We start from the raw sequence: 144,179 nt of genomic DNA, 5'->3' as shown, positions 1-144,179 counted from the left end.
CGCGGACCTGCGGCTTGGGTGCAAATCCTGTCGCTGTGTTTCTCCGGGCCGAGGTGCGCAGGGACCGAAGCAAGCGGCAGAGAGGACAGGCAGTGATGGAGAAACTGGGGAGAAGCCGGGAGGGGCCCCACCATCACCATCACCATCCGTCACCATCACCTCACCATCGCCTACCATCACCACCATCACCATCACCTCACTATCACCAACCGTCACCGTCACCATCCGTCACCATCACCTCACCATCACCTACCATCACCACCATCACCTCACCATCACCTCACCATCACCTACCATCACCTACCATCACCACACCATCACCTCACCATCACCTAGCAACACCATCACCATCACCAACCATCACCATCACCAACCATCACCATCACCATCACCATCCATCACCATCACCTCACTATCACCAACCATCACCATCACCATCACCATCCATCACCATCACCTCACCATCACCTACCATCATCACCATCACCTCACCATCACCTAGCAACACCATCACCATCACCTCACCATCACCTAGCAACACCATACCATCACCAACCATCACTGTCACCATCACCATCACCAACCATCACCATCACCTCTCTATCACCAACCATCACCTCACCATCATCATCACCTACCATCACCAACCATCACTATCACCATCACCTCACCATTACCATCACCAACCATCACTATCACCAACCATCACCATTACCTCACCATCACCAACCATCACCATCACCTATCACCAAACATCACTATCACCATCACCTCACCATCACCTCAACATCCTCATCATCATCTACATCCCCGATCGCTGCCCACCCCAGCTCCCCAACTTCCCCTCCCCGCTCATTTCTCCATCAAACCAACTTTATCAGATTATTTCCTTTTCACGGGAAATACTTTGAAAAAGTGACAGTCTCTCCCATTAGGAATAAGTACATCTGCGATGGGCATTCCATCACCTTGTGGTTGCAGGTTTCCTCCATTTTCCCATCAGAAAAAGGGGCGCAGTGATGCTCCATTCCTCATAGTCACACGGAGATGGCCGTACTGCTTTCGGTCTTGCTAATCCTACCACTGGACAGGTTTTATATATTTTTAAATTTCTTTTCTTTCACTTGGTGGCGATGATGATGATGATACAGTAATGTCTTCACTAAATTGGATAATCAGGAGTTTTATAATTTTCTCTCCTTTGATTTTTGAGTGTCAAAATTCCAGTAACAAATAGGGATGTAAGGAATATAAAACTTTGACTGAAATAATACTAAGAATAGAAGCAAAACAGGTACTTTTGTAGAAAAATCACCAGAGGGCTAGAGGCGACAGAGTGCCATTTTCGTGGCTAGTGGTTCTGAGTCTCATTATTTGGATGCGTATAGTGTCCCCTGGGTGTTTTTCACCCGACCTGAAGAATGTTTTAATTGCTGTGTTTCAGAACACACACCAGGATAGTCTGCCGGACTGTTGGGAGCCCAGCAGGAGAGAGCACAGGGCCTTAGGAAAAGCAACTTAAGGAAAACAAGCTCCCAAGCCCTCTGCCTTGCCTCCTGGCTAAGAAATGAACCTTGAACTTCTGCGCTTTATGTTCTCATGTAAGAAAGGCAACTACACCATCCTAAATTTCTTGACATGCTTAGAAAATTTTCTGCCCTCAAAGTCAGGATAGCAGGACTCCTTTTCAGTTGGCACTGAAGGAGGCCCTGGACGGCCGGTTCATCGACCCCTGGCCCTCCTCCTTCGTGTGAGAAAGTGATAACAGTGACTAACAGTGATGCAGACCCAGCTGGACAGCCGCTGTCATTTCTGTCATACCTCAGATGCTACAATGTGAACTATACATCATTAGTTGTGTATCAAACCTCTCCGAGTTGTGAAATGGGGTTTTGAAATAGTATATGTCATTCCGTGGAGAATGACTTTGAAATACTTTCTTTCCCTAACAGTATTTTGGGGCCTCAGATTTAGATGAGGCAGAGTGGATCTGAAACAATCGCATTTTCAGAACAGACTTAAAGAATTGCTTCCCAATGTTCGTAATTCTGGGTCTTTGGGAAAAAGCATCTTAAGGAACTTCGATGCATTTGGTTGTTACTGAGTTCCATTATTGTATCCCACATGAACCGCTTTAGCCCATTTGAATATTTATATCCCCATATGAGTTATACTATGCTTTAAAAATAATTCATTTCTTTTTATTGAGGAATGATTTACATAGATAAAATTCACAGCCCTTCAGTGTACAGTTTAATGAATTTTTTACCTATGCATGCCCCCATATAACCAACACCCAGAACAGGGTGCTGAATATTCTGTCGTCCCGGAGTGCCCCTCATGCCCCTTCCCAGACATCATAACCACTACTGCTGTCAACACAGAAACGTAATTTCTTTTAAAATAGCTTTTAGATAATTTATTTTAAACCCCCCCCACCCCCCACTTAAATCTGATTGGCCTGGTCCTTTAGCAAATGTGACAGTTCAAGCCCTGGGCCCAGCGCTGTGTAGATTCGAGCTTCCCCATGAAGAGCAAACTGGGCAAGTAATTGAACAAGCGGGTGTGTATCTGTATGTGCATGTGCAGGTACAGGGTGTCAGCGGGACCCAGGCAGACCCCATCCCAATTTTGGGGGGTGGTTTATTTTGTTTTTGATGGGGGGAAGGGAAGGTTTCTTGGAAGATGTGAATTTTTAAGTTGGGAACTGAAAATTGAGTAGAAGGTAGTCAGCTAAAACATGCAGTGGGAGGAAAAAACGAGTATTCCAGCTGGAAAGAACATCCTGAGTCATGGCTCATGCCAACGTAAGAAACGTACAAACCTGTAGAGAATTTTTATGAGTTTATTTGAGCCAAACTGACAATTGCCAGGAAGCAAAATCTCAACAGATGGAGAAAATGCCCCAGAGAGTGGCAGTTTTGCACCTATTTTATACATTAAAATCAAAGTAGGAGGCAGAGGGGTTACATGAAATCAATTGCTGATAGATTAGGAAGGTGGGAGAAAGGAAAGCTGGGAAATCTCTGGGATTGGATAAAACAAAAGGACAAACTTCTTTTATATAGGTGGGTACAGGATAGTGAACAGTTAACATGATAACAATAACAATAAGAGGATTTGTGGTCTCTGCTGCAGAGTAGGGGGGGTCTGGAAAAAAGGAAATTACTCTGGCATTCCAAAGACATGTTATCTTAGGTGCAAAAAGGCAATAGATAGACTGAGTTAAGGTAAAAATTATCCTTTGTCAGGGAAGATACCAGCCTAGGACATGACTACCCATCATGACTGGCTTTCAGTTAGGAAGTTTCAGCTTCAGACCATCTTATGCGGTGACTTTTGGCCACCACGCAGGCCTCCCCTGAGCTTGTCAGGTTTAGTATGTGGCCCCTTTCTCGCCCACACTCAGAAATGAGCATGGAGTGTTTGAGGAACAGAACTGAGTTGGGAATAATTGGAGTACAGGGCTGGGGAGAAGAGTGTGAAATGTAGCTGGAGAGTCAGGAGGGTCCCAGTGAGAAAGACTAAGACTGGGGCTTTGCTCTGAGGGCGAGAAGATCGGTCAGCTTCAGCGGTGGGTGCGGCAGGATCTGATCTCTCAGCTGACTGCTGTGTGATGGGGAGATTACATGAAGGACTGGGTGAGGGGCAGCCATGGGCATCCAGGTGAGAGACGGGCAGCCTGGACTAGGCAGTGGCAATAGGAATGGGGGGAATGGATGGACCTGAAAGAAATCTAGAAGGTGCAAACACAACTTGGTGTTTGACAGGTGAGGATTCAAGGATGACCCTTAGGTTTATTAGATCGTATAGAATGGGTGGACGATGGTCCTGTTGTCAGTGGAAGTGGAGTTCTTGGGGTGCTGCGGGGAAAGGAATTCCTGAGCACCCCCCCATGGGAGGATGGCGCTGTGTGGAAGGCTTTACTGATGATGTAACATTAAGGAGGTTTCTGAGGTCCCACCTCTGTCCATCTCACCAAGGAAGAAGTCCGGGCTTATCTTCAGCAGGACTAGAACCAAGGCCACTGCCCAGAGTTTCTGCTTCATATTAAAGTCCAGTCCAGCCTCTGACTAGCTTAGCTTGCGTTCCCAGCTGCAGTCCATTGTGTGTGGGGTCCACATGGCCATGGGCCATGGGGCTGCTTAAGGCCACGTGTCGGGTGAGTGTGGGTCACGGACCAAGTGAGAGAAAGCAAGCAGTTGGGCAAGAGAGAGGGAACTCTGATAATCAGGAGCTTAACCAATTAACTCTTCAATATTTCCCATGCTTGCCGTGGCTTCACCCTTCTAGCCAATCCATTATTCCCCAGGCTGGACTGACAGGCAAGCGCCTTCCTGATGTCACCCCAGCTTCACTGCGCAAGTGCCCATCTCCCCCCTTTGTTTGATCCCTTCCCCCAGTGATTTGCAGGGAGTGGACTGGTGGCTTCTTGGGGATTATGAAGCTGTAGCTTCCTAATGAAGCTGCCCCAATGACCATGCTTGTAATGTTTGGCCTTCCCTTTGCTCTCTTCCCATTATTACTATTAATAACTAGCTAATTACAGTGGTAACAGTACCAGTGGGAATGTGGAGGAAGAATCTGGTTTATAAAATACACTTCTTTGATATATTTCTTTCTGAACACATTTAGTTTCAGCTGTAAGCTAGCTCGTGGAACATTTAGGTAGAAATATCTACTAGGAAGTTGTAACAAATATTTATTGAGCACATTGTATATGCCAAGCATGCTCTTGTCACTTGTGGGGCAGTTGTGAACAAACAATGAACCGTGTCCTCAGGAAGCTCACATTTTGTCAGGCTGGAGCTGCAGCCTGGGGTCTACCAGATGTACATGGTCACTAGGCTCCAGAGGGCATGAAACTGCTCCATAAGTTTTGGTGAAGGAAGAAAACCTAGAATCAAATCCTGAGGAACATTGCAGGAGAAGTGTGGCCTTCAAAAGTATAAGGAGTGGTCCCCAGTGTCACGAGCAGCTGAGAAGTTATGTGAGATGAAGACAAGAGATTGGTCTACTGTTGTGCTTCTCAAAGTGGGTGCCCCAGACCAGCAGCAGCAGTGTATCCCCAAGGACTGAGAAATACAACTTCTTGGGCTCCACCCCAGACCTATGGACTCTGCTTTTGAAACCCTGAGTGGGACCCAGCAGTTGTTTTAACCAGCTGTCCAGCTGCACACCAGCGTGGGAGAGCCGCCGACCTCAGGCTCTGATTGATAAGGAAGCTTTGAGTGACTGGGAAACTTGGCAAGAGCAGTTTCATTGGGTTCTATCCTGTTTGGGCAAATTTAAAAAATTTTTAATAGGAGTGTTTAGGTTTTGTTTTTTTATATAGAAGTTTCAAATTTTTTCTGCATATTTGAGCTTTTCCTTTTACATACTAGTTGACAATACAGTAGGTTCATATTCACCCTGTCCAGTATGATTTTTGAAGTTTGTTTTTCTCTGCTATCAAGCATCCCTTTTTGAGGTCTCAATATGTTAGGCCACCTGCTTCATTGATAATTGGTTTACTGCCCTCGACCCTGAAATTGAGGAATTAAATACCCAAACAGTGCATTCAAGTGGATCTGAATGGTAGCCCAAGAAAACACCTACATGCATAAATTAGCTCTTCCAAAAGTTCCAAGACTCTTTCAGGGACGTACTTCTAATTATTTGAACTTGGCATTTATGTGAAATAATTGGAAGTGTGCCCTTTAAACTGATCCAGCAACACAACCATAATTATTGTACTTCTAATGTACTTACGAAGAAGAGGACTTTTACTAGCCAAGTCTTTTCCTGATTCTTCTGTTGACAGGCTCCTAGGTATTTTATTTCACTTGAGAGGAGGAATTAGAGCATATTACTGTTTTGCTCTCATCAGGGAAAATCTATGGTAGATTTTCAAATGAGAAGTAACCAATGCAGCTAGTACTCTTATTGCCACTCCTGTTTGAAATGAAAACTTCATTTTATATGAATAAAAACTGGTGGGTAGTTTTAATGCTTTATAAAGTGAGTGACAGGCACAAAGAAAGATCTCAGAAGTTGAGTGGATGGAAGGATGGATGGGTCAGTGGGTGGATGGTCAAGTGAATGGATGGACGTGGACACGTGTGGAAGGGCAGATGAAAGAAAGACGGGTGGATGAGTAGAGGGTTGGGATGGATGGATCAATGGATAGGTGGTTAAGCAGATGGAGAACTGGTGGATGAATGGATAGATTAATGGATAGGTAGGTGGAAGAGCAGGTGGATAAAAAGGTGGCATGAGAGAGTTGTTCTTCCGAAAGAGGGAAAAGCAAATACCCCTGAGGAGGTTCAGTGAAGGGAGCTGAAGACGCAGCTTTTAGTAGTGCCGCCCCTATTTCTAATGCGATCTTGTGCAAATCCTTTAACATCTCTAAGGTCCTTGTGTGAAAGGGTGGCATCGTCCACCCCACCTGCTGCCAGGTTTGTGGTCAGGACCAGATTGTAATGACCATGAACGTGTTAAAGCTGTAAACTGTTACAGGAATGTAAACAATTTTTATCATGTGTGGTTAGATAATGGGTTGTAGTTTGATGTTGCTTTAAAATATGTTAGGGCTGCACTTTTGCTGCGCTTTGGGGACATGCATGTCATTCCTTGGGCCAGCCCACACAACGCTTTGTCAGGCTCCCTTCACTCCTACACGGATGAGGTGACACAGTGACCTTTGGCTTAATGCAGAGTTTCCCCACCTATGGGATGCAGCATAGAAGCACATGTTACCAGAGTGTCAAGTCTTTGACATCGATGAAAACAAGATGAAAACGTACAGAAATAAAGTTAACTTAAATTTGATGTAAGGGGAAATATTTGATAAATTATAACACAGGTGAGATTCAACTGTCCATGGCAAAAAGTGCGGAGGCAGCAGGCACACAAATGGCTAACTTTGGGGCAACTCTAGCGTGATCGATCAGAGAGTAGGTGCATAAAGGAATCTGCTGCTACCGACGGTTGAAAATATGTCACAAGCTTTTTTTCTTCCCAAGCCAAGGCAGTCCAGGGGCACATAGTGAGCTAGTTCTCTGGCCCCTCAATGGGTGGTAGCAGCCCTTTCAGACGGGCCGGCTTATCTCTTCGTTGTTTAAAAAGCACTTTCACAAACATTTTCGTGCGCACGATTCTGTTTAATAGGTATTGCCATAGCCACTTTCATAGATAAGGAGGGCGGAGGAGCACCCCTGTGAGAGCACAGAGCCAAGACCCCAGCCCAGGTGTCCTGAGGAGTCCGGTTCTCTTGACCTGAGCGCTTCTCGGTGGTGGAGTTCCCATCGAAGTGCGCCGTGTCTCAGAGATGTCAACCTGCTGGCTTTGTTTACTGTTGATGCTTTTGAAGAGTCATCAAATGTGTGCAAATGGAATCAGAACAGGCCAGTCCCCAGCCAAGGGCACATAGTGAACTCAGCACCCAAAGGAAGGGGTGCTCCCCGCCTGTGCCGTGGGTCCTGGTGTAAGTGTGGGAGCCTCCTAGTGGGTTTAGGTTGCATGCTTGCGGAGCTGGTGTGAGCTCCCGCTGTTCTGGCACACCCCATGAGTCTCCGGCCATGTTTTGGGGGACATCCTTGCATCAGGGGCAGGCACCCAAAACCTGAGGACAGTGGGCCTTGTAGCAAAGCATTACTGGACACTTGTGACCTCTTGGGGATGCAGTTTTCGGTCAGTGCCTGTAAAACTGGCCTTTGAGCCAACTCACAAGAAGAGAATATGTCACAAATATGAATTCATTTATTCCTAATGAATTTATTCATACATTTTACATGCATTTAGGGAATGTCTACTAAATGCAAGAAGCCCTAGAAATAAAGGTTTTTTTCCCCCCCAATTATCTTCTTTTGTGTGCACTTAACCTTTTCCAAAAAAGGAACTGAGATGGAAATTATCAAGTCGAAAGGAATTTTGAAATCATAGGAAGACTGATGAGAGCGTCCTTGGGCCTTTGTGTTAATTATTGGCCACAGACACTGGGCTCTGCTTCAGCACTCTGCGCAGCTCCAGGACTCGGCCCAGAGCTTCCTTGCTGATGTCATCAAAGTCTTCGAGAAACACGGTATTTGGATGATGATGGATTTGTTGTGCATTTTCTGAGACAGGTCTTGTGTTTGCTGGTCAAACCAGGTCACAACACATCTGCAGGAGACGCAAATCAGGACCAAGGGCTGGAGGACAGTGCGCAGAGCGTGGAAGCAGGCACCTGAGCTTGGAATAATCACACTCCTGAGTGGAAAGAGCGCAGGTGTGGATTCACTCGGGTCTGCGTTTGCGCCCTGCAGGGCCACTTGACATGCTGGCTGACTGAGTCATTTTCCTTCCTGTGCCTCAGTCTCCTTATTTATAAGATGGATGTCATAATGGACACTTGTAAGGATATTGTAGGGTTGAGCTAACCCTTAAACTGAAGACTTCTGTGCACCAGGCACTGTGCTGAATGATGTCTCCTACATGAATTCACTTAATCCTCGCAACACGCTGTGCGGGAGGCACCGTTGCTCCATTTACAGACAAGGAGACAGTGGGCCAGGCGCTGTCGGGTGTCGGGAACAGAGGACCTTCAGTACCTGTCCTCTGCCTGGCTGTGCACCAGCCGCGCGAGTCAGTGAAGACCATAGGACCTGCGCTACCACTGGGCAGCTGACTTGCGGGGATGTTCAGATATAACCTTGCAAGCAAGCACTTTGTGAGGGAAGGTGCCTAGAGATGCACACGGCATGGGGGCCCCCCTGGTGGCGCCCACCTCCCTCACCTGGCTGCTGCTGGAGAGCCCCTCCGATGACTCCAACAAAAGGGCAGAGCTGCCCATGGAAGGGGTCTCCCATGTTTGTGCCCCTGGTCTCAGCTGCCTTCTCAACATCTTCCTAGTCCCATTTTGAAACCTGACTTTGAATGACTCTGTTAAGCAAGAGTTTTGAGCCCCGGCTGTGTTTCAAGGCTGGGGGAGGGTTGATACCAGAAGAACGACCGTAAAGAACATACCTTTGATGAGAAATGTGAGTCTCACTTTTGTGCAGAGACTGTTTCCAGCTGCACTGCTGCTTCCCGCCCAGTGGTTACCTGTGGCCCCCGTGATGGCCATCGGCCTTCCCAGAGTAGCCCGTGTCCCATCACAGGCAGAACAGGCTTTTCCATCCACCTCATTAGGGTTGGGCTTGGTTCCTGTTGGTGACAGGGTGCGTTTTTAGTTGGGTGGTTACTGGGCAGGGACCGCAGGCCCCAGCCCCGCCGTGTGGCTTCTCTGGGATTGAGGGACATATGACAGTCGTTGGGATTAGTGGAGGGGATGAGCTCAGCCTCGCACCTCCAGTGGCATCAGCCTCCTTTTCTATGGGGAGTGTAGAGGGAGAGCGTGTGAATGACTTTGGCTGTGATTGTGTTTACGTTCAACACTTTGGGGAAAAATAGTGCACATCTGTGCACTATTGAATGGGGGTTACGCATCCACAGGCTGGAGTCCGTTTCTGGGTCGTTTCATGAGGATTCAGCTTATTTCCTTAAGAGACCCCTGTTCCTCCGTTACAAATAGCATCGACTCTACTGAGTTTCCTACATATAGTGCATGGCTGAGAAATGTACACACTTGTATTTCTGATGTTCTCAGAAATAAAAATCTAACCGAAAAGAAACAATCAGCCTTATCAATAGTATGCTAAAATCTTAACTTATGCACTTACTGATTTTCCCTCTCTGCTACATCAAAGGAGCTAAATGGATAAAACAATAAAAACTTTCAAAAGTTCATTGCCGATGGCTGTTGACATTCATCCGCCACGACCTTGGGAGGACACAGGCAATGAAAGGACAGGCACCAGCGAAAGTCACAAAAGCAGTGTTCTCCCCCCCACAGGCTCCGCTCGCCAAGTCTGCGGCCCTGCAGAAAGCTTTCTAAAGTGTTCCGCTAATGCAGTTTCCCGGAGACAGCATGTGGGTTGCAAAGAACATTAAACTGGAGAAGGGAGCCTGGGTTTTATTTCTGACTCCACCTCTGTTGCAGGTCATTGAACCCCTCTGAGCTTCAGTTTTGTCTTTTGTAACTGGGGGTGTAGGGAACGCATTGCCAGGATTCCCCCCACCTCTGCAGTGCTGTGATTCCATGGCTGTCTTCCTTCATGTGCCTTCCCCATCTCTTTCTCTTACACACTGAACTCGTTGTCCGTTAACTGTACGCTGGTGCCAGAATTACCCAGTCATTGAACACCACACTATGAAGGGTAAAATCACTACTATTTGTTAAACTGTTTCATTATTTTGGAGAGAGGATAGGAGAGAGCTCTATGCTTGAGGCTCTAATTACAGTAATATAGTGCATGAGATTATAGCTCTCTTTTGCCCTATTTTATTGATGGTCATAGCCCAGATTTTTATTTCCGTGCTCCCATCCCCATATTCCACTCATGCAGTAAGAGGCTGCCCTCCCAAATGAGAAATGATGGGCTGAGGTGGTGAATCTCAGTTAGGAGGGGTCAGAGAGTGGGACGAGGGGCCTGCCTCAGCCCCACACAGCTCTCATGTGAGCAACACTTTTTGGGCTGCCTTGAGCTCCGTCCGATCTTCCGCATCTTTGGCTCAAGGCCCACTGGGACTCTGCCCCTCAAACGGTAGGAGTGTGTCACTAGGAGGTGCCACCCTGTGCCAAAGGGATAACAGAAGGAAGCATCTTTCTAGAGTATACGTTTTTCTTAAATATTTTTTCAGAAGATCAGCCAGATATTTTAAAAAACTCAACTTCTCAGCTTTATCACGGAATAGAAGGCATAACTTACCTTCATATTTAATATAAAATAGAATGCTTCAAAGAAATCTCAAGCAAATAGAGGCTAATGTGGGGTATTCACCCAGGTCTCGCAAATGTTCTATTCAGGGCACTTTGGTGGAAAACATTGGAAATTAACATTCGCTGAGTGCCACAAACTGTTCCAAGCATTAAAAAAAATAATAATGGAATATCTAAATGTCATCCAATCTACAGTCACTACTCAAATTTCCCTAGTTGTGTCATTAATGTCTTTCTAATTTGATTTCTTTGAGTCAGGATACAAATAAGACTCACACATTACATTTAAAAAATATATAAAAAATATATATATGTGCCCAGCCGGCATGGCTCAGTGGTTGAGCATCGACCTAGGATCCTGGAGATCACAGTTTGCTTCCCGGTCGGGGCACATGCCCGGGTTGTGGGCTCAATCCCCAGTCAGGGGCGTGCAGGAGGCAACCGATCTATGACTCTCTCATCATTGATGTTTCTCTCTCTCTCCCCCTCTCCCTTCCTCTCTCTGAAAACAATAAAAATATATTTAAAAATATATATGTATATATGTGTGTGTGTAATGTACATAGAAATTTAGTTCTACAACCCAATCTTTCCTTCTTTACTACTTTTTTATTCCTATACCTTCCCCCTCTCCCTCCTTCCCCTTCCCCTTCCCCCTCTGGCTTCCATCAGCTCGCTCTCTGTATCTGTGGGTCTGTTTGGGTTTGTGTTACTTAGTCATTTGTTTTTAGATTCCAGATAAGCGAAGTAATACGGTGCTTGTCTTTGATTTATTCCCCTAGCACAATACCCTCTTGGTCCATCCATGCTGTCGCCAATGGCAAGATTTCATTATATTTTATTGCCGAGTAATATATTATTGTATATTTATATATACCACATCTTTATACATTCATTTATTGGTGGACACCTAGGCTACTTCTGTATCTTGGCTCTTGTAAATAATGCGTCAATGAACATAGGGGTGCATATATCCTTTTGAATTAATGTTTGTGTTCTTCAGATAAATACCCAGAAATGAATTTGCTGGATCATATGACAGCTCTATTTTTAATTTTTTGAGGACCCTCTGTATTGTTTCCCCGTATTAGCTTCACCAATTTACAGTCCCACCAACAGTGCACTAAGGTTCTCTTTTCTCCACATCCTGGCCAGTACTTGTTGTTGTTGATCTGTTGATGGAGCCATTCTGACAAGTGTGAAGTGGTATCTCATTATGTCTTTAATTTGCATTTCCCCCATGATTAGTGATGCTGAACATCTTTCCATATGCCTGTTGGCCATCTGTATGTCCTTTGTAGAGAAATGTCTGTTCAGGTTCTCTGCCCATTTTTAAATTGGATTGTTTGTATTTTTGGTGTTAAGTTGTATGAGTTCCTTATATATTGTAAATATTAACCCTTTGTAAGATGTACCATTTGCAAATGTCATCTATTCAGTAGGTTTCCTTTTTGTTTTGTTGATGGTTTCCTTCACTGAGCAAAAATTTTTAGTTTGATGTAGTCCCATGTGTCTTTTTTCTTTTATTGCCCTTGCCTGAGGAGACATATTAAAAATATTACTAAGAGCAGTGTCAAAGAGTTTACAACCTATGGTTCCTTCTAAAAGTTTTATGGTTTCGGGTCTTACATTTAAGTCTTTAATACATTTTGAGTTTATTTTGTATATGGTATAAGAAAGTGGTCCAATTTACCTTTTTGCATGTATCGCTCCAGTTTTCCCAACACCACTTATTGAAGAGACTGTCTTTACCCCATTGTATATCCTTGCCTGATTGGTTATATAAGTAAGGATTTATTTCTGGCTCTCTATTATCTTCCATTGTTCTACACATCAATTTCTATATATCTCTTTTTATGCCAGTACCATACTGATTTGGTTATTGTAGCTTTATAGCATACTTTGATTAGTTTGATATCAGGGAGCATGATACCTCCCACTATGTTCTTTCTCAAGATTGCTTTGGCTATTTGGAGCCTTTTGTGGTTCTCAATAAACTTTAGGATTAGTTGCTCTAATTATGAGAAGAATGCTATTTGTATTTTAATAGGGATTGCACTGAATCTGTAGATTGCTTTAGGTAATGAAGACATTTTAATGATATTAATCCTTCCAATCCATGATCAAGGTATATCCTTTTATTTATTTTGTCTTTCTCAATTTCTTTCTTCAATGTTTTCTAGTCTTCAGAGTGCAGGTCTTTTATCTCTTTGGTTAAAATTCTTCCCATGTATTCTGGCTTTTGATGTAATTATAAGTGAGATTGGTTTTTAATTTCTCTTCATCATTGGTTATTGGTGTATAGAAATGCAACATATTTCTGTATATTGCTTTAAACTTTACTGGATTCATTTATTAGTTCTAACTTTTTTGGTGTAGTCTTTAGATTTTTCTATAAATAGTATTATGTCATCTGCAAATAATGAGGGTTCTACTTCTTTCTTTCAATTTAGATGCCTTTTATTTCTTTTATTTCCTGGTTGCTGCGGCTAGGACTTCCAATACTGTGTTGAATAGAAGTGGTGATAGTGGGCATCCTTGGCTTTTTCCTGATCTTAGAGGAAAAGCTTTCAGCTTTTAACCATTGATATGATATGAGCTGTGGGTTTGTTATATATATAGCCTTTATTATGCCTTTATTATATGTGCCTTCTGTACCTATTTTGTTGAGAGTTTTTACCATAAAAGGATGTTGAATTTTGTCAAATGCTTTTACTGCATCTGTTGAGATGATTATATGGTTTCTACCCTTTACTTATTTATTATTTATTTATTTAATCATTTAAAAAATATTTTTAATTACAGTTTATATACAATATTATATTAGTTTCAGGCATATACCCTCATGATTAGATATTACAAAACTTACTAACTTATCATCCTGAGAAATCTCATACCCATCTGACACCACACATAATTATTAGAATATTATTGACCGTATTCTCTATGTTGTACTTTATACTCCATAAAGTACAACCAATTTGTGCTTTTTGAGCCATTCACCTTTTTCACCCGTCCCCTCAACACCGTCCTAGCTGGCAACTGTCAAAATGTCCTCTGTATCTATGAGTCTGTTTCTGTTCTGCTTGTTCATTTATTTTATTTTTTAGATTTAATTGTTGATAGATATGTATTTTTGCCATTTTATTCATCTTTTTTATCATTTTTTTCTTCTTCTTAAAGGACACCCTTTAACATTTCTTGTAATACTTGTTTGATGGTGATGAACTAACTCCTTTAGCTTCTTCTTGTCTCAGAAGTTCTTCATATGCCCTTTGATTCTAAATGATAGCTTTGCTGGGTAGAGTAATCTTGGTTGTAGGTTGTTGCTTCTCATCACATCGAGTATTTCTTGCCACTCTCTTCTGGCCTGCAAAGTTTCTGTTGAGAAATCAGCTGGAAATCTTATGGGAGCTCCCTTGTCGATAACTCCTTTTCTCTTGCTGCTTTTAAGATTCTCTCTTTGTCTTTTACCTTTGGAATTTTAATTATGATTTGAAGTGTCTTGGAGTGGGCCTCTTTGGGTTTCTCTTGTTTGGGACTCTCTATACTTCCTGGACTTGTATGTCTAATTCCTTCACCAGGTTAGGGAAGTTTTCTGTCATTATTTTTTCAAATAGCTTTTCAATTTCTTGCTCTCTCTCTTCTCCTTGCAACCCTATGATGCAAATGTTGGTATGCTTGAAGTTGCCCCAGAGGTTCCTTATACTGTCTTTATTTTTTTGGATTCTTTTTTCTTTTTGCTGTTCTGACTGGGTGTTTTTTGCGTTTTTATATTCCAAATTGCTGATTTGATTCTCAGCTTCATCTACTCTACTGTATTGTTGTTTTTTAATGTTTTTATTGATTTCAGAGAGAGGAAAGGAGAGAGAGAGAAATAGAAACATCAATGATGAGAGAGAATCACTGATTGGCTGCCTCCTGCACAGCCCCTACTGGGGATTGAGCCTGCAACCTGGGCATGTGCCCCAACTGGGAATCGAATCATGATTTCCTGGTTCATGGGTCGTTGTTCAGTAAACCACTGAGCCACGCCAGCCAGGCTACTCTACTGTTGATTCCCTGTATATTATTATTCATTTCGGTTAGTGTATTCTTTATTTCTGACCGGTTCTTTTTTATGGTTTCTGTATCCTTTTTCATGCTGTTGAAATTCTAAGTTCCTTTAAGTTCTCACTAAGTTCCTTGTGCATCCTTATAACCATTATTCTGAACTCTGTATCTGGTAGTTTGCTTGCCTCCATTTCATTTACTTCTTTGTCCTGTTCTTATTTGAGACCTGTTTCTTTGTCTCCACATTTTGTCTATGTTTGTTTCTATGTATTAGGTAGAGCTACTACATCTCCCAGACTTGGTAGAGTGACCTTGTGTAGGGCCCACTGGTGCAACCTCACTGTCACCCAAGCTGGGTGTGCCAGGTGTACCCCTGTGTGGGCTATGTGCACTGTCCTGTTGTAGTTGAGCCTTGATTGCTATTGGTGTTACTGGGAGGGATTAACCCCTAGACTGACCAGCTGTGAGGACTGGCTATGACTATAGTGGAAGAGTTGCTGTGCAGGAGTTGACCCCATGGAACAGAAGTTGTTTCAGTTCAGCTTTGGTGCTCACCAAGTCCATGCCTTGAGTGTGTTGCTCATGGAGGTGGTAGGGTTGTAATCCAGCATGGTCTGAAGCTCTCCACTGGGTGCACTGGCTCAGGGGCCTCCAAGGAAGTGCAAAGTCAGCCACCCAGCATGAGCTACAGAGTGATCTTCAGATGGCTGCTATTTGTGCTGGGCTTGGCGGTGCCCAGAGAGGCCAAGCTGTGAACAAGGTGGGCTGCTGCTAGTGCCAGGTCTGGGACCACTTAGCAAGAAGTATGATGTACACAGAGGTCAGATGCTACTTGTTTAGGAGGTTTTAGGAAAGTCCGAAGTATGAGGCAAGACAGCCCTTCTTATGGTAAAGCCACTGAAAACAGTTTGAGTGGGCCCCAGAATTGGGTGGGGCAAGCTCTGAGGAACTCACCAGGGTGGGATAAACAGTGTGAGCCAGGTTAATGGAGACTCAGTTATAGCACCCACCTGCTGGCTCTGTTGGGAGGTTTTCAGAAAAAGAACAGTGGCCTCTGCCAGCATTTTTGTCTGGCAGAAAGCTTCTCCCCAGCTCTCAACCTGATGTCAGACAATTCAGTTCCTCCCCATATGTTGGTGGTACCTTTCAAGCTGTTGCCCAGTGCTAGAGCTCAGAGGGAGAAAGTCTGTGTAAATCTTTGCATAGGCCCTTTAAGGGGAACTCCCTGGGACTCTGGCAGCCCTCCATCTTAGCCACAATGCTCACTGGTTTTTACAGACAGAAGTAATTGGGACTTCTTTTCCCGTCTCTGGGACCCTGGGCTTGGGGGCCTGTTATAGGGCTGGGACCCCTTGCTTCTCAAGGGAGACCTTTGCAGCCAAAATATTCCTTCTGATTTTTATACACCACTTGCGTGTGTGGGACCAGCTTGTTTGCAGACTCTGCCCCTCCTACCAGTCTCTGTGTGTCTTCTTCTTTAAATTCCTAGTTGTAGGACTTCCATTCAGCTAGATTTCAGGTGGTTCTACATGATGGTTGTTCTGAAGCGTAGGTGTAATTTTGATGTGGTTGTGTGTGGATTCAAGTACCACATTTACCTGTGCCATCTTGAAGTCTCTATATTTTGTTAACATGAAATATATTGCACTTATTGATTTATAGATGCTGCACCTTTCTTGCATCCCTGTGATGAATCCCACTTGATCATGGTGTAAAATGCTTTAATGTATTGTTGAATTCAGTTTGCTAATATTTTGTTGATAATTTTTGTATATGTTCATCAAGAATATTGACCTGTAATTTTTTTAGTAATGTCTTTGTCTGTATCAGGGTAATGCTGGTTTCATAGAAGGAGTTTGGAAGCATTCCTTCCTCTTCAATTTTTTGAAATAGTTTAAGAAGGATAGATATTATTTCTTCTTTGAATGTTTGGTAGAATTGAGCCATGAAGCTGTCTAGTCCTGGACTTTTACTTGTTGGGAGTCTTTTTTTAATACTTATTACTGCTTCAACTTCACTGCTAGTAATTGGTCTGTTTAGGTTTTGTGTTTCTCCATGGTTCAGTGTTGGAAGGTTATATACTTCCAGAAATTATCCATTTCTTCTAGGTTGTCGAATTGGTTGGCATGTAATTACTTGTAGTATTTTTTAATGTTCTGTGTACTTCTGTGGTGTTGTTTGTAACTTCTCTTCTACTTATTATTTTATTTATTTAGACTCTTTTTGTCTTGATGAACTTGGTAAAGATTTGTTAATTTTGTTTATCTTTCCAAAGAATCTTAGTTTTTCTATTTTTTTTAAATTCCGTTTTGTTTATTTCCATTCTGATCTTAACTATTTCCTCCTGTACATTTACTTTGGGTTTTGTTTGTTTTCTAATTCCTTTAGGTGTAGAGTTAGACTGTTTATTTGGATTTTTCCCGTTTCTTGAGGTAGGCCTGTATAACTATGAACTTCTTAGAACTGCTTTTGCTGCATCCCATAAATTTTGAAAAGTTGTGTTTTCATTTTTATTTGTTTCAAGATAGTTTTTTATTTCCTATTTGATTTCCTCCTTGATCCATTGGTCGTTTAGTAGCATGATGTTTTGTCTACACATATTTGTGTTTTTTCCAGTTTTCTTCCTGTAGTTAATTTCTAGTTTCATGCCATTGTGCTCAGAAAAGATGCTTGATATGATTTCAATCTTCTTGATTGAAACTGAATTTATTGGGGCTTGTTTTGTGGCCTAATATGTCATCTATTTTGGAGAATGTTTCACATGCACTTGAAAAAATATTTATTCTGCAGTTTTTAAGATGAAATGTGCTATGAATGTGCTAAGTTGATGTGATTTAATGTGACACCTAATGTGACATTTAAAGTTATTATTTTCCTATTAATTTTGTGTCTGGATGATCTATCCATTAATGTGAGTAGGGTATTAAGATCCCCTACTATTATTGTATTACTGTGGATTTCTCTCTTCATGTCCATTAATAATTATTTCATATATTTAGGCCCTCTTGTGTTGGGTACATAAATATTTATGATTGTTACACCCTCTTCTTGAATTGACCCTTTTATAATTATGTAATGTCTTTCTTTGCCTTTTTTATATTTTTTTGTTTCAAGTCTATTTTGTCTGATATGAGTATTGCTACCGCAGCTTTCTTTTCATTTCTGTTTGCATGGAATATCTTTTTCCATTCCTTTATTTCAGTCTGTATGTGTCTTTTGATTTGAAGTGAGTCTTGTGAGCAGCATATAAATGTATCATTTTTACTGCATTCAGCCACACTATGTCTTTTTATTGGAGAACTTAATCCATTTACATTTAAAATAATTATTGATAAGAATGTACTTTTTGGTATTTTGTTAATTTTGGGGGGTTGTTTTTATAGCTCTCTTTTTCTTCTTTTCTTGATCTCTTTCCTTGCGCTGGTTTTCTTTAGCTTTTTCTTTCCTTGTGCTGGTTTTCTTTAGCATCTTCTTTCCTTGTGCTGGTTTTCTTTAGCGTTTTCTTTCCTTTCTCTATATTCTTTGTGTAGCTTTTGCAGGTTTTTGGTGTGTGCGAACCATGAGGTTTATGTATATGATTCTATATCTATTTTATACTGTTAGTATTTAAGTTTGAATATATCCTATAAGGGCTACATTTTTACTCCTTCCTCCATTCTTTATGTTATTGATGTCATGTTTTAGGTCATTTTGTGTTGTGTATCTCCTACTTATTATAGTTTAAGTAGAGTTTAATGCATTATTTGACCTTCATAATAGTTTTTAAAATACGTGATTTCCTATATTTGTTAAGTATTTGGCTTTACTTGCAAGATTAGTTTTCTTTCCTCATATTTTCTTATTTCTGGTTGTGGCGAAGCATTTGTATGGATTCATTGTAGGTTTTATAATTGTACTCTTTTTGAAGATGAGGAATCTGAGGTACAAAGAAGTTAAATAATTTGTTCAGAGTTTACAGAGCTAGTAAACCACAAAGAAGACTTAAACCCAAGCAGTTTCTCTCTTCCCTCACTTTTCATGCTGCCAGTCCCCACTTACAGAGAAAGTACCTATACCCTAAAGCATGAACTGTCCATATTACAGATATGACAGGTAGATATGATGAAAGGCAGGGGAGTTTTGCTCTAGAAGGTCTCCAAAACTGACTTCAAGGCAAACATGATAGATGTAAAGCTTCCTTCCCTAGACTTTCAGGGAAGCTGAGGAGAGAACAGAATCTCTTGAAACTGTCACATTTTCTAGAAGTAAGCAAATGTTTCACTGCCATACTTTCTGCTTCCTGGTGAAGCTAGTCCAGTCTTACCAGCCACTGATGGGCCTGCTCTACTTCCTGGACCACTGAGCCCAAGCAATCTTGATTTTGAACAAGAGGAGATTCTGCAGGGACTATACATGATGTATTAAAACTATAAAATGAATTGGAAATCAGTTTAAAGAGAGATGTGAGCGGAGAGCTATGGTTTCCGATGGAGAAAAGGCATCAGTTCTGTCTTGGATAATCAAGAAAGGTTTCCTTAAGATAATTGGCCCTGACCCAAGTGGGCAAGGAGGGGCATTACAAACAGAGGAAAAACAAGAGTGAAAGCTTAGGAGCAAACTGCACAGCATGTTTCAGGGATCCAGAAATGAAGCATCCTTGCTGCAGCATCAGATTGTGTGTGAAAATGGGGGTGATAAGGCTATCAATGGGAAATTGAGCTATTATTAAGCTAAAGAGTTTAAGTTTGAGTAAGTAGTCAGTGATGATCTATCAAAAGTTACAGAGGAAGAGAAAGGATAATATTTATGTTAAAGGAAATAAAACTGGCACAATCTGGAGAATCACAGAGACTGGAAGAAAAGGAGAAGTAGTCGGTTTAAAGACTAATTAGGAAACCATTTAAATAATTCGAGAAAGAGATAGTGAGATTCTGAACAAGTCAAAAGTATGGAACATGGAAAAGAGCATACTTTTAATTCCAGGTGTACTAAGATATGGAATCTTCATATATTGTTTCAATATCGGCAATGGAAAGAAATGAAAGAGCCAGATATGAAAGATAGTTCAATTAAAAAATATGGGGTTCCACTATATGGGAGAACATATTCACCAATGATGCGTCTGATAGGGGGTTAATTTCCAAAATATATAAAAAACTCATATAACTCAACACCAGGAAGACAAACAATCCAATTTAAAAATGGGCAAAGGACCTAAATAGACACTTCTCCAAAGAGGACATACAGATGGCCAAGAGACATATGAAAAAATGCTCAACGTCACTAATCATCAGAAAAATGCAAATAAAAATCACAATGAGGTATCACCTCATACCTATCAGAATGGTTACCACCAATAAATCAACAAACAAGTGCTCTCGAGAATGTTGAGAAAAGGGAACCCTAGTGCACTGCTAGTGGGAATGCAGACTGGTGCAGCCACTAGGGGAAACAACATGGAGTTTCCTCAAAAAAATTAAAAATGGAACTGTCATTTGACCTAGTGATCCCACTTCTGAGAATATATCCTTAGAGTCCCAAAACAGCAATCAGAAAGAATATATGGACGCCTATGTTCATAGCAGTGTTTTTTACAATAGCTAAGATCTGGAAACAGCCCAAGTGTCCATCAGTAGCTGAGTGGATAAAAAAGCTGTGGGACATCTACACAATGGAATACTATGTGGCTACGTGGACGGACCTGGAGATTATTATGCTAAGCAAAATAAGCCAGACAGATAAAGACAAATATCACATGATCTCACTTATTTAGGGAATCTAATGAACAAAATAAACTGATGAACAAAACAGGTCCAGAGGCATGGATGCATGGAATAGACTGACAGACCTCAGATGGGCGGGATTTGGGAGAGGAGGTGGAAAGAGATTAACCAAAGCACATATATGTATATATGCAAAACCCATGGACACAGACAATAGTGTGGTGAAGACCTGGGGTGGGGTAGGGTCTGGGTGGAAGGGGGCAAAGAGGGGAGAAAAGGGGGACATCTGTAATACTGTCAACAACAAAAAAGATTATATATATATATATATATCTTCTTCCAAAATGATGGAGTAAAAGTAATTGCCCTTATCCTTCTGCTAAGTAGAGGTAAAATCCTTGGACATTATGTGTAAAACAAACATAAGAAAACTAACAAGTAGAGATAAGAAAATAAACCTACTAGGGACCTCAGAAATTGAAGAATGACCTGGCAGTGACTTCCCAGGATTTTATTTTGCCTCTTGTATTCCAGAGTCTCATAGCATAATACCCCAATGTATTTGTTTATGCTTTGATCAAAAATCATCATCATGGAAAGAATCAGGAAACTCTCAACTTGAATGAAAAAAATCGAGCAACAAATGCAGACATCAAGATGATACATATGTTAGAATTATTTGACAAAGATTTTAAACCAACCATCATAAATATGCTCTGAGGAATCATGAACACATGTGGAACAAATGAAAAAATAAAAAATTTCAGTGAAGAAATAGAAAACGTGAAAAAGAATGAAATGAAAATTTTAGAACTAAAACCACAGTAAATGAAAGAAAATGCTCAGTGGATGAGCTTAACAGCAGAATGAAGGAGAGAAAGGAAAGAATCAGTGAACTTGAAGATAGAGAAATTTCCCCCATATAAATAACAGAGAAAATAGACTGAATTAAAAAAAAAATAGAGGCTTAGGATAGAGGCCTGTGGGACTATAAAAAAAAAAAAAATCTAATATTCATGGCATTGGAATCCTAGTTTGAAGAAAAGAGAAAGGGCATGGCAGAAAGTTCTCAAAAAAATAAAAATAAAAAATGGGTGACAGCTTCTCACATTTGACAAAAGATTTAAACCTAGAGTCTCAAGGATTTGAGAAAACCCCAAATAAGCTAAACTCAAAGAAATATGTACCAACACACATCATAGTTAAACTTCTGAACACTACACATAAAGACAAAAGTAAAAGTAGCTAGAGAAAAATGATGCCTTACCTTTAGGTGAAAACAATTTGAATGATAGCAGATTTCTCATCAGCAACCTTGGGACCACAAGGCAGTGTCACAATATGTTTTAAAAATCTTAAACAAAAGAACTATCAATCTAAAATTCTATAAGTGAAAATATCTCATTAATAAAGGGGAAATCAAGACATTCTCAGATGAAGGAAAAGTCAGAGAATTTGTGGGTATACCGAAAAATAGAATACAGAACTATTCCAAATAATGGTGAAAGGAAGTTCTCTAAAGAGAAAGGAAATAGAAAAGAAGAACTCAGTGACATGAAAGAAGAAAAATAGTATGCAAAAACAGGCTTACTCTTTTTTCTTGAATATTCTAAATGATGTTTCATGGTAAAAAACTATTATAACATGATATATGGTTCTCAGAGTATATAGAAGAAGTGCTTAAGACATAAATGGGTGGGAGTAAAGAGACATAAATGGTAGTAAGCTTCTACACTTGAATTGGTGCAGTTTCAACACTAGTAGACTATGGTAAGTTACATATACTTAATGTAATATCTACAACAACCACTATATTTAAAGAGATACATTGGAAAAAACTATGGATAAATCAAAATGAAATTTTAAGACTGTTCAAATAACTCACAGGAAAGAAAAAGAAAACTGGAACAGAGAGACAACAAAGAGAACAAATAGGGGGGAGGGAAGAAAAATGGCAGACTTAAGCCCTAACTAACTGTAAATGATCTAAATATACCAAGGAGCCCGATTGGTGTGGCTCAGTGGTTGAGCATCGACCTAGGATCCAGGAGATCTTGGTTTGATTCCCGGTCAGGGCACATGCCCAGGTTGTGGACTCGATCCCCAGTAGGGGTCATGTAGGAGGCAGCCGATCAATGACTCTCATCATTGATGTTTCTCTCTCTTTTTCCTTCCTCTCTCTGAAATCAGTAAAGATGTATTTTTAAAAAATTAAATATACCAAGGAAAAGATTTACAGAGTGGATTAAGAAAACATTATTCATTTTTTAGTGTCTATAAGAAACTCTTCAAATGTAACAACATAGGTAGGTTTCAGCTGGAGCCACCATCTCCCAGTAATTCGCCAAAATGACCAACACAGAGGAAATGTTCTCTAGGCCTTTGAAAAAAGCATGGAGTTGTTCCTTTGACCACGTACATGCACATCTACAAGAAAGGTTATATTGTAGACATCAAGGAAACGGACACTCTTCAAAAAGGAATGCCTCACAATGTCACCATGGCAAAACTGGAAGAGTCTACAATGTCACCCAGCACGTGGTGGGCACTGTCATGAACAAAGGGCAAGATTCTTCCCAAGAGGCTTAGCGTAGGTATTGAGCATATCGAGCACTCTAAGAGCCATGGTAGGTCCTGAAACCTGTGAGGGAAAGTGATCAGGAAAGAAGGGAGCCAAAGAGAAAGGTACCTGGTTCACCTGAAACACTGGCCTCCTCCGCCCAGAGAAGTGCATCTTGTGAGAAGCATTGGAAAGGAGCCTGAGCTGCTGGACCCCATTCCCTATGATTTCATGACATGGTAAGTATAAAAAAAAAATCTCTGTACTGATAAAAATGCTTCTCTAAACTTAGTGGAAGTGTGGTGTTCCTTCCTTCCAAAAAAAATATTTAAAGAAAAAAAGAAAGTAAAATGATGATAAAAATTATACTATGCTAAAATTAATTTTAAAAGGCAGAAGTCACTCAAGCTTCAGGTAAAGTGGACTTAAAAAAAATTTTTTTTAGATAGAGGAAGGGAGACAGAGAAACATCAATGTGAGAGAGAAACATCGATAGGTTGCCTCCCGCGTGCACTCTGACCGGGAATTGAACCGCCACCACCTCTCCATGTGTGAGACGACACTCCAGCCAAACGAGCCACACAGGCCAAGGCTAAAGTAGATTTCAGAGCTAAGAAAATGATCATGGACAGAGAGGGACATTGTATCATGATAAAAGGTGAAAACAACAATCCTAAATCTGTGTGCAACAAACCATAGAGTATATAAATGTAAAGCAAATACTGATAAAAATGAACAAAAACTGATGGAAGGAGAAACAGACAAATTCACCATTATAGTTGGAGGCTTCAATACCCTCTCTCGAGAACTGATAAAATAACCAGAAAGAAAATCGGTAAGGATATAGAAGAATCAACAACAGTATAAACCATTAGGATCTAATGGATATTTGTAGAACACTCCATTCAACAAAAGTAGATAACACATTCTTCTCAAGCATCCATGGAACATGTATGAAGATGGAACATATCCTGCTGCATAAAACAAACCTCAACAAATTTAAGGGAATTAATTGACATCCAGAGTATGTTCTCTGATAACAATGGAATCAAGCAAGAAATCAATAACAGAAAGATAAGAGGAAAATCTCCAAACACTTTGAAACTAAACAACACACTTTTAAATAATTCTTGAGTCAAAGATTAAGTTTCAAAAGAAAGTTTTAAAACAACATATTGAACTTAATCATAATGAAAATGCAACATATCAAAATTTGTGGGATGCAGCTAAATCAATGCTGAGAGAAAAACTTATAGCATTAAGTAGTTCTAGTAGAGAAATCTCAAATCAGTAATCTAAGCCCCCTCCCCAAGAAACTTAAAAAAGAAAATAAAGCAAGCAGAAGGAAGAAAATACTAAAGATGCAATAAAAAAAATCTGTGAACTTAAAAACAAAAATGATAGAGAAAATCAGTTTCAAAACTAGTTCTTCAAAAAGTGTTTTTTAAAAAGACAACTCTATACATATAAATCTGATAACTTAAGCAAAAAAGACCAATTCCTTGAAAAGCACAAACTACCACAATTGCCCTAATATGAAATAGATTAAATGACTCTGTAATTATTTTAAAAATTGAATTCCCAATTTAAAAACCTCTCAGAAAAGTCTCTAGGCTGAGATGGTTTTACTGGAAAATTTTATCAAATATTTAAAGGAAAAAACACCAATTCTACTCAGCATTTTCCAGAAAATAGGAGGAAACACTTTCCAATTCCTTTTATGAAGCCATTATTATCCTGATATCAAAACCAGAAAAATACAGCACAAAAAAGAACTAGACACTGTGAATATAGGTGCAAAATTCTTTTATAAAGTATTAACAAATTGAGTTCAACAATATAAGAAAAGGATTATATATTATGATAAAGTTGGGTTTATTCCATGTAAGCAAGGTTGGTTCTGTATATGAAAACCAATGTCATTCACCATATTAACAGGCTAATGAAGAAAAATCGCATTATCAGTTGATGCAGAAAAAGTATTTGACAAAAATCTAAAAATACCCATTCACCATTATAACTCTCAGAAAACAAGGAATAGAGGGTAACTTCCTCAACCTGATAAAGACATCCACAAAAATCCTACAGCTAACCTCATACTTAATGGTGAAAGATTGAATGCTTTCTTCCAAAAGATCGGAAGCAAGAATGTCTGCTCTCACCACTCCTATTCAGCATAGCACTAGGAGTTCTGGTCAATATAATAAGGAAAAACAAACAAACAGAAAAAAAAAAACCCCACAAGGCACACATATTATAAAGAAATAAATAAAATTGTCCTTATTTCCAGATGATGTCATTGTCTGCATAGAAAATCCCAAAGAATCTCCACAAACTCTCTCTTAGTACTAATAAGTGACATCATGGGATACAAACAAAAATAATTGTATTTCTATATACGAACAATGAACACTTGGCAGCTAAAATTAAAAATACAATATCATTGAGGGATTCGAAGATGGCTGCAGAGTAGGTGGACGCTATACTCACCTCTCCCTGGTGCCGAGCTGGATTTGCATCTAAATTATAAAGGAATCGACCTGAATAACCAAGTGAAGACTAGCTGAACAGAAGTATTATAACTAAGGATTTACAGTTTTAAAGTGTCTTTAAAAAAAACAAACATAAGTGAAAGAAGTCAGACAAAGAAAGACAAATACTGTGTGTCAGTTATATCAATAAACCTGAAAGAAAACCCAAAACTAAGCGTAGGATTACCATCCATCCCAGCAACCACACTCCTGAGCGTTCATCTCAGAGTGATGAAAACCCATCCACACGAAACCTGGGCGCTATTCATCGCAGCTTTATCTGTAGCAGTTAAACTCTGGAATAAGTGAGTCGTCGGACATGTGGTCCATTCACCATGGAATTACTACTCAGCAATAAAAATAAATGATGTAGGAAACAGAAAAGCCAGGCTCAGAGGATCACACACTGAATGGTTCCATTCGAATAATATTCTCAACAAAGCTGTAGAAATGGACAACGGCGTAGTGGTTGCCGGGAGTTAGGGACGGGGACGTGAAGGAGGCAGCTGTGACTCTCAAGGTGTAGCACAGGCAGATCGTTGTGTGTTGGAACAGTTCTGTGTCTGGGTTGGGGGTGGTGACAGGAATCCACACGTGGGGTGGGACGCACAGAATTATGCACATACCCTATGTCGATGTCTTTTTCCAGGTTTTGATACTGTACTGTAGAGTTGGAACCGTTGGGGGAAACTGGGCAAGGGATACAAAGGACTTCTCTGTACTCTCTTTGTGACTTCTTGTGATTTTATAATTATTTCAAAACTAAAAAACTGTAAGAAATATTTCAAAGAGATATAAGAGTCGCGATTGGAATTGTCCAGGGAAGAAGACAGGGTTGTGTTGGAAACACTGAGTGGGAGGAGCGGGCGTGGTGGCTGGATGGAGACGGACAGACGCCCTGCAGCCTTGGTCTGGGCTCTGAGAGCATCTAGAACCTGAGCCAACACTGAATTAAGCTGCAGGTCCTGGTGCGGGTGCCGAGGGAGGGAGGGAGTGGAGCAGAGGAGAAAACAAGGATATTTATGGGGCACAAAGAAGGGGAAGAACTGCTGGCAGGCGGAATGGGGCTCCAGGTGGTCAAGGGGGCAGACTTGATCCTAACATACGTGAAGCTTCCCCGAGTCCTTTTATTTCCCCAGGGAAAGCAAGGGTTTTCAAAATATTGGACTGCACTTCAAAACAACTGGATTCTACAACCAGATCTGCAATTAATTAGATAGGTTACCCTAGATAAGCCACTTAACTTTGGAGTCTCATTTCCTTAGCAGAGCATCGTAAAGTCAATATTCTTAATCAGGTGGGTTGGGGTTTGGATCTGCCGCACCTGTGCTCATTTGGGGACCCAGGTTGAGGTCACAGCTGCCCGGGCACATCTCAGGCAGTCATTTGGGGCAGGGTTTAAGCCTCTGCTTGCCCACCGCGGCAAGCAGTCCCTTGTAGGGAAGAGGGCCCCACCCAGGGCTCACGGGGATAGCAAGTGGTTATTTGCTGAATAATCAAACATTGATATGGTTCGGGTTTGGGGTTAGGCCAAACTTTGGTTTAGGATATTTGGAAGGGTCAACCCCACCTGCTGAGACTGACTAAATTACCCTGGTCTCCCCGTCAAATCTTAGGCTGGGAATAGCTGCACCTGATTCCCTGGGAGGGCTGGAAGATAGAAAAATTCCCAGATTCCCCTAGTACTGCCGTTGCCTGCCTGGCATGGAGTAAGCTTCCCGGAGCTGAGACCAGGATGGTCACCACCTCATGCTTGCTTTCCCCTGCCAAATACCTTTTGTTTGCCCTCCACGTACACCCACCCCGCCCCCCAATTTCCTACTGCTGAGTGTTTGGACTTTGCAGCCAAGGGCTCTATTGCACTGTCATCTGCTTCAGTGTAGCCAGTGAGGCCCTATCAGGGGATAAGAGTGGAGAGGATAGTGAGGTTAGCCATTTACTGCCTGAGAGATTCTTGGGTGAATGTGGGAGCAGCCTTGCGTGACTGGGGGTAGCTTTGGGTGACTGTGGAATAGCACTGGGTGACTGTGGAATAGCCTTAGGTAACTTTGGAATAGCAAGGGTGACTGTGGAATAAACTTGGATGACTGTAGAATAGCATTGGGTGACTGTCGGAGTGGCATAGGGTGAGTGTGGAATAGCATTGGGTGACTGTGGAATAGCCTAGGGTGACTGTGGGAGTAGCATTGGGAGACTGTGGAATAGCTTTGAGTGACTGAAGGGGTACTAAAGGGTGACTGTAGAAATGCAATAGGTGACTGTGGGATAGCATTGGGTGACTGGGGAATATAGCCTTGGGTGACAGTGGACTATGGGGATAGCACTGGGTGACTGTGGAATAGCTTTGAATGACTGAGGGGGTATTGTTGGGAGCCGGTGACGTGTCTGGACATGGTCCACGCCACCTGAGGGTCTGGAGTCAGGGACTCGACCCTCCCCACAATGACCCTTGATATTGAGAGCCCGCTACGTGTCTGGACATGGTCCACATAGCCTGAGGCTCTGGAGCCAAGGACTCAACCCTCCCCAAAAGTTCCCATTAGAAGCCGAGATAAAGATAGTTACCAAGGTCTGGGCTCATGCAGGTGGCAGAGTGTTTACTCTGAAAGAGTATTCATACGGCCTTGTAGGAATATGGGGAGGGGTGCTAGTCAGCAAAATCAACAGTGCCTGTATATATTGAGCTGGAAAAATAAACTCGGCGCTGGCAGCTGGCAGCAGTCACGAGCTGCAGTCCTCCCGATCCCGTCTTTTTTGTGTCTGTCTTTTCTCCATCCTCACCCCTTCCTCAGGACCGTTCAACTCTGCCGGCGGGCTCCGGCAGGGTATCAGAGGGTGACTGTTGAAATGCAGTGAGTGACTGTGGGGTAGCATTGGGTGACTGTGGACTGTGGGATTAGCATTTAGTGACTGTGGAATAGCTATGGGTAACTGTGGGGGTAGCATGGGTGACTGTGGAACAGCACTGGGTGACTGTGGGGGTAGCATTGGGGTTACTAGGGGAGTAGCAATGGGTGACTGTGGAATTGCCTTGGGTGATGGTGGAATGGCCTTGGGTTTCTTTGGGGGTAGCATTGAGTGACTGAGGAATAGCATTAGGTGATTGCGGGGGTAGCACTGAGTCACTAGGGGAGTAGAATTGGGTGACTGTGGAATAGCCTTGCGTAATGGTGGAGTTGCCTTGGGTGACTGTGAGGGTATGTTGGGTGACTGTGGGATAGCATTGAGTGACTATGGGGGCAACAGTAAGTGACTTTGGGGGTAGCATTGTGTGACTATGGAATAGCACTGAGTGTCGGTGGACTGTGGGATGCAATGTGTGACCATGGAATACCCTTTGGTGACTGTGAGGGTAGCATTAAGTAACTGAAGCCTCATTTGGTGACTGCGGATTGGCCTTGGGTGACTGTGAGGGTAGATTGTGTGAATGTGGAATACCCTTGGGTGACTGTGGACGGTGGGCATATCATTGGGGGACAGTGGACTGTGAGGGTAGCTTTGGGTCGCTGTGGAATAGCATAACCTTGGGTGATTGTAGGGATAGCATTCCGTGACTGTGAAGATAGCATTGGGTGACTCTGGAGGTAGCATTCAGTGACTGTGAGAGTAGCATTGTGTTAGTCTGGAATAACATTGTGTGACTGTGGAATAGTCTCTAGTGACTGGGAGTGGCAGTTGGTGACTTTTATAGCCTTGGGTGACTGTGGGTATAGGATTGGGTGACTGTGGGTATAGGATTGGGTGACTGTGAAATAGCATTGTGTGAGTTTGTAATATCCTTGGGTGATTGGCGTGGTAGCATTAGTTGACTGTGGAATAGCCTTGGGTTACTGTGTGGGCAGCATTGTGTGACTATGGAACAGCATTGGGTGACTGTGTTCGTAGTATTGGGTGACTGTGAAATAGCATTTGGTGACTGTGTAATAGCACTGGTTGATTGTGAGGGTCGCATTGGGTGACTGGAATAGCTTTGTGTGACTCGGGGGGTAGCACTGGGTGCCTGTGGAATAGCCCTGGGTGTCTGTGGGGTTAGCTTTGGGCATCTGTAGAATAGCATTGGGTGACTGTGGATTGTGGGAGTAGCATTGGGTGACTGTGAGGGCAGCATCGAGTGACTGTGGAATAACCGTGGGTGACTGTGAGGGCAGCATTGGGTCACCATGGAGTAGCCTTGGGTTAGTGTGGGCGTAGGATTTGGTGCCTGTGGCATAGCATTGGGTGACTTTGGGGGTAGCACTGGGTGCCTGTTGAATAGCCATAGGTGACTGTGGGGGTAGCATTGGGTGACTGTGGAATACCATCGGGTGGCTGTAAAATATACATAAAACCTGTGTAGCCGTTTTTCAAGTGTACTGTTCAGTGGCATTAATTCCATTTGCGTTGCTGTGCACTGTCAGCTCTGTGACTTGTTCCTCCTCTCAGATGGAAACTCTGTACTCATTGGGCGTTAGCTCTCCATTCTCCCAGGCTTTTGCAACCACCATTCCACTTTTTTCTCAATTTTACTACTGTAGGTACCTTTTGTAAGTGGAATTAAACAGTGTTTGTCGTTCTGTGACTGGCTTATTGCACTCAGCGTGATGTCCTCAGGGTTCATCCATGTTGGAGCATGGGCCAGAATTCCTTTCCTTTTTAAAGCTGAATAATATTCCATTGTGTGTATGGAGCACGTTTTATTTCTCTGCCCATCCACTGACAGACACTCGAGTAGCTTGCGCCTTTTGGCTATTGCTAATGCTGCTGCTATGAACATGGGTGTATAAATATCTGTTTGAGTTTTTGCTTTCAATTGCTTGGGGTGTATGCCCACAATTGGAATTGCTGGATCACATGGTAATTCTTTTTTTTAAAAAAAATATATCTTTATTGATTTGAGAGAGAGGAAAAGAGAGGGAGAGAGAGAGATAGAAACATCAATGATGAGAGAGCCATTGATCGGCTGCCTCCTGCACGCCCCCGACTGGGGATGGAGCCCACAACCCGGGCATGTGCCCTGACTGGGAATCGAACCCCAGTCACCTGGATCCTAGGTCGATGCTCAACCGCTGAGCCACGCCTGGCCGGGCTGTATTTTTAACTTTTTGAGGAACCACCGCACTGCTTTCTACAGTGGCTCTACCATTTTACATCCCACCAGCAGTGCACAAGGATTCCAGGTTCTCCACATCCTTCCCAAAACTTGCTGTTTTCTGTGTGTGTTTTACAGTCCATCCTAACGGGTGCAACCTGGTATTTCATTGTGGTTTTGATTGGCATTTTCCTAATAACTTGTGATGTTAAGCATCTTTCCATATGCTTGTTGACCATTTATGTATCTTCCTTAGCGAAATGCCTCTTCAAGTCTTTGTCCACTTTAAAACCAGCTTGTTTGTTTTTCTGGTGGTGACTTGGAGGAGTTGGTCACATAGCTGGATGGCAATTCTCTGTTGGATGCATGCTTTGCAAATGTTCCGCATTGGCGGCCTTTTAATTCTGTTGATAGTGTCCTTTGACACACACAAGTTTTTACTTTTGATAAAGCCTAATCTATCTGTTTTGTTGTTGTCGTTGTTGTTGCTTGTGCCAAATCTGGAGAATCTTTGGGGCATCACTGCAAAATGAAAATACAGCGTCTTTCCACCCTGAGACCCGCCAGCACCTTCTCCCCACTAGCAGAGCCTTGGGACGCTGGGCTGTACTATCAGTTCTCCCTAACAGACTGGGCCTCACAAAGCACTTCACAGCCCAGAGTGGGGGCTGAAGAAATGTTGGATAAGTAAATAAAGGGGTAACTGAACACATGGCTCTAGGGAGAGAAAAACTGGCCTCTCCACAGGGCTGTAGAGCCTCAGATCTGACTGTTTTCAAAAGCTCTTTCTTTCTTTCCCTGCTGTCCTGGCAGGTTGCTTCTCAGTGGGACCTGGCTTTTATATTGTTGTTTGCAGCTTAATAATACTGCTCTATAGCTCTAAGGCTGTGGCCTAATTTCCCTCCTTCTTTAATGAAAGGGATGTGTCTTCTGTGGGAAATTGTTGATTTATTGAGTGACCAAACTGTTTCTGTTCCTAACAGAAACCAGCATAGACAAGCTCCTTGCTGAAGGTGAGGAAGGAACTCGACCGGCTACCCCTGAATAGGAAATTAATTGCGTCGCCCCTGGCCCGTCCTTGCTAATTTGGAGCTGGGCTTCATCCTGCTGTTCCCCCTGGGATGGATGGCCCTCCTCAGGACGCCCAGTCCAAACACCTTCTTAACGAGCTTTGTGCCCCGACCTCTCCCGTGAGCCCCAAGGCTCCGGGAGCACAAATTCAATATAAAATCAAAATTGAGACCATTGGTTCCCCAGTGAAAGAAAATCTACTGAATGAAGCATGAATAATTACTCATTATCTTTTTCTGTTTTTCATTCTTTTTAGGCTTGCTAGTGTCTATCAAATAGGGAGTAGCTGGCACCAAAGCTAAGGAAAAACTCATAGGAGAAAAACATGAAATTAAGAAATTCTGTCCATTAACCTTTTCTGCAAACTGGGAAAAGGCTATCATTATGAGTCATTATTTGGTTTTAGCGGCAGAACATTCCAGTAAGGTTTGCAAGTCTTTCCTGTCCTGTTGGAGGGAGCTTGAAAAGTCAGGACCTTCTAGAAAGAGCGGGCCTGGGTGTGAATGTATGCGGCACCTCTCGGTACCTCTGGCCGGGAGCTCAGCCGGATCTGTAGCTTGCTTCTTTCCATGACTGATCTCAAATCATTCCCAGATGTTTGGTCACTTTGGGAGGGGTGTAGCGACCGCAATGGTCAATGTAGGAACCCCCCACAAGACTGTAAGGTCCAAGGCTGGGCCCCGCGTTTCATTCACGGCTGCCCAGCATGCCACCGAGAGAGCCCGCAACAGCCACACTGGCCACTGGCCTGCACCTAGAAAATGACATTTTTGCTTCATCTAAGTCAATATCACGTCCCCTTTCTCAAGGCCCAAATAAGAGGGGAGACCGAGGCTGGACATGGGATGTTTGGTAACTTGGGATTTTTTTCTTTTTGTTTTATTGAGGCTAGATGTGAAGGTAGTGGCCTCCTCTAGGTGCCATTTCCACCCATTGGAGAGCCAACAGAAATGGCAACATATTTGGGAAGAAATCTGCAGAGTTAAAGGATTTGTCAGAAATTGTAAACAGCCTGCACCATAAAGCCCAAGGCAAGGTTACCATAACTGGGATCCTGTTCACTGAAGAGATACGAGGCTCTTCCTTTTTATCACAAATTTCCTAATTTTTATTCCCTGTGGAGAAATCTGTCTCCATAGATATGCATAGTTCATAATCCCAGAGGGCAGAAGGCTCCCATCCTGCTGCTTGGAAGTGCTTTTCTGCTGACAGAGCAGAATAGAGATGCTGACTGTCCAGAGAGCTGATGTGAAAGGGGCAGGAGGCACCACCTGCTCCCCAAGGCCAGAGCCCCCTGGGGCTTCCAAGGGGGGGAGGCAGCGCTTCTAGTCTGCATTTTGGAAAAACAAGTTCTCAGCACAGACATTTTTATGATTTGTTCTCCTCACTTTTAGAGATCCTTGGCAGCCAAGATTAGTGTCTTTAAAAAAAAAAAAGCACCCTGGCCAGGTTGCTCAGTTTGTTGGAGTGTTGTCCCAAATATCAAAAGGTGGCAGATTTGATTCCTGGTCAGCAGACATACCCAGGTTGCAAGATTGATCACCAGTTGAGGTGCGTGCGGGAGGCAACCAATCAATGTTTCTCTCTCTCTCCCTCTCTCTCTCCCTCCCTCCCTCTTCTCTCTCCCTCTCTCAAAAAATCTATAAGCCAATAAAAAAAGTTTTAAAAATATGTTGTCCCCAGTCTTAAAAAACAAAATTCAACTAAGTAAATTTTAAAGATCTTGTAGGCGTAATTCAGTGATTCATGAACTGGGCAGCATCCAGTCTAGCAGACAGAAGGGAGCTCTGAGGAGCTGTGCAAAGCGAGAGACTTTTACAGGCAGAAGGGAGCAGGAACAAGGCAGTTCCTTCAGGGGACAGCAGGGATCCATCAGGTAAATGGCCTCACTGGTATTGATCAGGCGATCCCCGGCTGGAGGCTTCAGATTCCATTTCTGGGAGAGAATGAAACTGTATTTAAGTCAAGTCTCTGTTTGGTGACTTGGGGCTCAGCATAGTGGCTCCATTTTGGGCCTGTTACGTAATTTTTAACACAAGGTTGGAACCCCTCCCCGTACCCCGTGATTGCCGGAGGTGACATACCACCCGAAGCCTCCTCCAGCCCGTTGTCCTGTGTGCGTGACCCTGCACGCTTGTGTCTCGCCCAGAGGAGAAGCGACTGCTCAGTCAGCTTAGCCTTTTCTCCTGAACTCATTCTGTTCGTGTAGTGAACACGCGTGTGGGTCAGACAGCGCCAGCCCCCTGGGGACCGTGTTCAGAGGTCATAATTGCCATCTCCAAGGAGCTCAGGCTCTGGAGGGGAGAGGGCAGGTGGACTCAGGCCGTGTGTAGGGAGATGTTACTGAGATGCATGGGGCCCTCTGGGGAGAGGGGAGAGAGCCCTAAGCACTGCGGGGTCAGTGAGGGGGGGTGAGTCATAGAAAGTGCTAACAAAAATACAAGGGCCTTTCAAGTGAGAGGCAACAAGCATTTATTGAGATCAGTAAGAACAGCTCGATCAACGTACTGAGTCAGGCAGAAGCTCAAACAGTGTCCCAATTAGGAGACAGAGGCAGCGGGTATTTACGAGAAAGGCAAGGGGAGAAATGGCGTCAGTAGAAGGAAGACGCCTCTCTGGGTGCAGGTAACGTAACGTAGCGATGTTAATTCTACACGATGTCTTTAATTTTTAGTCCAGTGGTCATCAGTCCAGCAGTCGTAATGCGTGCTTTCTTGTTATCTTTGCACACAGTTCTTTGGCACACAGCGTTGCTTTGGCCCCGTCCACAGATTAGTTTGCCCTGCTTTAAGGTTCCAAGGGTTGGAGGCCTATGACTTGCAAGGCAGTTCCTCTGGGATGGCAGCTCTGGCTCCACTTAAATTGTTTGCAGAAGGCACACAGTGCCCAACAGAACTTCGTAAGCGGAAGGACGGCAGGCAGGGAGAACACTGCAAGCAGGGAGGGGAATGTTTGCAGAGCTCAGGGCCCCGACTGCGTGTGCTCCGGGGGCAGCGATGGCCTTGGCGAGGCTAAAGGCCCGGCCAAGTAGGGGGAGTGACGAGAGTGCAGATGGGAGAAGTCAGGGGTGCGGCGTGGCCGCCTGTGCTGACTTACTTGTAGGGTGACCATGAGGCAATGGGCTTCATTGCACACTTGGGTGTGTTTTTTAAAAAATATTTTACTATGGAAATGTTAAAGCATATACAAAAATAGAATGCCCATCATCCAGGTGTGAGAGTCATTGGTACGCAGCCAGTCTGCCTCAGTTACACTTTCCTTCTGCCCCTTCTCTACTCCCCGGGTTGTTTTAAATCAAACCCCAGACATCATGTCATTTTAGTCAGTAGTTCACCATGTGTCTCTAAGAGAAAAAGATGCTTCTTAGGCACACCATAATATCATCTCTACAATTTAAAAATTAATAACTCCAAATATTATCTAATATTCAGCCAGTTTTCAGATTTCCCCAGTTGGCGCAGAGACTTCTTTTCCTAGTGGTATTGGACCCAGACAAAACCTACACATCACTCCGCTGGCAAGCCCTAAGTCTGGCCAAATCACTAACAGTCGCTCCCTCCCCCCTGGCCCCCTGGCACTCCCTGAAGAAACCAGGTGATTGGCCCTGCGCCCTAGGCATGGCCATTGCGGGGACTGGCCCACTGGCTAGGACAAGCTGGCGGCCCGGCAGGGTGGGCTGAAGGGAGCCTGGCCGCGGAGGGCATGGCGGCAATCTGGCTGGGAGAGGAGTGTGCTCAGGCTGAGGCAGAGACAGAAAGGAGGGACATGTCTGAAAAATATTTAGAAGTGGAATAGGAGGCAGAGGGTGAGGGAGAGGAAGAGTCAGCTGATGGCATCCAGGTTTCTGGTGTAAGCAGTTTGGGGTGCATACTGCTTTGAGTCATTAACCAGAGGGAGGGATTTGGATGTGGGAACAGAAAAGGGCAATGTATTATTTGGATACAGGTTTTTTTTAATTTAAACAAAGGCCAAAATAAAATACACACAAACACATTGATGGAGTACAAGACACACTACCCCCAAATATGGTACCTGCACATATTGGGTATTTCAAGCAGAAGACAGTTGAGAACTGGCATGTGCAAGGACTTTGGGACCTTTCCCTGAAGCAGGTCATAGAACCTTCCCGTGAGAGGTTCCCTCCCTGCAGCTGGGAGAAAGGAGCGTCTTCTCTGGGAGGGTAAGGGACACACAGGACTCTGAAGGGACAGGCCTTGCTGACTCCCACCAGTTCATATACTTAGCCCATATTCTGTTCCTATCATATCTGTTCACAACCTTCCACGCTTGACCAAAGCTAGTGTAAAAACACCTGGATCTAACGATTTCTTCAAGTCTTTATTTCCTTGTGAAGGCTCCCACATCATGTAAAATATACAGCGTGTCCCCCACCCAAAGTGTACACGCACTTTTAACAGCTGATAGCTCAATTTTGAAAATGAAATGTATTTTAATAAACACTGCCTTTATAATTATTCAGAGTATGTGTATACATTTTTGGGATACCTTATATATTAAATAAATCTGTGTGCTCTTCTCTTACCAATCTGTCTTCTGTTATAGGGGTAACAGGCAAGAGCTTAGAAAGGTATAGGAAAAAGACACTTTCCTCTCCTACACAGAGGCACAAATGACTTAAACAAAGAGACTCTCATGCTTAAGATGTCCGAGTCGGCTCACCACCAAGTCCACCTGGCTCTGGGCAGTGGAAGGAGATCCTGCCTCTTCCCGTCGAGGTCATTACCCCCAGGTCCCCCACATCCCTTTTGCTCCCATCTCTTTGGCTAGGCCTCAGTCACCTGGCCACACCTCCCTGCAGGGAAAGTGGGACATGTTGTCCTGTGCCCAGCTAACACTCTGGGGCTCTACTGCTAAAGGAAGGAAGGGGGAGGGATAGGCTGAGGGGAGACTTTGCAGCAGAAGGTGTGCTTGCTTTGAGGCATAATGAATTTCGGGTGCCCGTGGGGAGATACTTGCAGCCCAGAAGAGAGGTCTCAGGGAGAGTGGTGGACTTAAAGGTTCATGATTTTCATTGGAAGACCATAAGGTATATGGTCAAGGAAGGAACCCAACAGACCCAGGATTTAGGAGGAAGATCACTGCATGTCATTTGTGGGGCCCATTGGAGAGAGACGAGGCTGGAACTAGATTCTTTAGGAGCTGTTATAATTATCTAGCAGACTTTGCAGGAGAAATAGCCACAGAGCTTATCTGCTGATTAGATAGAATGACAGGCAGAGGCAGGGGTCAAAGACGACTAAGTGCCTGAGAGAGGGAAGATGCCATTTGTGGAAAAGGGAGTCAGAGGGGGGAACAGGTCTCTGGTAGGAGGAGTGGATAGAGGCTGGATTAATGTGCGCTGCCAAGAGTCATCTCGGTGCAATGAGACGGAGGGTGGTGAAAGGCCCAGGCTCGGTATCAGAGCTCAAAGTTCAAATCCACAGCCACTTCTCAGCCATGTGACCTTGATCAAGTATGTAACTCCAGTGTACTTCAGTGTCCTGAAAAATAAAACAGGAATGACCAGAGACTCATAAGAAAGATTGCTTAAGTAGTGTAAGACATGCACACAGTAGGTGATCGACACATGTTTGATTTTTGCAAAGGCTCAGGGTAAGGTGTGTAACTGGCAGTTGGAAATGCAAGCTGGAAGCTCTGATAAGGGGTCAGAGGTAAAGATTTGGGAGTCCTTGCAGCGAGGTGGGAGTGTGTAAGATCCCGGAGGAGAAGCTGGGCAGTGTAAACATGTATTTGGGGAACTTGTGTGTGTGGGGAGGGAAGTCCCCTGATCCCACCGCCCCCGCACAGCTGTGGTCTCCACTCCACACTGTGGAGATACTGCTCTCACAGCTCTTGCCAGCCCTGCCATTTTCTGATTAGTGGATTAAATGTGTTTCCTATTAGACTCCACGAGGGCATACCTGTGCTAAATCCCATCCCCAGCCTGGCTGGGCGTGGCTCAGCGGTTGAGCATCGACCTAGGATCCAGGCGATCGGAGTTCGATTCCCGGTCAGGGCACATGCCTGGGTTGCGGGCTCAATCAATGACTCTCTCATCATTGATGTTTCTATCTCTCTCTCTCCCTCTCCTTTCCTCTCTCTGAAATCAATAAAGATATATTTTTAAAAATAAATAAATAAATAAATCCCATCCCCTAATGCACAGCCCAGCACAGAGTAGGCTGAGGGAATGGGGAGGGGAAGGAAAGCTTGCTGGGGAAGAAGTGTCCGTGCTGCGGGGAGAGCCCCTGAGGGAGAAGATGCCGAGGAAGGGTCAGCCTGGGCCTGGCTCCCTACAGGGCCACACTCTACCTTTAGCTTATTAAATGGCAAAACGGTCTTACTGAGAACGAAGCCTTGAAATGCAGGTGGCCAAGCGAGTCTACTCACATAGGCAAGTGAAAAGTGAACAGCCAGTGTCGAATGGCTCATCGGATGCCGAAAGAAGAAATGTGCGTGTGCGTGGCTTTCGTGAAGGTCGGCCAGTCATCCTCCAGGTCCACGCAGCCTCCTAAGGACACCCAGTGACCGAGCACCTATTTCCTTGCAGTGGGATGCCAAGTGTTTCATGAACATAATAAATGATTCTCGGGCAGAGAAATAACCTCATTTCTCTCCCAAGAAGGAAGAAGGCACAGTTGGGCATCGGTGTCCTCCACAGGATCCATCATTGTCACAGCACATGGAGAGGCTCCAGTGTCGGACTCGGCAATGCGACTGTATAAAAGTCTCCAAATCCGTCATAGAGTGAGAGCCGCAAGGGTCTTAGAGACCATCGCTCAACCTCGTGACCACATCGTAATGATGGTGAAAGCAAGGCCTTGAAGGGAAGCAGCAGACCAGAGAAAGAGCTTTTACTGATCATCTCCTGGGTGCTTGGCACTGCGCTGGCTGCTCCCCCATATGTCCTTCATTTAAGCCTCATAAATATTTTCTGAGGCTTGTTGTAAGCATCGATTTATGAGTCTCACTCAGTCAAGGCAACTAACTTGCCCAACCCCCATTTGGTGGTAGAGATTTGACGCAAAACCTAGCCTACAACTGCTGTATCAGTCAGGGCAACGAGGTTGTGCTGTGCTCACAGCCCCAAAGAGCAGCGAAGGGTTACTTACTGTCCGTGCCTCATGTTCACCATGGCTTGACCAGGTCCCTTCCCTTTCTCATCTTCATGCAGAGAGGAGTGAAAGGCCCAGACTGAGAGAGGTTCCACTGCTGAGGGCCAAGAGGGGAGGACTATAGTGACTCACAGCGCCCCTAAAGTCAGCCCAAGAGTGTGCACCTCACAATTTACTGTGACACAAGTCGCTTGCTACACCCAACTTCAGCGGAGCAGAGAAGGCAATCCTATGGTGTGGCTGGTGACCAGCAGGGAATATCTGTTGGGCTGCACCAATAACCACCACCAAGCTCTTCCCACTGCCACTTCCAGCCCCCCAGAGAAGAACTGAGAGGTTCCCTGGATGGCGCAGCACCTTTATGGCAGAGCCCCCCACTTCCACCCCACCCCTACCTCCGCACACCACACTCCCTGCCTTCCCAGGCTGCCTCCCTCTACCTGGCTAAAAAAGAACAAAATTTTTATTCTTTCTTCTACAGAGATTTACATAAATATGTTGGCAAACATTTACAGACCCCCAGACCTGGAAGTTAATATGGAAAGAAAACTAAAAGTTTAGGCTATAAGGTATCATAAAACAGGATTTGGATTTCTCCAGATTCTTTTTTTTTGAATGTTTTCATTGATTTTTAGAGAGAAGGGAATGGGGAGGGGGAGAGAGAGAGAAACATTGATGAGAGAAACAGCCATCGGCCGCCTCCTGCACGCCCCTGCAGGGGATTAGCCCACAACCCCGGCCCCTGCCCTGACCGGGAATCGAATCAGTGGCTTCTCAGTGCACGGGATGACACTCAGCCAACTGAGCCACACAGGCCAGGGCTCCCCAGGTTCTCAAGGTTAATGTTTATTTTCTGCATGGTATATGATGGTGCAAAGACATCCTTTTCTAGTCTATTTCTTTTTTTTCCCCTGGCCTCCAAACTGTATGCAAAACTTTTACATTTCTTTAATTTGAAATCAATTTAAGGAAGTAAAGGAACTTCCATAATAGCAGTTTATAAATCTATGTGAGCGTGTTATTATAGAAACATTTTAAGCATACACAGAAGTAGAGAGAATTGTATTGTGGTGTTTAAAAACATGTCTGCAGCCCTGGCCGGTGTGGTCAGTAGTTAAAGTGTTGACCTGCACACTGAAGGGTTCAATTTCCAGTCAAGGGCACATACTTGGGTTGCAGGTTGGATCTCCATCCCCAGTTGGGACATGTGCAGGAGGCAACCAATTTATATGTTGCTCTCACATCAATGATTCTCTCTCTCTCTCTGTACCCCCTCTTTCCCTTCCACTCTCTCTAAAAAAATCCTCGGGTGGAAAAAAAAAGCCCAAAAGCCCAAAAATGCCTGCAAGTCATTAGACCCCTCTCTCATCAAAGGTGGAGTCCATGTCCCTCCCCCCATGTACCTGACTGGGCCTTTGTGGCTGCCTTGACTGAAAGGTACTGGAAATAATGCTGTGTGACTCTGAGACTAGATTAGAGAAGGCAGAACAGAGTCTGCCTGGTGCTGTCTCTTGGAAAATGCAACTTGGGAGCCCTGGGCTACTGTAAAAGAAATTGTAAGAGCTGTTGGAAGGGAGGGAAAATTTTTGTTTTCCTTCAGCCCATCTTAGGTTCCTTGGTTGGGGCCCTGTAAATTCGACGGACAAAAGACAGATTAGGAAGAGAAAAACAAAGAGAAGTTTATTAACACGTGCAGCAGATACGGGAGAATTCAGTGATGGGTAACTCAAAGAGGTAGTTAGAACATGGGTTTTGTACAGCATATTAGTAAAGAACAGTAATTTTATGGAAAAGTGGCAAAACCAAGGAAAAGGACATCGGGCTTCTAGAGACAGCAAATTGTGGGAAAGCAAATACAGGGTGTTCCAAAAAAATGCATACACATTGATTGCTGTAGATTCTGCAAATAACGATAGTTGACTTCCTCCTTTCCAGTGTGGATGCCTTTTATTTCTCCTGTTTGTCTGATTACTGTGGCTAGTACTTCCAGTACTATGTTAAATTAAGAGTTACGCAAGTGGTCATCCCTGTCTTGCTCCTGATCGTAAGGGAAGCGCTTTTTGGTTTTGCCCATTGAGCATGGTGTTGGCTTTGGGTTTTTCATATATGGCCTTCATTATGTTGAGGCAGATCCCTCTAGTCCCACTTTGCTGAGAGATTTTATCATGAAAGGGAGCTGGATTTTATCAAGTGCTTTTTCTGTATCTATTGATATGATCATGTGATTTTTGCCTTTCAATTGGTTTATGTGATGTATCATGTTTATTGATTTGCAAATATTGTTCCAACACTTGCATCCTGAAATAAATCCCACTTGGTCATGGTGTATGATCTTTTCAATGTATTGCTGGATCCAATTTGCTAATATTTTGTTGAGGATTTTAGCATCTATGTTCATCAGGGAGATAGGCCTGTAATTTTCTCTCTTTGTAGTGTCTTTATCTGGTTTTGATATTAGGAAAATGCCGGTCTTATAAAAAGAGCTTGAAAGTCTTTCCTCCTTTTGAATTTTTTGAAATAGTTTGAAGACCACAGGTGTTAGTTCTTCTTTGAATGTTTGGTAAAATTCCCTTATGAAGCTCAGGACTTCTATTTGCTGGGAGTTTTTTGATCTCTGCTTCAATTTCATGAGTTGTAATCAGTCTCTTCAGGTTTTTTATCCTTCCTGATTCAGTTTTGGAAGAGTGTGTGTTTCTAGGCATTTATCTACTTGGCCCAGATTGTCCAATTTGGTGGCATATAGTTTATCATAGTATTTTTTTTTTTACAATCCTTTGTATTTCGGCGGTGTCAGTGATTACTTCTCTTTCATTTCTGATTTTATTTATTTGTGTCCTCTCTCTCTCTCGATGAGTCTGGTTAAAGGCTTATCAATATTGTTATTTTTTTTCAAAGAACCAGCTTTAGTTTCATTGATTTTTTTGTATTTTTTTTTAGACATATGTCATTTATTTCACCTGTGATATTTATTATTTCCTTCTTTCTACTTACTCTGGTTTTTGTTTGTTGTTCCTTTCCTAGTTCTTGTAGGTGTAGGGTTAGATTTTATTTTATTTTTCTTGTTACTTGAGGTAGGCTTGCAATGCTATGAACTTCCTTCTCAGGACCCTTTCACTGTCCAATAGATTTTGAGTTATGTGTTCATTTTCATTTGTTTTTCAGGTAACTTTTCATTTCTTCCTTAATATCATTAACGATTTAATTGTTTAATAATATGTTATTTCGCTTCTATGTGTTTGAATGTTTTTCTGTTGGTTTTTTTTTAATTATAGTTGATTTCTACTTTCATAGCATTGTGGTCAGAGAAGATGCTTGATATGATTTAAGTCTTCTTGAATTTATTGACTTTTGTGTTGTAACATGTAGTCTGTCCTTGAGAATGTTCCATGTGCACTTGAGAAGAATGTATATTCTGTTGCTTTGGTATGAAGTGTTCTGTAAATATTAAATAAATGCATCTGATCTAATGTGTTAAGGTTACTGTTTCATTGTGTGTTGTTTTTTTTTTCCTGGAAGATCTATCCATTGATGTCGTTGGGGTGTTAAAATCCCCTGGTATGACTGTATTGCTGTCTATCTGTCCCTTAATGCCCACCAAGAGGTTTTTTAATGTATTCGGGTGCTCCTATGTTGGGTGCATATATGTTTGCAAGGGTTATACACTCTTGTTGGATCAATTCCTTTAGTATGATGTAATGACCCTCTTTGTCTCTTTTATGGTCTTTTTTTGAAGTCTGTTTTGTCTGATATAAGTATTGCTACCCCAGCTTTTTTTTCCATTTCTATTTGAATGCAATATTTTTTCCCACCCCTTCACTTTTAGTTTGTGTGTATCTTTTGTTCTGAGGTGAATCTCTTGTAGACAGGTCACATTTTTTTATCCATTCAGCTGCACTGTGTCTTTTGATTGGAGCATTTAATCCATTTACATTTAAGGTTATTATTGATAGGTACTTATTTATTGCCATTTTATTCTTTATATGTATGTTCCTTTCTATATAGTACTTTTTTTTTCTTTTTCTTCTTCCTCTGGAAAGAGGTCCTAATTTAGCATTTCTTGCAATACTGATTTGGTGACAATGAACTCCTTTAGCTTTTTTTTTTTTTTGTCTGGGAAACTATGTCACCGTCAATTTTAAATTATAGCTTTGCTGGATAGAGTAGTCTTGGTTATAGGTCCTTGCTTTCTATCACTTTGAATATTTCATGCCAATTCCTTGTGGCCTGAAGGGTTTCTGTTGAGAAATCAGTGACAGCCTTATAGGATCTTCTTTGTAAATAACTAATTGCTTTCTTTTGCTGCTCTTAAGATTCTCTCTTTGTCTTTAACCTTTGGCATTTTCATTATGATGTGTCTTGGTGTGGACCTTTTTGAGTTCATCTTGACTGGGACGCTCTGTGCTTCCTAAATTTGTGTAACTTTTTCCTTCACCAGGTTAGGGAAGTTTTCAGCCATTATTTCTTTAAACAGGTTTTCTATCCCTTGCTCACTCTTTTCTTTTTCTCACACTCCTATGATGCAGATGTTGTTATGCTCGATGTTATCCCAGAGGTTTCTTAGACTTTCCTCATTTTAAAAAATTCTCTTTTTCTTTTTGATGCTCTGCTTGAGTACTCACCATTACCTTGACCTCTAAATCACTGATTCTGTCTTCTGCTTCATCTAACTTGCTGTTGATTCCTTCTAGTGTATTCTTCATTTTAGATATTATAATCATCATTTTTGACTGGTTCTTGTTTGTTTGTTTTTATGTCCTTTTTAATGCTTAGTATCTATTTAAGAGATCATCCATTCTTCCCCTAATGTCCTTGAGCTTGCTTATAACCATTGTTTTAATCTCTGCATCTGATATTTTGGTTCCTTCCATTTCATTTAATTTTTTTTCTGGGAATTTCTCTTGTTCTTTCATTTGGGGCACATTTCTTTGTCTCCTCATTTTGTCTCTGTGTATTAGGTAGATCTGCTATTACTCCCAATCTTGTTATGATTGCTTTATAATGTAGGTATCTTGTTGGGCTCAGTGGCAAAATCTTCCAGGTGAACTGAGCTCTGTGCTCCAGGAATATTTCTTGTGGGTTATGTACATCCTCCTGTTGTAGTTGAGTTTTGAATGCTGTTGGCCCTTTCATGTTTTGAGTTAACCCTTCTCGTTGCCTGACTATAAGCATAAACCTCAGTCACCATGTATGAGTCACTGTGCAGGGGCTCCCCCTTGAGGCAGAGTTGTTCCCAGCAGGGTCTGCTGCCTGCAGGATTCCCCTTTGGGTGTGCCACTTTGTGGCTAGTTGGGCTAAGCTCTGGTGTGGCCTGAATCCCACCACTTGTGTTGTGTTTGTTGGTTCTGGGTCCACTTGGGTGGGGTTCAGGTAAAGGTCCATGTCCAACATTGTGTGTAACCAGCCTTGGGCTACCTGTCTGGGGCTACCACACTATTCACTGTTTGTGACTGCATCTACCAGGTTCTGGATGTGAGTGGGAGGAAGGCCAATCTGTGTACAAGTGTAAGCTTCTTCCAGCTTAGAGATGGGGGAAGTTTTGTAAAAGGCCTGAGACTCCCTGAGGTCCACCTCTACCTGTCAGCTACTCCACCTCCCCCTGAAGTTGCCTGGCCTTTCTCTGGAGCCTTCCAATGAAAGACTGTAGAGTGGGCCCAGGCTGGCCGCAATCCACAGACCTTCCACAAGTTGTGAGCTCAGTAGGGTGGGACGACTGGGGTCAAGAAGACAGGGCTAGAGTGTCCCCTACTTGGGGACCATGTGGTCAGCCACTCAATGAGGTAAAAGTGTCCCCTACTCCAGAGTCAAACCACTCAGTCTCTGCCAGAGTCTCCTACTCTATCTCTCCCAGGAGGAGTGCACCACAGGTCCAATATGGGTGCAGCCAGCTGTCCCCTCTGCAGGAGCAAATTTTTTTTTAAATTAAAATTCATGCAAAAAAAAAAAATCCATGATGAGTAAAATATCAAAATGTTTAAATGAAAACAGGTTCTCTAACGGTGCTGTGCCATATTGAAGCTTGAGACATAAGGGGAAAAAACAGTATTTCTGATCTTGTCTTTAGAAAATAAGGTGCCTCACTCCCCTTACCATACTCCCAGCCTCCATTCCTTCTCTCGTCTTCTGGGCAGTCAGTGGTTCTTGGCCCCCATGCACTTGGAAGAAATTGTTGTGCTTATAAAAAATGTAATCATAGTCAGTTTGCTCAGTGGTTAGAGCAGTGCCACTTATGGTTAGAGTGACTGAAGGGTCTCAGGTTTGATTCTAGCCAAGGGCATGTACCTTGGTTGCAGGTTGCATTCCCAGCCCTAGTCGGGGCACATGCAGGAGGCAACCAATGGATATGTCTCTCTCACATCTCTCCCCACACACACACACTATCTCTGAAAAGCAATGGAAAAAATATCCTCCAGTGAGGATTTTAAAATGCAGATGCCTAGGCCCTCCCCCTGGCCAGTACAAACAGATGTAAAGGGATGGGGCCTGAGCATCTGTATTTTTTAAATTCCTCAGGTGATCCTACTGTGCAGCCAGAGCTGGGATCCACCACTGTGACTGCCAGAGCCTGGTAGACTCCCGGGAAGCCAGCCATTCCTCCTCAGGGGTTCTCTTAGCAGAGAAAGGAGGAAGCAACTAATTTTACTTTTTCTGTGCAGACACTGGAGAAAAGCCAAAGTGCTGGGAATCTTTCTGTCAATCTGATATTTACTGGTTCCTGGAGAGCCTCCTTGCCAGCCTGGGCTGCCCGCCAACTTGCTCCCGGCTTACCCAGGACCAACCTGGACAGCCCCGAGTCCTGCTTCTTAATGAATGGCAGGTCATTAGCATCTCTGAGCTTCAGTGTCCCCTTCCTCCCAGAGACAAGCGTTTGTGAGAAAGAAATTCAACTCAAATGCCATTCTCAGTGCCTGGAATGTGCTAAGTCCTCTAGAAGAGCATCTAGTGCTATTATTATCATTTAAGGCTGACTTTTATAACAGTGCTATTGAGGATAAATATGTGCATTCCTTTAGCTAAGTCAAGTTCTGCAGATGCTTTTGTTAATGCCTTTGGGTAGATTTACTGTGTTTTCTCCTGGGAAGCTATGTATGTTTAGTCAATGAATATTTATAATTTACACACTTCCAGCCAGGCGCTACTAGGGACGGGACGGTGGATAATAAAAGACCAAGCTCCTTCCCTTGTAGTGTGTGCAGAGACAGAGAATAAGTCGAAGAACTCACAGACATAGATATGATGTTAAACAGGTGTGTGTGCTTTAAGTAGAAGGATGCTGGGCCAGCCAGGGCGGTGACATTTAAGCAGAGCTCTGAATGAGGTGAAGGAGTGAACTATGACATAATTTGGAGAAGAAAATTCCAGGGAATCACAGTGCAAAGGCCCAAGGGTAGAAACACTCTTAGCTGTTTCAGGAACCATAGGGCCACAAGGCTGCAGAGAAGGGAGTGGAGCCGAGCATGGCAGGAGGTGAAGGGCTTGGGCTCTGGGATTTTATTCAGAGTGCAGTGGGAAGCCTCTGCAGGCTCTGAAGGAGATGGGGCCTCCTTTTTTTTTTTTTTTTTAATATTTATTTACTAGAGATAAGAGGCCTCCTGAAGCCTAGTGAATTATGTGTGTGGGGAGGGGATGCTGCTGGAGAAGGCTGTGCTGGGGGGACTCAGAGCTCTGCCCAGCCACAGAAGTCATCTTCCCACCGTCCCTTATTCCTGCAGCCCCAGAAGGCAGATCCCCCGAGACCATTTGCTGGAAGCCAGGAGGGCCTGGCGCTGAGGTAGGGCTCACTGCTATAAGAACAGGGTCCAGACGCAGCTCTTGTGCCCAGGGCCAGGCCACCCCAGGAATTCCGTGAGCTCCCAGGGCCTTACTGAGGTTGCCACGTCGAAGTCCTTTCTCCCAGCAGCTCTTTTCACAGTTATCATATGAACTGCTGGGAAAGCCTAGTTTTTCCATTTTCTCTGTTAAAAGAAAGACAAGGAGACAGGGGAGTCAGAGGCAGAATTTCTGAAACAGTGGGTTGTTGAAATGACCCCACTGCTCAAGGTATTCACAGAAAGCCTGAGCTTCGGTGTAAGAGACGCCCCATGGCCATTTGGCCATTCGGTGTAAGGAACCCCCGGTGGAGCCTCCTGCCCTCTGTTGAGACTGGTGCTGTTTCTCTGGCCTGAAATAGCTGCTCCTCCGCTGCTCGCCAGTCTGCGTGCCCTGAAGCAGCACCTGGGAGTAAGTCAGACCGAGGCTGGCTGCAGGGCCAGGTCTGTGGAGGCCTCCTGTCTGCAGACAAAGGAAGGAGGGCTTTGGCACGGGGCAGAGGAAGTGTGGAAGCACCCCACAAATACGTGTTGCCGTGGCCTGAATGTGTGTCCTACAAATTCACATGGCGAAACCCTGAAACCCAATGTCATGGTATTTGGAGGTGGGGCCTTTGGGAGGTGATTAGGTCATGAAGGTGGAGCCCTCATGAGTGGGATTGGTGCCCTTATAATAGAGACCCCGGAGTGAGAATTAAGGAGAAGTCTTCCACCCAGAAGAGGGCTCTCACTGGGACCCGACCGTGCGGGCGCCCCGATCTCACACTTCCAGCCTTGTCTGTAAGCCTCTCAGTCCGTGGTACTTTGTTGGAGCAGCGCAGAAGGACTAAGACACGCGTGGTGCGTGGGGCACACAACCCGCAGAGGTGGGTCTGAGCCAGAGGGGGCTGCCTCCCAAGCTGAGCTCCTGCCCCTTCCTTCTCGAGTGCAGGTTCTGCTGTCTCGACTGCGGGCCCAGAGATGCCCCACCGAAGGCCTCTGCTGCAGGCGCTCCCCGCGCCTCGCCAAGTCGGCGCAAAACCTCCCAACAATGACGCCGCTCTGCAGGGCTCGCTCCACAGGTGCACCCCGTGTGCCTACTGTGTGCCGGACACTGCTAAGTGCAGAGAGTTTACTGCCGTTCAGTTCATGCTTTAAATTTTGTATCATTTGCTCTGTGTTAAATTTGTATTTTTGTTGGGTTTTCTGGCTACGTAAGATTCATAAGCATCAGTAGTTTACACCAACGTCTATATTTGTGCATATTTAAATAACATCATAATTGAAGTAACTCAGGTCAAGGGGAGTCTGTATCTTACTTGAATCTAACTCTGCCTGAATTTATAAGAAAAGCTTGAAAGGAGACTTTCCCACTGGGAACACCTTTTATTGCCCTTGGCTCAGACATTGTGGTGAATTCTTGTCTCAGTGAAAACACAGACAGCTCAACTGTTGTGTGATACAAGAGAAACTTGGAGGCTTCTGTTCTCGTCCAGACTTCTCTTTCACAGAGAAAGGTTTTCCCCCCAAGGGTCGTAAGTGTACCGTGTAGGGACCAAGTCCCTTCCATGTTTGCTACATGCCCTTCCCCAAGAGCTTTTAACCTTGGGCTTTGTGCAGAGTTAGTACTTAATGAATGCCTGTAAACCAAATTTTACACACTTTCGTTTATTCGTTCTCACCAACTATCAGAGAACACAGCCTTCGAGGTCAGTTCTGGAAAACCAACCGTTTGCTCCTTGACGTGACATCAATCTTCAGTTTTCTGTAGCAGTAGTATATTTTCCCTTTCTTCCAGCCTTTTCTACTTGGGCCCAAATCTTACTGGTGAAACACGTTGGAGGTTGCTTTTAATAATCTTTCTTATTTTGGTTGATTTAGCTGTTATTGGGCCATTTTTATTTCTTCCTAAAGGGTTCAGATTTAATTACACATTTCTCTTCTGTCTTTGGTTCGAGTGTGCTAATTACGCAGTGGTCAGTCTGTCTCAAGTTCATTATTAGGCTTTTCATTGTCCCCCGTTTGCTAAAGAGCAGGGAACTTGTATTTTTAAGGCTCTTTCCATTCATGGTGTCACTCTCGAGGAGAGTTTATATATATATAAAGTTACGAACGCGCCTCACTCAGTATTTCCAGTTGCAGGCGTAGAGCTCTGCTTCCCGAACTGGCTCACCTGCTGCCAGCAGCGTGTGAGCTGCTTCGGGAAAGTCAGTTTAACACCAGAGCTCTCTCTTTCATGGGTGGTGGCAAAACCAGGGGGGTGGTGGCAAAACCCCAGCGAGATCCTGGAGTGTTTCACCACTGGCTTTTGGTGCCTTCAGTGTGGCTTGACAGTCAATATAAAGTTGTCCTCATGGATCAGCGAGGGCTGGTTCTGAACCTGGGCCTCCTCCATCCCACACGGGCTTCCCCTGGGAGGAGGCAACTGGCCTTCCCTTCAGCAGCAACGGAGCCGACTGTCCCCTTTGTCTCGGCAATTTCACAGCTTCTCCCTGCCTGTCCCACGGAGCCGTTAGGGGGATGACTACTGTCGCTGCTGCTGTGACGTGCCTCGTGTTCAGTCATTCACGCCTTCGGTCCGTAGGTACCTGCTGCAGGGTGGCTGTTTAGGTGCTGAGGATGGATCTGTGTACAGAACAGCTAATGCCCCTGTTCTCGTGACATTTATATTACAGTGGCAGGAAAAGTACTGTAGATTAAAGACAAATGAAAATATAAATTGTCAAGTGCTGTGGTAGATTGACGCATTCCCCAGTACTCACATCCTATTTGTATGTGTCACACTTTGCCGTGTGACGGTGCAGTTCCCCCGACAGCAGGTAGAGTACATTTCCCTGGACAGTGGCTTGGCCACGGGACTCAGTCTCACCTATGGGATATTTGGGAGCATTCTGTGAGCAGAGGCCTGAAACACACGTGTGGTGGTTGGCCTGCTGCTTCTAGTTCTGTCATTGCCATGAGAACATGTGCTGAGAAGTTTCTGGTCCCAGAGTAATGAGACGCTGTGGAGCTGACTTGAGCACAGCCCGCAGCCCAGAGACAGACAAGGCCAGGAGACCAAAAGACAGAGGCAGAGCCGCTCAACTGAGTCCAGCCCCCTTCAGCTGATCCGGCAGGTCCTCATGGATCAACGAGGGCTGATTTTTATCTTTCATTTTGTTTATGTGATGTCTCACATTTATTGATTTGTGAATATTGTACCAAATTTACATCCCCAGAATAAATCTCACTTGGTCATGGTGTATGATCTTTTGAATGTATTGCTGGATCTGATTTGCTAATATTTTGTTGCAGATTTTAGCATCTATGTTCATCAGGGATATTGGCCTATAATTTTCTTTCTCTGCAGTTTTTTTAATTAGGTTAATGTTGGCCTCGTAAAAAGAGCTTGGAAGTCTTCCCTCCTCTTGAATTTTTTGGAATAGTTTGAGGAGGATAGGTGCTAGTTCTTCTTTGAATGTTTGGTGAAGCCATTGAGCCCAGGACTTTTGTTTACTGGGAGATTTTTTTTTTATTACTGCTTCAGTTTCATTAGGTATTATCAATCTAGGCCAGTTTTATGATTCTTCCTGATTCAGTTTTGGAGGATTGCATGTTTCTAGGAATTTGTCCATTTCTCCCAGGTTGTCCAGCTGGTGGCATATAGTTGCTCATAGTATTTTCTTACAATCCTTTGTATTTCTGTGGAGTCAGTTGTTACTTCTCTTTTATTCTGATTTTATTTATTTAGGTCCTCTCTCCTTTTTTTTTTTTTTTTTATGGGTCTGGTTAATGGTTTGTCAATATCATTTATCTTTTCAAAGGACCAGCTCTTGGTTTCATTGATCTTTGTGTTGTTTTTTAGTCCCAATGTCATTTATTCCCTCTCTCATATTTATTATTTCCTTCCTTCCACCTACTCTGAGCTTTGTTTGTTGTTCTTTTTCAAGTTCTTTAAGGTATAGGGTTAGATTGTTTATGTGAGATTTTCTTTCTTCTTGAGAGAGGCCTGTAGTGCTATGAATTTCCCTCTCAGGACTGCTTTCACTGTGTTCCAGTGATTTGGGGTTGTTGTGTGTTCATTTTCATTTGTTTCCAGGTAATTTTGGATTTCTGCCTTGGTGTCATTGGTAATCCAGTCATTGTTTAATTACATACTTTTTAGCCTCCATGTGTTTGAATGCTTTTGAGTTTTTTTCATTGTAGTTGCTTTCTAGTTTCATGCCATGCCAATCAAGATCTTTGATATGATTTCAAAATTTCAAACTTCTTGAATATATTAAGACTTATTTTGTTTCCTAACATGGGGTCTATCTTTCAGAATATTCCATGTGCACTTGAGAAGAATGTATATTCTCCTGCTTTGCGATGAAATATTCTGAAAATATCAATGACCCCTATCTGATTTAGTATAACATTTAGGGTCACAGTTTTAGTCTTGATTTTTTGTGTGGAAGATCTACCCACTGATGACAGTGGGGTGTTAATGTTCCCTACCATAACTGTATTGCTGTCAATCTCTCCCTTAAAATCCAACAGTTTTAAAATTTATTGAGGTGCTCCTATATTGGATGCATATATGTTTACAAGGGTTATATCCTCTTGTTGGATCGGTCCCTTTAGTATTATGCAGTGACCTTCCTTGTCTCTTGTTAAGGCCTTTGTTTTCAAGCCTATTTTGTCAATTATAAGTATTAGTACCTCAGCTTTTTTTGGTGTCCATTTGCATGGAGTATTCTTTTCCATCCCTTCATTTTCAGTCTTGTGAATCTTTTGTTTTGAGGTGGGTCTCTTGTAGACAGCATATATATGGGTCATGTTTTCTTATCCATTCAGCTACCCAGGTCTTCTGATCAGAACATTTCATCTATTTACATTTAAGGTTATTATTGTTAGGTACTTATTTATTGCCATTTTTTCTTTATACCTATTTCCTCTCTCTCTCTCTATTTCTTCTTCTTAAAGCAGATCTTTTATCATTTCTTGCTATGCTGGATTGGTAATAATGAACTCCGTTAGCCTCTTTTGTCTGGGAAACTCTTTATTTTACCTTCAATTTTAAATTATAGCCTTGCTGGACAGAGCAGTCTTGGATGCAGGTGCTTGTTTTTCATAACTTTGAATACTTCATGACAATCCCCTCTGGCTTGAAGTGTTTCTGTTAAGAAATCAGCTAGTAGACTTATGGGAACTCCCTTAAGTAATAACTGTAGGTAATAACTGTCTCTCTCTTGCTGCCTTTTAGATTCTCTCTGCCTTTAACCTTTGCCATTTTAACTATGATGTGTCTTAGAGTGAGTCTTTTTGGGTTCATCTTGATTGAAACTCTCTGTGCCTCCTGAACTTGTGTGACTTTTTCTTTAACCAGGTTAAGAAAGTTTGCTGTCACTATTTCTTCAAATAGGTTCTCTTACCTCTTGCTCACTTTCTTCTCCTTCTTTAACCCCTGTGATATGGATGTTGTTACGTTTCATGTTGTCCCCAAATTCCCTTAAACTATTCTCATTCTTTTTCATTCTTTTCTTTTTGCTGCTCTGATTTGGTGTTGTTTTTTTACTTCCTCTTCAAAATCACTGATTTTGTTCCTCTGCTTCATCAACCTACTTTTTCTTCCTTCCAGTCTATTCTTGATGTCACACTTCATTTGCAACTGGTTATTTTTCATGGTTTCTATGTCCTTTTTCATGCTGTTGTAGTTCTCACTGTCTCTTGAGCATCCTTGTAATCATTACTTTGAACTGGATGTTTGATAAATTGCTTGCCTCCATTCCATTTAGCTCTTTTCTGGAGATTCCTCCTGTTGTTTCATTTGGGGCCCGTTCCCTGTTTCTTTTTTCCCCCATTTTGGGTGTCTCTTTATGTTTGTTTCTATGTATTAGATAGAACTGCTATGACTCCCAGTCTTCCTGGGATGGCCTTATGTCCTTGGGACCCAGAAGTGCAGTCTTCTTGATCTCCTGAGCTGGGTGCTCTTGGAATGTTCCTTGTGTGGGTTATGTGGGGCTTCCTGTTTTAATGGAACAAAGTGGAACAAAACTAAATAACAGGAACAACAAAATGAATAAGAAAAGTAAAAGAATAAGAAAGGATGAAAGAGAAATAATAAGAGAAAAATAAGAAAAAGAAAAAAGAATATGAAAATTAAAAAATACAAATAATAAAGAATTAATAAAGAAAAACCAAAACCAAGGATAAGAAAAGCAAACAGAAAAAAAAAAAAATAGAATAAGAAAAGGAAAAGGGGAAAAAGGAATATAGAAAAAAAGTGGAGTTTGCCTCAGGAGAAATCAGTGCCTGCTGCTATCTCCCTTTAGTGCCTGCAGTTTGTGAAGCTTTTCTGACCTTGCTCCGATATTGTCTGAAGCTGGCCACTGATGCATTTGTTCTGGGCCTTTTGGGAGGTTCTCTGGTGTAAGCCAATGTCTATGCCTGGTCTTTGGCAATCTGAAGCTACAAGTGATCCACGGTGTATGGCTGCCTCTGCTGGGCTTGGCTGCTCACAGGAAGGGCCAAGCTTTGCTCCAAGGCCTGTTTTTACCAGCACAGGGCCCAGGTTGGGTCAGCACATGTCCCAAGGGACTCCAGGATCCACCTCTGTCTTCTCCACCTGCCAGCTGGCTGTCAGTCACTGAAAGAGCCTCTGAAGGAATCTGGAGGATGAGACTGTTTGATCTTCCCTGAGGGGAGGTGCTGCTCAGACTTTAGAGAAGATGGTGAGTGTAATCCCCTGCCCCAGAGCCACATATCTGAGTCTGCCCTAGATTTTTCCTTGACCTCAACAGGGCAGAGCTCTTAGTAGTCAGGCAGGTGGCGACTCTGAGCCCAGAGGTTGAGCCTGATGGAAGCCAGGAGGGTGTTTCTATTAGGTCTCCAATGAGGGGGAAGCACCAGTTTGGTTCATGGGAAAGTGAGGAGAATGACCCCTCCCCAAAGCCAGTCACTGACACCCACTGAGTCTGGCCAGATTTCTATGCCCCAGCCTATGCCATTGACTGCTCAGTAGGGCTTAAGGTGAAGGGTGGGGCAAGCAGGATCTCTGAGGCTAATGCCCTAGAAAAATGACTGCTGCAGTATCCAAGGATGACCCAGCACAAGGATCCTACTGGCTGTTCCCCCATGTCTCTCCCCCAAGCCACAAACCCCAAACTCTTCTCAGGCGACTCCAGCCCACATTGGCCTCCCTCTGCCAGAGCCCAGGGTGAGTGACTGAAAACTGCACTTTGTGCATTGGCCCTCCAAGAAGATGCCTTGGTCTCCAGCATGCTCTGTCCCTCCTTTGTGGACAGAAACCTCACTGTTCTTCACAGCCAGATGCTATGTGGGTGCCTGCTCCCGGTTCTGGTACTCTGGTTTGGGGGACCCCTGCCTGGAATCTAGGCTTCATGGGAAACCTCCTACAGCTGAGCTATCCATCTGTAACCTCTGCTACTCCTCATGGGAGCAGGGCCAGCCCTCTTCCCATCTCTGCCCTTCCCACCAGCCTCGTGGTGCTTTTGTCTGCCAGTCCTTGGTTATAAGTCTCCTCTTCAGATAGTCTTCAGTTGGTAATTCAAGGTGATTGTTCTCCAGTTAAGTTTTGTTTCCAGTTTGGTTCTGGGTGGAGGTGAGAGCAAGATCCACTCACTCTGCTGTTATATTGAAACCAGAGTAATATTTTCTTTAGGACAGCAGTGTAGGCTCTCTAAATATGGTGGCATTTGAGCAGGAACTGGTAGTACTCACAGTTTTGAGCAGTTATGTTCCAGGCACTGAGTTGTCTTATTTATTGTTTGTACATTTTATGTGGCGGGTACTGCTAATATCATGTTTAAAGTACAGAAACTGAGGTTGTGTGATTTTCCCAGAGTCTCCTTGATAGTAATTGGGGAGGTTGAGACTCTATTCTGTTTCAGTCCCAAGTGAATACATTGCAGTGGGATTCTGGCACTGACTCCTGGAGTTAGCACAGACTCCACAAGTTAAAGGGCATGGTCCCCAACAAGACAGCCCTTTTCTCAAATGCCAGCTGCACTTTGGGGATGCACAGGCCACTGGCTCTTCTGACTGTCTGGCTATAAGTTCAGAGATTTCCATGACCCCCTTGGGTTCAATAATTTGCTAAAATAACTCATAGAACTCACTTATAATTACAGTTTATTATAAGAATTCAAGTGAGGAGAACTAGTCAAATAAAAGGATGTATAGAAGTGAGTTCTCTCTCCAGGGAGTCAGGAGGCATCACTCTCCCACTATAGCAATGTGTTCAACAATCAGGAAAACCTGGGGTTCAGTTCAGTTTTTGTCAGGGTTTCATTAGGTTGGCATGACTGATAGAACCCTTGATCATGCTATTGAGCTCAATCTCCAGCCGCATTTCTACTGTAGATGTCAGATAACTGGAAGTCCAACCCTCTAATCATGTGATTGGTCTTTCTGGTGACCAGCCCCATCCTCACAGTATCCAGGGGCCCACCGTAAGTGACCTCATTAGCATAACAAAGACACGCCTATCAGAAATTCCAAAAGGTTTTAAAGCACTGTGTCAGAAACAGGTGAATGAAAACAGTAAGAACCGAAACTCCCTGGGCAGATGAAATAGCAGAATACACTCGGCAAAAGACCTTACGCCGGAAGAACAACATGAAGAAATGTCCCAGAAGGAACAACTGGGAGATGATAGAATGGAACATAAGGAGGGTTAGGAGACCAGAAAATAAAGTGAGAATCCCTCTCAAAGAAAGGAGAAAGAAGAAAGTGAAAGGATGACAGAGAAGGAAAATATGATGACGTAACAGTCAAGAATTTCTAGAAGTTATGAGAAAATTAGCTTCCCAGCTCCAGAAAGCCTAACAAATGACAAGTAGGAGAGTTAAAAAGACATCTGCATCTGAGCATAACATAGAGAAATGCCAAATCGTCATCCAGAGAGAGATAAAAAAAGAGAGATGACACAAAGGGATTCCGTAGACTCACAGCTGATTTCTCAGTTACAGTTAAGCCAGGGGACAGTGGCCTGATGTCTTCAAAGTGTTGACCTAAAGAAGACCAGAATGAGGGAGGGACTGGTAACCGAGGCTTCGAAATGAAGTGGCAAGGGGATGAACAATTGATTTTTTTAAAAAGAAACTTGGAGGTGCCATCAGTTGGACTTGTGTGTTAAGGAATAGATAAACTTCACTCCCAGACTAAGTTTTCCTGTCGTTGCCTGAATTGCAGTGTTGCCGTTGTCAGAAACTGGAAGTCAGGACGATGGATTGGAGGAACTGAGGGTGAATGTAGGGATTTTCGTGGCTGTCATTACTGTTGTTTCTGATTGTAAGTGTAAAACAAGATCTGGATAATGTACGAGTGCTCATTTTAATGATCTCTGTCATTTTCTGTAGGCTGAAATAGTGCATATTAGTTCTTACAAATAAAGTAACACACAGCGATGTAAAGGACAGCATAGGGACTGTAGTCAACTATATTGTGATAACTGTGTATGGTATCTGGGGGTACTAGACTTACCGGGGTGACCGCTCCCTAAGTTATATAAATGTCTAATCACTGTGTTGTGCACCTGAAACTAATATAATATTGTATGTCAACTAATTGAAAAATAAAAAATTATTTAAAAAATAAAGACAATGCTACAATGAAAAATAAAATAAAGTAGCACATGTCCCTGGAAGAAAATTAAGAAATTACCAAAATACAGCAAAAAAACTTTTAACCTCCCATGACTAAAGGGTTAACTAGTATTGAAAGTGCGGTTTGGGATTTCCGATGCATCTGTGCTTTGACACACCAGTAGAAAAACCAGGCAGATTTTTTAAAGTAGAGGGCAAGTGTGTAATGCTGATTAATTTTTGATGGTTGGCTGAGCGTTTGTTTAATCTTTGGTTGAGATGTTTGCACTTCAAGCAGAAGCAGAAAAAGCGTGAAATGATGCCTTCAGCACTTGCCCCGGCCCTAGGAGCCTGCTGCAGTGAACTGGGATGCACAAGGCAAATGCTAGTCATGAATGAATGCGTTAGCCTCGTCTCCTCGGGAACCACTGGAAGGAGAATGCCCCTCACACTTAGCAGCCCGCTACATGTAGGGCAGTTAGTGCCAGGATTTGTCAGATGACAGTTTTATTTTTGAGTACTTTCTTATGAGTTAGCAGGAAAATATCTGACATGCAGAGATTTCTCAAGTGTTTGGGCTGCAAGTCAGTTTGTAAGCAACAGGAAGGCAAGTTCAAACTGCCCCGTGCAAAGATCATTATAATTTGTTCCTCTCAGTGGAGGGTCTTAAAGGATCATCTCGGGGTTGGGACTCAGGCAAAGAGGGGAGAGGCTGGCGATAGGCCTGTGCTCCTGAGAATGAAGCCAGATTGTGGCTGACCTCTGCTCATCCTCGAAGGCGGCACACGGTTCTCCAGCATTTTGCTCTAAAAATTAACAGTGGTGCAGGTTGGGAAGTAACCCTTTCATCGTAACCATATGCGTTTGGGAAAGCTTTGAGCAAGAATAGTAAAAACAATCATGGCAAATGCAACCATTTGTGGAGTCCCGTGTGCCAGGCAGTGTGCTAAATGCACACACCACACATCACCCAGGCAGCCCAACAAGCCTGCGCACAGGGTCAGATGATGGCACTGGCCTCTAGCATGAGCACAGTGAAAGGAAGCAGTGAGGCCCTAGCCAGTTTTGCTCAGTGGTTAGAACATCAGACTGGGGACTGAAGGGTCTCGGGTTCGATTCCGGCCAAGGGTGCATACCTCGACCCCCAACCTGGGGCCTGGTGTGTGCGGGAGGCAACCAATTGATGTGTCTCTCTCATCTCAATCTTTCTCTCTTTCTCTCCCCCCCTTCCCTTCCACTCTCTCTGAGAAGCAATGGAAAAAATATCCTCAGGTGATGATTAAAAAAAAAAAAAGAAGCAGTGAGGAAACCAGCAACAGAAGGAAAAGACAACCTACCGAATGGGAGAAGATATTCACCAGTGGTACATCCAATAAGGGGTTAATATCCAAAATACATTTAAGTTGAGCTCATACAACTTAACACCAAAAAATCCAATTAAAAAATGGGCAGTTTAAAAAAAAAAAAAAAAAGGCCCAGCCAGGCGTGGCTCAGCGGTTGAGCCATCGACCTAGGATCCAGGCGATCAGGGTTCGATTCCCGGTCAGGGCACATGCCCGGGTTGCGGGCTCAATCAATGACTCTCTCATCATTGATGTTTATATCTCTCTCTCCCTCTCCTTTCCCCTCTCTGAAATCAATAAAGATATATTTAAAAGAAAAAAAATGGGCAGAGGAACTGAATATACATTTCTCCTAAGAGCACATACAGATGCCAAGAGACATATGAAAAGATGCTCATCATCACTAATTATCAGAGAGATGCAAATTAAAACCACAATGAGATATCACTTCACACCTGTCAGAATGCCTACCATCAATAAATCAGCAAACAACAAGTGTTGGCGAGGGTGTGGGGAAAGGGAACCTAGTGCACTGCTGGTGGGCATGCAGACTGGTGCACCCACTGTGGAAAACAGTATGGAGTTTCCTCTAAAAATTAAAAATGGAACTGCTTTGTGATGCAGTGATTCCATTTCTGGGTATTTATCCGAAGAAACCCAAAACACTAATTCGAAAGAATATGTGCACCCCTATGTTCATTGCAGTGTTATTTATAATAGCCAAGATCTGGAAGCCGCCCAAGTACCCATGAGTAGATGGATAAAACAGCTGTGGTACATATATACAATGGAATATTACTAGGTCATAAAAAAGGAAATCTTATCATTTGCAATAGCATGGATGGATGTAGAAGATATGCTAATGAAACAAGTGAGACAGAGACAAATACTGTATGATTCCACTTCCAAGTGGAATCTAAAAAACAGGAAAAAAAAAACCCCTAGAAACAGACCCATAAATATAGAGAACAAGCTGATGGTTGCCAAAGAGGATGAGGGTGGCAGGATGGGAATAAATAAATAAATATTTTTAAAAGGGAAGCAGTGAAAGCTTTGAAGAACACGTCAACTAGAAGTTTTATTTATGAGCATATGACATATCTTCTACTCTATGTATATTATGTTTTTTCATCTTTAAAACCTTTCTGGCTGGGGAGAGACTGTCTCAGAGCTGGCCAATTCTTAGGGCAGCAGAAGGCCCAGGCAGGAGCCTGCCCTTGACATGCAAACTAACCAGTCCAGAGCCAGACCTCCTCTCTCTGGTCGTTTCACCCCAGTGGGCAATATTCCTCTGTCCCTGTCATCCCGGGGCCAGGTTCCAGGCAGCTGGGGACCAGCCTTCTAGCTTAGAGCCACTGAGATTATTCAAACTAGCCAATCTTACAGCGTTCACGCTGCACTGCCTTGCCCTTCCCGGGAAACCGATAAAGTCCGCGGACAAACCTTGCCCTTGATCCTGTCTTCCCGCCCACCCAGTGCCCCCCACGGGGCCCTTCACAGCACGCCTTGCCCCCTGGCCTGGAGAGCGGGGTGTGCTTTATTAAATGTACCTCCAGGAACAAACAAGCGGGCAACAATGAAAACAGTGCGCAGGAAGGACAAGAGAAGGTAGGCGGGCCATCTGAGTACCAGCACCTCAGGTGAGCCAGGAGGCGGGAGGGCCACGCGTGTCTTTCTGGCTGCAGATCACTGCTTGTGCTGCCCCAGGAAAGAGCTCAGACCTGTCCCCTGTGAGCCTGAGCAGAGCTTCCTGCTGACACTGCTGAAGTTGTTGATTAAAGACAGCAAATGCTCTTGAACACTTGATGTTGCTTGAATTCGTTATGGCAAGTGGTCCTGGAACATGCCCCACGCGAGGAGTTGAATGAACTCGTTTCTTCCAAGAGGGAGGAGAAGGGAAAGGGGACAAGGACACAGCCTTCGCACCAGCCGTGGGTGGCCCCACTCCTGATCAGGACAGCATGGAAATGCTACCGGCCTCCTCAAAAAGAAGTCAGGGGTTATCTCCTGAAGAACACTCAGTGGCACCCATTCTTGGGAGATGTGGTGCAGGGATCAAGTGTAACTGAGTCAAACATGATTTGGAAAGCCACATTACAGGGGTTTCTTTTGTGCAGGACTTCTCAGAGCCTTTAACATGCGAATTCAGATTGTAGCTCACGCTGTGGTGGTTGTGATCTAGAGAGAAATGGACATAGGAAGAGAGTCTGAGGAATAAAATCAGCAGGTATTGGGGATGAATTTGAGGGAGTATGGTGTCCAGCCTGACTCCAAGGCTCTCTGGCTCCCGCGCTGGGTGGAGAGTGGGACCCCTGGCTGAGGAGAGTAGGAGAGAAGGGCCCTTGTTTTGAGGGGAAGAGCATGAATTTGGCTTGGGCATGTTGAGTAAGCCTTTGAGAGATGCAAGGAGATGACAATTAGAGCAGAGAGTAGTGTTCTTCAGAAGTGGGAATGAGTGAGGGGCCTCAAGCTGCCCTGAGGGCCTCTGGGGAACCCCAGTGCCGAAAGCCATCTCTGTAGAGGCCCCACTTAGGGGCTCAGGAGCTGTCATCTCTCCTTACCTCCACCCATCTCAGACTCTGCACCCTTCAAGTAAATTACAAACTAGAGCTTCAGAATTCAGCTTGGGATCAAAATGTATACATTTTTATGTTTATTTGTTTATTGATTTGAGAGCGAGAGAGAGAGAAACGTTGATTGATCATTCCACTTATTTATCCATTCATTGGTTGATTTTCGTATATGCCCTGACTGGGGATCAAACCTGCAACATTGGCATGTCTGGGCAACGCTCCAACCAACTGAGCTACCCGGCCAGGGCTTGGACATTTTTAAACTAGAGATGGCGAAAAATGTCATCTCACAGGCCAACCCCATGAATCAACAGTAGCTGCTGGCAAGTCGTGGAGACTTTAGGGCCTTGATTGAAGGATGATAATCGCCGAGGTCTCCAAAGGGAAGAGTGGAAAAAACTCATGCCATAAATTTGCCATCCTTGGCCAGAGCCCAGTCAGAGGTCTCCAGCTGAGCAATCCCATGAGGAAGTCGAGGGAAATCAAGTGCCTGTGTTTGGGAAGTTTTTGTTGCGTTTAATGAGTGATTTTGTTGTTGCTCTTGGCAGTGGCTCTAGGAAGTTGTCCCTGAGCTCAGAGAGTGGCAGCAGAGATTGTCAAAACAGATCTTGTGGCCTTAGAAACGTATACTTTAAAAACAGGACTTGAGTTACTTCAACTCTGTCATTTTTGTGTGACCAACTGAAGTTTTTATTTGTGTTTAAAATTTAAATAGTACAAATAGACCGCAAGGTGCAATATTTTGGTTTGGTAGGTGAAAATTTCAGTCATGGCATATACTGAATTTGAATAGCTTTGCAATAGAAATTTATTCTTGCTGTATTCGTTTTAAAGCTGGAGAGTGAGTCAAGAACACATTGATGATTGCTGACCATGGCTGTGTTGTGTAGGGGAGGAAGTGTTAAAAAAAAAAACACTGGTCCCCTTGGGTGTGGGATATGCTAGGGATGCCTCCCCTCAGGCACTGGGTCATTCTCAAGACAGGCGGTCCCCTGAAGGGGGGAGGGCGCTCTGTGGCAGGGAAGGGATGGCCCCAGGACCAAGGGCAGCAGGCCGGGGGGGGGGGGGGGGGGGGGGGGGGGCCTGGGGAGCCTCTATTCCCATTGAACCTGCTGACTGTTAAGCAGGCAGCCAGACGCCCGGCCCAGGGAGGGGAGGAAGCGATGGGGGCGGAGAAGAGAGGAAAGGGGTTGCAGGAGAGAGGGGGGCCAAGCGGATCAGGAGCATGTGGCAGTGCGCCCCGGTGTTTGCGGTGAGAGCCAGCGCTTTCCAGGGCTCGGGGCTGTGGTCCCCGCTTCCCCCCGCGAGTTCCTGAACTGCTGTGAGCCCCCGAATTCTTCACCCCGACTCCCGACCTTTTTCTCAGGATTAAATGAGATCGGTGAAGCCCCTAACCCGGGATCGGTTACGTATCCCGCTCACGTGAAGGCCGCCTCCCTCTCCTCTTAGGTGAGCCACACGTGCGCTGCCCAGAGGGTGCGCCCATCCATCCGAAAGGGACCTTAGATTTCCAAACTGGAAAGCCTTGTAGCCTGCGCCCTTCCCTAGCTCCCAGCTCACCTCCCGCCGGGCCACAGGCCGAGCCCCACACCTGGGTGGGGAAATGTCACCGCGGCCCAGCTCCTCCAGATGCCCCACAATGTGATGTGGCAGTTAGGGGAATGGGCTGGGGCTGGGTGTCCTCCCAGCTCAGCCGCCTACTAGCCCGATCCCTTAGGGCCCTAACCGGTCTCGGCATGTGACCTGGGCTGGGCACTGCACTGCCCTTTCAGCTTTAATTCCTTCCTCTGCAAAACCGTTAACTAACAGTCCCTAGGGCAGCAGATCCCACCAAATAATATATGTCAGGAGCTTAATTCGGCATCTGGCCCTCAGCGATCAAAAAGTGGCAGTACTTTTTTTAATTTTAAAAGTGCGTTCACATTTAGTGCAAACCGTTTATCCCGAGCTCTGTTTATCTTGCAGAACTGAAACTCTGTATGGGTTGACCAAGTTCTCATTTCCCCGTGCTCTCAGGCCCTGGCAACCACCATTCTACTTTGTGTATCTTTGAGTTTGATGACTTTAGATTCTTCATATAAATGAAATCATACAGCCCTGGCCGCGTGGCTCATTGGTTGAGTGTGATCCGTACACCAGAAGGTGGCAAGTTCGATTCCCTGTCAGGGCACATACCCAGTTTGCAGCTTCGATCCCCCACGGGGGCGCATGTGGGAGGCAACCCATTGATGTTTCTCTCTCACATTGATGTGTCCCCCTCTCAAATCAATAATAAACAAATAAATAAAATCATGTGGTATTTGTTTCATTGTGACTGGCTTATTTCACTTAACATAATGTCCTCAAGGCTCATCTATGCTGTAGCTTATGACAAGATTTCTTTCTTTTTTACCCCCTAATGATGTTCCATTGTATGTAGATATCACTACTGTTTACCCATATTCATCTACCGATGAACATTTGGGTGCTTCCGTCTCTTGACTGTTGGGAATAATGCTCTGATGCCCAGGGCGGGCACGTTATGTCCGAGATCGTGCTTGCAATTCTTTTGGCTATACACCCAGATGTGGAATAGCTGGATCATACGGCAGTGCAATTTTTAATATTTTGAGGAATCTTTTATTACCCATAGTGACTACACCATTTTACGTTCCCATCAACATTGCACAAGGGTCCCAGTCTCTCCCTATCCACACCAGTGCCTTTGTTTTTTGTAGCCGTCCTAACGGGTGTGAGGTGAGATCTCACTGTGGTTTTGGTTTGCATTTCCCTGCTGACTGGCGATGCTGAGCAGCTTTCATAAGTTTGTTGGCCATTTGTGTATCTTCTGTGGAGAAATGTCTGTTCAGGTCCTTTGCCCATTTTTCAATCTGGTTGCTTTTGTTGTTGTTAGGTTGTAGGGGCTCCTTATATATTCTGCATATTAAACTCTTAACAGATCTATGATTTGCACCTATTTTCTCCCACCCCATAGGTTGCCGTGACTCTGTCGATTGTTTCCTTTGCTGTGCAGAAGTTTGATGTTGTTCTAGTCGTCTGTTTTTGTTACCTGTGCTGTTGGTGTCATATCCAAGGAATTATTGCCAGATCTCGTGTCATAAAGCTTCCTCCTGTGTTTTTGAGGAATAGTTGTTTTTATTATTATTCCCACTACTTTTATTAATGCTATCCACAAAAGGTCCCAGCTGCTAATGTGGAGAATTAAGAGCTTACTGTCTTGCATTTTAATCTAATCAATACTGTGCTCGCTCACGTAGAAATGCTAGCCTCAGTGGCAGGAACATGAGACACATGGGAAGGTGTGATCCCTTCTCGCAGATGAGGTCTTGTCCACAAGACATGTTAGTCTCGTGTATTTACACGGCCACCTCGCTGCTCACTGCAGGCTCCGCGCCTGCTCGGGCGCAGTCGTTCATTCCATTTGCCGTTGTTACTTATGCTCAGCTGGTTTCCAGCTGGTTTCCACGCAATGTGAAATGCAGAGGTGCCTTATTGCCACTGTAGTTCCAGCAGTTAAGAGGACATTGCCATCGGGCACTTGAGTGAAATGCAAGGACTCTGAAGAAGACACACCAATTACAGATGTCACCAATGCTGGACCAAGCCTGGCCTATCAGGAACAGTTAATAATGGCAGAGAAGGCCCATTATTTCCACACTGTGTGGGCTTTATCTCCACGAAGTCATCGGCAATGGAAAACACTTTCTTTTCAGCTCAGGGGTCCTAGTGCTGCGAAGCCAGCCCCAGGCCCTTCCCTCTGCTGATTTCTGGAGCCCACTTAGACCAGAGAGACCAGAACAGTTTGACTACCTGGTTTTGCAGGTGGAAATCGAGCCCAATTCTCTCCCTGCCAGGCCCCAGTTTTAGGTTCTCCCTCTTCCCTGTTCTCGTCATGGACCCGGGCTCTTCCGTAACAGGTGGAAATGTTCCTCACATCCTAGATGTGCATTCGTTTCAGAAAGGAGGCAGCCTTCTGGTCTGGATTAGCTCAACAGGCAAGACTTGAGAAAGCTGCTCCCAGAGAGGGTGCTTGAGCCAAGACAGAGCCCTTGAGAACCCACCTGGGAGGGCTTCACACTGCCCAAGTCTTCCCTAAATGGAGAGCCTGCCGAGGGCTAGAAGCTTAGAGGCCACTTCCTCCAGGAGCAATGCCTAAGTGCCCAAGGGCACTTGGTGTCCTCACGGGATGCTGCATGGCCCCTGGACAGAGCTGTGCCTTAACTGCCCCTTAACTAGTTGGCCTCCTGCAGGAAACTGGGCAGGGCTTGTATTTATCTCATGTCCTAGCAGATAATCTGCTACAGAGACCAGCAGGCAGTCCATCCAATGCCACCTTTTACTTTATTTTTTAATCTTTGTTTATCTGTTTATTGTCTCTTCCCCCTGAAACTGGAAGTTCTAGGAAGGCAGGGCCTGCTTTGCTCCCTGCTAAACCCCAGCGTCTAGAGAGTGCTCTGTAGTCAGGAGTTGTTGCATGAAAGAAGGGGTGAACGTGTAGATGAATGATCCGCGTCATTCAGGACCAGCATGCCATCCCCTAGCCTGGTAAGGACATAAAATTCTTTTTTGACTCTCACTGCTCAGATGTTAGGCTGACTCCACCCACCCCCATCAACAAATACTCTGAGAAGTCTGTAATTATCAGACCAGCAGAGTTCTCCAGAAAAACATAAGCGATGGGATGTATATGGAGAGAGAGAGACAGAGATTTTAAGAAATCGGCTCACACCAGAGTGGGGGCTGGTGAGTCTGATGGTGGCGGGCCAAAGGCCCAGGGGAGGGCTGATGCTTCATCTTAAGCCTGAAGGCGGTCTGAGGCAAAATTAGCCCTTGCTCAGTCATTTTCTCTTAGGGCCTTCGGCTGATCGGGTGAGGCTCACCTGCATTATGTAGGGCAATCTGCTTTACTCAGGGTCCACTGGTTTCAGTCTTAATCCCACCTAAAAACACCTTCCCAGAGACATATGGAAGGGTGCTTAACCAGTATTTGGACAGTGTGGCCCAGTCCATAAAACTCAGCATCACTCCCACTGTGATAACTGGAGGGAAGACCTTTGCATTTAGCCTGCTCCCCTCGGTACAATATGCCACCTTCCACCAACCCTCACCCCAAGTGCAAAAGCAGGCATGCCCCTCACTTGCCTTCTTTCACAAATGGCTTTTAGAAACTCTGAAAATCTGACCCCCAGGCTTTCTGTGAGGAAAACAAGCCCCATCTTTCAAAGCCCGATGACTGTTTCATGTGTGTTTTATATTAAATGTTCGGAGAGGTGCAGACTCCCTGCATGGTTTCTATTAGCTTTCTCCGGGGTGTCGGTTGGCGCTGTTCTGAACAGAGGCGGTGGGACTCACGGCTTCCCTGGGTGCAGCTGGCCTCGCCCCCCTCTTGCTTCCTCCAGGGCTGGTTGACCCCAAGCCTTCGGTGTCCACACACTGAGGCAGAAATGGGAGACTGTCCCTCAGTGCTACACGCTCCTTGTCTGCCTGTCTCTGATTCTGTGTCTCAAGAGCTAGAATTCCCTAGTTTCTTCCCCTTCTGCCCAGTGCCATTCATATTTCAGAAAGGAATGAGGAATTTAGTGTGAATTAATGAATTACTGGGGTGTAAATAACTGATATTTATATGTATTCTTTCTACCCCTGGGTCAGTGTATTTGAAGTTTGGCCAAGCCCCTGGGCCTGGCTTATGCCTAAGGAACGACACCTTGTCATTGCCCCAGAATATTGAAGTTCTGCCTAAATCATGGGTTTCATATCTATTTCACGTGAAACTTTGTGATTCATGAAAATGTTGTATAAAATGTAAGATTTCCATGCTGGGAGTCACCTGCTGAAATCTAGCATGGTAGCTGGAGGAGGTTTTGTTTGACTTTTATTTGGGGTACAAAAGACTTTTCCTTAACCCTGCAGCCCACTCAGTAGGATGCTTTGCTCATGAACTTGCTTCTGAGCCACTTTGGGGGGCAATGCAGTCTTGCTGCAGGGGTCAGGGATGTATCATCTCTAAATTCAAGGCAGTAATGTTGCCTTGTTCGTTTCTTTGCGTCCACAGGATCTTGCACAGCAGAGGGGCTCCAGCAGCCCTTGGTAAATCACCCTTAATGAACATTTGTTTGTTCATATGTTTGTTCATTCAACAAGTAGTCACGGAATTCCTACGACAGCTGGGCACTCTGCTGTCTTCTGGGGACACAGACGAAAGACAGGTGTGATTCCTGCCGTGACGAAGAAAGCGCAGGAAAGCAGACGCTGCCCTGAGTGTCGTGTGTGCTGTGGTGGGGGGGGTGGCATGCTGTGGGGACTACGTGGGGGGTGACCTATCCCTGCCTAGGGGTCAAGGAAGGCTTCCGGGACGGAGGGACACCTAAGCTGAGATCCAAAGGGTAAGAACGAGCCATGCAGGGCCAGGGCGGGGCAGGACCGTGTGTGCGGGGCAAGCACGGAACTCCAGGGAAGGAGAACAGCATGTGCAAAGGGCCGGAGGGAGCAGATAGCTGAGGGTTTACTGGAGAATGTTGAGGGTAGAGGGGACCTGATCACAGGAGTCCTTGTCTACTGGTTTTTTCAAACTTGTCTTCACTACAGCCCACAATAAGAAATCCATCTCCTGTCATGTCTCAGGATACCCATGTGTGTGATACAATAGCGACCAACAATGCTCATTCTTAGCATGCACAGAGTGCTCTATTTCTAGTCTACTTCCCCCCCCCCCCCCCCAATGCTGGTTATGACCCAAAAAGCTGATTTCACAACCTTCTAATGAGTCTCCACACACCCTTGTAAATCATGTTATGGAGCTGGGACTTTTTCCCAAGGGCTTTAAGCCAATAGTGACCTGGTCTAGTTTCCTTCATGGAACAAGCCTCGAGCTATGGCAGAAGGTGGCCCCGTGGGAGTGAGGAAGGGCACCCTAGGCCGGTGGTTGCTGCGACCTGGTTGAGAGAGAAGGGCACCCCAAGGCAACAACGGCAGTATGGACAGGGAGCGGGTTGATTTCCGAGATTATTAAGACGGAGACTGGGTGATTGGTTGGTGGCCTGGAGTGAGGAGGAGGGAGGGGTCAAGGACAGCTCTAGGATTGTGCTTTGGTACCTGGATACAAAGCTGAGATCCAACGGGGGAGGCTGTGAGCTATTCAAGAGTTGATGTTCCATGGACTTTGAAACTCAAGAAAGAGAGCTGGATTGGGTCTGTGGAGCTGGAACTGAGCAGTATCTTGGGGATGTCCGGACCCTTGGAAGAGAAGAGATCTCTTAGGGACGATGCATGAGAATAGCAAAGACAGACCCTGGGGCAGTCTCCAGAAGGATCTTTCCCCAAGTAAGAATCAGGCCTTCGGCTTCTGTGCGCTCCAGATGCTTGGCTACGTTACTAGGAGGTCCGCACAGAACAGGTGCGTGGGTTTGAGCTGATGGTTAAGCCTTATCTTAAGAAGCCTGAACTGAGCCTGCATTAAGGCAAACGAGCCTCCTCTCCTGGCTGAATACGGGGGGCCCACGTGGAGGCTTCTAACTGGGGGCTGCTGCACCCTGGGCGTGGCCATGTACTTCAGATGTTTCCGTCGTGGCTGCTTTTGAACTAAACGTGTCCCTCCTGCTGGAGAGTCTTGTGCTTGATGCTATTAGAAACCTGAACAATGGGAGCGTGTTGAAAGTTAGAAGGTGGGGCAGCTGGCATTGAAATATTTTGTCCTTCGGTTTAAATTAGCAAGCTGGCTTTCTTGATAAGGAGCAGCATTAAATTCCAGCCCCTTGGTTTAGCAAGGGACCGGCTGCTGGCTGGGAAATGGCCTGAAACAGCACCTTCTGCCTGTCTCCCGGTCCCTCCCTCCGGCTCGCTGTCTGTTTCCATTCCTGCCCGCCGCATCTATAGGTCTTCAGTTCAAAACAGAAATGGTATAAAGTTGAGACATACAGATAAAATGGTAGTAATGATTTAAGTTGACATTTTTTCTTATTAGAAAAAATAAAGTGTATTACCTGCAGAATGCTTGGAATACATAGATTAGCAATAGAAAAAAAACACAACAGTAAATAATTCATCCATTCAATAAATGTTCACTGAGCAGCTACTAAGTTCCAGAAACCATTATAGGTACTGGAGATAAAATTCTGACCAAAGCTGACAGGACCTCTGCTTTCTCACATAGATCTCTCTCTCTCTCTCTCTCTCTCCCCGCCACTTCACCTTTCTCTAAAATCAGTGAACATATCCTTGGGTGAAGATTAAATACTACTACTACTACTACTACTAATAATACAAGAATAAACTCTTTTGTGTGCTCATAACTGTAAACCTGCTTTTGGCAATCCCTATATTTAAAATACACAGATGAGGCTGTTTTGTTACCAGGATACATGCAAAAAAAATTCCCACCATACACCAAAGTATAAAAGTATACAATGGCCTGCTCCCTCCGGTGCAGGGCATGCATGGGAGAAACCACAGAGCGAGGAGCAGCGGGGAGACTCGCCTGGCCCAGCACTAGTAGGATGCTGTGTGTAAAATAAAGAAGCATCTTAAAATCAATGGCCCTTAGAGTCAAGGAAAGACAAAACGCGTATGTTTCACATGCTTTTTCTCATTTAGTTTTTAAGCCTAAAGAAACAATATTAGTATTCTTTACCCATTTCACAGATAATGTTGCTGAGGCTCATCAATATAAATATGTAAATACTGTGAGCAGATGGCCAAGCAGGAAGACAACTGCTGAGCCTGCCCAACTTTAGGTCCTCGCCCCTTAGACGCCCACCCGGCCACCATGTCACCCCAACATGCACCCCAGAGCCTTCGCCTCACAGGAAACACTGCATTTCTATCCCACATGTCAGTTAAGCAGGGACATTTTCGATTTGGTGTTTGCAGCTACAGACATTCAATCCGTGAAGCATAAAATGCCACCTTTACTCACTGTATTTGTGCACGTATTTGCTCACTGGAGAGGCGGCCTGTGTTTGCGTAGCAGACGGCAGAGCCATGTGCAGGCTGGCCATTTGCCATGGGCCCACGGGAAATTCAGGTAGTGCCCAATACAGAACTTGCAAGGTGACACGCACTATTTCAATGCTTTAATAACTTTTTAAACACCGAGAATTCAGTGAACACTTCTCATATGTAAAGACTTAAGATGTTGGTTTCATTTTGATATACAACTGAAAAATGTTAGTTTAAGGGAGCTTACCTCCCCCTTAGATTTTATGTTTTGAACCAGAGTAAACTCTTCTACGACTGTTTCTCTTTTAGATCCTCTTAACTCATTGTTGATAGGCAAGACCATTGACAAATTGGCTTATTTCAGTTGTGCCTTGAATGCCAGTGGGCTGTGCCCAAGAGCAATGGGCACACAGCTAAGAAGAGAGGTTTGCCTCTCCTTAAAATTCTGGTGCGCTTTCTACCAGCTGGGGTGCTCCTAATCTCTGTCGAGAAGAATCACAAAAGTCCAGCCTGAGGGAACTTGAAAGGATGAGCCAAGTGCCATGTTCTGGCTTTACTATGCACATGCCCTGTGCCCTCGTGGGAACTGAATGGCACAGGTGACGGGATCGTGAAATGTTTTGCAAAGCCTTGAACTGCCATGCATTTAAAATTGAGTTTGTTCACAAGCAAAACCCTCAGCACAGCACCCTCAGGGACCACGTACCCACAGCTGCCTCTGACTATTCCTAAAACCTACCATATCGTGTGACTGGGACTTGCCCTCTGTCCCCATGAAAGCCCCTCCCCTCTCCTCCCCTTGCCTGGTGCCTTGTGGTCTGCAAGGCTCTTTTCTAAATTTTCATCTTCACAATAACCCTGCGAGGTGGGTGGGAAAGAAGAATCTGAGGCTAAACAGCGGGCATCCCCGGTTACAAGGCTGTAAACAGAGCCGGGGCTATAGTGAGATCTGAATCAGGGCCCAGCGTGTGCCTTAAGGCCCAAGTGCCCATTCCCTCCGGTTCTGGGTGGGTTCCTCACACCTTCATGTCAGCTGGCGGGTGCCGTGGCGGAGGCCTGCTGAGTACGCTAAGCTGTCCTACTCCCTGCCCGATAGTGCTCATTAGCCCAGGGTCATGAATGTCCACGTGGGCCGAAGGACTGGAAAGGACTTTTCATCTTTAATGGGAAGGTAGCCTTTTCAACCCACTTTCCTCCTCAGTCCACGGGCCCAGGGGCAGGCCGTGCTCCCAGCTCCATTAGTGGTATTGAGAGCTCTTTTTTGGAAAATAAATTAAAACCGCTATTTAAAAATTCAAGCAGTTTTCTACAAACAGACACAAAGGGTCTTTCTTGGGTGATGGGAATGTTCTAAAAGTGAATTATGGTGACAGTTGCACAACATTGTAAATTGACTAAAAATCGTTGAATTGTAAACTCACAGTGGGCAAATTTTATGACATGTAAATTACATCCCAATAAAGCTGTTAAAAACATTAAAATATCAACATATTTGTAACAGAATACATAGCTATGCCTGTCTTCTTTATATTATAACGAAAAACATGCACTTTTGCCAGACGTAGGTGTCTGTTGTGTTATGTTTATTTTTAGACCAGGGGCACAAAATGTTAGAATAATTGCAAAAGGAACAAAAACGTTTAAAATTGGATTTTAGAAGCCAAGCAAAGGTCTGGGGAGGCCTACAGCTGAGGTTTTGGAAAAGGGGGAGGTTTGCAGAGCAGCCCTGCTGCCCCCCGAGGAGGCGGAGGTACCGATCTGAGTGAGCCACTGCGCCTGGCCCCCGAGAGCAGGCACGTGGGACGCGCCACATTCCACCCGGAGAAACGCGACCCTGGTGCGTCTCACCTTTAGCATCTTGAAGAAGCTCCTTGTGACTCCGATTTCTTTAAATATCAAGCTACATCCATTTAAACAAGCACCATATGCTTTGTGGCTCTAGCAGATCTTCATGCCTGGTTCAGGGGCTTAAACACGCCGCCTGAGGTGCGGCGCCGAGAAACTAGCTCAGAAAGGGAAGAAGGGGGCTTTACACGGGGAAAGGCACGGATAACATTCCCAAGGCTTCCCTGGGGAACCAGTGGCCCAAGCCAGTCCTGTGCTTCGCCTCTCCTGCAAAGGAGGCGACACAGACTCAGGGAAACAGGCCTTCATGAGGGGCATGGTCATTTTGGACTTTTAAGAAGTGGGTAAAATAGCTACTGTTCCTCCTCATAACCAGAGCAGGGGTAGGCTGTTAGCCAGCCTGACCGGCCTCTGGGCCTTTGCAGAGAGGACTTGTCCACACGGCGAAGCCCACTGCACACTGCACGTGGCTGACCCGGGCCCACTCGGGGCCGTGGAAAAGAGACGGGGGTGTGAGAGAAGAGAAGGCCCCCTTGTCCGCTGGTATCATCGTAGCAAATCAATCGTACGGATCGTCTCCTCCTCTGTAACTGGGAATAATAATTATTATACCTACTGCATATCATTGGGAAAAAGAAATAAGAGCACAGTTTTGGAACATTTCGTTTAATGTTCTATCCAAATACTAGATATTATTGTTGTTTCCTGGATGAGAACAAAAATAAAAATCAAGTCCGCATCAGACCTCGTATATGCAGAGCCCTGAAATCTGGCGACTTGGATTAGAGTTTCGCACCCAGGGCGCGAGCAGAGAGGGGCTGCGGGGGTGCCCAAGGCATTCACCTCTCAGCCCTCTGAGCCCTGTCACCTTGGATGTCGTACAAATATTTCCTGAATGTGTCCCAGGGGCCCCAAGGGTAGAACAGGGGGCTGCAGAGCGGCCGAGTCCTCGCCCTACCCTGCGTCTCCCACGGGTCTGGCATTAACCCCACATCCTCCACAGCCAGCAGGCTGCAGATTTGAGGGGACAGTGGCTCTCATCCCCCTGCTCCAGAGCACCTGCGAGAGCACAGCCATCCAGCACAGAGCGCAACAGGCTGAGGGCGGCGGTGTCCTGAGGTCTGTCCCCGACTCCACGACTGCCTGCGGCCCTGCTGTGCTGCACCCAGTCCCCGTGATGTTTCTCTGTTCCTGCTGCAAGACCTCATCGCTCTTGCTCTGAAGTGCTAACTCGCTGCAACGTGAAAGCCTGGCATGAGTTCCCCCTGTATCGTTCTGGAGGTGGCAGCGCCCAGGGTTCTAATGCCAGCTACTGTGCTGCCTTCCAGGGAAGAACTGCTCAGAGATTCCTCGTGGGAAACTGAGTCGCTGGAGGGCCAATGAGCTCAGCCATGTCAGCAGCTCCCGCCGCTGAGACCCTCTAACCGCCGGGGCAGCGTGTTAGCACGCAGATGGCTGGGCCACCCCAGGCCCTGATTCGGCATGTCTGGGGTGGCCCCGACACTGCGTGTGACAGGTCCTGTGTCGTGCTCAGGCCCAGGGAAGCCCCGGTCTCTGTAAAGGGCTTAGCCAGTGTGAGAAGCACCCAGCAAACTTCAGGCATTGCTAAGGACCGTCAGTAAAGATTTGCTTCCTTAAAAGGCTTCCCAGTTCGGTGCTATTTGAAAAATTTCCCCCCAAGGGTCTTGCCCGAGTTGAGAAATAAAAAAATCTGGTCTCTTTGGGCTCCCTTTTCTTAGAAGTTGAGACATATGGCATCACACCTGCTTCTAAACACAGCTACTTGGTGTCTAACTTCTGGCAGTTCTTACATGTTTTTTCACCGCCAATAAAGTTATTGAAATTGAAGTATACCATCTGTTTGAGAGTTTGCATCAAAAAGACAGATGACACTGTTGCAGGTAGTGACAGAGTCAACCTGTTTCCACAGCAAACTTTCCCATCTGCCAACTGACTTCATTTCTTAGGCCTGGCACTCGTGAACCAAAATGTTCTCTGCCCCGGGATGTAACAATCCAGCTCCAACGCCGCCTGGCCGCCTGGGCACCATGGGCACCGCAGAGCCAGAGTCCACCAGGCTCCCGCCTTCTGCTGGAGCAGAACCAGCAGAACAGCAAGTTCTGTTGGCGGTGTATGTATGCATGCAAGCATGTGTGTAAGTATGCATGCAAACGCATGCATGCACCTGTGTATGTATACGTGTATGTGTGGACATATGTATGTGCGTGTGTGTGTGCATACCTGGGTATATGTATGCCTGTAAGTATACATGCATGTGCGTATGTGTGTATCTATTTCCCGCGCTTCGGAAGTTCCTGTTATGTGCCCCTTCACTTTTACGTAAGACCTACATTAGTACCTGTCTTCACTAAATGAAAGACATCCGAAGAAGATTTTTACTTTTAAGAAAAAAAGTGAAAAAAAGGGAGAAAAGTGAGACTAGCAGTCTGCATTTGTTTTCCTTGAGTAGTCACAGAGGCAGGGGCCCCCAGTGCCCTCAGCACCTCAGCGTCCAGCCCAAAGCTTGACCGCGGCTGGGAGCATCTGGGAGCGTCCGCGCTTTACCCCCACTGATTCTGTGCATCGTTAGCAAGACGGGCCCTGGGGTATCAGAAAAGCCTAGGGGAGCTCGTAAGCGTGTTGTGCTCAGTGTAAAACTGGGGTTCCACACAGAGTTGTCATACATAGAGGGCAGGAAGAAAGATCCCTTCCCTCCCCCTCACAGCTTATCAACCACCAAAGCTGTCTTTTATTTTATTTTACTTTATTTTGTTTCATTGAATTTCATTTTGTTATTTTACTTTATTTTGTTGTTAATTCTCACTTGAGGATATTGTTTCCATTGATTTTTAGAAAGAGTGGAAGGGAAGGAGGGGGCGGGGAGAGAAGGAGGGAAACATCGATGTGTCTCTCTCACATCGATTGGCTGCTTCCCACAAGCACCCCAACTGGGGCGGGGATCTACCTGCAGCCCAAGTACGTGCCCTTGACCTGGAATCAAACCCTTGTCCCTTCGTGCTCGGGTCAATGCTCTGACCCCTGAGCCACACTGGCCAGGGCCAAAGCTGTCTTTCAGAAGCCCATTCTCACCTGGACAGAAGCACAGACTTATCCTACGGCTTTCTGTGCCTTGGCTTCGGGGTTTGGGGAGCGTTGGGACTATTTCTTTTCTCCGTGCCTGTCCGTGTCGTAGACTGAGACCACCTTCATTCTCGCCGCGACCCCTGGCAAAGGCTGGTCCCTCCTTTGGAGTCACTGTCCCCAAAACCTGGTGTCCAGTCTCAGCTCCACTCTGTACTGCTTTTATGCCCTTGAGCTGGTCATGACTGTACCGGAGCCACCCCTCATTGTGTCCCTGCCCCCCCCCCCCAGTGTGAGGGCGACTGGAGAGGACATTCGTGGATGGCAGGAACAGAAGGTACTCTCTCTGTGCAGAGGCAAAGGGTGGACAAGAGGGGAGCTGTGACAATGAAGGAGTTCTAGAAAATGCTGTAGTGAATTCAGTGCATGGTGGTGGCATTTCCTCTTTGCTCGTGGCCAGAAGCGCCTTCTATCCTCCATGTGGACACAATTTACTGAGGACATCGTCACGGTGCTTCTACTCACGCCACAGCACACAGCTGGTCACCTCCCCTCGGTCGTTAATCGCATTTCAGTTTGGGGTGCTTGTTTATCTTCTAACACCCGTGCGCCCTCCAGTTCCGGGGTGAGACCCTTCTGATGGGAACTGCAGTAAATCCCTTAAAACGGGTCAGTTCCCAGCTGGCTTCTTCCTCGGATTATAATCACAACGTGCTTCTTGTCCCTCAGAGTGAAACCCAGCGGAGAGCTGGACACGGAGCCTCTCTTGCTCACTTGTTACCTTTTCCTTTGGTTTTTCATGTGCCGAAGTGCCTGGTAATAAAGGTGCTGTTGATTTGGGTATTAACAGGACTGCGACCAAAACGCTAAACTAAAATATTAAAATAAGACAAGTTGTTGCCCAGAAGCCCAGACAGTTGTAACCTGGTTCAACCTCACGACACACACGTTAGGAAAAAATCCATGCACTCTTTTTTCTCTGGTTACCCGTGAAGTCACCCTCTCTAGTCACCAGGGCGGGGAAGTCGCCTTGCAGCGTGGAGCGGGTGCAGGCAGGGGATGCGATCCACAGGCACAGACACAAGGGTGCGTTTGTCACTCTGTGGCCCTTACCCTCTGTCCAAGAGGAGCTTCGTCCTTGAGGGCGTCAAACCTCTTTAAGCAAGAGACAGAAATCCATGAACTTCAAGCAGTGAAGGATGTGAATGACTTTATTCATCACTCATGAGCACCCTTCTTTGTGTCAGGCATTGCGTGTGTTGTTTTACAGCTCTGGGGGCAGATGTTTAATCGTCTCCGTTTCACTGAGCAGAAAGCCGAGGCACGGTGTCGTCAGCTAACACGAGCATCTGTGGCCGCACGAGATTTCTCACTCACGTGGTGACACAGCAGATTTCCCATTTGACAGCTCAGCCTCTGCGAGTTTGGATAAGTGACCCCACCCCTGAGAGGTGAATGAACCGTTCTGGGCGTGCTTGGCCAAATCAGCTTCTAGACTGGGAACGCCGAGCACCGGCTGGGTCTACACTGGGGTAACGTCACCGAGGTGTTGCCACCTGCAGAGCGTTGAGGCTCACCGGTCTGAGGCCTCTGGGCTTTGATGTCACCCACGTCCCTTCAATCTGAGATATCTATAGCACTGACCACAAACAAGGAACTTGGAGGAAGAAAAGCTTCTTACGAGCCCAGAGGAAGACGGGGGAACTGATAAGTGGGAAGCAGGATGAAGCTTCCAGAGGAAAGGCCCGGGCGAAGCCTCCCGGCTGGGTGTCTGTTTTGTTTCTGGTAGAGGTAGAGGAATGAAGAAACAATCCAGTTTCCTCTGGGTGCTCTCGCTGCTTACGGCCGAAGGCCCCAGGTGCCAGGTGTGTTCTGCGGCTCAGCTGGAGGCCTCGCCTGCCCTCTCCCCAGCCAATTATTCCCCTGGTAATCCTCCCCCCGGCCCATGGAGATTTTCTGGGTGACATGGTAGGGCCAGAAGCTATTGCTGCCCCTTCCCCTCTGTCTGATGGCCCCTCTACTCATGCATTCTCAATGACAACATTATTTTTTAAATTATTATATATTTATGTCTGAGGGAAAATGTGACTGTACAAAGAAAATTTAGTCAAATTTGGACTCGTGAGATTCTTTTAGTTTTACTTTCCAGTATTAAACAAAGTTCATGATGAATTAGATAGATTAACAACTCAAAAGCTTCTTCCATTTTCAGGACTTGTTGGCAAGCTAAGTGAGTTCCCTGTCCTTAAACTGAAAACGCATTAATGGGCATCAGCAAAACAGCGGTATAGGAATTTCTAGCTCCTGTCCCCTCTCAGAAATAGGAGTTTGAACGACTGTCCACATAAAAAAATGCCATCACAGGAGCTGATTCCAGATGAGGGATTTCAGCACCTGCACGAAGCACAGAATGAGAAAACACACATTGAAGAGGGAAGGAGAGATAGAGGGACACTACCTCCATCACCCCCACTCCAAGCCCAGGAGTCCAGCATGGGAGAGACAATCCCGTGAGAGAAATGAGTCCCTGAATTCACTTTGGACCCCACAGCTGACCCACTCCAGCATCAGGCTGACCCATGGTCCTAGGTAGTTCCTGTGGCACCAAGCTTCCATCAGGCTCCTGTGAACCCAGGGTCTCCCTTCTCCCTAGTGCCAGCTGGCTCCTGAACCCCTGGCAGCTCCTGTGGCCCCAGTTCTCAATTAGCTTCTGAGAGCCCATGCTCCAGGCTGGTACTCACTAACTTCAAGCTCTCGGCTAGGACCAGACTGTTATAGGCAGCAGAAACACCAAAAGAGGTGTTATTGGACAGCCCCCTGAGTCCGAGGGAGAGGGCTGTCCCCTCCTTGGTTCTTGTCAGTTCACAGGAAAGACTTCAAACCAGTGACAGACAGCAGCATTGTAATAAAGCAAAATTATTAAAGAAGTAAAGCAAGTAAATGTATCAAAGAAGCAAGGCAAGCAAATCTATCAAAACACATCTGGCTTCTGAAGCACGGATGGGCTCACAGCTAATCTGAGGAGCACTGCCTGGTAGGAGTTTAGAATTTTATACCCTTCTGTCTACAGGTTTTTGTTTTGCTTCTTCTCTTTCCTTTTTTTTAATGTTTTTTTTTTTTTTAATTATCTTTATTGTTGAAAGTATTACAGGTGTCCCATTTTCCCCCCCCAACTGACCCCTCCAACTCGCTCCCACCCCCTCTCCAGGCCTTCACCCCATTATTGTCTGTGTCCATGGGTTATGCATATATGCATATAACTTCTTTGGTTAATCTCTTCCCACCCCCACCCCCCCTTCCCTCTGAAATATGAGCGCCTGTTGCCTGCGTCAATGTCTCTGGATCTATTTAGTTTGTCAGATTCTTTTGTTCATTAGCTGCTTCTTACAGAAGACCCTTCAACATTTCATGTAGTACTGGTCTGGTGGTGATGAACTCTTTTAGCTTTTTCTTGTCTGAGAAGCTCTTTATCTGACCTTCAGCTCTAAATGATAGGTTTGCTGGGTAGAGCAATCTTGGTTGTAGGTTCTTGCTTTTCATCACTTTGAATATTTCTTGCCACTCCCTTCTGGCCTGCAAGGTTTCTGTTGAGAAATCAGCTGACAGTTGTATGGATGCTCCCTTGTAGGTAACTGCTTTTCTCTTGCTGCTTTTAAGATTCTTTCTTTGTCTTTAACCTTTGGCATTTTAATTATGATGTGTCTTGCTGTGGGCCTCTTTGGGTTCCTCTTGTTTGGGATTCTCTGTGCTTCCTGGACTTGTATGTCTATTTCTTTCCCTAGGTAGGGGAAGTTTTCTGTAATTATTGTTTCAAATAGGTTTTCAATTTCTTGCTGTCTTCTAATTCTGATACCCCAATAATATGAATGTTGGGCTGCTTGAAGTTGTCCCAGAGACTCCTTACACTATCTTCATATTTCTGGATTCTTTTTTTCTTTTTGCTCTTCTGGTTGGGTGTTTTTTGTTTCCTCATATTCCAAATTACTGATTTGATTCTCAGCCTCCTCTCCTCTACTGTTGATTCCCTATAAATTATTCTTCATTTCAGTTCATGTAGCCTTCATTTCTGATTGGTACTTTATTATGTCATCAGTGGTCTCACTTGTTTTCTTAATAGTCATACTAAGATCCTTGAGCATCCTTATAACCATAATTCTAAACTCTGTATGTAGTAGCTTGCTTGGTTCTATTTTGTTTAGTTCCTTTTCTGGAGATTTCTTCTCTTTCCTTTGTGACATGTTTCTTTGCCTCCACATTTTGGCTGCTTCATTGATTCATAGCTTGGCCTCTCTTGGACACCTCCAAGCCCAGCACAAGTAGCAGCCAACTACGGTTTGCTGTGTAGCTCATGCTGGTTGTCCCTGGCCAAGGCACTAGCAGAGGCTGACTTTGCACCTCCCGGGAGGCCCCAGAGACAGTGCACCTGGTGGCCAGACTCGACCACGCTAGATTACAAGTGTACCACATCTACTAGTGACACACTTAAGGGGCGCACTTGGTGAACACCAAAGCTCCACTGAAGTAAATCCTGCTCCATAAGAGTGTCTCCAGCACAACAGCTCTTTGGCTGTAGTTGCAGCTGGTCCTCACAGCTGATTGGCCTGGGGGTCAATTCCTCCCAGTGATGCCAACAGCAACCAAGGCTAAACTACAACAGGAGAGTGCACACAGCCCACACAGAGGAGCATCTAGAAGGCCCAGCTCAGGTGACTGGGGAGGCTGAGCCACTGGACCCTACAGGACACCTACTACACAAAGCCACTCTACAAATTCCAGGGGACATAGCAGCTCTACCTAATACATAGAAACAAATGCCTGGAAGCAGTCACTTCGTTTCTTAAATGTTTTTATTGATTTCAGAAAGGAAGGGAGTGGAAAAGAGATAGAAACATCAATGATGAGTGAGAATCATTGATTGGCTGCCTCCTGCACGCCCCCTACTTGGGATCAAGCCCCAAACCCTGGCTTGTGCCTTGACGAGGAATCAAACTGTGATTTCCAGGTTCATAGGTCAAAGCCACACTGGCCAGGCTGCCTACAGGTTTTTTAAATTCCTCTGCTGAATATCTTGGTACAGACTAAATATCAAGGTCTCCCTTTTACTTTTTTATGGCTTTCCCAGAATTTATGAGAAGCATTTGGTGATTTTATCTTGACAAGCCCTGAAGCTACTGGTTTCTCTGTTTAAGGAGTGAGATTAAAAACTCCCTTTTCTCTCCCCTTTCCCCAAGACAGCTGACTTCTTTGTTTAGCAGGTGAGATAAAACTCTCTATTCTTTTCTTCTCCCTTCCTCCCTCTTGCCTTAGCAGTTCCAGGGTGATTTAAGCTATGTATTTTCTGGTTAAGAAGGAGAGACATTAACCATTTGTTCTCAAGCATCTTTGGTTGGGGAAGATAAGGGTTTGCTATTTACAAGCTTGCTGCTGGCTGCCTACACTGTTTGGCCTTGTTTCATTTTCTTGTCTTAGTTTCCCTATTTCTCTTGCCCTAGAATTTTCCTAACTTCTTGCTATACTGTTACAAGACTACCATGCCATGAACCAGAACCAGAGCCCACTGCAGCACCAATCTAGTCTCCCTGGACCCAGACTCCAGGCTAGCTCCCATGGATGCCAGGGCCTGCCCCAGCACCAGACTGTCTTCCACAGACCCAACTTCCAGGCAAAACTCCTGGACCCAGGTTCCAGGCCATCCCCATTATCCAGACTCCAGGTCATCTCCCAGGAAATCAGGCTCCCAGCTCATCCCAATGCTGGACCAACCCCAGAGACTCAGATACAGGGCCCACTTCACTGGTCCCTGGTGCCTGCTTAGCCCCTGCGGATCCAAGATCCAGATCTACCCACACAGACCCAGGTCCCAGGCCTATGACTGCAGACTCAAACACCAGGCTCACCCACTGAACCCAGACTCCAGGTTGGTCCCAGTGCACCCCAGCACCAGTGCTTGCCCATCCAACAACTCCAGCATTATGCCTGCCCACGACCCACCCAGAAGCTCTCCACGGGCTGACGGGAGCCAGCCTATCTCCAGAGGTAGATATTTACCTCTCCTACCCCAGAAGCAGGGGGCGCTGCAGGGAATGTATGGAAAATACTAGTGGTGGTAGTGAAGGTTTATAATGTGGTGATGGGATCCGAGGGGAAGCCCTGCTCTTCCTGGCACTGGGAAGCCCTCAACTCCAGGGCTTGTGCCTCATCTCCCCCCCCCCCCCCCCATGCAAGGCCTGGCCTATACGGGGCTACCCGTGGGCACACCCCTCAGGGAGAGAGCTTATGGGGAGGCTGACTCACAGGGGGAGGCCACTCCACCCTTAGAACTTAGCATGACCAAGATTCAGGAGTCATTGGCTGGGAGGAGAACCAGCAGTCTTAAAAAGGAAGGCAAAGGTAAGCTGAGTCCAACTCGGAGGAACCAGAGAAAACTTAGAAACAAAGAAGAGAACTTAACATTACATCGCTAATAATGTCAGAAAGTTCTGAGAGTATAAAACATCCATAAAGGAATAAAGTGCTATACGAAATGCGCAGAAAATAAGGCTTAAACATGACTGCCAAAATGAGAAATTAAAAATAGGACTAAACATAAAGTTAAAAAGTCCCCCAGAACGTAGCATAAGACAGGACTGAAAACATAGACAAAAATAAAAAATATATAAGGGAAAAGAAAAGAAAAATTAAGGCCCAATCAATGAGGTCCAGCACCTACTGATAAACACACACCCAAATTGATCAAGAAGGAGAAACCGAATAAAGGTGTGAGATAAAAGACTTTCCTAGAGTCAAGGTGTACGTGGCATTGGATTTAAAAGACCAACTGAGTATCCAGTCTGATAAAGGAGAAAAAAACCCAAATCTAGATACATTCTTGTAAAGACATTTTCAGAAAGAAAATATCAAACCTTCAAGAAACAAAAAGTTGTCACCTATGAAGGAAAAAAATCCCATCCACTTCCAACCTAACACCAACAATGCAGAATGCCAGCAGGCGCAACACCTCCTAGCTTCTGTGGGAATTATTTCAGCCTACATTCTCTAGCCTGCAGGCCGCCAGCCAGCAGGAATGCAGGAGAAAGATTTCCAGGTAAGCAAGGACTCGGAAAGCTCTTTCTTAGCAAGTAATTTAAGGATACTGTCCAGAAAAATAAAGGAAACCAAGAAAAGATGACAAAGGGTTAGGAACAAGTAGTCCCATGGGAGCAGTAAGAGCCGGTCCCTAGAAGAGCAGAGGGCCCACCAGGAGCAGAGTCATAGGCTCTAGGAGGGGGATCCTTGGGAAGAAAGGATCCTCTTCTGAAAGGGTGACTGAAAAAATGAGAAAGGCAACAAGAAACTTCAAGGAAAACACAAAAAGCTGCCCAAGAAAGTCATGGACAGCGTATGAAACAACTGTAATGTGGCATGTGATTAGCTTCGAAGCTCCAGGAGCTGTAAGATAACAGACTCCGTGTGGCCCAGACGCTGGCATGTGCTCCTCACTCACATGACCCCTCTAGGGTCCTGTTCCACCAGGAGGCAAGGAGGAATTCCAGCACAGACAGCCCGACCCAATCCTGAACAATACCACGCAGGCATAAAAACTTAAACACGTTTAAGGGTAGTTAACTTCTTAAAGTCAAATGATGAGACGGCATAGGAAGCCTGGCTGTGGATTCAGGAATGAATGTAAATACTAATGACTTCAGGTGAAAGCACAGGGACAGCTAATGACAGAATGGACATGGAAAGAGAGAGAGGATGTGGGGAAACGGCAGAGGTACCAATTCCCTAATTTATAGAGTACAGATGAAGAGGCACTGTCCATACTTGAGAGGGGACCATAAGATATATATGTGGTTTTTAAAATTGATTTCAGAGAGAGGAAAGGAGAGGGAGAGATAGAAACATCAACGATGAGAGAGAATTATCTATCGCTGCCTCCTGCATGCCTCCCACTGGGGATCAAGCCCTGTCCAGGACTTGAACCTGCATCTCCTGGTTCATGGGTCGACGCTCAACCAGCAAGCCACACCAGCCAGGCTCTAAGTATGTTTTTATAGTTACAATGGTGACTCTTAAATTATTTTAAAAATATTGAATCAAAAACCATTGGGAAGAGAGTGAGGTTGTGTAGAGTGAGCTAAACCTCATCTTTCATACGGTGAGACCAACAGATAGTGTCTCGAGTGAGCAAATCAGGAAATTAGATATAAGGAATCATCTGGTTATGGGGGTGACCATCAGTAAAACCCAAACCACAGAATGGTAAAAAGAGCTGGTCTCTGAGAGGTGATGGCAAAGGTTGGTGTAAGAGACTGGACAAAACCCAAAAGCTAAAATTTTAATTAAAAACAAAGAAAGGAATAAATACTATAACGATACATGTGGAAACGCAACTTTAATTGAAAACCTGTCAGGAACTGAAGGAGGCTTCCTGTGTTTCTCTTTCCAGGAGTGAGTGGATTGGCACACCCAGGGGCCCACGCGCACGCAGGCCTTTCCCCTTCCTCCTAATAACCTACTTACTCTTCGTTTCTGCTTCCCCATAGCTTCAGTTTGCAGGGACCCCTCCTATCAGTCAGGGTGCAGATAGGAAAGAGATCAGGCCTGATTAATAACAGTGTCTTGTCAAAAGCTAGGCCAGGCGAGGGGAAACTGACGAGGTCGCCCCCAGGCCCCCAGGCCAAGGCAGGGAGCAGTCAGGGAACTGGAGAGGGGGCTGGGCTTTCGGGGAGAGCTGCCCCCCCCCCCCCAGAGGGACTGAGACCACCTGAGAAGAAGGAACCTCACCAGCCACACCGGATGGGAGGGAGCCGGGGTGAAAAGGACCTCATCTCTCTCCCAGGAAGGGGCTCAGCGTCCTCAGCAGGGCGAGGTGGAGAGGGCGCACAGGGGATCCGGAGGGGCAAACGTCAACACGCCCTCATGGCCTTGTCCCAAATGGGAACCAAATGAGCCCTTTTCTCCCGGCTCCGGCGGTTAGAATACCCGCCTCGTTCCACGCGAGCCTGGAAAGTCTAATCCCTTCTCCCCCACCCCGCTTTTCTCGGCTCCAGGCAGCAGAGCGCGTCCAGCCAGGAAGCCACGGCGCAGTGGGTTGCCTCGGAGATGGCGTGAGCGTGACTGCTGAACCGCAGGCCCTGGCTCAGGCCCCCGGAGAAAGACGTTTCTCCCGGCCACTCCCGTGCCCCGCAAAGCCAGGACACCGGGGGAGATGCAGGCGGCGGCCGCGGGACGGCGGCCCCCGAGGCGCTGAGCGGAGCCCTTCCCGGCGCGTCCCGGACTCCACGCCTCTCCCCGCCATGTCCTGTAACCGCACGTCCGCCGAGCCCTTCGAATTCCTGCTGCTGAACGCGAGCGGCGCGGGGGGCTCCGGGGCGCCCGCGGCCGCCGCGCCCCTGCGCGTGTGCCTGGCGGCCGTCATGACGCTGATGATCGCCGTGGGGTTCCTGGGCAATTCCGTGGTCTGCGTCATCGTGTACCAGCGGCCGGCCATGCGCTCGGCCATCAACCTGCTGCTGGCCACGCTGGCCTTCTCGGACATCATGCTGTCGCTGTGCTGCATGCCCTTCGCCGCCGTCACCCTGGTCACCGTCCGCTGGCGCTTCGGCGACTACTTCTGCCGGCTGTCCGCCGCGCTCTACTGGTTCTTCGTCCTGGAGGGGGTGGCCGTGCTGCTGATCATCAGCGTGGACCGCTTCCTCCTCATCGTGCAGCGCCAGGACAAGCTGAACCCGCGGAGGGCCAAGGTGATCATCGCCGCGTCCTGGGCGCTGTCCTTCTGCGTCTCGGCGCCGTCGCTGGCCGGCTGGGCGCTGGTGGAGGTGCCGGCGCGCGCGCCCCAGTGCGTGCTGGGCTACACGGAGGTCCCGGCCGGCCGCGCCTACGTGGTGACCCTGGTGGTGGCCGCGTTCTTTGTGCCCTTCGGCCTCATGCTGGGCTCTTACCTGTGCATCCTGCACACGGTGCGCAAGAACACCCTCCGCGTGCACAACCAGTCGGACAGCCTGGACCTGAGGCAGCTCACCAGGGCCGGCCTGCGGCGGCTCCAGCGGCAGCAGCAAGTCAGCTTGGACTTGAGCTTCAAAACCAAGGCCTTCACCACCATCCTCATTCTCTTCGTGGGCTTCTCCCTGTGCTGGCTGCCGCACTCGGTCTACAGCCTCCTGTCCGTGTTCAGCAGGCGGTTCTACTGCGGCCCGTCCTTCTACACCACCAGCGCCTGCGTCCTGTGGCTCAGCTACATCAAGTCCGCCTTCAACCCCATCGTCTACTGCTGGAGGATCCGAAAGTTCCGCGAGGCCTGCGTCGAGCTGCTGCCGCAGACCTTCCAGATCCTCCCCAAAGTGCCTGTGCGGATCCGAAGGCGAGTCCAGCCGAGCACCGTCTACACGTGCAACGAAAACCAGTCGGCCGTCTAGGGGGAGGCAGGCGGGGCGCGCGGGGCCTGGGCCGGGGCGTGGCTGGCCCGCTCTGCTTCCTGGCGCTGGAGTGTAGTCGGCGTTTCGTGGCGGCCAGGGAAGCACAAAGAAACTCACTTGTTACCATCTGAGCTGCAGCTCCCGGGTTTGCAGGATGAGTGAGTTCTGTGTCTTGCTGCAGGAGAGCAGTTGTGGTCTGATGGGGACTGCGTGTGGTTAAGGCGCTGGGAAATGGCAGGTGGGTGCAGGGGGTGGGCAGAGAGTGGGGGAAGGGGAGGGGGCAGGGAGTGAGGAGGGTTGAGTGTGGGGCAGGAGGAAGGCCTCCAGGGCTGCTGAACCGTGGAGCCGTGTTCCGAGAGGAGCTACCCAGGTAGGTGCGTCTCACTGGTTAGCGTTCACTTCATTGGACGCCAGCATTCCTTGGCCGCTCTTAGTCTGCGGTGTGTGGGGAGACACAGGTTCCTTACATCCATCAGATGTGCATTTCCAACCAGGCCCAGTCGTCCCTTCCACAAACCAGGATCCCGCTGGGAGCAGAGGGAACCCTGTGCCTCTCAGTTCCTGGTATGACACGTGGAAGGCCTCAGGGGCAGCTCAGCTGAGAGGAGAAGCCCACCCGGGTGCCCTGTGTGTACCCCACCTCTCCCACCTGCACAGCCTCTCCGTCCCAGCGCCCCCAGTCTGCCACGACGGTCCCTCTGCCCTTCTCTTTCCTCTCACTGTTCCCATGCCTCCCTCTGTTTTCATTCCATCTCTCCCCAGTGCACAGAAAAAACACAGTCCTTCTCCTGTAATTCATCTTCTCAGCAAGCATTTGAAGCGACTTGCTTTCCATCCCTGCAGTGGTCAGTGGGCTCAGTTTACACGTTTGCTCTGGACACACCGAGGCTGCAGCCGCCGTGAGCTGCCGCAGGGACTTCGGCACTGGAACTGCCGGCAGGGGCACCCTAGACACACACCTGCCACCCTAGACACAGACCTGCCGGCAGTTCCCCATGGATCTCTGTGCGCCTCCTACCTCATTCTGATGCTGTGCTCTGGGCCGCCTACCCAGGGCCTAGGCCTCCGAGCCCAGGCAGGACTGGGATCCTGGGAGTGCAGCTGCCTAGAGGGAGCTTTTCTGTTTGCACTGGTGCCCACGGCTGCCAAGGGTCACCCCTTACCACCGGAGCTTCTGACGTGGGGCCAGTTTTCCTGGGTTTGAGGCACACCACTAAGTCCGTGAAGCTCTTCTGACAGTTTCAGATCTGAAGAGAGTGGGAAATGTAAGGAGACATTCAGAAAATCTGATTCCAAGTCTAACTCTAAACGGGAACTAGTGTATGGCCTTGTTCATTTCATCTAACTTCTCTGGGCCTCAGTTTTCCCATTTACCAAGTGAGGAGACAAGTCTAGATGATCTCCCATGTCCCTTTCACCTTCCAACAAACACTCTGATTCTAAAATGCATATGCTGTCTGCTCCTGGGCACCAGCTCCTCTGAATCCATTTATCTCTCCTCCCATGAGCCTCTATCAAGTGCCTGCTAGTGCAAGACACTGTGGGAGGAAGTGATGACGAGGCTCGGGCTGTGCTGTGCCCAAAGCTGTTGTCTAGTTTATCTCACGATAATAGTAACTCAAATTCAGCCTGAAAACACAGACGTTCCCTTTTCATTTCTCTTCTCCCTTCCTTTCCAAGGCTGTACCAAGAGGCCAGCTCCCCGTTGTCATACTCGCTTCCTGTGGTTCGGGAGACAGAGGCAGGAGAGAACAGGAACCACAGAGAACGTAATATCTCCGAGCAGGCTTTGTTGAGAAAATACTGATACCGTCTCTCACTGATGTTACCCTCCTTTTATGCCCAGAGGCAGAGAGAAAAGATGGGCAAATGGTGTATGATCGATGGAGAGGGGCCCTCAATTCTGTGTCCCGAGTGCCCCCGCAGGGTCAGGGTTTGCCTTCGGCTCCCACGAGGTGTCCCACAGCCTTAGTAGTGGCCCAGAGCACAGCCAGCCGCCGAGGGGACCAGGCCAGCGGGCACCTCCCCTCCAGTGTGCATTTAAGAAAATGTCCCTCCAGAGCCTTGGGTAAAAGAAATCAAGACCAAATGAACAGAGGCACCAAAATTTACATCAGTGTTATGCGATGTATGTTGAAAGTAATATATGTTTCAAAGTAATAATTTTGTACATATTTTAAATAAAGCGTTACTGCTCTTTCTGTGAATAAGTCTATGCACTTGCCATAAGCAGCACAGGCAGTGAATAGTAAGCCCCAAAGCTGGAGCCCAGCGTCTCCTAGGACACGGCGACTTCAGGAAACCTAGAACCTGGCAGTTACTCAGCAAGCTGGGGTGACTCAGGAAGGACACTAAGGACTAGATGACACCCGGGAGACTGTCTGAGTGATGGGGTCAGTAGTGGGGCGCCCACCAGGTTTTAAATCACGGCCCTGCTGAGTAACCCTTGCCTGAGTCTCCCTTCACCTCTGATGCCCAGTGAGTCACCTTTGGAAGCCTCTCTGGCCTTGCAGAACCGCTAACAAACTCTCCTTCCCTAAGATATTGCAGGAACACTGACTTCTTGTCTCCCGCGAGGCTTGCAGAGCAACGGGCTGCTCCTGTGGTTTTTGTTTTTCTCTCTTCTTTAGCCCTGGGCACCTGGATTGTTTTGTGGGGCCTTGGGAGTTGACTTCGGTGATAACTATGCAGGAGATGGCCCCCGGTTCCCTGGGAGAGCCTAGCCTCTGAAAATGAGACACAAGTAAGTCTCAAAAGTGTCATCCCAATTCTGACTCCCCCTGAAAATCCACTGCCTGTGTGTCTTGCATCTTGGTCCCTGCTTTTGGGGTGAAATAAAAGCAAAATTTCTCTAGGACGTTCGGACAACCCAGATACATGACAAAAACCTAGATCAATTCCTATTTTGCTATTCTGAGCCCTGGGTGTGCTTTCCCCTATATAGCACCTTTGGACTAAAAACCTGCTAGTTAAGTATTGACAATGTTGCTCATGAAGTCGGCAGCCCTGACACCCAAAGCCCCAGAGGTCTTGAGTCCCAGGACCCAGATTTTGCTCTGAGGAAATGCATGGGTGATGGAGCCAAAGGGCATGTGCTCCCCAAACCCAGGGCCACCTGGTCTCTGCGTGATTCCAGGCAAGTGACTTTGTGCCCCAGCTTCCTCCTCTCCTAAGTGGTGTAAATACCTCCACCCAGAGGGCTCAATGAAATAATGCACATAAAGGATCCAGCCCCTGCCCGGCCCCAGCAGAGGCCGCCCATACGGTGCAATAACTACTCCAGTAGTGCTGCCTACTTGCTTTGGCCAACCTTTGTCCTTTGGTGGCATGGGTAGCAATTTGTTTCAGAAACTGGCTGTTCAGTCCCTTTCCCTGTCCTCATGTGGTCCTAAGATTTCAGGGTTCAGCTGATAAAAACTCAACCTCCACAGGAGCCAGGAACATGGGTTAAAGAGCGAAATCCCCGGTGGCCTGGGCTGCAGCACTTGTCTGCATTCAAGCCACCCCTGGACTGTAAGTTGTCCTCACTGGGGAATAGGATGGATGGGTGGGGCGACCCATTCCAGGGCGGGAAAAGAGCCCTGAGAGCACATCAGCCGCTGCTCTGAGGGGCTCTGAAGTCTGCAGAGAGCTGAGCAGTGTCGCTGGGCATGTAGGGGGCAGGAGGGAGGAGCAGACGCCCTCCTTGGAAGCAGCTTTTAAAAAGTCACCTTGTTTCCCTCTCATTAAAGTCAGGGCACTCGAGCGGGCTCTCCGCTCAGGAGGTGGTTCGGGGCTCCCCTGCCGTCCAGCTTCCCGCTGTCCTCCGAGGCAGCGTCCTCGTGTTTGTGTGAGTCCCCGCTGCAGCCGGGTCTGTGTTCTGGCTCCCGAGAGAGGAAGGGGTGTGGAGGGATGGAGGGTGAGACCCCCACACTCGCCTGGGCTCCCCTGCCGAGACTGAGTCCCAGGGCCACAGCTGCACAGGGGCTGGGAGGTGACCTGCGCAGTGAGGCAGCCAGTGCCCAGCTATGGCTTTCTTAGCATGGAAGGGTGCGTCCCCAGCAGTCTCTGCCAGACATGGCACGATTTTTGAAAAACAAGAGATCCTAGCATGCATACGAATTCTTAAATCCAAAGTACAAATCTCATCAATGACCCTGTCCTCGTTGTAAAATAAGCACACCTCTGTCACGGTGACCCCACAAGTCTGCCTTTCTCTTCACCTCCAGCCCCCACAGACAGGGACTTGCTCCCAGACACAGAGACTGCAAACACTTAAGCCTGTGCCACGGAGGTGAGTCACCATGCTTACCCTCTTATTGATTTATTTATTTACTTACTTGTAATCCTCACCCCAAGGATATTTTTTCCATTGCTTTGTGGAAGGGGGAGAGAGAGAGAAACAGCGATGTGAGAGAGACACGTTGATTGGTTGCCTCCCGCCCTTGCCCCAGTTGGGGACTGAGCCTGCGACCGAGGTACATGCCCTTGACTGGAATCGGACCCGGGACCCTTCAGTCTGCAAGCCGACGCTCTAACCACTGAGCCAAAACAGCCAGGGCCACACTTAACCTTTTAGGCACAGAAGATGTGAGACAGGAAAGCTAAACTGAAAATTTGCAGCTGCAAATTTAAAACAAAATCAACAGTGATTGAGACTACCTTTGCCTAAGAACTTGATTGTCAAAGGGAACAGTATAATTTCAAAGCTTTGCCTCTTGAAAGGTGGAGGCTAGTTGCTGCCAGTGACAGAAAAGACCCCATGGAGTGTGGGCGGGGCACAGGCCAGGCCTTGGTGATTTAATTATTCAAGGAAAGGGAGGGCTTCCCATCCTAGCTGGGAGGTTAGCACCTGGATTCTGTAAGAATAGAAGGATGTGTGAGCACAAGCATGGGGCGTGTGTGTGTGTGTGTGTGTGTGTGTGTGTGTGTGTGTGTGTGGTTTGGGGCAGACTGCGAGGTTACTTTAACAGATAGTTCCAGTTGTAGGCAGTTCCAGTCCATCTCCTGCTCTCTGGCCCTTCATCTTGGAGAAACAGGGGCCACAGTGTTCTAGGGAGAGGAGAGGGTCCAGAGAATGCTTGGTTCAGAGGGAAACAGGACGGCTGCGCAGATCTGTCCTAGTCTGATAGGAACATAAAGAACTCATCGGTATGAGAAACACTTAGACGTGACCAGGACTTTACCTTCAGCAGCCAGGAACCTGAGGGCCCTGATGTGCAAGTCCAGCCTCCTGGGGTGTTCAGGTTTAAGCTCCTAAAGTTCCCCAAGGCGCCACATCCGCACATCCATCGCCTCAAGCGCTCCTGAGCCACTGGCATCTGCTGGCCCTGTGCCAGCCAGTCCAGTTGGAAAAAAATTAGCCAAGCTCACTTTTGGAAACCTTTTTCAAAGACAGGTGTCCTTTTGGGGACCCTGTTTCTCATTTCCTCCCTCATTGAAACGCTGCCACCACATTCCCTCATTACGATATTTTGTGGTATCAGGAAGATTTCGAATATTTTATTAAACCATGAAAAGAGGGTCACTAGCCTCACCGTGAAAGACAAACAAGGTTGAATAATTTGTTAGATGTTCAGAGGAAAACGGAAAGCTTACTTTGCTTTCACAGCATGACCAGAGGTGAGGGAGAAATATGGATATGGGAGGCTCTTTCTCCCCCTCGGCTGCCGTTTTCTCTGGATGTGCTGGGCCTCTTGGGGAGCAGTCAGCCCAGGCTGCTCAGGAAGTGTCTCCCCCTCGAGGGAAGCCCTGTGCTGCTGAAAGGCCCCCACTTACAACCAGCACAGGTGGTCGGGGGCACTTACGGGAATCTCTCAGCCCAGCCCAGATGGGCCCCCCTGGCGGCCTCCCACACTGTGCACAGTAATGGTGCCCGAGGGTTTTCACTTACAGAGTCTAAACCTCCGCTGTGTCTTCGTGTGAACACGCAGACCCTCTTCTGTCTGCTGTCTCCGTACCCAGGGCCCTGGCTCTTTCCTTCCCAGGCAATGCAGTCAGCGAGCAGATACGGTTACGCTCCCAGCCAGGAGCGAGCTGACACTACGCGGTGAAGCCTGGGTTTAGAATCCGTGGAGGAAGGGCATACTTCCATCCTTACGAATAAATGTTCCCTAGACTTAGGAAAAGCTTAAAAAATGTATCTGTTGATTGACTTTTTAATTATAGAGGTAATTTGCTCCTTGCTGAAATGAAAACAACTAATGCACTTATCGGAGGTGTGTGTTTTTCGCTCAGAAGCATAAAGAAAAATTAAAGATTGTCTAGTGTGTTTTTTTTATTACATACAAAAATTGTATCTTTTCCTTTAAAAATTCAGATCATACTCTACCACAACTTTATCTCCTATTTTCAGTGGGTTGTTGTCTGTTTGTGTTTTGAAGCCGTTTCTAATGGCTGGAGGTCCCCATTGCCTGGCGGTGCCCAAGGTAAGTGACGCAGGCTCTCCGTTTTCCTTTTTTTAACCATTTTTTAAGTGCTGCAGTGAGCGTCCTTGACGTGAATCTTTCTGCACAGCTGCTGAGCGTTCTCCTGAAATAAACTTCTGAAAGGGCAGTCCTGGCTTTGATGCCATAACAAAGTTGCTTTTTCAGAAAGTTCCCAGAGGTTTATCGTCTAATCAGCTGTGCTCGAGAATTACTGAGAACTGGAACTCTTAAGGTAGGTCAGGGGACATTTCCCATCAGCCACCAGCAGGCCCTCCACCAAAGGGCTGGGCCAAGACCCTGGGGCCACAGCTGGCTTGTGAACTGGAGCGTGGAGGTGCCAGGGACAGGAAACACACAGCCCCGTGACCGAGGAGACAGTAGTCAAGGGCTCTGCAGTCTTGCGTAGGCTAAGGTCAATTCATATATATTCAACTAATTATATATAGAAAAGCATAAAACACAAACTATTAAAGGTATTTTATACCTCTTCAGGGACCGATTTAGGCTGAAAGGGTTGTTCCTGGCAACTCCATGCAAACTTGAGTCCGCCAAATTCAAGAAACTGAACACGGAGGAGTCTACTGGCCGGCAGTCAGGGCCCAGGAAGGGTTTCGGACTGCCTCCGTTTCCCACTTTGCGCCACTTACTCTGAGACCACCTCTCTTACCTCCTGTTAGAAGTATATTAGATGTTCTATGTTCAGTCCTCAGTCATGGGAAGCAGAGTAGAACACGACTGTGGCTTAATCAAAAGGACGTGTTAACCGTGTCGTTACTTCTATCTGATGCTTCAACATCTGGGGCCCTGCTGACCTGGTGGGATGGCCTCCTGGCTAATTCCTAGAGATAGCAAACGCCTTACCTGCCGGCCCACCTCCGCACTCCATCCACCTGCCCTCAGCACCCAGCGCCTGTTTTATTAGACGACCAGGGATGGAACCTACGCCCTGGAGCCTGCTGGAACCGTCCTGAGCCTGCTTACCTGCCTCACCCCCTTCTTCCCTGCAAACCACAATAGCGGCTATTGCCCTCAGTTCCCCTCCTCCCTCTGCCCAAATGACCCTGCCCCCTCATGTGGCCCCTGTGGAGCGGTGTGTCGAGTCCTTGGTAAGGATCTCTGGGAGCTGTGAGTATAAAAATTACCTTTTCATTGGCAATTGTCTCCTGATCTGTCGGCCTTACCATACCTCAAATTTTCTGTGAATATGCTATATTTTAAAACAAAGGATTTTCCTGGCTAAAATGTTTTATATTCTGCCTTTTTGGTGGTGGTAGTTGGGGGTGTGGGGGGAGTCCTTTCCTATGTCATTCAAAACTATGTAACACTAAGATAAATGGGCAAACTACTGGACAGAAATGCTGGCAGAGGTTGCCCGGGTGGTGGGACCGGTGGTTCTATAGTGCAAACTCTGTGTCACCTCTGCAGAGGCCCAGGAAGAAGCCTCAGCCTCCAGCCTCGCCTGGCACCCTGCTTACGGTCTGGCCTGCAGTCAAGCGGGACCTTTCTCTGCATTTCAAAGGGGCCACAATTCCGCTCACCTCCAGGGGTCGCCCCACCATCTCCTCTTCTGGAGCACTTTCCTTGCGGGTCCTCCTCTGGGCTTCTGGTCTACCGTCAGTGCCTCCTCTTGGCATGTGCCCAATGAATTGTGACTTTCTCCATGGTGAGCTCCAGCAGAGCCAGGGCCAAAAGCATCTTCTTCACCAGTTTGTCCTTGGAATTTCGCATACTTGGCACACAGCAGCCTCCCAACATGCACTTGTGGAATGAATGAATGAGTGAATGAATGAATGGATTGACTATATGAGTAAATGAATACATGGATGGAAAAGGAAAACTGCCCCCTTAGCGTTAGATACAGCTCTTGGTAACATGCGTCGAGCCCCTCAGCTACCGCCCTCTGCGGCAAGGTCAGTCCCGTTTCCGCAGTTGCAGGAACATGATAGTGAACTTGGAGTAAGGCACTGCGGCTGTGACCAGGAGGGGATGTGGCCACTCCCACGGACGACAGCCAGACAGCTCCCATGGGAGAGAGCCTTTGTCTTCCCGGCCAGGGCAGGTGGGGAATGGCTGGCCTCCGTCGGCTGTTAGGGAACAGCTCCTTTTCTGGTATTTGTGTCAACAAAAGCTTTCTGAAAATTACACCAGCGGGTGCAAAGTGAGCACCAGGAAATGGGCACAGCCCCGCACATCTCCAGTGTTCAGCGGGGTGGATCAGTTCCCAGAGCAGCAGTGAAGATGGGGTGCGGGTGCGGGTGCTCGTGCGTTCAGTGTGCCAGGACAGCCGGCCTCCCACCTGCAGTGGGACAGCCTTTGCCGGGATTGCCCAGGACGCAGGCCCGCAATGCAGTGCGGGAACCCGACTGCGCACAGCAGCGGACGGAGCCGGCCGAGGAAGCAGGCTGGTCCTAACTCTCTGCAGTGCCCTTTCCAACTCACGTGTTTGGAAGAAGTGGTGGCACCAGCCCTCACCACGCCCCACCCACACACGCACACACGAGGTCCGGACTCCGCCTGCCCAGTCGCTTTCTTGCTCTCCCAGAAAAGGGAAGGGAATGTCCCTTCCCGCCTGGCGTCTGGCTTCATCAGATTGTCTGCACACCTGAATGTCTTTCATGACTTACTCAAGGTTGGAACTGGAGCCATAATTGGAGCCCCCTCCAGGCAGGCCCTGCCCAGGGTCAGGGGCTGGGCATTGCTCCTTCGCTGCCTGAAGGCTGTCACAGAGGTTTGCGGGGGCAGGGAGTAAGAACGACAGAAAACATGCACATCTTGTGTGGGGGCCTGCGGGCAGCATGCCCGGCTGCTGAGTCGCTCGCTCTGGGCACTGCTCCGTTAGGAGTTGGTCCGGCCCTTGGTTCTCAATCAGCTTCCCGCAGATCCTGCAGGTGCACGGCTGTCCCGTCAGGATGGGGAGGTCTCTGTGCCCTTCCTGGTCCACAAAGACCTGGTGCTGGTTCTGAACCCACTTTAAGGGCCTGCATTGGACCAACGTGAGCTTTGCTTGTTGCTCTGTTTTAACCGAAGGGAAGGGATTAGTACAATAAATGGATGACTTCCAGATGGCTGATGTAGGGTTGCATTTTACACGTTGATAAAATAGCAATGTAATTTTACATAAAACACAAAAGCAAATAGTCTATGTGTACAAACTTTGGGTAACTAAAATACACTATTTTAAAAACCATGGAGTGGAGTATTATTCAGTCTTTAAAAGGAAGGAAATGCTGACACCTGCTACAACATGGGTGAATTTTGAGGACATTCTGCTCAGTGAAATAAGCCAGTCACAGAAGGACAGACACTGTATGATTCCACTCATCTGAGGTCCCTAGAATCATCAAATTCTGGGACAGAATGTAGAACGGAAGTTGCTAGGGGCAGGAGGAGGAGGGAATGTTGAACGGGGTTGGAGCTTTAGTTTGGGAACATGAGAAAGTCCAGGGAATAGATGGTGGTGATGGTTACACACCCCTGTGAATGTACTTAATGCCACTGAACTGGGCACAGAAAAATGAGAAAAATGGTACGTTTGTTATGTAAATTTTAACACAACTTTACAAGACCATAAAAGTAACAAGCAGACTAACATTCACAGAAAATGTATTTAAATATAGCCATATTAGTAATATCATAATCTTTTTTTTAGACAGAAAACTGAATTCCTGACCATGTTTACTCCTATAAACTGAATACATTCTTGTAAATTAACTGAAATAAAAGAAATCAAATGCCTTTAGCTGTGCAAACCACACCGAGGAAATGCTCTTTAATTCTCAAGAAAGCAGAAGCTTAGTATCTAGGTTTTATTTATTTATGAGCTGAAGTCACAGTTGTCTGTAAGTCAGCAATGTACTGAACAGCAAATTAGAAACAGGTTTGGGGGGCTCACTGTCACTGCTGACTGCAGAGGGGTGGACTGAGCACCCCAGCCCCGCTGTGCGCACCGTTGCTCTAGCTCAGTCCCGAACACGTGGCAACAAGGCGGGCAGGGGCTGGAGGCCGCCGTCCCACAGCAGCTCTGTGCAGCGTGCTCTGCGGTCAGGGCTCACGCTGGGAATCTGCCTCCCTTGCTCAGTCCGACACAGATGGAATCGAAAGGGCAAAAACAGTATTTCCAGTGAAATGAACAGAAAATGTTCTCTAGAGAAAGATGACCGTAACGGTGACAGTGTGGGAGCCGTGAGAAAAGGCAAAGGGATTCTTACAGCCAAGACTGGAACACACTGGAGGAAAGGGGCATCTGGAAACAGCTCTAGAAAAGGGCTCCTAGAGACCAACTCCTCTCCCAGCTGCAGACGCAGCTCTGGAGCAGATGGCTGTAGGCTGCAGACAGCTTCCTAGTGACCGACAGCTCAGCGAGACTGAGACTCCAGGAGTCGAGACTCAGGGGTTGGGACTCCAGGGGCTGAGACTCTGGCGGTTATGACTCTGGAGGTTGAGACTCTGGGAGCTCAGATGCACCCGAGTACACTGCAGCAGGGTTCCAGCTGGATGCTGCCCCGAGGGCCGCAAGACCCTGTGAGGGCAGTGTATGGTGTCAAAGGCTGGCCATCCCCACTACTTGCCCTTTCTTTGCTTGAGGCAGAGAGTTGACACCTAGAGGGTCCTCAGACACCATCCCGCTCTACCTCTAGTCTATGGATGGCACCACAGAGTCTAGAGGCTGTCCCTTGCCCAGGACCACAGTTGGGTGTGTTGGAGCCCAGAGACCCAGGTTTCCTGACACCTCGTGAAAACATTTACTTCTCAGGTCACACCTGGCCCGTAGAGTCGTGTTGCTTTTTAATCCTTTCTCGCCACGCATCTCATTTAACTAATTTACACTCTGGACTGCAGACTGAGCCACAGCTCTTTGCTCGCCTCTCCAGCTGCAGCTGCAGGAAGCAGGCTTCACTAATTCCAGTGCTTATCTCCGAGCACGGTACTAACAAGCGTTTAGATGGGTGCCAGCCATTTAGCTTTTCAGAGGAGAAAGGGCCTCTCGTCTATATGGTCTAGATTCTTGTACATTTTCATATCAATAGTAAGCTTGACAGATCTAAGAGCAAATGGGGTGTCAGTTGGTATCTAATTATTCCTAACACAGCCACGGCTCATTTAACCGAGCCAGACGTGTCTTTCTTTCCAGAAAGACGTACACAGGACATGGGTTCACTCACTCCGCCACTCGGACAGGTGTGCCAGCCTAAGCGCCCCCTTTCATCTCTAAGATGCAAATGAACCACCCAATACCGATGATACAGAAATGTGAAAAGAGCAGCAAGCTTCCTGCTTCATGATTTTCTGCGTGAACAGGCGACCCTTGGTTGGTTTCTGGTTTGCGCTTCTGTTCATGGCCGGTGAAGCAGCAGGCAGGGAAACCTGACGGTGGGGACTGGGGCTCTGCCTTGGTGTGACTCAGACCTCAAGACAATCACCCAACAACCTGTGCCTTGGTTTCTTCAACCTGAAACACAGGTGACTCGTGCGCCACAGCCTGACCATCACCTGTGTGTACTTGGAATCTACCAGCCCACACGGCCTGCAGAACAGTTAGAAGTCGGGCTGTCAGCTTGTTAGCTCCCTGCTCCCCAGGGCGAGCCCGGGACCAGAGCGAAAGAACGAGCAGGAAAGTGCTGGGGAGTCGGGCCCAGAGCTCCTCACAGACCTGCTGTGAACATGGCTGAGGGCAAGTTCACATTAAAAGAGGAGATTTTATAAAGGTCACCTTCTCTGACTATACTGAGGATGAGAAATGCAAGGGAAGCAGGTTCATTTAAGGGTGTTTGGCTAAGAGGGGAAGTAACCAGAAACCTCCACCCCTCAGGGCAAAATTTACCTGAAGGCAACGTATGTCAAACAGCATGTTGACATGTACAGGAAATAAATGGAAAAGTAATAACAAAAACTATAAGGGGTGGCCATGGGAACCTGTCAGCGCTGGGAGGAGCCAGCAGGCAGAGGAGTGAGCTCTGGAGCTCTGTAGGCTGGGTACGGGGGAGTGGAAACCATCACTTTATCAAGATGATTTTTATTAAAAAACAACACACAAAACTACAGAAAGAACAAAGAATTAAAAGAATTTTAATAAAATCAACAAGTTTACATTTGTACATCTTCTGTATTTGGGACCCAACCAGGGCCAGAGGACAGAGTTGCAAGGACGACAGCTTCCATAGGAGAGCGATTAAAAAGCAAGAGCCGCCCCGGCCGTGTGACAGACGTCAGCCCTACCTACGGCCCAGGGCCACTCCCCAAGCAGGGCCTTCCGGCCTGAGCTCAGCCACAGCCTACACGGCACCTCCTGTTAATACCTGATTGGAACAGCAGATAAACAGTTCATAAAATTAAATAGTCTTGCCATAGAACAGTGATGACAACTGAGTTCAGTTCACGCTGTTTTAACCAGAACGGCTACACCGAACCTGACGACGGGAAAGGCCGAGCCATGGTCCTAACTGCTCTCATCCACAGCACAGCCACAAAACAGCAGGCTTGCAGAAAGAACCATCTGTTCCTCTTCAAAATACGATTTGGGAAAGGAGCCTGTGGGATTTCGAGGAGGGTTAGGAAACCTTTTGAAAGGTTTTGAACGCGGGAGGTAATTCTGCACAGTGTCATAGAATTCTGCTGTCTTAAGAGGATTCCGGAGACAGAAAAACTGTTCACCTTTAACTCCCATTATTCTAAACGAAAACAAACATTTCAAAGTGTTGATCAATGTTCAGAGGAAAAAGAGACTAGAGCCCCCAAGTTAGGGATGAGCAAGCACAAGGCTTTTTCAAGGTTTTGCCCATTCTGAGGAGAGAAACAGTGCTTTTCAAAGTGCATACTGCACGGGCTAGTCGCCTGTTCTCGGAAGGTGAATCCAAGCTCACAGGCTGAATGATAACACGCACAGAAACGGTGATTCTGCAACACTCACCGCAGGTGAAACGCATGGCTGGGCTTTGCACCCACACCGGCTGGCGCGGCCCGTGGCTGAATTACAGGGAGGACTTCTCCATCTATTCTTGAGACACAGGAAAGATGCGCGGCTGCCTCTGTGTTCTTGGCCCAGTGGGGATCACAAAGGAAAGGAACGCTGACCGTTCCTAGCACAGAAAGCATTCTTAACGACTCGAGCGAGTGCTTGGTCCCCTCCACGAGGCCGAGGCTGAGCGGAGGGTGGTTCCAGGGCCCTCTGCTCACACAGGGAGCTGATGCTTGTTTCCAAGGGTTATGCCAGGCACAGTGTCTTTATTGTTAGTTCCTAACAGAATCAATCATCGAAATGGAGAAATGCGAAAGGGGGCAGTGCAGTAACAGCAGCTTCAGCCTCTCCATGACGTCCAGCAACCACAGAGCGAATCTGACGTCTGAAGAATGACAGGCATTTTCCTGGGTGCTCTGGAGACCTCAGAGCAGGCATTTTAAAGTGCTGGGAGGTAAGGCAGCCGGCCAGACTTCCTCGAAAGGGTGTGCGGCATTACCTGCAGGAAAGGTGACACCTCACCACGAGCGGAGGCGGCTGCCACCTAGTGCCTGCCCTGCTGAGAGTGCAAGGGTAAAGCCGGCTTCTCCTGAAAATACGTGTGGTTTGTGCTCGTAACATTTCCCTTTTAATTTCCAGAGTATTCAATAGGAGGTACATTTTAACAAGAAAAAACATCCCTAACATATATGACAGATGATTTTCTACACAAGTGAAATTCTACAAAGATGATATTACTTCAAATAAAAATGTTTAGTCGAGGACGTTGACATGGAGCTTCAGACCAGCAGATGACGACCGTGAGGGGCACTCGCCTGGTCTTACCCCCACGGGCTCCGTCTCCATTGCGCCTCCCAGACGGGCAGGCAGTTTCTCTCTCAAGCTCCATCGGTTTGGGACAGCCACTTGCTGGGCAGCAAAGGGAGTGCCTGGGTGAGCAAAGTGGACTCTCTCAGGGGCTGAGAGCCAGAGGGGAAGCAGGAAGGAGAGGAAACACGTCTCTAAGGTCAGCCAATGCCAAGGGCACAAGTAGAGCCCACGAGGTCCTTCAGGAAACACATGGGACCCCAGTGTCCGTGCCGTGGAAGGAGCACGTGCCAGCACAGGACTCGGCCCTGGCCACTTCCCTGGCCAGAAAGGGGTTACCTGCATGCCACCGGGAAGCAAATGTTCCAGTGCAAGTGTGTCCCTGAAGATGGGGGAGGGGGGGCGTTTGTGTGTAGTGCACTGGGAAGGCTCACTTTTCTGTCCAGGTGGACATCTGCTCTGGATGACCATGTGTCTGGGCAGGCAAGCTCTTGCATGGCTCTCTTTTTGGGTTTTCCATTTACATTCAATGCCAACTGGTCAGCAGGGAAGAGTCCTTGCTTCACAATGACTGAGTCTCCTGGGCACCCAGATGTCACCCGTCCTGGCTTGCAGGGAGCCATGGCCTTCTGCTCCTTGCATCCGGCAGGCTTGGTGCGTGAAGGGCTCACAGTCCCCCTGGCGTCCCCGGCGGCCCCTTCAAGTCCGAGCGCCGGGGCTGGGGGAGCTGGGGTTCGTGTGTCTGCTGGCAGCACAGTGGGTATGGACGAGGCCACCGTTTGGGTATCTGACAAACACAGGCTCGCAGAAGGGACTGTGGCACATCTGGCACAGCTGTTTGTCTGAGAGCCGAACTGAGCTTCCTTTCAGCTTTATCTGAGAAAAGAAAGAAAGACAGGACTCTCAGATGCTGTTAGGCTGTTTCTCAGAGCTGACTTGTGTTACCCTGTGGATCACTGTTACTGATGAGCGTTGCTTTAATATCAACAGAATATTAGAAGTGAAAATAAACAGCCTTAGAAAATAAACAAACTGGAGAAGTAAAAAGAGCCTCCTCGGAATGCTTTCTTATTTTACAAACGTCATTGCTGCTGGTCTGGCTGAGGCATTTCCTCCAAGGTGGCCCTTCAGATGCTCCATGAGCTTGGCTGTGTCAGCGAGGCCCCCTCAATGCCCTGCGCTGTTAGGGCTGGACAAGGCCACACCAATCCTCCACCTCCCTGGGCCTCCCACCAGTAAGCGAGCAGAGTAAGGCGCAAACAGGGCACCTGGTCAAAGCCACAGGGCTGGTTATGCACATTCCCGACTGATCCTAGGACCCACTTCATCTCTCTAAGGTACTAGCAAACCTGAGCTGTGCTCCATCACTCCTGTCTGGGAAGTAGGACTTAAGTTTCCTAAGTTAACAGCCTTTCTGCAAAATTCACGGGTGGCCCAGGCATGTCAGCCTATTGGAGGGACTGAGCACAACTTGGTGAGTTCACCTTGGACACATTAGCCTCATCGGTCATTTGACATTTACTCAACACGTTCAGGATGCCAGGCGTGGCCCTAGGAACACTGAGATTAGTGAATGATGTTTCCTGCTCTCAAGGAACCCAGAGTCTATAGTAAAGGGAGGCAACTACGTGTGCGTGTGTGTGTGTGTGTGTGTGTGTGCGCGCTCAAAGGTGGTTAACCTGCTTAGGGGGTGTGAAGGTTCCACAAGGAAAAATGCTTGGCTGGGTTTCCAGCGGGCATTCACCAGGCACAACAGGGACAGGTAAGAACACCTCTGGCAGGGAGAACGGCAGGAACAAAGGCCATACGTGTGGACAGCATGTCACACACGGAGGTGCCACACGTCCTGGCCAGCAGTGAGAAACCGACAGGGACGGGCCTAAAAGGTGAGATGGAACCTTCCAGGCGTCGATCTCTCCACTGGGGAGTCAATGAAGGCTTCCAAGTGGAGGGGCAGGAGGACTCCTGCTCTGGAAAGACCGCTCTGCCCGCCGTGTGGAGTACAGACCTCACAGAGGGGTTTCCAGAGGGAGAAAAGTTGGGTGCTGTTACGGACTGATGTTTGTGTGCCCCCCAAATTCATACGGTGGAGGCCTAATCCTAACGAAATCGTATTTGGAGGAGGGGCCTCTGGCAGGTGCTTACGGTCAGATGAGGTCATTAGTAGGCCCCCATGATGGGGTTAGGGCCATTATAAGAAGAGGGAGAGAGACCAGAGCTTGTTCTCTGCTGGGCGAAGACACAGGGAGAAGGGGGCCCGGAAGAGTCCACACCGAGCACGGAACCTGCCGGCTACTTGGTCTTAGCCTCCTAGCCTCTGTAACTGTGAGAAGCAAATGTCTGCTGTTTAACCCCTGAGGTGGTGGAGTCAGAGCAGCCCGAGCTGAGTAACACAGGGACCAGGAACATGGAGCTCGGAGGGCCTGGAAGGCATGCCTGGGCTCTTCCATTTACTCCGACTTCTCTGTGCCTCAGTTTTCCTCTTCTGTGACATGGAGATAATAATAGTAAATACCGCATACGAACGTGGCGGTGATGAAGCGATGCCATGATGCGAAGCCTGGAGGCCTGCCTGACACACAGTGTGCACATACTCTCTTGACCATCAGCGTTGAAAAGGGGAGAAAAAAACGCACCAGCGTCAGGCCCGCCCCGGCTTCTGCTCTGCGCACAGGCGCGGCTCTGAGCGGAATCACGTATTTGACGTGTGATGTCGTAGAGGAAAACACGGACCGAGAATGTTCTCCACGGGGCAAACCTACATTAAACGAAACATCAGCTGGTCAGGAAGCCAGCCCGGCTCTCACCTTTTCGCACTTGTAGATGAAGTTCTCCGACTTGGCCAGGCCGAGCGCCACCTGGGCGGTCCTCCTGGCGTGGACGCTGCCCCGCACGGCCCCCGCCAGGAACGGGCAGAGCAGCTGCACCGACCAGGCGCCCGGCAGCAGCGGCAGAACCTGGGCGGCGTCGAACTCGGCGGCGTGGCGGTTCAGGAGGTCCACGGCGGCCACGGCCAGCTCGGGGGCCTGGGCGCCGGCGTCCAGGTAGAGGGCCAGCAGCGTGTGGAAGAGCCGCTGGCGGTAGGCCGGCTCCCGGCCCTCGGAGCGCCACAGGCAGTAGTCCTCGGCCGCCCGGCAGTCCTTCAGCTCGAGCGCCAGGGTGCGCAGCGCCTGTCCGTGCTGCTCCAGCTTCCCGTGCAGGATGGCTCTCTCCATGGGCAGGCCGGCGCCCTGCACGCGCTCTGCTGGGCAGAACCCGCTGGTTAGAATGGGCAGGGCCTGGCCCCCCGTGTCGATCGGTGTGGCGACCCCTCCCTGGGCTCTCAGCTCGGGAGGGGGGAAGCCAACCTGGCCACCTACGCCCCCTACACCCTGCCCCGCGACCATCCAGAGATGCTTCCTGTGTGTCCGCACTTCACATCTGGTGTGGACAACACCAAGGACAGGCTCTACCTCTAAGGACAGCCAGGTCTCAGAATTCAGATTTCGAATGAACAAAACACGTGGCCCCTGGTCTCAGAGGGTGAAGGAAACACGTGGCCCCTGGTCTCAGAGGGTGAAGGAAACACGTGGCCCCTGGTCTCAGAGGGTGAAGGAAACACGTGGCCCCTGGTCTCAGAGGGTGAAGGAAACACGTGGCCCCTGGTCTCAGAGGGTGAAGGAAACACGTGGCCCCTGGTCTCAGAGGGTGAAGGAAACGCGTGGCCCCTGGTCTCAGAGGGTGAAGGAAACGCGTGGCCCCTGGTCTCAGAGGGTGAAGGAAACACGTGGCCCCTGGTCTCAGAGGGTGAAGGAAACACGTGGCCCCTGGTCTCAGAGGGTGAAGGAAACACGTGGCCCCGGTCTCAGAGGGTGAAGGAAACACGTGGCCCCTGGTCTCAGAGGGTGAAGGAAACACATGGCCCCTGGTCTCAGAGGGTGAAGGAAACACGTGGCCCCTGGTCTCAGAGGGTGAAGGAAACACGTGGCCCCTGGTCTCAGAGGGTGAAGGAAACACATGGTCTCGGAGGCTCCCCGAGAAGCCTGGAGTATCACAGTCTCCAGCGAGCCAACACGATTCCCATCTTCCCAGTGAGCACCTCTCCACTGAAGCAGACAGGCACCATGGTCACTAAGTCCAGATAAGGCCGACCCACCCCATAAAGTCTGCCGAGCCCCTTTACTCCAATGTAAATATATTCCATGGAAAGGAACATGGGTTCACGGTGTTAAATCCACATCTACATCAACCTGAAGATTTCCTTTTGTTTGTCTCACGATTTAAATGTCCAGGTTACGAGTCAAGGATGCCTGCTGAGGAGCAGCAGCTCTGGCCGGGCCCTGCCCTCCATGGGTGCATCTCCTCAGTGAGGTCCCTCTGCTTCCCAGAAACCCCCCTGCAGACCAGGACAGTCACGTCACGTCTCTCCCACTGTGGAGGGTGCTCTGAGGACAACCATTCCAGGGAACAGGTGGACTCCAATGATAGGCATTTGCATTTGAAGTTCGGCCACATCCAGGCCTGACGTGCATGGCAGACACCACCAGTCCTGTAGCAGGGAGCTGGCTTGTCCACGTGCGGCACCTACAGCGCCAGACACAGAAGCTGCACAGGCACCCGCCCATCCTCGCAAATAACTACGAGGCGGGCACCACAGCACAGACAGGGAGAGGCAAAGCCTGGTAAGAAAAGGTCCTGCAGTGACCGGGACTTTCTCATCTGTCATCTTACTCATGTTTCTTGCCTCTCGTGGGTGGACTTGGCTGGAACTGCTACTGCCATGTGCCCAGAGTGACACCCCGTACCTGACTAACAAGGGTACAGTTCCAGTGTCATAGGGACACCCCATTTCCTACACGCCCAGACTTATCCTTTATCACTTCTACAGCGGGAGCTCCTCTGGGCGGCTCTCCCAGCCCATCCACCCAGGGCAGGGCCTGCTGCACCCCTGGCCCTGCACAGAGCCCTCGCCTGCCCCTCGGTTACAGCGAGGACAGGCATCCAGCCACGTCTCTCTATCCTCTGCGCATGTCTGACCCTCTGCACGCTCTGAAAACGTGGCTGAGCAAACACTCATCAACAAACTACGACCAGCATGAGATAGTTATGCAGAGATCTGTATGGCACAAATATGACCTGAGTCAGGGGATAGTGAAAATGCTGAACAAGCGGTAGGGCACGCGCTGGCCCACCAGCATGACGGCAGCCATGTGCGACCCGCGTGGCAGGTGAGCACCACGCGGAGCACCCAGTGCAGCTGGAGCTAGGCTGGCGTCCGCGCGGAGCATCGAGCTGCTCCTGCTCGGGAGTCCTGCCCGGGAGCTGGGGAGCTGGGTGGCTGGGCACCTGCTCTGAGCTCACTACTCTGCCGTAACAGTCATGACGTACAACAGGACTCAGGTCCTCGGCTTGCTGTGTGTCATACGCAGACTCGGCACTGTGGCCTGTCCTGGACGGTAGAATGAACCCTCATTATTCACTCTAGTTGTGACTCCAGCATCACACTAGTGCTGCTTCTGAAGGCATCTGTGGCCTTGTGCAGGGGCCAAACAGTGAGCCCCCGACACCCCTTTCCCAGCCCAGGTCAAGCACAGCGACACTCTGCTCTCACTGGGCAAACAAGTGTGCTTCTCACGGTCCACTTAGTGTCAGGTTGTGCATTTCTGTGCTTTTGTTGGTGACCTGGCACTTAAAACGGCCCCAAGCACAGTGCTGGGGTGCTGTGTATGCTTTTCGGCACAGGCAGGCTGAGGTGCCTCCCAGAGAAAGTGGGGCATCGGACAAGCGTTAGCCAGGTTGACTTAGAGCACTGCTGGTACGAATCAACTGAATATTAAGGGGCCTTTAAACAGAAATGCTCATAAAACAAGGTCATGTACTGATCAGTGGAGGAAGACATGGGGTCAGAGATTCACAGGAACCAGCCCTGGATCTCCGGGCGTAGCCCTCACTAATTCTCTCCGTGAGGACCTCACGGGAAGCAACCCTGGATCTCCGGGCGCAGTGGCGCAGTCTTCACCAATTCTCTCTGTGAGGACCTTACAGAAGAGGACCACTGCGACTCATGAGAACCAGCTGCAGGGAAAGGGCCACTGTTCACTGGGTGTGTGTGTGTGTGTGTGTGTGTGTGTGTGTGCGCGCACAGGAAGCTCCGCCCCACCCCCAGGAAGGCTGGCTTTGTGCCCCAAAGGCTCATGGAATCAACCCAGAGAGCCATGCCGAAGCCTGCGGCCCTGGGAGAGGCTATCTGTGGAAAACCACTGAGCTCCTCACCCATCAGGAAGTGCACGCGGTACATGTCCGACTTCTGCAGCAGCTGGCGCAGCTTCGCCTGGGTCTCCGTCACGTCGGCGCCCGGGCCACTGGCCCCGGGCCTCTGCTGCAGCACCTGGTCCAGGTAGAGGACAGCCAGGTGCGTGTGGTACTCCTCCCTCTGTGGGAACAGCCAAGCGGACACGCGTTTGCAAGGGGGGCCCGGGGCAGCCCGGTCAGCAGTGCCGGGGGAGCGGACCTGCGCCCAGGGGGCTGGCTCAGTCTCAAGGACAATTAACAACACGCTGGCTGGGTCGAAAACCTCTCAGAAACCTCAACGCAGAGAAGGTGAATTTAAAATCTATGGAGAAAATATAAAGGGTTTCTTCTCATTTTGAGAAATAAGGGCCACAGGACTTAAATATTCTCCAAAAAGGTGCAGCTTCTCTCATGTCCTTAAGAAAAACAACAAGGACAGGATGGAGAGGGAACCATGAGCTGGGTGGGCGTGAGATGGGGTTAAAAATGGTACTCACTCCCCCCCACCTCTTTCACAACCTCCAGTTCCCGCAGGCCATCCGCAAGAACAGGCTGCGCAGCCGAGGACAGAAACGCTACAAGAGGACCACCTGCCAACACGTTTCAGGGCGATTCCGTCTCGGCCACACTGGAGGCCACCACCTGCACACCCGCACCTAGCTGGGCGGTGCTCACCTGCAGCTTCCTGTCCATAACCAGGTGTTCCAGGTATCTGACAAGGGCCTTGGGGTATTTCTTAAGGCAAGTGAGAACATCGTCTGGGTTAAAACTGCTCTGCTGCTCCTCCAGAGGCCTCCTGGTGAAAACCTGAACGCCAACCTGCAGGAAGAGCAGCGGCCGAGTTACGACGCTTTGCAAAGCCCCTTCTTACCTGCACTCGGAGCACTGCGGGATCGGGCTTTGGTGACAAGAAAACAAGGCTTTGGTGACACAGAAAACAGTGTACAGGAGACAGCAGCGGAGCAGGGGTTTGGGGTCTGGCCCCTTCTCACAGCCTGGCGGGGTTCTTTTAAAAGGGTGAGAAGTGAAAGAATGAAACATTTACTGGTAGCAGGTTTTGACAACCCATAAAGCACAATTTTGTAATATCAAGTTCATCCTAAAACAAGGACGGTCACTGGCTGGCGAGGAAGTGGAAGAATATAAAGTGCCAGCAAGTCAGTCCTCCTGACAGACACCCATGTGGTGGCTCACCTGTGTGGGAGCCAAGCCCAACCCTGATACATCTCCAGGCTGCCTCCCGGGTCTGTCTATTGGGGCCCACTGTACAATTCCGTCATCCAAAGACGTGCTAACGGGGTGAGCAGGGCCATAGATCCAGCCTGCACCTGCGCTGGGCATTGTGGGCTCTAACGCACACACACACGATACCCCCTCTCAATCACAGAAACAGCACAGCATGGCTCCGCCAGCTACTGCACCCCAGGAAGTTTCTTAGCTCACTGAACCTGTCTCCTTACCTATAATTGTCCACTCTTTGGGGCTGTCGCAATGTTTAGAAGATGGCACACGCCAGAGACTGGTGCACAGTCAGGGGCAGAGTGTCCGGGGCCTGATGTGCCACGGTAACCTATTAGCAGTGGGGGAGCCCACATGCCACATGGCATTAGACCTGCCTGCGAGGCGCGACCTGTGGGGCGTATGGTCCTGCGCGTGCCCGGGGCAGAGTACAGATGGTGTAACGTGCACGTGGAGCACAAGGACTCTGACCCTCCAGTGACTACAGCACCAGGGAGAACACGGTCCCACCAGATTCTGGAAAGGCAGAAACTCTACATCTGTGACCAGGGCCCTGCCTCAGAAAGCTCACTTTGTGTCTCCAAAGGGAGCCAAGGAAATGCAGACGCTCTCAGCGGCGGGAACTGAAACGCCAGACCCCCTGTCCTGAGCACGCTCTTCTCCCTGGAGCCAGCAGCGAACAGGCACTTTCTCAGAGGTCCTCTCTCAGCCGTGGAGATGGGCGATCCTGCCACGGCTGCCCTCCTTCCTCCAGACCCACGGCTTCCCATCAGGGGCCGCGGGGGCAGGGAGGGTGGGAGCAGAGACAGGGCAGCGGGTCTCCTGGAGCGGCCCAGGCCTGGCACCCAGCCCTGCAGAGCAGCCATCAGATCCCGATCCAGTCCACAGATGACAAAGGCCCCAGCCTCAGTGAGGGGCTGGCTAGGCTTCCTGCTCTTCTATAAAACGGCCCGTCCCAGACAGGACGCTGAACAGTGCATCTCCCGAGTGCTGAAATGCAGAGCTGGCCCAGGAGCTGGGATGCCAGTGGCCGGGGGCGTGTTAAAGGGAGAACAACGGAAGGGGACAGAGTTCGAAGCACAGCCTGTTCACCCACCTAAATCAAGGTTTTTGTCTGTTCTCACCACGCGCCCCCCCCCCCCCCCCCCGACCCGAACGCATTTACGAAGCACAAACCTCCTCACTTTTCTGCAAGACCCAGTCGGCGTACTTCCACACCAGCTCCTGGTCCGGGCTGTAGGTGAGAAAGTCCACGACGTAGTCGTACAGGTCCGCGCGCGTGGAGTCGTGAATCTCCCCGTTCACGATGTTCACCCACAGCTGAAGGAGAGCGAGAGGAGGAAACGAAAGCTCGCCCCCTGCCACCATCCGCTGACGAGGGCACTCGCTTGCTGACCCGGCCTTTTAATACTTAAAAGTAGTAGCACAGGTTTTAAATGCTTAAATGAAATTTAACTTTTTTTTCGGAGAAATAAAGAAATATAGAAGACGTGGTTCGGGGAACCAAGAAAACAGAGCACCAGGTTCTTTCCTCCCTTCTTCAGGGAGCCACAGTGACGGGGTGGCACAGGGAACGCATGGGAGAGGCGGGCGTGTCCAACACGTCCGCAGGGAACGAGCAAAACCATCCCCAGCAACATCTCGACACAGAAGGTAACCCACGGCCGCCGGCGAAGCTGGCCTCACCTTCTCCATCCCGGGAAGTCCTGATTTTTAGGTCCTGTTCCACTGCGAGGCACTGTGCCCGTGTCCCTGCAGCCTTTGCGCAAGGTCTCCTGAGGTCTAGCGATCAAAGGCCTCTGCCACTCCCGCAGGAACTTCCCTGCCAGCTAAACTGAAGCTTACTTTCAGACCCCAGCAAGGAGCAGGGTCACGGGCAGAGGAGACAGAGGCTGCCAGGAGCCTGCCACCGCCCCATGGGTGTGGGTGTGGCACCTCAGCCACCTCTCTGAGGAGCTGCCCTTCTGAGCCCTGCCCCCAGCAAGAAGCCTAGACTCTGATTCCAATTGTCATCGGCACGCCAACATTTTTTATGGTGCTAGTATCTTCAACGCTGAATTCCCTCAACCAAATAATCTAATCCCACATACACTAACATGTGTCGTTTTTTTAAAAAAATAGAATTCTGTCATACATCGAGATTTATTTCATATTATTTCAATTTTGCAAATCTATGCTGATATTATTTACACTTACATCAAGGCTGTAATTCTTAGAATTATGGGATGGAAAAAATAAAAACTTATCTTTGCCACCCAAATCTCCTCTCAGCCACTGGGCGCCTGCTGGAGGGAACCCATCTTTGGCCTTCAGCCTGTTCTGCAATGATGTTGCCACAGCAGTTTAAGCAAATACGTGCGAGCCTTTGCCAAGGTGACAGGGCTGACTCTAGCTTGGTGAGCAGTGCCGAGGGTCCTGGCTGCTTACAAATCACACGAAAGAAGGCACACTAGAGAAGCGTGAGACGTCGCAGTCCCGGTGGATGACAGCTAACACAGGACAGTCTCCCGAGAGTGTGATGGGGTTGGTCAGACGCTGCCAGATGCAAGAATAACGCTCAGTGTCACTTCCATTCAGGCTCCGCATCTGGCCAGGCCACCTGCGGCTCTGGTTCTAGCCCCAGCTCTAACACTAGCCAATGGTTTAACCTGGCCTTGATCAGCTTCAGTCTTATAAAATAAACTGCTATTCCCAGTGTTAACTTTCTGATAAGGCAGTGATGTCATATGTCTGGGGCCTCAATGAGAAATCATATTTTCAAAAAACTCAACCTTCATAGTGTTCTTTAAAGAGATATAAAAACACAGAAAAAAACTCTTGGCCAACATTTCTCAAGGGATTCACTTTCTAAAACAGTATTAATTTTCTTCTTTAAAAAAGCTATAAATCAGGGGAAAGTGATCTCTACCAATTTGTGATGATTTTTAAGCAACACTAAGGTAAGCGGTACTGATTTTTAAATAACGCTAACATGCTTTTGAACTAACCTGAACTGCAGCTGCGTCCTGGTTATTATAGTGGTAGAGGAGTCCAAGTGCAAAATACCTGAAAGGAAACAACGTGGTGAGTGCCCTCTCCGCACCTTCTGTGGTGGCACCCACACAGTAACACCCCAGACCCTGGTCCCACCCACCCTCACCCTCTGTTCTACTCAGCTCAGAGTTCAACAACTAATTACAAACAACAAAAAAGATCCTCATTTCTGTTTATTTACTTATGGTATTAAAATGTATGCCCTACCGCCCTGGCCGGGTGGCTCCATTGGTTGGAGTGTCGTCTGTGCACCAAAAGGTGGTGGGTTCGATTCCCGGTCATACCCAGGTTGTGGGTTTGGTCCCTGGTCCGGGCGAGTGCAGGAGGCAACTGATGTTTCTCTCTCTCTCTCTCTCTAAACATGTACTCAGGCGAAGATTAAAAAAAAAAGTTTACCCTATCAATTTCCAAAAAGAGGTCACATTCAAGTTTAAGATAAGCTGACAAATAAAACTATACTATGACAAAAACAACAACCATTTACTATGGAAAATCACATTTGAAATTGCTTGACAATTGCTTTAAGTATTACTATAACTTCATATCTCTTCAGTTAGCTATTTTTAACCTAATATTAAAAGACTATTTGCACCCGGACAGTGTGGTTCAGTGGTTGAGCATCGACCCATGAACCAAAAGGTCACAGTCTGATTCCCGGGCACATGCCCAGGTTTCAGACTCAATACCCAGTAGGAGGTGTGCAGGAGGCAGCCGATTGATGAGTCTCTCCCATCACTGGTGTTTCTCTCTCTCTCCCTCTCCCTTCCTCTCTCTGAAAACAATATAAATATATTGGCAGGTATGCTGTCTTACTGAAAGAAGGGGAAGGAGTCTGAACATGAACAACAGCAATAAAGACCAACAGGATCCAGGCATCACAGAGAAAAGGGCATCAGGGAAAGTCCTGAGGGAGGCCCCCTGGAGTTCAAGGACATGAGTTTCTACTGAGGCTTCATTACTTATAACCTGTATGACCTTGATAAGATTACCCTCCTGGCCCTCCATGTCCTCATTTATAAGTAGAAAGGATTAGCAATGACATTGGTGTTGCCTGGACAGGGAGCCACGGCCACCCTCCCAAATTCTGCAGGTGTGTCACGCTCCTGGTCCCCCTTCTCCCCAGCAGAGGACTGGAGCAGGGGACCCAGGAGGTGTCAGATTTCTTCCCTCGAAGAGCAAACTCCCAGGATATCACACCGGTTGCTGGACCCCTTCTCTCTTCCTCAGCCATTCAGGGCCACGCTGACTCTCCAACCCTACCATCCCAGTCACTACCACGAGGCGTCAGGGTATTTCCTGGTCCTAAACAAAATGACTGCACTCCATAGTGCACTCAGGAAACTGAGGGGACTGCTGGGGGAGCCAGCGCCCACGCCGAGACCCGCTACGAGACTGCTGACTTGGCATCGCAACAGGGTCAAGCAATGTAACCGCCACGGTCCCCGTGAGAGTTCATCAGCTCGTCCGCCATTTCAAATACGTAACAACCACAGACAAAGAATCTTATTTGCTAAGTAGAGCTTAGGAGTTACCCAACACTTTTAAAGAAAAAACCTGAGGCCCAGAAGGTTCGACAATGCAACACCTGCCCAGGATGAGGAAGCGGCCCACTGTCATCCATCAGTCTCCATGGGTCAACTGCCCTTGTGCAGGAGGTGAGGGGGTGGCCGCCCACCAACTTGTGCACATGAGGACAGTTTTAAGCCATGGCCCCTTATCAACAAGATCCAGAAGCCTCCCCCTTGTATCTATTTATCCAGATGTCTACCTATCCATTTGAACTGGTCATCAGTGGCTGATGTGCACTATTGACTGTACCAACAAACCCGTGGCCTTCCACAGGCAAATCCCGATGGAACACGGAGCACCCTAAGGACCACTCCCTCTACTACCAGACTAGGATTAGCTCCGGACGGTAGGTAGGAAATGACACAACCAAGGGGAGCTAGGCTGTCACTGATTTCAGGGCAGTCCCTTGATGGGTCTCTTGGCAACTCACACCCACTGGCTTTGTTGGCTTCCCAGCAGTCTCCCCGCCAGGCGGGGAAGGGCTGGGCATGGAGCCCAGAACGCGGAGGACACTCACTTCTGGTGCTTCTCCAGCCAGGCGGCGCTGTCTGTCAGCAGGCAGGCATTCTCGGTGACCAGCAGGTCCAGCAGGCTGTCGTGGTCGGCCTCCGCATACAGCTTGAGCAGGGCCGTGTCGATGTCCTCTTTGTAGCCGTTGGCCACCTCTGTGCTGCGGACCTCGTTCAAGTAGCTCATGAGGAAGCGCTTGCACTTGGCGACCTTCTCCTGGTCCCCCTGCGTCAGCTGGTTCAGGTCCGCGTACTCGTGGAGAGGAGGGTGAGACCGTGCAAATGAGGAGGTGGTGGGCAACAGGAAGGGGTAGAGAGAGATCAGCTCCCGGACGTCGAGCTGGCCGCTTCTGCAATTACAGTGTCAAACTAAATGAAGCAGAGAGAGAGAGCACGCAGGCACACAAAAGAGCACCAGAGGGCCTGCACATCTGCACACGGGCCTAGGGAGCTGGACAGCAGGCAAGCACACCGGAGACCGTCTACACTTGCACGCGAGGCAAAGCACTACTGAGCCGAGGGCCACCACCTGATTCCAAGGAAGAGTAGAGAGGACCACAGCGAGAGACATGCACAGCATGTGCTGAAGTGACGTATCAAAGCACTGGGACACCATCCATGTCGGCTCTGGGCTCCCGGGCAGTAGGGAAAAGACATGAAGTAAACACCCATTGCTGTCTGGTCAAGGTCCTGCTAAAAACAGTGTCTCCCTGGCACTAAATCTTAACAGGTTTGCTGACTGGTCCATAAAGAAGGGGCTTTGCAGGACCGTACCTTACAATTTCTCATCAATGTCTTGGAACAGAAGATCCAAGCACTCCTGCGGCCGTTTCCATGGTGACTCGAGAACGGCTCAGAGCAATTCAAGCAGCCAGCAGTGTCCTAAAGCAGCCAGCAGTGCTGAGCTATGGACCCCAACCCGGGTGCAGGATCAGAGCACCTGGGAAGCCCCTGGGAACAGAGACTGCGAGGGAGGTGGTGGAGCCGCGCGATCGGCACTGCTGGCGCTGACCACGAGGAGGCAGCAACAGACAGAGAAGGAATCTGAGGACCAGCCCAGACCCTGGGGAAAAACAATCCTGAGTATTAGCAAGTTCTGCCTTGGAAACAGGAAGGGAAGGCGGAGTCCTGCTTATCTCAGGAGAGTTATTCCTCAAATATCCACTTTCTTGGTCACACTCTGACAAAAGCCCAGCAGCAGTTGAGTTAAAGGTAAGCAATAAAGAGGCTGAAGTACAAAGCATAGGAACCCTGGATTAACAACCGACAAGCCCTACATTTATTCTCTTACAAAACCGGCGAACTTGTCTAGGAAGGCATCATGACCGCTCACCTTGTATTTTAATTTTACATATTTTTTTAATGCTCATCTGAGGATATTTTTTCCACTGCTTTTCAGAGAGGGTGGAAAAGAGAGAAAGAGAGAAACATCGATGTGAGAAAGACACATCGACTGGTTGCCTCCCACATGCACCCCGACAGGGGCCCTGGGATTGAGCCTGCAACCGAGGTATGTGTCCTTGGCCAAAATTGAACCCGGGACCCTTCAGTCCATGGGCCAACACTCTAACCACTGACCCAAACTGGCTAGGGCTCACCTTGTATTTTAAATTAACCCATGAGAAAAAGATATCTTGGGAGATAGCCGTGACCCAAGTGAGGAGGTTGTCAATTCTGCAGGGACAAGACAAGACATGAGAAAAAAAAGCCTCAGCCCACGGGGACAAAGGGTCCACTCAGACCCCAAAGCTACTAGTCTTTCCAGGAGCAGATGACACAGCACAGAGAATTTCCGCAGTAAAAGGCATAGAGGCACCATGAGTCACACGCAGTCCCTTCTTTACCCAGAGTCTGTTCTCTATAAACAACCTGGTGACAGAGCAAGAGATCAGAGCCAGGGTGGGTGTCAGCGCAGCCGGGCCACACTGCCAACTCCCTCCAGACGGGCCTGGGAGGCAGCCACAGCACAGCAAGCCCGTGGTTGTCAATGAGCAGTGCAGGCTCTCCTTGGAGGCTGCGTATATGTCTCATCTCGCAGATGGCTCCAAACTGTGCAGACTTCGTTCTAGTTTGGCATTTTGAAAACGTGCTCACAAGCAATGCTTTAGTGAGGTATTCAGACTACGGTAGCAGGTTTCACCTAATCTTCTGCGAAGCACGCTGAGCACACACGTGGGAGGGAAGGGCAGCTGGGAGGATGGATGAGACAGGAGGGGTGAGGGCAGAGGGCAAGGCGGCCCACAGGAGAAACGCGACTTCCCGAGAGAGCGCTAACTACGAACAGGCCATTTACAGTCCTCAGAAGAATCGCTTTCCTAAGTCCTCCCAGAAGCACCTGCTTTTGTTCTAAACTCATAGCTTCTTATAATATCTCTGGAGAAAAGGAAAAGTGAGTAACAGTATTTTCCTAAAAACCCTCCAGGTTATGAAATCCACTCTTCAAACTGCCCTCTCCTCTCTTCGCCAGACTGTCACATACGCCTGCATCAGCCCCACCTCTAAGATGCAGGACAGTTAAACTAAGGCTGGGGGGGAAGAGGGGGGACGTCAGGGGATGGGCACTGGTGGCCTCGCCATTCCCCCTGAAGCACGGTCTACATGGAGCAGTCCCACCACAGCACCGCAGCAGGTGGAGCCCTAAGCACAGAGGGGCGCTTGGAAGTCTTCCTACCAGCACCTCAAATTACCTGAAGAGCTCTTTAGCTTCCAGGAACTGGAGTTGTGCAAAGTGTATAAACCCGGCCTGTTGCAGAATCCTTCTGTACATCACCTGAAAAGAGAGAGGCATCAGATCCCAGCTTAGACATAAATACCACCCACAGTACAGGACACAAGTCAAGGAAACTGGACACAGACCTTTGCCGCCTTGGTGCATCCTGACGGTAACATAATTTAAATCAGGCTTTCTTAAAGGGCTACATTCTCTGCCTCTTTGCATCTCTAGAAGAAACATTCCCTTAATGCAAGTCCCACAGTTAAACTTCTGATAAATCCCTCCCGGGTTCAGAACTCAGTGAAGCAAAACCAATGAAGAGCACAGGGTACAACGTCCTCGATTGACGTCTGGCCTCCTTGCCTCTGCCTTGCGGTTTCTCAGCCTAGGGTCCAGCATTTGGTCACAAGCACCCTAAAGTTAAAATAAGTAACATACCTTATTATAAGAGACATCTAATCCCTAAAAACATACACCCATTTAGGAAAAGTCATCTCTAAACAAAAACCTCTGCTCCACAACCCATTATGTCAGAGCTGTGTGAAGACCAGTTCATGGCCCTGAACTACACTGATCCATCCCTTTGTATTTCAGCCTAGAAATGAGCGGAGGTGGGGAACAGAAGGGGAAGAGAGTCTACCCAGGATCCCAGGGCGGGGAAAGCATGGAGCTGAGGAGTAAGCGGACGTGCGTTAAATGTTAACATGAACTGCAGAGCCCACAGGAGCTATTCGCTCTGCCTGGAGGAACTGGAAGGATTCAAAGAACTGGCAATATTTAAGCACTGAAATAGTATTTTATCAAGTATGGGAGCAGCTCCAGCAACAGCAAAGGGGGAGGGCGGAGAGGTGTGTGAGCGCGTGGCAAGTCCACGCAGTGGGGAGGCAAGGCCGGAGGGGCCTGATGTCAGCATCAGCCGCGGCTTCTGTCTCTGCAGACTGGAACTGGTTTCTTTTTATTGTTCTGAGAATTAAAATGTTTTAAAATGCCTCTCAGAGAGCTCACCCATTGTAGGGCTCAGCAGTTGTTAGCTCCCCGAGTCCTCCGGCCTCTGCGTGAAGTGTAGGGTTCAGGCACGTTTCATAGGGGTGATGGAGGGGAGCAGGCGGAGAGAAGTGGGCTGGGCGGAGCATGACACGCCTGCAGGGTGTGGGCTCTCCCGTGGGCAACAGGCCCCCAGTGCTGTATTTTAAGCAAGGATTTGGTCTGCATTTTATTTTATTTATTTATTTTTAAATATATCTTTATTGATGTCAGAGAGAGGAAGGGAGGGAGAGAGAGAGAGAGAGAGATCGAAACATCAATGGTGAGAGTCATTGATCAGCTGCCTCCTGCACACCCTGGACTGGAAATCAAGCTCACAACCCGGGCATGTGCCCTGACCGGGAATCGAACCCCAATGGCCTGGATCCTAGGTGGATGCTCAACCGCTGAGCCACGCCCGGCCGGGCTGGTCTGCATTTTAGAAAGATGACCCCAGTGGCGGTATGGAGGACAGAGCAGACACACACGAGGAGGCTGCTAACATCATCGGGGAGACAGGAGGTCTGCGCAGCAGCTGCAACAGCTGTGACAATGGTAACGATGGGCACTGAGAACAGGGCTGGATCTCAGGTCATTCGGAGGGTGTGTTTCCAGGGCTTGATGTATGTGTTTGGAGCAACAGGGAGAGGGCAGAGAGCATGGTAGAAAGGAAAAAGCCAACTGAGATATCAGATTAGAGAGCAAGATGACTAGTAATGTTCTCTAATACTCACTGTGCATGTCTACTCCTGGCAAAAAGAGAGGAGAAAAGCAAAAAGCAGACAAAGTCTGTATAAAGCGTCTAAGAAAATGTCGCACAGGCTTAAAGTGTGCACATATGTGAGCTCGAGGGGTGGGACCCAGCACGTGGCCTCTCCAGCCATCCAACAGGTACAGACGGCAGCTCACAGGACCGACTATTCAGCAGGAGCGAGGCGCTAAGAGCACGCGGCAGAGGCGGTCTCAGGCCCCACTGGGCTGACCAGCGCCTCCTGCAAGGTCACCTGGCTGGAGGTGCAGGAAGACCCTGCAGAGGGGCCTGCTCTCAGCACAGCCCAGACCAGGGCCTTTCTCCCTTTTGCTTTTGCTGCCCCCTGCTGAGTGCTAACAGGTCTTACTTTAAAAATATTAGGAAGGAAGAAGGTCATCTGTATTTAAACATAGAAAAGACGCCCTCTTTCGCAACCCACAACCATGAAGTACACTGCCTGTCTTTTACTCTCAGAATCTACCTTTTCAGCATAAAGCAACTGAGGCCCAAGAGCACTATTTCATCCACAGCAATCACAACGTCGTGTGGAAATCCGGTCCACTCGTAATAATCAAGGGCTCACCACTCTTAATCCATGAGAGCTTCTAATGACCACTCAGACATGCATGTGGATGTACACACACCCATATGACAGTCTACTTCTCTCAACTACAGAGAGTGACCTGACTAACCCGACAGCTGATCAAGTAGCAAATTTTAGGGAATATGACTTCATTAGGCAAAAGAATAATTTGAGATTATTATATCCACTATACTTATTGCACCAACATATTAGTGTTTCTCAATGCATTTTCTCCTAAGGAAATTAGATAGATGGAGTCCTGCATCATTAGAAGGTCATCAGTATGGCTAACAAAGCTTTTCCTGTGGATAATATAAATCTCAACTTTTACAATTCAGTCCCATCTCAAAAGCACAAATTCTAAATTAGGAAACAAATTAACCTGACGTTACTCTTTTAGTTTTAAGAACTATGCCCCGATTCTTCTCTGAAGGCCGTTGAAGAAAGAAGCTGATCGGAAATACACCTTGGTGTATTAGCATGGAAGCTGGAGGCTCACAGCCTGACCTGGCTGTCAACAGTCCCATGTCAGCCCAGCTGTCCGCTGCTCTGCACCTGTTCCCTTACCTGCACAGTGTGGATGTGCCGGGAGAACTCGGTAACATACGTATCACTCCATGAAGTCTGGTGCATGGGAAGGGTGCCTGTGTGGGGTTAAACTTGTGACCAGCTAACTACAAACCTGAAATTTCTCCTTTGGAATGTTCTTCCGGGCCCCTTTTGCTAAAACCAACGCCTCCTCCACTCTGTGGCTTGCTAGAAGATCCTGTATTTGTTTTTCCAGGGGTAATGGAACCAAGATGTAAACTCCTTTACTTGTGGCGACAATCACTCTTCCTGGGAAGAAAGCCAACAGTTGGTAAGGGGGAGACATAATGCCTGCAAGAACGCACCCTGCTTCCCCCCAATGTACCTGCTCTGACTTGTTGACCAATTTCATCGGCATTGTCCCAACACAGAATTCCACAGAAATTATAAATTATGACACCTTTTGTTTCTTTGTCCCATACTTCCAACTGTCAGGGAAGGGCAAACTCTTAACACTACATTTCCAAAGTATAAAATATGCTTTTTTGCATTTTTAAATTTGAAAGTGCTGATACATTTAAAACCAGCTGAGTAGACACCCAATACAGAGTCTAGTGCAATTGTAGAGATCAGTTATGAAAATCGTAAGAATTATGTTGCACCTCATATAAAAGTTCAAAACTTATTTTCTCTCCATGTTAGTTAGTTTATAGGAAACTAATATTATAACGCAACATTCTGAACCATGAGACAGTATTTCATACTCACCTACCACACAAACACCTCCATATCTCAGCACTACCTCACTTGCTCCCCACAAAGCTGTGAGCTAACCTGACCAGCGGCCAACACTGTCACCTCATTTCCCTTGGGGGACCTTGCACAGGCATCCACCCAAGAGTCGGAACTATAATCCAAGACCAGCTCCCTGTACGAAGCTTTTTTTTAAAATCCTCACCTGAGGATATATTTATTGATCTTTAGAGAGAGAGGAAGGGAGAGAGAGAGCAAGAGAAACATCGATGTGAGAGAGAAAAACCGATCGGTTGCTTCCCATATGCACTCCGACCAGGGATTGAACCCACAACCTAATATGCGCCCCAACTGGGACTCAATCCCGCAACCTTTCGGTGTATAGGACAACATTCCAACCAAGTGAGCCACCACCCAGGACCCAGTGTGAAGCTGTTAAAGTGAGTTCTGCTCCTTCCTGGAGACACTTTTTAAGCTAACCATTAAACACTTTTTAAGCTAACCTTGCTCACAGAAAGCAACCACATGCTCTTTTCTTCCTGACTGAGGGAGAGTTCAGGATCAGCCAAGCCTCTGCTGCTCCCCCGGCTCCCCCCACCATCATTTTCGCTGCAGCCCCACCGCCTGGGTCAGCCAGCCTCGCCTCTCCTGCCTGATGGTCACCGCATTTCCCTTCTGGGTCTTCCTGCTCTGCTCCCCTGTCTAGATTTTCTGTCTTCTATCATCACAACCAAAGTAACTGTTCCCATACTCAGGTGAGATTCTGTCCCTTCTCTGTGCCAGTGTCCCCCTTTCCAGGAAGCCTCCCTTGTTACTCCCTAGAGTGGGCACGTCATCAGCATCTCGGTGTCCACGAGCCCGCCCCACCTCCAGCACCCGATGTACACAGCACCGTAATGCCGTTGTGAAACGTGCCCTTCTGAGGCCCCTGTCAGGGCCCCCAGCTGGAATCTACAGGGCTTAACGTGGTGACTGAGTTTAGTAAGCTCACCTCCCCAGCATCTCAACAGGGAAGGGCAAAGTCTGGTGAGCTAAGATCCTTAAACAGCAAATGCAGGGCATAAATCTAGATTAGTTCCTGGCTTGAAGAAAAGACCATAAAAGGCATTCTTAGGACAAGGGGGGAAATCTGAACAAGGGCAGGAGGTTAGGGCTCATTTGCTAAGGTGTGGAAGGGTTCGTGGTCACATGGAAGATGCCCTGGCTCTTAGGAGATTATGCTGCGCATCAGGGGTTAAATGCCCTGGGTCTTCCACTTCCTTTCAACATTAATAAGCGGCACATCCAGGTGAATGGTGTGTAGTGGTTCACTTTGTTTCTCCCTCCACTTCTCAGTACATAAAAACATTCTAATAAAATTTAGGAGAAGTAAAAAAACTCTGGCCCCTGGCTCACCTGCACAGAAGAGGCAGTCCCTCCTGACTGCCCTGGTCTCATCGTCTGACACCACCCTCCTCACACGCATCACCACAGCCACATGGACCTACTTGCGCCGCCTGAAGGGCAGGGTTCACTGAGGAGCAGATTTGCATGCACCTGGTTCTCTACCTGAAGGTTCTTTCACTCCACATCTGCTTGGTTGACTCCTACTCACTGAAATGCTTGGCTTAAATGCCACCTCCTTCAGGAAGCCCTCCCTGATATTCTAGGAAATACTTCTTCCTCTGCTCTCCCAGTGGTCCTTACTTCATTCTCTTAGGCTCTTTAACTGCTGTAGCTACTGTTTAAATGTCTCTCTCGCCATTGACCAGGGGCCCCAAAGTGCAGAACGTGTGCAACCATCCCCTGCGTTCTGCTACGCTCAGCACAAGGCCCGGCTCCTAACAGCCCCTAACAGTATTTACTGAGGAAATGTCACGGAAGAGTGGATAACTGAATCTCTTACGGTTTCCGTGTGAACTGGTACCTTCAAAGTCCTGCAGGACGTGGCCTTCCTTGAAGGGCAGGGTCTGCTTCAGCTGCTGGTCCAGCATGCTGTGGACTGTGATGAACTCGTCATCGAGTGCCAGGACGTAGGGGAAGCAGACGGCCGCCCCGATCACGTTCTCTGACCAGTGCACGGGAGCCCGCTGAGAAATCCCAGCGACGGTGGCAAACATGCCTAGAAAAACAGGAGGCGTTAGGAGGCTTCCCATAACTATGCCGTTTCTTTTCTGTGTCTGAATGCAGAGTATCCCCCACTTTTGCTGAATATCTAGATAGGAAACATAACACAATGCCCTGCATATGGGACGATCCCTGCGAGACTATGTTTCTGTGAGAGCAGGAAGCCCTGGCCTGGAAGGTCAGGCCAAGGAGCGCAGCCTGAAGGCATTACAGGATCACAGGTGCTGTGGAGAAACCACTGGGCCGGAAGGTGGAGGAGGCGGCACTGAAGGAGGGAGGCCCAGATACAGGGACACAGGGAAGGCCACGAAGCTGCCTCACCAGGAAGGAGGCTAGGGGTACAAAAAGGAAGGGGTGACTTTCAAAGGGACCTGACTTAGTGGGAGCAAGAGAGAGTGAGACAGAGGCTGCCGTGTGGCTGACAGCCTCAGGATTAACAGGGTTGGGCCTCAAACAAGACAGAAATTGGGGCAGGGCTGGCTGGGAGGCAAGGTTTGTACTTTGTGGAACTTGAGAGAATTCTGCGAGAGGAGAGCCTGGAATTCAGGTGCTTTCTCAGGGGGACACATGGTTCCACAGAGGACACCAAAAGCAGGGATAGAACATGAGATGGCACAAGGGGACACGTGTCCATGCAGCACCACCCTGGGCTGCTCCTGCAGCAGCTGAGGGCCTCCTGTTTTCCTTTCTTGCCGAAGCAGACAGGAAGCAGGATTCCATAGAAATGTGGAAGATACACTGAGATGGTTCAGGACTACGAGGTAAGATCGAACACAATGGTGGGATGATGCGCACAGCTGGAGACGCGCACAGCTGGGGGAAACAGGCGTAACTCAGGTCCGAATGAACCCAACAACTGCATCACCAAAGTACTCAAAATACATTAAAAAGTCCTGAAGGAGAGAAACATGAGGTGCAAAGCTATGGGGCGCATTAGAATCTGAAACTAAGGTGAAGAGCTGGAGGAGCACATCAGGGGCGCAAGAACTTGAACTCTCCATGCGGTCAGAACCGGCCACTTGAGAACCCAAAGCGGGCACCGGCGCCCTGCCCACCACCTAACCCGAACACTGGGGAAGCGTATGTCATGCCAAGGGTTCTGCTGAACTTCAGGTGAGATGACTGTGTTCTGTACAGCACAACCCTCATGGAATGTGGACACCTAAATGTTGCCCAGACCTAAAGCTGTGCAGTGCGGAGGCCATGCATGAATGTTCCCCAAAATGAAAAGGGCAGGGCCCAGAGGTAAAGAACAAAGACCTCTACACCAACAGAAGAGCAGGAGACTTGGCAAGAATAAAAGGGCAGAACAGCCGCTGGCAACTGGAGGTCCAAGTCGAGAATCATGAAGTGCCACCGATCCACGTAGAAACAGAGGGCACCCTGTTCCAGCTGCCAGCTATCCATCCACCGGCTAAACAGGTGACAAGCTATTGTTTCCATATTGTTAAAGTGCAGATAAAAAAATTTGTAAGTGGTAAAAACCTTTAAAAACTGTAACTTTTGATTGCGTGCCCTCTAAATATCAGTGCACCCCTTGTCTGAATTGGGAGGGGCTAGCCCTGGGGGTGAGCAGTAACCGAATTATTTGCATTTTCAACAAGCATTATCAAACGATAGAGTTTAAAGTCCCAATAGTCAACTGTATTATGCTATTTTCAATAAAACATTGCTTAAAATAGTAAAACTTAAACTAAGACAAAAACGTTAAGAGCAATTTCTCATGACACAGGAGTGGACATGTTACCTTCAGAAAGCAAGCAAGTGAAAACGCACAGCTTTCAAATGCTTAAAGGGCTTACGCTCATTAGAGTGAGGTTTGAACTTAATATTCTGAACCATATTATGGTGGCCTCACATATTCCACAATATAAGGGGGTAAAATCAGCAAAATTCAGACGTTATCAGTGAAATGATTTAATTTCTTCAACAAAAAGTTAAAGAAAAATAAAAAGAGAAGGAGAGGGAACCTAAGGCTAAGAGAAGCTTAACAGATGTGTCCTCAGGTTGCGATATCTGGGCCTGGCATGAACTTCACCATATGAACTGAAAAATGAACATGCACGCACTTCAACACAAATGCATGTACACATGTATGGATGGATGTCTCTACACGCATGATCACAGCAATGTGACACACCTTTATAGTTGGTGACAAGCAATTACTGTTTAGTTGTTTTAGGTATGCAATGGTGTTATGGTTTTCTTTCTTCCCTCCCTCCCTCCCTCCCTCCCTCCCTCCCTCTCTCTCTTTTCTTCCTTCCTTCCTTCCTTCCTTCCTTCCTTCCTTCCTTCCTTCCTTCCTTCCTTCCTTCCTTCCTTCCTTCCTTCCCTCCCTCCCTCCCTCCCTCCCTCCCTCCTTCCTTCCTTCCTTTCCTTCCTTTCCTTCCTTTCCTTCCTTTCCTTCCCTTCCCTCCCTTCCTCCCTTCCTCCCTTCCTCCCTTCTTTCTTTTAAATCCTCACCCAAGGATATTTTTTCCATTGCTTTTCAGAGAGAGTGGAAGGGAGAAAGAGATAGAGATAGAAAGAGAGACACATCAATTGGTTGCTTCCAGCACGTGCCCGGACCGGGGCCAGGGACTGAGCCTGTAACTGGCCAGAATTGAACCCGGGACCTTCAGCCTGCAGGCTGACACTCTAACCACAGAGCCAAACTGGCTAGGGCAAGATTTTCTTTTTTTAAAATAACTTAGTAGTACCTACTAAAATGTTTACAGGTAAAATGCTATGATGTCTATTATTGGCTTGAGAATAAGCGAGCAGGGGAGTGGTTAGTGTACAAATCGCACACTGGGAAGGACCTGGCAGAGGCTGACGCCGGGTGACGGGTACATTGGGGCCATTACACTACTCTCTTCTACTATATATGTTTCCATAATAAAAATTTTCATTAAAATTGACTTTTTTAAAAAGGTGGTTGGGTAAAAAACTTTTTTTCCAAAAAGTAAAAATCTGAGCTAACAGCCATGAAAAGACACGGAGGAAATTAAATGCACGTCGCTGAGAGAAGTGGGTGTGAAAGGCTGCCCGCTGTAAGACCTCCAGTGCGGCACTGGGACAGCAGCCGCTGCAGGGGTCGGGCGGGCTGACCGGAGGGATGGCCAAGGGATGGCCAAATAACAGGCACAAGTCACCATACATTCGTCCAAACCCGCAGGATGTGCAACACCTAGAGGGCACCCTAATATAAACCTTGGGCTTGGGTGATTACAACAACATAATGCAGATTCACCCGTTGTAACAAATGTACCCCTTTGTCGGGAGATATCGACAGTGGGGGAGGCTGTATTGTTTGGAGCGGGGGGTATGCTGGAAATCTGTACTTTCTGCTCACTTTTGCTATGAACCTAAACTGCTCTAAAAAATAAAGTCTATTTTTAAAACGAAATAATCAAGAAGTGTATACTACCTAGTTCATAACCTCAAGTTTTGCTGTTACCAGAAAATGTTTATACCCATCACTCTGAAATAAGAAGTCTGCACCCAAGCTCTCTGTGGAGAAAGGACTCCCGTGGGAAGGTGCACTCACTCTGCACATCACAGGGCACCTGAGCACCACAGGCATGTGCACACCTGAGGTGAGCCATCCCCCACCTGCACATCACAGAGCACCTGAGCACCACAGACATGCACACACCTGAGGTGAGCCATCCCCCACCTGCACATCACAGAGCACCTGAGCACCACAGACATGCACACACCTGAGGTGAGCCATCCCCCACCTGCACATCACAGAGCACCTGAGCACCACAGGCATGTGCACACCTGAGGTGAGCCATCCCCCACCTGCACATCACAGAGCACCTGAGCACCACAGACATGCACACACCTGAGGTGAGCCATCCACAACCTGCCCATTACAGAGCACCTGAGCAATGTAGACTTGCGCACACCTGAGGTGAACCACCCACGACAGAAAGAAAACAGCACAGGTCGCCTGTGAGGTGAGCCGCTCTGATTCTCAGCTTCAGTAAGGCAGGGCAAAGAATTGGGAAAACCCTACAAAACCGCCAAAGCCCTCTCAAGGAGCTGGCCACTGGAACCTTTTTGCTGGAATGAAATCTGTCCATTAGAGAAAATTATGTCCGTAACACTGAGGTGCTCACATCTGAACAGACCTACCAGCGAGCTACCTCGAATCCTTTTCAGGACACACTCACCCGAAAAAATCTTATCTTTTCTGTTTGTAGTTATTGACTTAAAGGAATTTTCTCCCTGGAGCCATCTTCAGGCTCCTTGTCAGCACAAAATAAAACTGAAGAACAAAATAAACGAAACAGATGCAGACTCACAGGTACAGAGACAGACTGAGCGCTGCCACATGAGAAGGGGGTGGGGACCAGGTGAAAACAGCAAAGGGACTGAGAAGCACAGACTGGTAGTTACAGGATAGTCACGGGGCTGACACGCACAGCCCAGGGAATACAGTCAGTAATAGTGCAAAAACCATGTGTGGTGTCAGGTGGGTACCTGAAATATCAGGGGATCGCTCTGTAAAGTCTAGGGTTGTCTGACCACTATGCTGTACACCTGAAACTAATAAAAAATAGCAATGAACGTCAACTGTAACTGAAAGGTAAAATTTAAAAACAGCTGGCTTTGTGACCAGTCTAATTTCAGCATGAAGTCGTGGAGGTAGAGAGAGAAGGGGCAGACGGGAGCGAAGGTTGGGGAGGTGACAGCTCGGCGCTCACCCAGTCCTCCCGGGCCCGCCAGGAGGAACTCCTGCCTCCCTATCCGCTTGACGATGGGGCGCTTCTCCTCGCTGCAGTAGGGAAAGAGGTCCTGGGCGGCGCCTGTGCTGTAGTTCAGGATGATGTACTGGGTGGTCAGGGCCAGGCACAGGAAGTGGCCGTCCACCGCCACCGCCAGCGGCTGCTCCGGCGTGGACACCTCCCTGATGATCTGAACCCGGTCCTCGTACACCATGAACACCTGGATGGTTCGGCGTTTCACAGAGATGATGCAGACCTCCACGCAAAACGGGTCCGCGCTCACGGGGTTCTCGTTCACGGCCAATGCCAGGGCCCCTTTGATGCGGGCCCCTGAGGGCACAGGCTCCAGGCTCAGCATGTTGACCAGGGTGATGGAGCAGTCGCACAGCACCAGGAGCCGGTGCAGGGCCGAGGCGGCTCGCAGCTCAGTCACGGGCTTCCTGAAGCCCAGGGGTCTATGCCGCTGCCTGGTGGCCGTGAAGGTGGCCAGGCCGGCGGGCAGGGTGTGCTCCTCCAGCAGGAAGTGGTGGATGGCGCAGTCGCTGGTGCCCACGTACAGGTTCCTGCCGCAGCACTCCACGCACTCTATGCTGACGCGCTCCCTGTCGCCCGCCAGCAGCTCCCGGTCCACGGCAGGGACCAGCGTGAAGGCCTTCGTGCTCATCATGCCTGCCGCTGGTCTGCAGGAAGAGGAAAGGAAAAGGTGATTTAGCCTGATGAAGAATACGCAGACCATGTGAGGGCGCAACGAACGTGCAAGGCTCCTCAGTAACAATCAGGGAGGGGAAATCATTCAACACGTAAGAAACAGTGAAGGAAAGTGAGATTTCCCACTTGCCCTCCTCCCACCAGACACAGGGAGAGCCCAGCAGGAGAGCCATCCACTCGTCCTCCAGAGCTGCGGTCCAGGTGGGGCCTCCTTGCTCTGCGTGGGAGACACACCTGCAGGGAGAAGACAGGCACACACACTCCCCGCAGACAACGTAACAAAAACAGTGTGGAAAAGGCAAAAACAGCCCTTGCTGCGCTTGCCCGGAGCTGCTGCGGTCGCTGGGTGCTGTGTTTCAGTGAATGGTGGACTGCATGGTGGTGTTAAATCCTGCTCCTTGGGTCTTGTCAGAAACACTGGGCAGGAGCCACACTTTGACTCTGTGCATGGTGGTCCCAGAGTAAAAGTGTCCGTGTGGCGTAGTGAAGGCATGCCTCGAATCTCCCGTCTTCCCAGGTGGATTTGTAAGGAGGTCATGGGCCTGGCAGGTAGTGATCGCTCCCCCTGGATGGCAGGTAGTGATCGCTCCCCCTGGATGGCAGGGAGTGATCGCTCCCCCTAGATGGCAGGTAGTGATCGCTCCCCCTGGATGGCAGGTAGTGATCGCTCCCCCTGGATGGCAGGGAGTGATCGCTGCCCCTGGATGGCAGGGAGTGATCGCTCCCCCTGGATGGCAGGTAGTGATCGCTCCCCCTGGATGGCAGGTAGTGATCGCTCCCCCTGGATGACAGGGAGTGATCGCTCCCCCTGGATGGCAGGTAGTGATCGCTGCCCCTGGATGGCAGGTAATGATCACTTTCCCTGGATGGCAGGTAGTGATCGCTCCCCCTGGATGGCAGGTAGTGATCACTGCCCCTGGATGGCAGGGAGTGATCGCTCCCCCTGGATGGCAGGGAGTGATCGCTCCCCCTGGATGGCAGGGAGTGATCACTGCCCCTGGATGGCAGGGAGTGATCGCTCCCCCTGGATGGCAGGGAGTGATCGCTCCCCCTGGATGGCAGGGAGTGATCGCTCCCCCTGGATGGCAGGGAGTGATCGCTCCCCCTGGATGGCAGGTGGTGATCACTCCCCTGGAAGACAGGATGCCCCACTCTAACCCTTGGCTTCCTCCTCCTTCCTCTGGAGGGGCTCCTGTCGAGACAGCCTCTCACCGTGGGGGGCAGGCATAGGCGGGCAGCCCCTGCTCCCCTCATGCAAGAGGAAGGCCCCTGAGCTCTAAGGGAGCTGCAGAGGACCGATGGGACTGAGAGGGAGGCTTCAAGAACTTTCTACCACTTCAAACTGTCCCCAAACAGGGTTGCCTCATGAGAAACTAAACTCCTCAACCCTCTGAGGTGTCCTAGCTGAGGCTGGAAGAGTTCCTGGAAGAAGACTTATGCCTCAGGGGAGGGGAGGGATCACCAGAAGATTTTAGAATTCTACAATTTCTTATACCCCATCCACTGGGCGGTGACACTGCACAAGAGTGAGACTCCGGTTCCCCTCTGTGCATCAACAGAATGCCCAGGAAGGACGGTACCCAGGTCTGCGATAAGGTTTCCACTGGACACCACCTGTTCCTTCCTATCCCTCCCTGTCACTTAGTAGCTATGTGACCCGGGGAGCTCACTTGGCTTCTCCCTGCCTCATTTTCCTTACCTGTGAAATGAGAGTAATGATGGCGCCTACTTCACATGATTCTTTGAGGGTTAAGTAAGTCAACTCACGGAAGCACTCAATAAAGTTAGTTGCTGATCTCATCATTCCTGCATCCCTCTCAAGCCCCCAGCTTACTCTATTTTTATTTCCCAAGCTGGGCCCCAAGAGATGGAACGCTGCCGTCTTCTGCCCTGAGCTGTGGGCATCTGTGTCCACCTCTCTGACTGACAGAGAGACTAGAATGTAAGCTGGACATACACACTCACGCACGCACACCCACACACACACATGCATGCGCCCTCGTGTATGCATTTCATGTACATGAGCTCATCCTCATAGTGCTTTGGAAAAGATGCTCAGAAGGCCTCACAGAGAAGGAACTGTGTACATCTATCTATCTGGGTCAACAAAACCTCCCCAGGGTCCCCGGGAAAGCCTAGGGTTGGGGGAAGAGGGCTTTTACTCTGACACAATTTTTAGACACTACCGTTGATTTGTTGATTTGTCATGGCCAAACAGAATCACCGAAACCCAAAAATAGACACTATTTTTTCCAGTTAGATCCTGATGAATTAAACACAGATATTGAAACGCAAGCTTTGAAACACCCTAAGTCTGTGAAAGCAAAGTAATACCGAACAGGTCTGCCTTCCCTGGATCCATAGGGCTGTCCTCTAAGCTGGCAGGGCAGAGCGAGCCCACTGTCCGAAATATGGGACGTACCGCTCGCTTTGCAGAAGGATAGAGAAACAAGCTTCGTAATCAAACTCCTCTATTTAAAAGTATACTGTCCATAACTCTAGCCTCTATCTTTACTTAGCATAAGGGATAAACAAAAGACATTTGCAGTAAAGAACACAGCTTGTGCCTTGAACAACGTGGGGATTTAGGGTGCTCACCCCCCATGCAGTTGAAAATCCACACAGAAATTAAACTGCCCTTTGCATACGCGGATTCCAGCCAGTTGATCCTTGAACACAGGTTTGAACTGTACGGGTCCAGTGAATTGAGCAGGTCAACTGAACTCCCATCAACTGAACTGAGCAGATCGACTGGGAAAAAAATCCGTGTGTAAGTGGACCATAGTTCAACCTCGTGTTGCTCAAGGGTCAACTGCATATGGAAACAATCAAACACCTGATATTTATTCTAAACACTGGGGTGGGCACAGAAGGAAAGAGGGAGGAGAGATCTGCAAGAAAAGCTTTGATTTATTAAAAAGTCATAATTCTGTAATATTCAAAAAGACATGCAGTTACTCAAGTCTTGCTAAGAATAAGTTTCCTACTATAGACCTCTGAATAAGGGACCTGCTTTAACAAAAAAAATAGTAATTTACAAAAAGCAGAATGACGTTGGCATCACAGTAGAGCAAGACGTTCCTTTTTATCCCCGTTTTTAAACAAATTAGACATCCGTCCACAGGGAGAAAAGCTCCCCTGTGGGTGCTGTGGAATCTGACACCACACACCCGGGACCAGGTGGAGGCTCACTCACTCACACACGCAGTAATAGGCAAACATCTCGGTACTGCTGCGGAACTAGCGGAACCAGCAGGTCTGCCCAGACCCCTCTCACTAAGGCTGGCATAGTGCTGACCTGGGCAGACCTATAAATGAGAGAATATGCAGAAGTCCAGATGTCCCGCAGGGAGATTCCAGCATGCCACTGGAGAAAAAAAATAACCCCAATACAAAATAAGAGTTTGGTCACAGAGGCAGCGGTCAAGGAAACTTCCCCAGCACTGCACCACCAGGGAAACACTGCCCAGGGACTGATCTCTCCCACTGCAGCAACCTCTCCCCTGGAGGAAAGGACAGCGGTGAGGAAGTGCCAGGCTACCCCAGCTGTGTGGGAAGAAGCTAGAGAAACTCACTTCTCTCCAGCGGAGCCCAGAGTGCCAAGACAGAACCTCCACGACTGGGAGGACAGACGGCTAGGAGAGAGGCAGATGAGAATTTCAAAGGGAATAAAAGGAATCTTATGCAGCAGGAAGTGCACCCTCAAGCCTTGGGAGTATCACACTCAGAGGGTATCCCTACTGGGTCTGCAGGTACCCCCAGTGCCTGAGCACTATCCCACACCTCCTCTCCCTCTGTGCCGGCTCCTTGTGTGTGTTCCTGTGTGCAGCATGAGAGCGAACTCGGGTAGAAAGGGAGCCCACTCAGAAAATGGGCGAGGAAGGAACCACAAACTTGAGCTTTAGCACCACCTTCTGGAAAACAAGAGAGGTTTCCAGTGAGTTCTAAGAACTAGAGAAGCCATAAAACTTATGAATCCAGCCACAAGCGGGAGCAGGAAGAATGAAGCAGGTGCACCCACAGAGAGGGAGAAAATCCAGATAGTAACACCATCGAATGGAAAACCCCATTAAAGCCAACTAATAAAGATTTTGGAGGTATCTGCTACTTCAAATGTGAAAGCAGCAATGAAAAATTACAAGGAACATGAAAAATCAAGAAATCATGTCATCACAAAAAGAAAATTCTCCACTGAGTTCAATTTGTGATCTAGCCAATAAAGAATTCAAAATTGCTGTTTTGATGAAACTTAATGAGCTACAAGAAAACTCGGAAAGACAATTCAACAAAATCTCAAAGAAAAAAAAAATACACAATCAAAATGAGACTTTTAACCAAACAGATAGACATCATAAGGAAGAACCACAGAAATTCTGGAGCTGAAGAATCAAAGAGTGAAATGAGAAATGCAGAAGAGGGCATCTGCAGGACAGCAGAGCACATGGAAGACAGAGTGAATGAGGTAGAAGACAGGAATTGTGAAATAAGTCAGGGGAGAACAATGAAAAAAGAATGAAGAGTGAAGAAAGTGTGTGTGATCACTGGGATTCCAGAGGGAGAAGAGAGGAAGAAAGAAACAGAAAATGTATTTAAAGAAATAATAGTCGATAACTTCTCAAACCCAGGAAGATAACTAGATATCAAAGCTCAGAAAGCTAATAGATCACCCTATTATCTCAATAAAAAAAGACCTCCTCCAAGAAACATTATAAGAAACTGTCAAAGATAAAAATAATCTAGAAGTAGCTGGGGGTGAGGGGATACCGTGACCTACAAACAAAGGAACCTCACTAGGTTATGAACAGATTTCTCAACAGAAACCCTACAAGCCTGGGGGGGGGGGGGGGGGGGGGGAGACATATTGGAAGTGTTGAAAGATAAAAATTGCAGCCAATAACACTGTACCTGGCAAAGTTATCCTTCGGACATGAAGGAAAAGTTAACGACTTTCCCAAACAAAACCAGCACTGGGGCTGCCTTGCAAGAAATGCTGAAAGGAGCCCTGGCTGGTGTTGCTCAGTGGTTAGAGTGTCAACCCATGCATTGAAGGGTCGAGGCTTCAATTCCCAGTCAAGGGCACATACCTGGGTTGCAGGTTGGATCCCTAGCCCAGGGCTCATGTGGGAGGCAACCAAGTGATATGTCTCTCTCACATCGATGTGCCTGTCTCTCTCTCTGTGTCTCTCTGTCTCTCTCTCTCTCTCACCTTATTGCCTTCCCTCCCTCCCACTCTCTCTAAAAAGCAATGAAAAAAAAAAAAAGAAATGCTGAAAGGAGTTCTTTAAGCTGAAATGAAAAGACACTCATCAGTAACATGAGAATATACACAAGTACACAAAACACCAGAAGAGATGAGCCTGCTAGTCAGGCATGGAAAAGGGTGATGTGCCAACCAGTTAACAGAGCATAAAGGTCAAAGGAAAAAAGTATTAAAAATAACTACAGCTACCACTGTGTTAATGAATACACAATAGAAAGAGAGGTAAATGATAACATCAAAAATATAAAAGGGGGAATACACAATATAAAGAGAGGTAAATGATAACATCAAAAATATAAAAGGGGGAGTTAAAGGGTGACGGTTTTGTGGACGATCTAAGTTAAGTTGCTATCAGTTTAAAATAGGCAGTTTATCTACGATATGTCTCATGTAAGTCTCATGGTACCACAAAGCCAAAATCTAGGGCAGACGCACAGGAGACAGTGGGGATACAGAGCATGCCACCATGGAAAATCACCGATTTACAAAGGGAGGCAGAAATTGAAGAAAAAGGAATAAAAATTCAAAACAACCAGAAAATAGTGAGATGGCCTTAGTGACATCACAAATATTAGATACTGACATTAGAAATAGAATAACATTAGAAACATAAAATGTTACAAAACATCACATATCAAAAACTCTAAATGTAAATGGACTGAACTCACCAATTAAAAGGCATAGAGTAGCTGGAGAGATTTAAAGAATTAGACCCTGCCCTATGCTGCCTACCAGACTCACTTCCTCCTTAAAGACGCACCAAGGCTCACAGTGAGAGGGTGAAAAAAAAGACACTCCATGCAAGCAGAACCCAAAAGAAAGCGGGGGAGCTGTACTTATAGCAGACAAAACAGACTTTGAGCCAAAACCAGTAGACAAAAAAAAGATCCATTAAGTAATGATAGAGGGGTAAATTCATCAAGAAGATGACAATCATAAACATACGTGCACCCAACACTGGAACACCTAAATATAATAAGCGAACACAAACAAATCTGAGGGGAGACACAGATCATACAATAACAGTACAGGACTTCAATACCCCACCTTCAGCAATAGATAGATCATCCAGACAGAAAATCAGAAAGGAAACAATGGACTGGAGCCATCCATTAAGTCAAATAAACTTAGCATTTATAAAACATTCCCTCCAACAGGAGCAGCTACACATGGAACATTCTCCAGGATGGGACACAAAAAAAGTCTTAGTGAAGTAAGAAGACTGAAATCGTACCAAGTATCTGTCCCATCACAATGGTATGAAATTAGAGATCAACAAAAGGACCTGATACCTTAAAACTCCTGAAAGAAAACTTAGGGAAGAAACTCGCTGATGTCGGACTAAGTAATGATTTTTGCATATGACACCAAAAGCACAAGCAGTGAAAGCAAAAATCAACAAGTGAGACTATATCAAACTAAAAAGCTCTGCACAGTGCCCTGGCCAGTGTGGCCTGGTTGGCTGGAGCATCGCCCTGTACACCAAATGGTGGCAAGTTCAATTCCCAATCAGGGCACATACCCAGGTTTTGGGTTCAATCTCCAGTTGGGGTGTGTGTGCGCGGGGAGAGGTGAGGGCACAGGGGCATGGGGGTGGCAGCCCATCAATGTCTCTCTGTCTCTCCCTCTCCCTTCCTCTCTTTCTAAAAATCTATTTATTTATTTATTTATTTATTTATTTATTTATTTATTTATTTATTTATTTAAAAAAGAACAATCCGATGAAAGTCGCCAGAGAAACTAAACAGAAGACGTTTTTCCAAAGAAGACATCCAAATGGCCAGCAGGTACCTGAAAAGGTGCTCAACATTAGTAATTCTCAGGGAAATGCAAATCAAAACACCTGTCACAACAGCCACCATCAAGAAGACAGATAACAAATGTTGGTGAGGGTGTGGAGATAAAGGAACCCTCGAACGCTGCTGGTGGGAATGTAAATTGGTGCGGCCACTATGGATCGCAATGTGGAAGTTCCTCAAAAAATTAAAAATAGAATACCACATGATCCAGCAATTCCATTTCTGGGTATATATCCAAAGAACATGAAATGAGGATCTCAAAGAGATATCTGCACTCCCATGTTCACTGCAGCATACTGACAATAGCCAAAACATGAAAACAACCTGTGTCTGTCAACAGATGACTGGATAAAGATGTTGTCACATATGTGGTGGTCACCAGGAGCTGAGGAGTGGGGAATGGGGAGATGTTGTTTAAGGGTACGAGTTGGAACTAGTAGTAGACTAGTGACTATCAACAATACTGCATTACGAACTTCACAGTTGCTAAAACAGAATTACATAGAGGTAAATGAAAGCTGGCATGGTAACATTCTGGTATTAAAAATGGTTTATTCCTTTAAGCAGTGGAAACATTTTCTCCATGATCTAGTTCACGTGATACATTTACTTAGATTAAATATGAATAATAAAAGATAAACTTTAGGCCAAACCTGTATTATCATTAAGTCCAACTTACTAAGGTCTGAATTCAGAGAGGTTTTAACATGGTAATAAATTAAAAATTTCTTTAAGGTGTACAATTCACACTTTATTGTGTGATCTCAAACTGATCTAAACTAACTTTTTGTTAGAATGTCACCTTTAAAGTTTGGTCATACATTTTAATATTTAATAAAGGATCAACATTTTAATATTTTTCTCAAAATTGCAAGATACATACTTAGGGAAAGAGACTGAAAAATATTAGTACATTCATGGACAACAGTTAACTACACTTGCAACAAGCACCTCTAAGTGTACAAAAAAAAAAAAAAAAATTACAAGAAGACACTTCCATATCCCAAGAGTCTCCCAATCTCATTAAAGAAATAGGACTAGAAAATACTCAAGTTACAATATAAAGCAATATGTGCCAAGGTCCAAAATTAAAATATTAGTAATCACTTTCTACCAAGTTAAGACTATACACACTGCCACTGGTGATAATTAGAATCTGAGTGAGTGTCTTTGAAAATGCTAATGTAAAAATACTAATTTTCTTCTCCAGATGTACATAGAAACATTACCTTTTAATTAACACCTGTAGCCACTGTGAAAAGAATGTGCTGCTTTGTTTGGCACCTTCCCTGAGGTTCTTTAGGATTCCTAAGCCTCAGCACCAAAACAACAATTCCATTCTTTTGACTACACATGGAGCAGGGTGGCAGAGATTTTGATATTACCCATGAGCTTAAAAAATGTTTTCCTGTGTTCTTTACAACAGCTATATAGGCTTCTAGAGGCCCTACTTCTTTCCATGGCACACAGCCAAGCCTAGGAAAACAAATTTAAATGAGGGAACATATACCACTTCATTTTATAAAGCCAGTATAAAGTATAACTTTGATACCCAAACCAGGTAAGGATATAGGAAAAAGGAAAATCACTGATCATTCTTAGTCATACTCAAAAGTATCAAATATCAGCACACTGAATGTGTGTATATATGTATATTCACCACGTTTACAAATTAAAAGGGGAAAAACATAAAAAAGAACAAAACTATTACCATCTGTTATGGGTTACATTATGCCCCCTAAATATGAAGTCCTAACTCCCAGTACCTTTCAATATGACCTTTTGTGGCAATAGGGTCCTTGCATATGATCCAATTAGGATGAGGTCATTAGGGTGGGCCCTAATCCAATATGACTAGCGGCCTTATAAAAAGGGGGAATTTAGACAGATAGACACACACAGAGGAAAGGTACATGAAGACATCGGGAGAAAGTGGCCATCTGCAAGCCACAGCAGGCCTCAGGCACCAGAAGCTGGGGGAGAAGCGAGGAACAGATTGTCCCTCAGAAGGAACCACCCTGCCCATCACCCTGATCCCAGACTCTACACTCCAGGACTTGCTGTGAGACAGTAAGTGTAAGTTGTTCAAGCCGCCCAGTTCATGGTACTTTGTTACGGGAGCCCTAGCAAACTAACACTCCATCTCTACCCAACACTGCCCTGGGAGGCTGCCAGTTGAAAAAGAAAATAGTTATAAAGAATTGAAAACTATAATTATTTACAGATGACATTACTATTTGCATGGAAACGCACAATCTATTACATTTAAAAAAAATTTTAATTGATATTTTAGAGAGAAGAAAGAGGGGGAGAGAAAGAAGCATAGATGTAAGACAGAAGCATCAATCGGTTGCCTCCCGCACGAGCCCCAACGGGGACTCGAACATGCAACCTGGGAATGTGCTCTGACTGGGAATCAAACCCGCCGCCTTTTGGTGTATGGGACGACGCTCTAACCAACTGAGCCACACCAGCCAGGACTATTACAATGTTTTTAAAGTTTAGGAATATTGTAACTTAAAAAAATCAATATACCAAAGTGTGGATCCTGAGAAAAAAGATACGTACTCAAAAGGACTCCTGCTGGCTAAGTGGGCTTAAAATAAAATAAATAAAATAAAATAATAAAATAAAATAATAAAATGAAATAAAATAAATAAAATAAAATAAATAAAATAAAATAAAATAAAATAAAATAAAATAAAATAAAATAAAATAAAATAAAATAAAAGCAGCACCTAGCAGCCATTTCTAGGCAAACCACACTCTCATGCAAACCACACTTTGGGGAGAAGCCTGCACTGAACTACCTTTCTCTGCACTGAACCGCCTGCCTGCACTGTGTCTGCCGTCTGAGCAGCTCTTATAAAGGAGTTCCTGGAATAGTATTTCAGCCAATAGGGCTGAGGCTTTCCCCAACAGACGGTGCTTTATGGACCAATCAAACTGTGATGATTGGGAATCCTCATCTGCATGAGGACAGATCAATCAGAGACCAGAGCGAGGACTTCGTCCATACAAACCACCTCCCCTCTGGCTCCAAGAGCGCACATTCCCCTTCAAGCACTCAAGATTGAACACTGTGTCCCCTAGCTGGGGCTGAAACACTGAAGATAAAACACTGAGGACGTCGCTGGAGCAGAGCAGAGCAGAGCTATCTAGCTGGAGAGGGGCCCGCCAGGTCCCAGGGCTGCGTTGCAGCCAAGCTGTACTGCTTCATAATTGAGCTGTAACACAACTAAGCTTTCCCACAGCCGTGCTGGGTCACAACTGAGCTGTTTGCACTGAATAAAGTTTCCTCCTTCACTGCACCCCAAATTAGGGATTTCTGTTGGCGCTGAATTGGCGCCAACACCTATCAGTTGACAAAATTAAACTGCATTTCTACATAGAATAACAATTAAAAATGTTAATCTTAACAAAAGACATTTGCAATAGCATAAAAAATTAGGTGTGAAGCAATGATCTAACAAAGATGTCTAAAATCTTTATGAAGAAAATCACAAAACCTTCCTACACATTAAAGAAGACCTAAATTATAACCCTGGCAGACTCTTCTGTAGAAATCGACAAGCTGGCTGTAAAACTTAAACGGATCAAAATATAACCATGTGTCACATAACGTTTTGATCAACAAGAAACCGCAATATATGACGCTGGTCCCGTAAGATTATGACGGAACTGAACATTTCCCTTCGCCTAGTGACACTGCAGCCACGGTAACATCACAGCGCCACGCATCACTTTCATGTCTGTGGTGACGGGGCAAACAGCCCTACTGCGCTGCCAGCCGTATAAAAGTACAGCACATCCAATTATGTATAATACGTAATTACTGAGAGTAACAAACAGCCACGCTACTGGTTTATGTATTTATTAAACTACACTTTGAGTCATTATTTTAAAGTGCACTCTTTCTACTTAATACAAAGAAGTTTGCTGTAAATGAGAATGCCATTTACACTAGCAGCAGCCTCACACATTTCAGTGGCCACACCATTTATCTCATGCTTGATGTAGTCTCGTGTTGCTTTGTACAGAAACCGCTGCACAGACCTGAAGCCCAGGAGCAACACGCTAGAGCATCTAGGCGTGCAGTGGGCTGTACCATCTGGTTTGTGTAAGCGCGCCCTATGATGTTTGCATGGCAACATCACTGAACATCACCTTCTGTGGAATGTATCCCAGTCATTACGCAGCACATGACTTCCTAGAAGAGTCAAAACAATCATGAAAATGAAGAGCAAAGTTGAAAGACCTACACTAACTGACTTTAGAAACTGCTATAAATTGTAGTAATTAAGACATCAGGAAAGACAGATCAGTAGAACAGAAGAGAAAATTCAAAATAGACCCACATACACATTCAATAGATTCTTCGAAGGCATCAATGCAATTCAGTGAGGAAAGGAAAGTCATTTCAATAAATGGTGCTGGAACAACTGGATAACCTTATGAGGTAAAAATTAACCTTAATTATCCCTGCCTCACACCATATACAATAATTAATTTGAGATACAGCAAATTAATCTAAAAGTAAAATGTAAAACATAGGAGAATATCTTTGGGACCTTGGGGGTACATAATGATTTCCTAAGAATACAAAAGGCACTAACCATAAAAGAAAAAGTTGATAAATTGGATTTTACAAAAACTAAAATAAAACTTGCATCCATTGAAAGAAACCATTATGGAAATGAAAAGGCAACTCCCAGACTGGGAGAAAAATCTGTAATAATATATTTGAAAAAGGGCTCACGCATATCCAGGATATACAAAAACTCCTACAAACAAAAAGCCACAATGATATAGCATTTCACAACTATTAAATAGCTACAATAAAAAAGACTGAAGTGAGGATGTAGAACAACTAGAAATCTCATACTTTGTTAGAAGTAGTACGAAATGGCACCATCACTTTGGAAATGTGTTGTTTTATAAAGTTCAACATGCATTTATCCTCTCACCCCACAATTCCATGTTTAATGTTTCCATTTCTCTTGAGTATGAACCAATATCCACAAAAACATGTACAAGAATATGCAGCACAACCTTATTCATAATAGCCAAAAAGAGGAACCAGCTCGGGTTTACTCATTTTTACCCAGTTTCCTAGTGGTCTCAGCGATGGAGGCTGACCTGATGTTTGGATTGAGATAGCCCAGAAAAGTCAGGCGGTGGACTCAGTTGGATGGGGACATGGGTTAGCATCAGCCTGGCACAGGTCAGCTTGCTAAATAGTAAAACAGAAAAGGGGTGCGCCGTTACTAAGGGACCTGCTGCCCAGTGTCCAGCCTGTGTTCACATCCCTGCAGCACTGAGCACAAACTCTGACCCTCCCACCCCCCTCCCTGGTCTCCGCCCACCCAACGCTCTCAACTTTCCTCTCCTGGCCATGCTGTCATTAAGTATCAAGCAGGAGAGGCAAGCAGGACTGGACACATTTCTTTCCTTTGGCCTAACCTACGTTCCCGACTGAAGGAATGTACAGCCAAATCACAAACTCAAAATTCTTTACTGGGTGGGTTTAGGCAAGCCTTGCTAGCAAAAGTTCTTATTGCAAGCTACCTTTGGATGTTCTCTTCATGCTAAATTAGCAAAATAAAATGTTAACTGAAGTCCTCTATTAAAAACAAACACCTAAACACCTCCAATTCCTATGGGTGACAATCACCTTCACAGTCTGTAGGAATAGCACACTTAATAAAACCACATCAGTGTCTTCAAACTTCAGTTAGCACCTGAAAGGGGAATTTGGATGGCTGTGTGGGCCAATTAGCTCTCCTCTTAGGATATAAACTGACTATAACTACAATTGACATCACCTTAAGATCAAAGGCAATATGAATTATTTTATTGATCACTCTAAAGTCAGATGAGATTTGACAGGACTCAAAGGCTCAGTGGTCACAAACACAGTTTGTGTGTGTGTGTGATAAGAAAGCTTAACTTTTTTTTTCTCTTTAACCTGCAGCTACCTCAGAAAAAGCTCTCTCCTAAACCCTCAAGGTACGATCACAGGGTGACTGGGACCCAGGGAAGTCTCATGAGGGTGCTCCTATTGCTTCAGAGGGGCAGGGAATGCAGCCTGGCATTAAATTAAGGTGTAACCGCATCATATTACCACTGTGGTATTCTTGAAAAAACTGTAACCCTATACCTAGTCATGAGAATATGCCAGACTACCCCACACTGAGGGACACTTTACGAAGTCCCTGACTCGCCTCAGAGGGCTAAGGTCATGAGAAACGAGGGGGCTGAGGAACCGTCATGGGTTGGAGACCAAGGAGACAGGACCGTGGCACAGAAAAGACATTAGTGGAATAACTGGTGAAACAGAATCAAGTTTGCGAACAGCACTGATATTAAAGTATTAGTTTTGATCACTACACTGTGGCCATGTAAGATGTTAACAAAGGGAAGCAAAGTGGAGGCGAGCTCGAGACTGTTTTTCCACTCTTTAGTAAGCCCAAAGTTACTTCAAAACAGAAAGGGAACATAAAAAGGCAAATGTGATCACAGTTTTCGATTTATCATGTTATCTTGGAGTAATCAAAAAAGAGAAAAGGGAGCCGAGAATCTTTTTCTAGCAGGAAAAAAGATGCTCAGATGAGCTAAATCAGTAACCAGAACAGAGGAAGTGGACACCCATGGCCATCAGCCCAACAGAGACTCCCTGGGTGCCTCTGGCTGCTGGAGCGATTCTATGACCTTTTTTATTCAGCAACCTTTGGGGATGAATTTTCTAAATTTAGTGTCCTAACTTAAAATTATAGGTATGAATAATACCTACATATTAAGCTTTTCTCCTGAGAACGTATTTCAAAGAGGAGACACTGGGACTTATGCTCATTTGAAATATTTCTCATAGACGAATTCAGATTGGATCGGGGTAAATGTGAGCTGACTCCTGCTGGGTCCAAAATCTGATATACCATGAGCTTCAGGAGAAGCAGTAGGTGGGAGGCTCTGATGGGGAGCAGGGGGGCTTCAGGTAAGAGCTGGGAAAGAGCAGAGAGGTGAGGCCATCTAAACGCTTCCCCTCTGTATAAGGTTCAAGGCCCGGGAGCTACCCTGGGCCACACAGGGAGGGGTATCAAGTGGGCATGGTGCAAAGCAGACATTCTCAATATTAATCAGGGGTCCTTAGCTCCGGCAGCTTAGCCAACTGTTTTGTTTTTTAAATTTATTTTATTGTCGAAAGTATTGCTGATGTCCCCCATTTTCTCCCCTTTACCCCCTCCGCCCATCTCCCCCCTCCCCTGTTCTTCTCCTGACTATTTTCCATGTCCATGGCCTGTGCATATATGCTTACAAGTTCTTTGGTCAGTCTCTTCCTGCCCTCCTTCCCGCCTTCCCTCTGAGATCCGTGGGTCTGTTTCTTGCTTCCGCGTCTGTGGTCCCATAAATTGTTCATCAATTTATTTTGTTCATTAGATTCCACATATAAGTAAGATGATGTGATATTTGTCTTTCTCTGACTGGCTTATTTTGTTTAGCATAATACTCTCCAGTCCCTCCATACTGTCCCAGAGGATAAGAGATCCTTCTTTTTAAAAGCTGCATAGTATTCCATGGTGTAAATAAGGAGTTAACTTCCAAAATATACAAAGAACTCATACAACTCAACAACAGAAAGACAAACAGTCCAATTAAAAAATGGGCAAAGGACCTAAATAGACACTTCTCCAAAGAGGACATACAGATGGCCAAGAGACATATAAAAAACGCTCAACATTGTTAACCATCAGAGATGCAAATTAAAACCACAATGAGGTATCCCCTCACACCTGTCAGAATGGCTCCATCAACAAATCATCAAATGACAAGTGCTGGCGAGGGTGTGGAGAAAAGGGAGCCCAGGTACACTGCTGGGGGGAATGCAGACTGGGGCAGCCACTGTGGAAAACAGTACGGAGTTTCCTCAAAAGATTAAAAATTGACCTGACATTTGACCCAGTGATCCCACTTCTAGGAATATATCCTAAGAATCCTGAAACACTAATCAGAAAGAACTTATGCCCCCCTATGTTCATAGCAGCGCAGTTTACAATAGCTAAGATCTGGAAACAGCCCAAGTGCCCATCAGTAGATGAGTGGATACAGAAGCTGTGGAACATTTAACCAACTCTGGTAAATCAGAACCTCTGGGCCTGTCACCTGCTTGTAAAACAGGAATTGGGACTGGACTATATGCTTCCTCTGAAGGATGGGTAGTAATGACACTATGGTAGGGGAGCTAAGACTTTCGGAAGGCTTGTATGTGCCAGACTCCGTATTAAATGCTCTCTTCATGCTCATAACGAGCCTGCAGGGCCGGTACTATCATTAGTCCATCTGCAGGGGAGGAAACAGAGGTTTGGGGAGGTTGAATGACCATGGAGAGCAGAGATTCCAACCTAGGCAGCTCGCCCCAAGAGCACACGCCTAAACCACTGAGCACCTGGCTACCCCTGCAGGGGTACAGCTGCTCCTGCTGCTCCAGCTCCAGACGGGGACCTCCGGCCTCGGCCCTGGCCGACACCCTGATGGCCGCCTCCTGAGAGCCCCTAGTCACTGGGTTTAGTTGGATACTAAGTACTTAATATAAATGATTTCCCTTCACTCTCACATTACTCTAAGAGGTGGACACCGTTATGGACACACAGAGATTTTTGGTGGCTTGCTTAAGGCTCCACAGCTACCAGGTGATGAAACAGGGACTTCAACCCCAGTTGCTGTTTGTGTCTCCAAGGCCGTATTTCTTTCCACTCTATTGACCGAAGGGGGCAAGTGTGATTTCAGATGTCCTCTTAGAATTCAGTCCTCCTGAAGGATTCGACAACTCTAAACACAAGGTCGCTGTGCTGTGAAGCCTATGGACGACCGTCCTGCTGGAGGGCCCTTGTTCAGCAGGGCCTGGCCTTCCCATCCTGAGTCTAGAGCAGGAATCCTATTACCCTCCCTCATCCTGCCCCCTTAGGTTTCTCTGCGCCAGAACGGCTGCCCTCTGCCCTCTGCCCCCTGGACACCTTCTGTCTGTCACAAATAAGTGGGGCTCAGCGTCAGCACTGCCTTGCTAAATTTCAGATACAGAACAATCCACTTTAATGTTTCTCCACTAACCTAGTAATCTTATCAAAGCAGGATATTTGTTTGTGACATAAGCTGTCCTTACAGAGCCACACCCCATGCTGGCGTCAGGTCCTTCCCCAAGTTCTCACAGACATCTGCTCAATCTTGAAGTTCGCCAGGAATCCACAACAAACTTACTGACTCGTGCCAAACACAACTTGTCCCCATGTTGAAAACAAGGATACTTCTTGACAACCAGCTCATGTTCTTCTGCACTCATGTAACAGAGATCACACAAGACTAGTTACAGCACAATAAGCCTGTTTCAATGACCTGAAAGGATATCTTTTAAAAAAGAAAAAAAATACAGCTCAAGTCTAACATCTAACTTGTCACCTTGATATTATTCTGGCACATACCTATGTGTGAGTAGTCACAGTTGGAACCCTTTTCCTGAGCATTACTAATCAAAATTACTTAAATATATGGGTAAATATACATACACAAGCAAATATGTACATACATATATACACCATTTATACACACCTTATATATGCATGTAGTGTGTGTATGTCTATGTATATATTATATATGCCCTATAATAGTAACATCAACAGTCGTAACTGAAGAAGGGACTTGGGGGAGGAGGGAGGAGAAGAGAAACAGGTGGGACTATGAGTCTCCAGGGCATTTTCTTCATAACATTTTCCTCAGTACTGGGCCTTCAAACAGCCACAAAGAATTATACTGTGCCTACTGGATGTTAGGCAATTTTTCTCTTTTACATATGTTATTTTTCTTGAATCTTTAACTTACTTAATGGCAGCTACTTGACTATCAAGAAAAGGTCTTGGTCTCAAATCACCTGCAAGACTTCACAATACACTCAGTGCCTGCTCCTGTTTTGCACAACACGCTCAGGTTCATTGGAGTGGCCTCGAATTAACTTGTTACTTCTACGTTCATATTTAGTAGTTAAGCATTTTTTAATAAAGAAAAACGGGCCAGGCTTGCCACGGAAGAGATGAGCCGTAAAGTATAGGCCAAATTATTCGGGGGTATCCAAACACCTGGGCACCATAAATGATTAATGTATTTCTAATGAGCACTGGATTCAGCCCAAGATGAAGATGCGTAACTCATTAAGTAAAATTTCCTGGAGTTTTCTTAAAGGGCTGCAAATGTTTAATATTAGCATAAAGGAATAAGCCATAACATCAACTTTTATTCCCTGACTTGCTAGCTGCAAATCAGGCCTAGAAAATTTAGCATTTTTTAAAGAGCAAGCTTTTAAAACTTGTCAGCTGGAGCTGTTTAAGGGGCGAATGGGCCCTTACAAATCCCTGTAACTGAGAGTTAGGCAGAAGCTGAAGTGTCCTGGGAGCCAGCAGTGGGGTACAAGCTCCTCCCAACTCTAGGACCAGAGGATGGCTGCTGGAGGTGGACAGTGGAGGAGAAAAGACAAGGGTACCACCCGATTTCTTCGTAAAATGTATATACCATGATGTACAGGAAACTGGAATCACAATCTACAAAAAGTCTTAACTCCAGAGTAATTCATTGGGTTAACAATTACAGCTGACTCTGAACAACATGGGTTAGAACTGCGTAGGTCCACTAATACATGAATTTTTAAAAAATATACAGTCGAAAACAGTATTTTTAATCTGCAATTGAGAATCCGGAGGCAGAGGGCTGACTGCTTGCCCCGTTCTTCGCCATTTTATGCAAGGAACTAGAGGACCTGAGGATTTGGGTATCTGCGGAGACAACTGTAGTTAAATTTTAGGGGAGTCCAAAAACAGATTTTCCCCCTTGTAGGGGTCGACCGGCAGAATCAGAGTTGGGATCCACATGATACACTGGAGCCTGGGAAGGGCTGGTTGTAGAGAGGCTCCCATGGAGTCCGGTCAGGGGTATTTCAAGTCCCATACACCAAAGAAAAATGAAACTAGACCACCAACTTACACCATGCACAAAAATAAACTCAAAATGGATAAAAGACTTAAATGTAAGTCGTGGAACCATAAAAATCCTAGAGGAAAACAGGCAGCAAAATCTCAGACATCTCTTGTAGCAATACGTTTGCGGATACAGCTCCTAGGGCAAGAGAAACAAAGGAGAAAATAAACAAATGAGACTGCATCAAAATAAAAAGCTTCTGCACAGCAAAAGAAACCATCAACAAAATGAAAAGGGAGCCCACTGTGTGGGAGAACATATTTGCCAACAACACGTGATAAAGGGTTAATATCCAAAATACATAAGGAACTCATACAACTCAACAAAAGCGAGACAAACAGTCCAATTAAAAAATGGGCAAAGGACCTAAATAAACACTTCTCTAAAGAGGACATACAGATGGCTAAGAGACATAGAAAAAATGCTCAACATCACTAACCATCAGAGATGCAAATTAAAACCACAATGAGGTATCACTTCACACCTGTCAGAATGGCTGCCATCAACAAATCAACAAATGACAAGTTCTGGAGAAAGGGGAACCCAGGTACACTGATGGTGGGAATGCAGACTGGTGCAGCCACTTTGGAAAATAGTATGGAGTTTCCTCAAAAAATTAAAAATTGACCTGCCATTTGACCCAGTGATCCCACTTCTAGGAATATATCCTAATAAACCTGAAACACCAATCAGAAAGAATATATGCACCCCTATGTTCAGTGCAATTTACAATAGCTAAGATCTGGAAACAGCCCAAGTGCCCATCAGTACATGAGTGGATAGAAAAGCTGTGGCACATTTACACCATGGAACACTATGCAGCTGGTAAAAAGAAGGATCTCTTACCCTTTGGGATGGACATGGAGAGTATTATGCTAATTGAAATAAGCCAGTCAGAGAACGACAAACATCACGTGATGTTACTCTTTGTGGAATCTAATGAACAAAATAGGTCCACAGACACAGAAGCATGGAACACACTGATGAATCTCAGAGGGAAGGAGAAGAGAGAGTAATCAAAGAACTTAT

At 47.0% G+C, this 144,179-nt stretch overlaps 2 protein-coding genes across 2 annotated transcripts; one reads left to right on the top strand and one right to left on the bottom strand.

The window, feature by feature from the left end:
• The first annotated feature begins 83,024 nt into the window (after window positions 1-83,024).
• GPR45 (G protein-coupled receptor 45) lies at window positions 83,025-86,616 on the top strand. The gene has a single exon (XM_087823728.1). The coding sequence runs from the start codon at window positions 83,288-83,290 to the stop codon at window positions 84,404-84,406; it is 1,119 nt and encodes a 372-aa protein (XP_087679854.1). The 5' UTR covers window positions 83,025-83,287; the 3' UTR covers window positions 84,407-86,616.
• Window positions 86,617-96,859: 10,243 nt separating this feature from the next.
• Window positions 96,860-125,089, bottom strand: TGFBRAP1 (transforming growth factor beta receptor associated protein 1). The gene is made up of 11 exons (XM_016199476.2): window positions 124,347-125,089; window positions 119,453-119,647; window positions 116,948-117,102; window positions 113,883-113,965; window positions 111,204-111,545; window positions 109,072-109,129; window positions 107,261-107,404; window positions 105,521-105,664; window positions 104,828-104,987; window positions 101,383-101,816; window positions 96,860-99,451 (listed from the first exon to the last, which is right to left on the bottom strand). Exons 1-11 carry the CDS (start codon window positions 125,032-125,034, stop codon window positions 99,275-99,277), a joined length of 2,580 nt encoding a protein of 859 aa, XP_016054962.2. The 5' UTR covers window positions 125,035-125,089; the 3' UTR covers window positions 96,860-99,274.
• Window positions 125,090-144,179: the final 19,090 nt, after the last annotated feature.

Source organism: Miniopterus natalensis, chromosome 13 (assembly GCF_054644295.1).
Source record: "Miniopterus natalensis isolate mMinNat1 chromosome 13, mMinNat1.hap1, whole genome shotgun sequence".
NCBI lineage: Eukaryota > Metazoa > Chordata > Mammalia > Chiroptera > Miniopteridae > Miniopterus > Miniopterus natalensis.
This window is presented reverse-complemented; position numbering and strand designations above follow the sequence as displayed.

Coding starts and splice junctions, on each gene's coding strand:
- TGFBRAP1 (XM_016199476.2), bottom strand. CDS start 125,034: ATGATGAGCACGAAGGCCTTCACGCTGGTCCCTGCCGTGGACCGGGAG. Junction 117,103..119,452: donor CGTCCTGCAGGACTTTGAAG/GTACCAGTTCAC, acceptor CTTTCTTCCCAG/GAAGAGTGATTGTCGCCACA. Junction 113,966..116,947: donor TTCCAAAGGAGAAATTTCAG/GTTTGTAGTTAG, acceptor CTCTCTTTTCAG/GTGATGTACAGAAGGATTCT.
- GPR45 (XM_087823728.1), top strand. CDS start 83,288: ATGTCCTGTAACCGCACGTCCGCCGAGCCCTTCGAATTCCTGCTGCTG.